Raw genomic sequence first — 121,896 nt, forward strand, 5'->3', positions numbered from 1 at the left:
CATTCTGTATGAAGGAAGAGAAATGCACTAAACAGGCTTGGAAGTTTAGAGAAGCTCCGTTTGGATTCTGGATGGCAAGAATCTCAAGCTGAAACAAATTTCTCTCAGTATTATTCCTGGGGAAAAGCCCCTAGGTCTGTGTGTTAAATGTTTTGTTTAATGTTGTAACTGTGCAGTCTGTGTGATTTGTGTTCTGTGTGATTTGTCTGTTTTGTTAATTTAAAAGCTCTGTTAAGTTTTAAGAACAATTATTAAGAAATTTGGGAATTGCTTGTGATTTTAAACATTTTAACTTGATATACTAATTTGGAAGTAAAGAAAAAAAGTGGGGGGAGGGGAGACAGCCTGCTCGAGTTAGAGAAAAGGAAAAAAGCAATAAAATTCAAACTTAGCCTGGGCTGGGCCATAAAAGCTCTGCCTGGACAGATAAGAGAATACAGGAGATTTATGAAGGATTGATTTGTAGGAGCAATTAAAGGTTTGAATGATTTTAGAAAGAGAAGGTAAAGTATTTGGGAGTAGAAAAAAGAAGTGGGAGGAGGACAGCCACGTGGAATCTTCTCTCCACCCCCACCCCCCTATCTTCCAGCCATTTTTTTTTTTTTTTTTTTTTTTATCAAGCTGCTGCTGGTGAAGCAAACTGTGATTTAAAGAGACAGGCTGCTCTTACAAGATGTTAATCGATTGAATATTTGTTTCTTTAGATACATAATGGTTTTCTTGTTTAAGGAATATGACCATAAATGCGATCTATGTTTGAAAGCATTATTTTAAAAATGTTAATTGATGTTTTTAAGAGCTTTTTAGATTCTTTTATGTGAATGATGCCAATTATTTAAAGGGACTCCAAGAATAATAGTTTTTGCCTTCATCCTTTTGAAAATGTTTTTGTTATGGAAAATATGTAGTTTGGGATTTTTCTGTGCATTGGGTATTTTAAAAGCAAAATGACTGATATAATATTCAATTTATGGAACATCTACTTGGGTAAGAATTGTGTGAACATTCTGGGACAAATTTCTTACTGTTAAAAGTCTTACAATATGTAGATAAATCTTCTTACAGCAGGGCGGAAAAAAATGTGACCTTGTCTAAATTGCTATCAGATTGTTTATTTATGAGCACAGGGAATGAGAATTTCTTAAGACAAATTGCAATTTGTGGAACATGAGGCAAAATATTTAGGTCATTGTATATGTGAAGAGGAAAAGAAATTAGTCTGCAAATCACTTGAGGGAAAGAATGGAAACAGTAAAGGTAAGAGATTGGCTGGCGGATTTTACCAAACTGCCATTAGTGAGGCATCTCAAATATCTGTTGGTCGTAGTGGACCACCTGATCTCACAGGTGGAGGCCTTTCCCCTTGCCCGTGCAACTGCCTTGACAGTCATAAAAGTACTCTTTGAGCATATCATTCTGAGATATGGGTTGGTAGAGCAGATAGATTCGGACCAAAGCACCCATTTCACAAGTAAGATCCTCTTATCTGTGGCCCAAACTCTAGAGATATCATGGAACTTACATACCCCCATGGCTTCTGCCCTCATGAGATAAAGTGGAAAGGATGAATAAGGAAATTAAACAGCAACTGACTAACTAGCTTTAGGGACATAATTGTCCTGAACTAAGTGCCTTCCCCTTGCACTTAGAACAAAACTCCGAAGGGACGTGGGATTATCACCTTATGAATTATTGTATGGTCACCCTTATCCAAAGGGATTCAAGATTCTTCCTTGGATCCAATATTTGAAACCAAGGATTTGTTTTTTAAGAAAATGTCATGTCATCTGAAAACTTTACAACTAAAAGGGCTTAAGGGCTTATTGCTCAAGACTCCTCAGGATTCACAATGCATAAGTTCTAGCTTGGAGACTGGATCCTGGTTCGGACATGGAAGGAGGACAAGCTGACCCTGACCTGGGAAGGACTGTTCCAGATCCTCTTGACATCAGATAATAGCAGTGATCCACAGAAAAGAGGGTGGACTCAGCATCCCAGAATTAAAGAACCAGTGGATGCTCCAAGGGTGTGGATTTCCAAACTGAATTCAGAAAATGAGCTGAGACAAACACTGAAAAGGAATTGATGAACTCTAATCTTGATAGTGGTATTGATCTGGGGTACCTTATTGGGGCATTGCCTAAATCAAACAGGTGCAGAGCCATGGATGGGAGAGAGTAAATGTGAATGGACCTTTACTTGTCAACCAGAAAGGGTAGATATAGATTGTAGTGAGTATAGAAACAGATGGAGCAAGTCAAATATTGTTTGTGATGGGTCAGTGATTGTGTCCACCAGCATTTATTAGAAGATAATGAGGAATGTTTAAAGGAATTTATAAAGAAGCCTACTTGTCAAACACCCTGTAATCTACTCAAACTGGTGATGCTAATGGGTGGGGAGATGCCTGGCCCCAGCAGAGATTATCAAGGAATATGGACCAGTGACATGGGCCCAAGATGGTAGTTGGGGATATCAGACCCCAACACACACACACACACACACACACGCACACATGCACACATGCACACACACACACAAATACACAGAGAGATTAATTAATTCAACTGCAGGCAGTCTTAGAGGTAACAACTAACCAAACTGCTCAGGCCCTTGATCTATTAGCCAATCAAGCCACGCAGACAAGGGAAGCTATTTTATAACATTGATTAGTTTTAGATTATGTTAGCAGAGGAAGAAAGGGTCTGTGGGAAACAAAATCTGTCCACCTGTTGTATGCAAATGGATGATAACAGACAAGTAGTAAAAGAAATTACTAAGGGTATTTGAAGTATAGTTCATGTGCCTGTACAAGTTTGGAAATCTCTCTTTCACAAATTGGAATCCTTACTAACTGCTAAGTAATTAGAGTTGATCTAATCTTACAAGAAGTTGTTTTGGCCAGAACCTGAAACAAGGTACTAAGTAGAACTAATCAAGACAAGGCTTGTGTTCCCACCTTTACTCAAGGGAGTCCACACCTTAAAGCTCTTTGGGCCAGAGAGCACTATGGGAGAAAACCCATAATCCCATTCTCTCAGAAGGTTCACATATAAGGCGAGACAGCCATTCCAGAATACACTTTTTTCCTCTTGGCTGGCTGATCGCGCTAGACTCGAGAGAAACGACTCTGCTGCAGAGAACACTTTTGACGGACTTCAGTGGAGCTACGCCAGAAGCCCTCTCTCCGCGGCAAGTTGGTGACTGGGCTCCCCAGAAGGAGATAAGAGAGATCTTCCATCTCTGTTGGAGGCAGAAGAAAGCAGAGGCAGAGGCTGAAGGACAGAACCTTTGGATTTGGAGACATCCGAAGGGCTCTAAGCTCTCCCCCTTTCTTTTGTTTTAAAACATAGGGGGTTTCTGAGGGGGTACACATAAATCCATCAATATGGGCCAGGACTTTGTAACAGATATACATGGTATACATAAATCCATCAATATGGGAGGCATTATACATAATTTACATGAGCACATAGCAATATAACACAGGCTAGTAGTAATGTAACAAATAACAAGAATCAATCTGAAAATTTACACATGTCCATAAGTCCTAGAAACAGTCCAATAGGATTCCATTGTCCATTAGTTCATGTGCCAGGAATCTAATAATTCTTGTGAGCACAATCAGCAACAGAACCACCCGATATTTCTTGGGTGTTCTCCTTTGTTTCAAGGGTCTGCTCCATCTTTCTGCGATGGACAAGGCGAATGCGGCTCGTAGGCACCCATCTGATTCCTTCTCCACCTGTAGAGATGCAATGGTAGAGTTCAAATGTTGGAGTTTGTTCTTCTCAGAGCACAGCCGGTTTAGAGGCTTAGAGCCCTTCGGATGTCTCCAAATCCAAAGGTTCTGTCCTTCAGCCTCTGCCTCTGCTTTCTTCTGCCTCCAACAGAGATGGAAGATCTCTCTTATCTCCTTCTGGGGAGCCCAGTCACCAACTTGCCGCGGAGAGAGGGCTTCTGGCGTAGCTCCACTGAAGTCCGTCAAAAGTGTTCTCTGCAGCAGAGTCGTTCCTCTCGAGTCCAGCGCGATCAGCCAGCCAAGAGGAAAAAAGTGTATTCTGGAATGGCTGTCTCGCCTTATATGTGAACCTTCTGAGAGAATGGGATTATGGGTTTTCTCCCATAGTGCTCTCTGGCCCAAAGAGCTTTAAGGTGTGGACTCCCTTGAGTAAAGGTGGGAACACAAGCCTTGTCTTGATTAGTTCTACTTAGTACCTTGTTTCAGGTTCTGGCCAAAACAACTTCTTGTAAGATTAGATCAACTCTAATTACTTAGCAGTTAGTAAGGATTCCAACAGTCTTGGTTTGATAGTGGCTGGTGGAAACTTATTGCAATCAGTGGTATTATTCTGTTGCCACTATGTTTGCCCTATATAATTACATTGGTAACAAAAATAGTTCAAAGATCACTATCAAGAATCTTATATACGGAGGATGCTATTAAAAATGATTTTACAGAAAGGGATCCCTCTTTGGGATGGGAGGCAGTAGCAGGGGGTGATCCAGATGAGGAGATTAACAAGCAATGTGTAAAGAAGGTTAATTGAATTTGACCATGATGTTCTTCATGAGGAAATATATATATATATATATATATATATATATATATATATATATATATATATTTGTAAATAACAGGGGGGATTGTGTGGAAAAAGTGACTTACAGCTCAAGCACATAGTGATCAGTGACTGTTAGCTAAATTAATTGAAGCCCTAAGGCCTCAGTTTCGGCTTCTCCACGTGATTTTAGATAAGGCTTGGACTCCAAAGTATATGTGGCCGAAGAAGCTATAGCATCATCTTATCTACTGCATTCCATTGACCAAATAGGGGAATAGAGACTTATGTAGCCCAATCACAACATATAGAGGGTAGGATTTAGGGGGATTTTTGTCTGAAATGTATAAAAACTGGAAATACTCTCAAGGGAGCGGGCCTCCTACTGTGAGTCTCTCTCTCAGTGGGACTGCTCCCACTTTTCATGAGACGCTATAAATAATGCTTTCTACTTTGAGTGATCTCTGAGTAGTCATTTTTGGGTAGGGGTCTTTTTACGTCCCACACAAGTGAAAGTTAAAGAGAAAAACCAATGTTGAGTCAATGTAAATTATAATTTTCTAATTAGCTGTATCTAAGAATTGAGTTAATGAGTTAATACTAGATGATAGAAGCTATTTGGTGGAATAATTAGGCCTGAAGTCATGGTTAAATTTGGATTCCAATCCCAACTCAGACTTATTAGGTATCTATTCCTAGACCAATAATTTCACATCTGAATCTCAAGAGGGATAAGACCTTTAGCATCTACTTAATAATGTTGTTATTGAGAACTAAATGAGTTTATCAAACACTTAGCAGAGTGTATGGCACATAAAAAATGTTTAATATATGTTTATTGACTAGAAAACTTAAAAGCATTGTATAAATGTTAGTGATGATCAAGCAGCTAGGTGGTGCAATGGATAGAGTGCTGGGCCTTTCCTGAATTCAAATCTGGCATCAGTAAGAAAATTGGAGCTGGAGAAGGAAATGGCAAATTCAAATGGCACTTCAGTATCTCTAGCCAAAAAACCCCAAATAAGGTCAGTCAGACATGATTGAAAAATGATCTAATAATCTTTGTCATAAACAGATGTCATAGCTAGATTCATCACCCAGACACAAAGTTGACCTAAATAACTAGTAAATTCCCTTGAACTCTAGTATTGTATAATCCTAATAATACTCATAGAGAGGTAGTGAGTAAAGGAAGTAATGATAGGGAGCTACTCTAGGAATAAAGAAGACCTTTGATATTTAACCGACTCTTGTGATCCTTTGTCAAGTAACAAACTCTCAAAATCATAGGTCCAGTTTTTTTAAATATTGTACTCATATTTCAAGAACCATTGATTTCATTAGTAGGGATACTCCCTCAATCATGAGGCAATATGATCTGTAAAATGAGAAAGTTAGATAATCCTGCCTAGTTATAAAATTTTGATTCTGAGAACCAACTTTCATTCTCTCTACATCTTAGTAGATAATTTCTGTAGTTAAGAAATTCATCACACTGTGGACTCTAATAACAAAAGGGCATGGAGTAAATCTAATATTTAGGGGGAAAAAATTCCGAGTCTATATGTGGTTTCTCTATGTTGATAAATTATAGACAAAAGTGAATTCAACAAAAGTATTGAGATTCAAAATGTCATTCTCAAAGTTGTTGAATACATCAGGGTCTACTGATTTTTTCCCTGGAAGTTGGAATTTAGGGTGATTAAATTTAAAAATGAAGTTAATGGGGAAAGGATCCAAGATGAACTTGGTAAGCTTACAAAGACTTTTCTCAAGATTTGGGTAATTGGTTCAATATTTAATCTGGTTAGGTTTGAACTGGATTCAAAATAAATGGTCAGCTGTCTTTTTGTTTTACTTAAGCAAATAACCAGACAAAGAGAAATGCTATGATTTAGGATACAGGGTGGATCTGGAGTTGGAAAACCTGGGTTCAATACCTGGCTCCCATACATACTAGTTATGTGTCTCTGGGAAAGTCACTTAATCTCTCTAGATTCCAGGCAATTTTATAAGATTTACACATGAGTTGTTATTTATAGAGGTGGAGAATGTTCCCTGTACTGATAAAATCATAGGCCTGGCCCATGCACATAGATATATTATGTAGTCATAATAGTAGATTATAAAAAGCCAATTCTTTATAAAGACCAACTATTGATATTAAAATATATTTAGCAGATATTGATCTTGTTTATTGTCATAATGAATACAATTGTCTAGTATCTATTTTAACATAAACTTAATTTTTTCTCAAATGTTTTAGAAATTGCCATGCTTTTCCTCTTGCAAAAAGTGTGACGGAGCAGATATTCTTAGAAAACAAAATGTCTTTATTATTTCAGGCAGCAAATGTCTTCTCTAAAAAGCTCTGCAAAAGGTCTCAAGAACTATGGTATCACTAGGTGGCACTCTTTCCCCTTAGTCAGTCGTGCTTTTCAAGCCTGGGAGCCTGAAGATGGAAAGGGGAGCATTTTCTCAACCACAATTCATTTATTTAATCTCCAAATGCTCCCCAATTGTATTCAGCCTTATGAGTATCAATTTGCTTTGGTTAAACTTGGGTACATCTAACAGTTTTTATTGAGTGGTGGTTGTGTTAAGACATCCTGGAGTTGGCTCCAAAGCATCAGATACCCTTATGTAGAGTCTATTTTCCCAAGATTTGTAGGACCACATAGAGTACTGAAGGAGTTTAAATTCATCCATACATTGTCCCCATCTCACCCCCTCCCCAAACACACCCCCTTCTCCCCACAAAGATCAGAGATGTGGAAAGGATCTTAAAATCCATCCAGTCTAAGCTCTATTTTTTGAATAAGGAAACTGGTCCACAGTTGATTGTGTTGCCTAAAGTTACACAGATATTACCAGGTCTTGTGATTCTAGAGTATGTTCTTTCCACTGTGCCATGGTATCTCCTTCGATATAGATTCAATATTTTGTTTAATTCTGAAATCTAAAACAAGTAAAATAAAATTTAGATTGTGATACTTTAACTTCTGCACGAATGGAATAGGCATTTCCTTCCACCTAGATGTTATATAGAAAGGCTCATTTTAAGAAAAATATAATAATAGCTGTCATTTTATATAAATTGCCTAGGTTTTCTAAGCCCTTTACATAATTAATTCATGTGATTCTCATAAGTGGTGGTGGGTGCTATTATACCCTCATTTTATGAAGGTGAAAATCTAGGCTCAGAAAGATTAGAGGAGTTTCATTAGGTCACACAGCTAAAGTATAGGAAGTATTATTCAATTATTCAAACCTGACTGTCTATCCAATGTTCTATGTATTGTGCCAGTCTTCTCTGAATGGATCTAAGGTCAAAAGGTACACTTTTTGTGAAGATATATACACCAAACTCTATTTATTTACTCTTAAGTTAAAAGACCTTCAGTCTATTTAAAAACTCTACATGGAGCATGATTATTGGGGAGTTGCTTCATTTTCTCTCAGCTTAGTCCTATTCTATAAACTGGTTTACATTTCTGAGCTATGAGCTAAATTGTGCTGAACCTCATCTTGCTATAAGTTCTAAATATGGGTCTCAGTGATGGCAAAGTGGGGGAGGATAGCCCTCCATAACACTTCCTGCCCAAAAGTTCTGACCACCTCAACAATGATGGAGTAATATTTCTGGATGGGAAACAATAGGACAGGCATCCCTAAATTCAATCCTGGGTCTCAAGGACACCAGGACACAGACTGATTAAGTGACTGACCCTAGATTGTCCCACAGTTTCCATAGTAAAAGCAGAACAAAAACTAACTCTCCTCTTGCCTCTCCCAGGACTGACTTCCAACTATTTTAGCCAAATAATTTATGTAGGGAAGTGAGAATTTTTCAGTTCAGAAAGAACACACTTGAAGTTCCCATAAGGTTGTCTTGGATAAAACAAAACAAAGGAACTGATCATTTGAATCTTTCTGGTGGGGAGAGGTGGTAAGAGAAGATTATTAGCTCATAAAAATCTTCATTCTTGGGGGCCACAGCAATGAGAAGTTTCCTTACTATTCCAGGGTGCTAGCTAGTAGACTATGATATATTTACTGAGAAAATTTTAATAAATAAACCACAAACTTGAACCCAAGAGTTTTTATAAACCAGTAAATTCCCAGGAGGAGTTCAGGAGTTTTTAATGGAGAAATATTGTGTTCTCATGAGAATTTTATTAGAAATCCGAGACTTGCAATATACCAGGACAGGGAATTTATGAGCCTACGTGGGAACTATCATTTCTTTCCTTCCAACACTCTTGCCTGGGAAGAAGCTGTCTCTGCATTGTGTTACTGAGTAAGGCCTATACTCTGAACAACTTTAATAACAGTCCTTATCTCTGATTCCTCAAAAAATTCCAGACAACTCCTCAGTTTCACAAACTCTTCCCTTTGCATTTTACCCTTGAAAGGAGATAAATGGTACTTGATCCTTTTAAAAAAGAATCATAATCTTCCCTCCGCCTATTTTTTTTAATTATAAGGAAAACAAATGTTGCCAGTCAAAAAACATTTCATTCCAGGCCATTCCAAATGTCAAAAAATAAAGGAATATGAAATAAAGCATCAGCTGTTAAGGATGTTTGGAGTTGTTGGTATTTTTGACAATTGTATGTTTGCTTTTAATCAAAATTTTAATGTTCAACATTCCTATTTGAGATGTCTAAATGTTTTTAAAGTTATCTTATGTGATAAGTCCAGTTGAAATTTCACCCCAAGAAAAACCTGTTGTTTATCATTGTGTAAGGGGATTTGGAAGAGGGCCAAAACCCCAGAATAGATGTTTGTGCCGGTGAAATGAAGAGGAAGCATTCTAAACAAGTTTCTCCTTTTGGGTAGAGGCCAACATTGCATTAAATTGTCTGGTGCTAATGGGAGGGGAAAGAAGTTTGAGCCAGGATTGGCCCAAGCTATAATCTAATGACTCACTATTTAACCTTTTACAAACCAACTGACTCTCATTCCCTGTCCCAGTCCCTTCCTTGGCATCTAAATCCCAGGCAAAATTGAAAGGCCATTATTTCCAGGAAGATGGATGAATTCAGTCCAAGGTCATGGTTTTTTTTTTTCCTAAATAAATATTTTCATTAATGCTTCAAGTTTATTCAATTGCCAAGATAGCATAGTTTGCTTTGTTAATTCATTTGGGAAGGGGTAAGTTGCTGGAGTAGATTCAGGAAATCATTGAGCAATCATACAATATATATGTCTTTATCTTTCTCACACACTCACACACACACACACACACACACACACACACAACACAACACAGATAATCTATCATTGAGAGCTGAGCCTTGAAAGGCAAGAAGATTTGGTTCAAGTCCCATTTCTAATACATGATGGTTTTGTCACTTTGAGCAAGTTGCTTAGTCTCTGTCAATAAAACCACAGGTCTATTTCCTATATCTAAAAGAAAAAAAACATTCCACACTTGTCACTATCATTTTTACCAGGCATTTTACGGAACCCTATTCTCTTCTTAACTTTCTATAGTCTGGTTTTTTTGACCTCGTCTCTCAACAATTACTAACAATCCTGTCCAAAGCTACTAACAATCTCTTAATTGCTGATACTAGTGACTTTTTCTCAGTCCTTGTTCTTCTTGAACACTCTGCAGCCTCTGACACTATTGATATCCTCATTTATCACGGGCGGTCCACAAGACTATTTGGGGTTTCTCTTCTCCTCTTTCCTGTTCCATTTGATAACCATATGAATTCCCATGGATTCAATTATCATATCTGTAATAATGATTCTCAGATCTACTTATTCAGTTCTATCCCCTCTGCTGACCTCTAGTTTTACAACTCTTAATTTCCTTTGGACATCTCAAACTTAATGTCCCATAGATATCTTATTAAACTAACCATATCCAAAATTGAACCCATCTTTCACTTTCACTTCAGTCTTCTTCCAATAGCAAGGGTACTATCATCCTTTAAATCATCCAGAAACACAATCTACGTCATTTTCAACTTCTCCCCTATCATTGTTTGGTGTTCAAAGTCCTTTAAACCTGTCTCCTTCCCTTCCTTTGTACACATTACACCCTCTACATACTCAAACACCAGGCTCCTTGCTAAATAAAACATTCCTTCCTCTCTCTCATTTCTCTCTCTCATTTCTGGAATGCTCTCTCTCATTTCTGACTCCTGACATTTTGGCTTCCTTCAAGTTCCAATTAAAATCTCATCTTCTATGGATTGCCTTTTCTCATCTTCCTTAATGCTCATGTCTTCCTTCTGTTGATCATCTCCAAATTATCCTGTATATAATTTATTTATATGTAGGTGGTGTTTGCATGTTTTCTCCATTAAACTGTGAACTCCTTGAGAGGAAAAGTTGCCTTTTATCTTTCCTTGTACCTCCAGTACTTAGCATAGTGCCTGGTATGTAATAGGTGCTTAACAAATGCTCATTGGCTTACTCTCTGATAGAATCTCTTGCTCCGGTGCTCTTTTGAATTAAAAGACTACATCAATAAAACAACAAGCATGAACTCCAGAACACTAAACTAGACCTAATGAGGAAATAGAAAATGTCACCTTTGCTTTCAAGTTTATAAGCTAACTGCAACAGATAATATTCACATGCATCAAAACCTATTTAATTCAAAAACATTTAAAAATATTTTTTATTTACTTACCTATGTATAAAAATGAGCTTCTCCAACTGTTTATAAGTTCTCTGAGGGCAGGAACTATTTAGTTTCTAACTATCACGAGAACCAAGAACAGTGGATCATAGTAGTAAAAGTAAAATTTTAATAAATACTTGTTGAAAACCTTGTGCTGAGAAAGTTCAAGAGATCTAGAATAGTGAAGCCCATGACAGAGCCATCCTCACTAGGGTAGCCTTCATTCAACAGCATGACAGAAACATGCAATGTATAATTCTCGGTTTCTTAATCTATTCCATAAGGGGTCAAGGGTTAAATTAAATAATATTTAAGGTCAGTCTTAAAGTTGGAAAGAACTTCAAATATTAATTGGTCCAATTTCTATCTGAATAAAAATCCCCACAACTTAAACAAGGGATTATTCAACTTTTGCTTGATTCCCAGAGGAATTATAATTATAGGTAACCAAAAGTGAAACAGAATAACAAATTGAAGGCTTAAGGAAACTGACACATGAATGTCAATTGTGATTTGCATTCAAGAAATGGTATAAAAGACATCATCATTCATATGACACACACAAAAAAAAGGAATGGACTAATCCTATATCAATAATTATATATAACATATGAAAAATCTTCCTTACAATTAGAAATGTCTTGCAGGGTATGGGCTGCCACTCTAGGATCAGTGTGATCCTTTTCACTAAAGGTCTCCATGGAGAGGCTAGGAAGTGGATTATCGTCTCATGAAATCATTGGACTACAAAACAATGAAAAATAGTGGGAGACTGACAGAAAGAGGCAGAGAGTGAGCCAACAATGATAGTGATGATGTATGATCATTTCTAAGTTTCCTTCAAACTCTTGAGATTTTCTGGTTATACACTCCTACTTCTAAGCACTGCTAGAATCAGGATTAGAAGATCTATTGATCCAGTCCAGTATTTATTCCACTATGTGTTGCTATCAACAAATAATAGTAACAAAGATTTACATAGCACTTAGTATATGTTATATAGCATTTGTTTTAAAAGCTGCTACAGCTTTCTCACCCTATAGAAAAAAAATTTGAAGAGTCAAAAGTGAATCTCAGAGAGTTTTGGGATGGTGGGCATGCTTGCATATATTCTGGATCAAATCCAAAGGATTAATGGACCACTAATAATCTATTAAATACTATTTTAATATAGTTATTATGGAATAATCTGTTAAATCTATGGAATAATCTATTAAAGACTAAAAAGCAAAATCTAGTGAACTTGACTCCATGACAATTAAGAGGAAGAGCCTATGATAATTTTACAAACTACTGAAAAGAAACAATAGAGAAAAGGGTTATTTGGGCTCTTTACAAATTATAGAGATTACAGAGAAGTATTTCAATGAATATGTAAAATTATTGCACAAATCATAATTATGTCTTGGAGTTATGCCTTGGAGCAGGGATGCCCAGTGTTTTCAGTAGTCCTGACTAGAGAAAGTATTAGTGAGGCTGGTTTTCTCAAGAGACACACTGATACTGGTTTGGGTGTATGTCTATAAATATGTTAGAGGTTTAGATGAACCAAAAGAAGATGGAGTTATCATCAACTGAAGGAAATATGACATCTCTTACTAGAGTTGTGAGTACTACATGAGTAAGCAGTTACCTTGGGCCAGAAGAGAAAAAGAGGTTTTTCTCATGGTTCCTATGGATCATTGTGGATTCCTGGAGGATTAAAAGAGAACTGAAAGCTAAGAAAAGCTATTAAAAGTCAAGATTGATAAGCAATTTGGCCAAATAGCTATACTGGCCATGTGCTTTTTAAAGAATTACTGTAAGTTATCATTATCCTGAAAATGTGTCTAGTGAGAATCAGTATTAAGCATTCTCAGATCTGATTATAAGCAAATTAGAAGAACATAGGATAGTTTAGTTCTTAGATCTGTGGAGAAGGAATGAATTTGTGTCCAAAGAAGAACTGGAACTGATAATTGAACACCAAATAGATAATTTTGATTATATTAAGTTAAAAAGGTTTTGTACAAACAAAATTAATGCAGACAAGATCAGAAGGGAAGCAATAAATTGGGAAAACATTTTTACATTTAACGCCTCATTTCTAAACTATATGTAGAACTGACTCAAATTTATAAAAATTCAAGCCATTCTCCAATTGATGATCAAAGGATATGAACAATTTTCAGATGAAAAAATTAAAACCATTTCTAATCATAAGAAAAAGGTGCTCTAAATCACTATTGATCAGAAAAATGCCAATTAAGACAACTCTGAGATACCTCTATACCTGTCAGATTGGCTAAGATGACAGAAAAAAATAATGACAAATGTTGGAGGGGATGTGGGAAAACTGGGACACTGATACATTGTTAGTTGAACTGTGGATGGATCCAACCATTCTGGAGAGCAATTTGGAACTATGCTCAAAAAGTTATCAAACTATTCATATCCTTTGATCCAGCAGTGTTTCTACTGAGCCTATATCCCAAAGAGATCTTAAAAGAGGGATAGGGACCCACTTGTGCAAAAATGTTTGTGGCAGCACTTTTTATAGTTCCAAGAAAATGGAAACTAAGTGGATGCCCATTAGTTGGAGAATGGCTGAACAAGTTATGGTATATGAATGTTATGGAATATTATTGTTCTATAAGAAACAATCAGGAGGATGATTTCAACGAGGCCTGGAGAGACTTACATGAATTGATGCTAAGTGAAATGAGCAGAAACAGGAGATTATTGTACACAGTAACATCAATATTATAGGATTATCAATTCTGATCAATGTGACTCTTTCCAACAGTGAGATGACTGATGCCAGTTCCAATGATCTTGTTTCAATGAAAACCATCTACACCCATTGAGAGGACTATGGGAACTGAATGTGGATCACAACATAACATTCTCACTCTCGTTGTTATTCGCTTTCGTTTTATTTTTTTACTCATTTACTTTCCCCTTTTTGATCTGATTTTTCTTGTACAGCAAGATAATTGTATAACTGGTTTACACATATTGGATTTCATATATATTTTAACATGCATAACATGTTGGATTGCTTGCCATCTAGGGGAAGAGGTAAAGGGAAGGAGAAGAAAATCTGAAACACAAGGCAATGCAAGGGTCAAAGTTGAAAAATTATCCATGCATATGTCTTGAAAATTAAAAGCTTTAAAAATTTTTAAAAAGAAGAATTCTCAGGATATAAGGGGGAAAGTCATGATTTCTATTAGTGAAAAAGATAATGCAGACTTTTCCCATAATCCTAGTGTGGCTAACAAAAGGCTATAGGACAGTTTCAGGATCTCCTGGAAAGAAAGATAAAAGACTTCTCACCAAGATGGCAGCCTAAATGGAAGGTAGACTACTTAACTCCATACCTATTTTGGAAAAATATTTAAGTTTGCTCCAGGTCTAATAATTATCAAGTATTTTAAAGATAAACTAAAAGTAATTAATCTCTTTACCCCAGAAGTGTGCAAAAGGCCAGCCAAAGACTACAGGCACAATAGGAAATTTTGCCACAAGCAAAATAGGCCAGAGATTGTATACATAAAGCCTTCAAGGTTGTGGATATGTAGGCCACAAGCACAGAGAACTACTCCTGGGAAAATCTAAAAGTGGCCAAAAAGCCCCCAAATCATGGAAGACAAAAGAACAGCAGTGGGTAGCAAACAATTGGGTTACAACCAGACTTTCTTATCTCTCTAATTCATGAATTGGGGCTTTCTGCCAGCCCTAGGCTCCATCTTTGATCAAAGAAGATATTTCTAAAAAGTGCTTAGAATACTGCCTGGCACATAATAAATCCTTTATAGATGCTAATTCCATTCCTTTCCCTTTCCTTACTTTAGATGTCGGCCTTATTTGGTCTTATTTTGGGTCCCCTAGATCTTTGAATCTGTACCTTCTAGGATTTGAACCTTCTGTAACTTTTAGGTTCAGAGCATTGAATCTTAAGGGCTCTCTATGATGCTTTGGGACAGAATATAATAGACCTGGTGTTTGCTTTTTCAATTTCTCATGACAAATGGAGGTATTAATAGAAACAGTAATAAATAATGGAGGGAGCAATAGAAATTCCTCTCCCCCAAAAGAGGGACATTGTGACACTTAAAAAAAAAAAAAAAGGCTCAGAAAGATTATAAACTCACTGAGAGCAAGGACTGTCTTTTGCCTACCTCAGTTTTGTATCCTTAACACTCTAAATATAGTGTCTGGCACATAGTTAGTGCTTAATGTTTATTGACTGATTAATGTTCAGGAGGAAATCCAAACAAGCAGGACAATTTTAAAAGTAACAAGCCAGAATCTTTTACGTACTAAAACAAAACAAAACAAAGAAACAAAACACACACACACACACACACACACACACACACACACACACACACACGCTATATCAAATAAGAGTTTTACAGTTCTACTGTGTACATGGAAATGCTCTCTTTTTGGTGTTTTTAAGTTCACAGTTTTAGAAAAAAATAATTTAAAAAGAAACCACGGTACGGTTTTCTTGACTTTACTGCAAACACTAAGTAAAATTCAGCCACACAGATCAGTTCATGGATTAGGGTGGATTATCAGAGCTGGAAAAGGACCTAAAGACAATCAAGTCCAACTCCTCATTTTATAGAAAAGAAAAAAAAAAATAAAGCTTTCTCTCAAGAGAAGTGGCAAAGGCCAAAAATATTCCAACGTCTGGACAAGAGTCTAAGTGTTTCAAGTCTTAGCCCCAGCCTTTTTCCATTAGACTACTCTGTTTTCCTGGGTTCATCAATCAGGATTCATTTATTTTATGGTCAAATGTGTAACTTGGTGAGTGGCAGCTCCAGTAGATTAGAGGGCAAGTAGCAGAGGACAAGCAAGAAAAGAGAAATTTATAACTGTGAAAAAAACTATTAAAAATTGGAAACAATTAAAAGTGCCAAACTGGACTATATAGGAGCATTTAACTATGAAATGATTTTGATAGAAATTTCATTTAGAAATAAAAAAAAATTATATTGGAAATTATTTTAACTAAGTGAAAAGTCAAGTATATTCAAAATATTGGTCAGACAAGAGAATTTTGAAGGAGAAATAGCCAGCTATTCATTCAAAACCACATATCAAACACCTATTGTGAGCTTGATGCTGAGGGGGAGAAGATCATAGATCTAGAACTGGAAAAAAACATAAAAGATCGTCTAGTCTAAGTTCCCTCATTTTACATGACATCCAGAGAAGTTAAGTGACCTGGCCAAAATCACAAAAACAGTAATTAGGAGACCCAAGATTTAAATTGGTCTATTTTTTTTCTTCCCTCCCTCCTCTCCCACCCTAGAAATGGCTACCATTATACATGAATTCATATATGAATATAAATATATATATTTACACACACACATATATTACACACACACATATATACATATTTCTAGTTCTTTGCCGCCACAAAGAGAGATACTACAAATATTTTAGAACACACAAGTTATTTTCCTTTTTTTCTTAATCATCTCTGGCAACCAGTAGTGGTACTAGAGCTAGTAGTGATATTTATTGCTGGGTCAAAGGGTATAGACAGTTTACTAACTCATTGGGCATAATTCCATATTGTGTCTCGATTTTTCCACACCCACATCCTGTCCAATATTTGTTGCTTTTCCTTTCAATCATTTTAGCCAATATCTCAAAGTCTCCAGTTCTTGTATCCTTAGTACAACTTAGTCTCTGATCTCTAGTGATTATATATTTGTGGGAATGGAATTCATGACATATAAAATAGCTATAATGTAAAACAGCATAATAATAGCATAAGGAAAATACAAAGTGCTAAAATAGCGGGAGGGAAGAATTGATTCCCAAGGTTAATAAAGACTTTATAGCAAAAATGGCATACTCAAGAGATGAGTATAATTTCCAGAGGTCAAGAAGAAGTAACAGCTGTATATAGAAAAACATGAGCCAAAGTTTTCAGGCAATGTGGAACATATGAAGCAGACTAATTTTAGCTAAGGCTATAAAGGTAGGAAGCATACCTAATTAGATCTTGGATTTTAGACAAAAGACTTTAAAATACATTTAGTTGGTGAATTAAGGTTTTTGAGCCAGGAAATAAGATGTTCATGAGTTATGCCCATGTGTTCAGGAAAAAATTATTTTGTTAGAGAAGAGCTGGAGAAGAGAATGGATTGACTTAGGAGGCTGTGATCATAATCCAGATGTGGTGATAAAAACCTGAGATAGATGATCCCTGACTCACTTCAGTGTGGAATTTTAAAAAGGATCAAATGGGGGAGATAGAGTGATGGATTTGGATTGAGTTCAATCAAGGATTTTTGATTGATTCCTCATCTAACCTCAGCTAATGTCTTTCATTAATGTCTGAGGTCCATGCCTAGCACACAATAAACATTTAGTAAATGTTGATTAACTGATTGGAATTCACTCTTATTTGAGTTCTGTCATTTTCCCTTTGTGAGGTTCAGTATAATATCATCCAAGGGACAGTATATTGAGTATTAGTCACTGATATGGATATTTGACAGACACTTTTTTTTATGTAGCTGTGTAAACTTGGGCAAATAAACTTTTCTTAGTCTCAATATCCTCATATAAAATGAGGATAATATGTTCTAGAAAATATAGATCATACTTGCCTTATGGAGTTGTGATATTCAAATGAAATAATGTATATGTTTCACAAACTTGAAAGTGCCATACAGCTGTCAACTACTATTGGTATTAGCATATATTAACAATGGTCTTTCACAGTTTCACTTCATCCAGAAGGAAAGTTATGATCATGCTGAGTTAAAAATAAATCATTTTTCTTTTTGTTGATATTACCCAAGGTAAAATCAGGGAATGCTACAGATACAGTATATCTGGATTTCAGAAAAGCATCTGAGAGCTTCACAATATCCTTATGAACAAAATGAAGACACAGCAGGCAAGATGATGGATACAATTAAACAGATCTCATTGAATACCGAGTCCTAAGGAAAATTAGTTTTAATGCTATATCATTTGATTATCAATATTAAAACATTCCATTTTTTTGAACCCCTACCTTTCAGTTTAGCTTTTAGAGAGCCACTCCCAAACTAATTAAGTAATGTGACCACTTTCCAGTCCCTCCTATGGCCTGGTCTTTACCTCTTAATTTATCCTATAAACAAAAGCCAACTTAAGCTCATCATCCATGCTATCAAGAAGTGAGCCTTGTAACCCTGTACTCTCCCCAAGTGTAATCAAAATTGAGAGTGACAAGTCTATAAAGGAGAAACAAAATCAGGGAGATACTGATTGGAGTTGTTTTCTTTGTTCAGATTGCTAGAAGCAACTGAATTTTAAGACCAGGCCACTTTCCACAAGTGATGCTCCAATGACCCCATCACTAGGAAGTCATGAGGAGGAACTGAAAATATTTAGCCTACCTCCCTTATTAAATGTTTATCACTCAGAGTTACCTTTCATTTGTTAGGGGAAGTACACCTGGATTTAAGGGATCCTCAACTGAGATCTTTGGTCATTGAGAGACCATTGATATCAATTTATTGGTGATTTGCTAGCCTTACTAATAAAATGATTTATCATGCCCAGAAAGCTGTCTCTTAGAATTTCATCTGTGACAGTATGACAAAAGAGTGACAAAAGTGACAAACTGGTAGCAGAATAATGAAGTGCCATTTAATCAATAAGCATTTATTAAATGCTTACAACATCCAAAGCACTTTTCTAAGTATTGGAAATACAAAAAAAAAACAAAATTAGTCCTTGCCCTGAAAGATCTTAAATTCTAATTGGTTTTCTCTGTTCTTAGTCCAATTCCACTTAAGATTTTTTGTCAATGACTTTTTTGAAGGTATGTTTATCAAAATTTTCGACTGCTTAAAGCTAAAGATATAGTAGCCTTGGAATCATAAAATCAAATGACTAATCAAACGGTATCCAAAAAAAAAAAAAATCACATAGGATTTGGATTTGGAAAACATGGAAAAACAACATTTTACCTCAAAAAAATATCTGGAGATTTTAGGACACTACAGGCAAAAAAGCTAATGTTATTATTTTGTGATGGTTTAAAAAAAAAAAAAAAACTATTTCCAAGACAATAGTGGTGATAATCCTGTTATTCTGGCATGGACAGCATACATCTGAAAAACTGTGTTCAGCTCTTCATTGGAGATGGGAATGGAAGTGCTGAGGTGGAGGAGACAAAGGAGAGAAGAATGTTATAGGAAATACATTGGTAATTTGAAATTCATCCAGAATAGGTCTACCATTTAATATAATATTCTACAATAAAAAGGGAAATCTTCCTGACCACATGGACAAAGTGAAATACCTTTTTTAGGTCATGGGTTTCCCCCATCATGCTTAAGTGTTCATGTTGAAACTCCATAACCACTTGTTGGGGATCTTATAAAAGGGATTCATTTAAGAACAATTGGACTAGATATCTCTTAAGATCTCTTTTAATTCTGATATTCTATAACACCATGATTTATCTCATGGGTTATTTTCCAAATGGACAATCATAACAAATATTATTTCACTTAGTTGATAGTCAGAAAGAAATAATATTCATGAAATCACAGGAATTATAGATGGAAAATACCTTCTAGGTCAATCTATCTAATCTCTGACAGGACAGGGTTTTTCCCTAATGACTTCACTGACTACAGCAGTAGGGCTTCCTTCCATCCAGTCTCTGGAGATATTAGGTACAATGTACTTTCACAGCTGGACATTTCCTTCCTCTCATTTACTACATCACAGCGAAGTGGTATCAATTTAAAAAGTGGATTTTATCTATTTTTTTAAAGAGTAACAACTTAGCAGAGTGGGGAAAGCACTGCATTTAGAATCAAGAGAATCAAATCCTAAATGTTGGCTATGTAAAGTACTAATTACATGACCATAGGCAAGTCATTTAAGGTCTGGGAGGTTCTGTTTCCACATCTATGAGAGACAATAATACCTCTAGTATCTATATCACAGTATTACTGTGAAGATAGGAAATTTCATAGTAAATAAATATACATCTTCTCTCTTCTGACTCCCTAACCTTATTTTTAAAGTTTAATTTAATTTTAATATTTCCTTCAGCTTATCAACATTTATCCTCTCCCTTTTGCCTTCCCTGACCCAGTTCCTTATTAAAAAAGAAAAAAACCCTTGTTACAAATATGTATAGGCAAGCAAAACAAATTTCCACATTGGTCAAAGGCATAAGACAACAAACATTAGATTCTTATTATGTATTAGGTATATACTAAGGACGAAATAAGAAAAAGACAATCCCTGCCCTCAAGAAGCTTTAATATAATGGGAGGAGCCCTGTGCAACAAGAGAACTGTTCGGTTCTGCACACATATATTGTATCTAGGATATACTGCGACATATCTAACATATATAAGTCTGCTTGCCATCTGGGGGAGGGAGTGGAAAAATCGGAACAGAAGTGAGTGCAAGGGATAATGTTGTAAAAAATTACCCTGGCATGGGTTCTGTCAATAAATAAATGAATGAATGAATGAATAAATAAATAAATATATAATGGGAGAAGGCAAAAGGTGAAATAGAGGATATTCCATAGTGTGATGATATTGGAATCAAAATTAAGTAGGGAAGCTGGCACAAATTAAGAGATGGATAGGATTTTGAGTCTTCTATAAAGGGAGGTCACAGGAGGAGTTTTTTGCTCTTTCTTCTCATACTTCAATTAAAGGGATAGGGGATAGAAGAATAGAGCGTACTAAAGAGGTGTGAGTACCAAAGCTGAAGCAATCTGCATTAGGATGTTTCCTGGTGAGGAGCTGATCTAAGGGGAAAGAGGAAGAGGTGTAATGATGACTAGGAATCAAAACCAAGCAGAGCACCTGGACATAGGACAGTGTTTTTTTTTTTAAACCTTAAAGTGTCATATAAATGGGAGCCACTTATTTAAGATGGTAGGTTCTATACTTGGTTTCCTTTGATTTCCAAGTAGTTATTCTTTGAGTTTCAAAATGGCTTGGGTGAGACTGGCAGTGAAGTCAACTTTGGCCAGATCTTTTTTGGTATGAATTATGTTCAGTAGGCAAAGGAATTAAGTAATTTTTTTTTTCAACAAAATCTCATGAAGTCTCTTTTAGAAGATTCTGGGATGTGATCCTTTGCTTCTTTTCCTGTCCTTTCTCTGGAATCAAAGAGGGATGATTAAAAGAGGAACTGACACTTCAAATTTCCTACACATCGTGTCCAGCACCTTCTGAAAGTCCCCTTTTCCTATTAGGACACAAAAGCATATTTTTGTGTTGTTATTCCCTTTCTCTGAGGCATGCGGAAACGGGCCTGTTATTTTCTATTTGTTTTGGGTCACACAGTGAATTTCTATCCTTTCGCCTCCAGAAAGGAAAACAGACATAGCTACCCTCATATGCTTTGTCCAGAGTGAAAACATCCTTCTTGTTATTAGTCAACTTCTGCAGAGAGAATTTTCATCATAAGTATTTAGGGATGTGGAAGCAACTAGGCATCCAAGAAAGCAAAGTTGCATTTTTTAATTAATTTTTTTAAGTCAACAAAAATCCATCTGTCCAACCCCTAACCTGTTGCTAAAGAAAAATAAAAACCATTAAACACATGTATAATCAAGCAAAACAAATTCCTATTTTGGCCATGTGAAAAAAAAAAAAAAAGCTCTATCTGCACTTTGAGTCCATCACCTATCAGAAAGAGGTTAGTATGTTTTATCATGCGCCTTCTAGACTCATTTTTGGCAATTGTGTTGATTATAAGTCATCCAAAGTTGTGTGTTATTACAATATTTTTATTACATGAATTATCCTGTTTCTACACACTTTATTATCATACATAAGTCTTCCCAGATTTCTCCGAAATTGTTCTCTTTATCATTGCCTACAAAATAGTGGTATTCCATCACATTTATATACTAATGCTTGTTTAGCCATTTCCAATTTTTTTATCACTAAAAAGAGCTACTATTATTTTTATACATATCCTTTTCTCATTTTTATGAGTGCCATAACTGCGTAAACATACATTGTTTATAGCTTTGGAGGCATAGTTCCAAATTGCTTCTCAGAACGACTAGACTACTTCACTACTCGATCAATAGTGTATTAATGTAAATATTTTTCCACAACATCTATAGCATATCCTTTTTCTTTTTCATCAACATTGACAATTTGATAGATGTAAGGTAGAACATGATTTATTTTTATTTTCATTTTTCTAATTAATAGTGATTTAAGACATTTTGGGGTTAATGCTTATTGATCACTTAGATTTCTTTCTCTAAGAACTGCATATTCACAGTTTACAATGACTATTTGTCAAGGAAACAGGGAGGGATGGGGAATGATAGAGTTACATCTTCATTGGAAAGTGTTGACCAGAAATTTTTAGTCATGAGCCCTATGTTATTTGTTTATGGTTATCTAGCTACGAGATCTTCAGCCATCCCTCCAGAATTCCAAGGAGTGATATGGCTCAGTCCTGACCAAAATAGAAAAGTTGTCAAAACTTGCCTTCAATGGATCCAGTCTTCCCACATTCAATGTTATTCCTAACCCACTGATATTCTCCCCCCACCTCATTCTTATGTCTTCTTCCCAATTCACTTCATTGACTTAGTACCCTCATTTGCTCTCCCCTCCCTCCATTCTTCTTAGAGGACATAATCACTGGAATTATAACAGTTCTTTATCTTCATTCAAAGGATTTGAATTTCATTGCCTTCAAAGCTTGAAGCTTAAAAAAAAAAAAGTTAACTGGAATAGTGGTGAGGTGATGGAGGTATTTTAACCACAGAAAGATTTTCTCTCAAATGATATCTTGAATATGGTTGTTGTTGACTCTATGCACAAGGCTATCCCTCAAGCATAATAAGAAACCATGTCTGGCATAGTACTCTAAAGATAACTGACAAAAAAAAAATAAAGATAACTGACAGATAACATATTTGTTCATTCATTCATTTATTCAACAAACACATACTGAGCCCCTGAGGTGGAGACTGAAGAAATTACAAGATTTAGTTAAGACTTTTTCCTTGCCCTCATGAATTAAATTTTGTGGAACAGCACAAACTAATCCCCAAAACAAACCAAATGGTACTCCTCCTTCCTTCTTTCCTTTGTAAAAACTGGCGCTCTGAAGACCCTCAGTGTACATCTTTTATAGTGTCAAGATGAATCTTTTAATCCTCATGTATGGTCATGTTGATCAGTTAATACTAGGTTGAGCTAAATTGATGCCAAGTAAGAATATTTGAACTCTGGTCTTTTATTTAAATTAATTTTTGATTGGTTTGTATTCACTGCAGCATTTTCTCTCTCATATGGACTTAGTACAGAATGGTCAGAGAGATTTCATCGAGTCTAAATTACTTCTTTCCCCTCACTAGTTCTAAACTGCTGAACTAAGAACTCAAAGGAAAGCTCATTTAGATGATGAAAAATTAGGTCCTAAGTTTGACTTAATTGGAGACATTTAGTGCTAAAGTAAAAGGATCTCAAATCCAAAAAGGATCTCAAAACTGAGGACAAGGATGGGAGTGAGAGCAGGGAAATACCATACATAGCATACCACATTCATTGTGAGAAAATCTGACTAGAGTCTAAACAGCTGCATATGTTGTCTGAATTCTCCTGCAGAGAAGATTAATAAGTCAACAAGTCAGCAAACATTTATTAGGGATCTACTCAGTTCTAGACTACTATATTAAGTACTAAGTATACAAGAAATGGGAAAAACAAACTGTCCCTTTTCTCAAGGAGCTCATGTATAAGAGGGAAATAGCATATACAAACAAGACATATACAAGATGAATTGGAGAAACCAGAAAAGGCTTGTTGCAGATCATCAAATTTTAGCTAAGACATAAAGGAAGTCAAGAAGTAAAGAAGAGGGAGAATGTTCTGTGTATGGGAGTTCCATTCAGTGAAAATGCAGGCAGGAGTTGAAGTGTGTCTTGTGCAAAGTGTAGCAAGCAGGCCAATGTCATTGGATTATAAGAATATAGGGCAAATCAGATGTAAAGAGATTGGAAAGATAGGGATAATTTTAAGTGATGTTTGTGTAACTTTTTAAGGTTAGTGAAAGACTTTGTATATATGTCATCTTTTGTTTTATAACAATCCTATGAAGTATATATAACAGTTCTTAAACTGAGACTCTGATAACTAACTTGTCCAAAATCATATATTCAGTGGAGGGACTTGAACTCAAAGTCTCTCAACTCTAACTCAGTAGTGTCCAGCACTTGCCCTAATATTGACTTATCCTTTGTGATAAGCCTCATACTACTTGGGTGGCTAATAATGCCCAGCCCCCAAGCCTGTCTACCATTCCCAACATCATCTCATCTCATCTATACAGACATTTCCCAAAGAAGAGGTCCCTTGCAATAAAACTAGAAGTAGTGCATTTGTGCTTGTGTTTTGTTACACATGCGTGTTGTGTGTGTGTGTGCATGTGTGTGTATGCTACTAACAGGACTTTCAAACAGCCTCTTTTCAGGCAGGAAGCCCATTGCTGTTTATTGCTGCTTTGAAAACAAAGACATGAGATTCTTCCTAACCAGAGATGCTACTAATGAGCTTTCAACAGGGGCTGCTGACAGGCAGGGAACATCTGGGCTTCTGGATCACCATGTTTACAAGGCAGGGCATAAATTTTCTGGTACCCACAGGCCAATTTAGTAGGTAAAACAGTTGTCAACAAATATGTCTAGTGGAAACTCTGCTTGCATTACCTGTGACTTTTGATTAGAGACATGCCATGTGATTGCAAAACTCTGACCCCAAAGCAAAAATGACTTGTAACATCCTCTACCGTCACTGTCAGCCAAATACCAGATCATCCCATGACAAACAGGAAAGGATGGCAATCTCAGTGGACAACAACATTACTAGCTTTGCTGCAGTTTATTCTTATTATACTTGTGAAAAAAAGTTTTTTGCAGATAATTGAGGGGAAGTTTCCTTCTTCTCCTGAAGTGGGCAGGAAGAAATTCAAATTGGAAAGAACTTGAAATATCAGCTAGACCTTATTCCCATGTTAAAAGTCAAAGAAAAAAGACTTAATGTGACCATTCCAATGCATACAAATAAAAAGTAGAAGACCCAGGATTCAAATCCTCAATTTTGTAGTCTTTCTTCTACATCATAATCTACCCTGACCTACAGACCTACATACCTCATTCTCCTTTTGTCCTCTTTTTTCATTTAGTTTACAAGATAAACTAAAATAATAATGCCTTGTGTTTTTATAGCATCATTTTCTAAGATACTTATGAAGTTCAGCAGACACATTCTCATGAAGCCTTAATAAAAGATAAAAACCTTTTTCTTACATGCTCTCAGAAGCAGAAACTGGGCATTACTTGCTTGATCTATGTCAGCCATGCTTTTAAACATCTCCAACAATTCAGACTCATTTCTGGCCTCACAACAAATTTACCACAGTAGACCATTTATGTGTCAACCATAACAGCTAAGTAAGGGGAGGTAGGCTTTGACTATGTCTCCATCCCCACACAGTCAAGGACAATCTAGATAGGACCTTAGCAATTATCTAATTCAATCTTCTCATTTTATAGGGCAAAAAAATAACTGAGATCCAGAATAAAGAAGTTACTTGTTCAAAACAATTTAAGTACTAAATAGCATAGCTAAGATTTGAAGTCAGATCCTATTATTTTAATATGGAATATGGTTTTCAGTTCAATCATGTCCAACTCTCTATAACCCTATCTGGGATTTTTTTGGCTTGAAACAGAGGGAATAGGACAAGAAAGACATTTCTTTAATCCCCCCACATCACTCACTCTGTATAATTAACAAATTATCCTTTCCTAAAGAAGAAAACAAGGCCTAAAATTTGAATAAGACATTATCAGATTTGAAAGGAACTTCAAAGGTGCAGACTAAATCTAAATATCCAAAGTTTTTTAAACTAGTCTTCCTATAGCAAAAACTTGGAGATCTTTACTATTATGATTGCCTTTTTCTAAATGTTCTCTAGAAAAATCAATGTAACTGCTAATATATGATATCTGGAACTGGGTATATTATTCTAGATGTGAATGACCAGAACAGAATTCAATGGGACTATAACTTCTCACATATTAAAAATTATACTTTTCAAAAGAGATCATATTTGTAAAATACTTAACACAGTACTTAGCACATAGCAGACATTTAATAAATGCATATCCCCTACCATTCTCTCATATATAGCTTAAGATCAAATTAGTTTTCTAGGCTTCCAAACATACTTTACATGTTGCAGTTCACTTTAAAAAATCATTTTTATATGAACTATATCTATTCATAGTTCCTCTAAATCATATTTATGAAATTGATTTTTGAACCCAAATGTAAGATTTTTCATTTATTTCAATATATATGTGTGTGTAGGTGTATGTGTATAATTTTTTGCTGAATTGGGGCTAAAGTGACTTGCCCAGGGTCTTACAATCAGGAAATGTTAAGTGTCTGAGGCCAGATTTGAACTCAAGTACTCCAGACTTCAGGGCTGGTGTTCTACCTACTATACTAATTAGCTGCCCCTTCATTTAATTCTTTTAAATGTCATCTTGATTTAGCTCATTGGTTTAGACTTTCAACTTCAACTTCAGACTAGACTTAGTAAAAAAAAAAAGGGGGGGGGGGAATAATGAAAATACTAGCAAGAAGATTACATCAATACATCACAAGAATTTTACACTATGAGCAAGTGGGAATTATACCAGAAATTCAGGGTTGGTTTAATATTAGGTAAACTATCATTAACTGACCCCATCAATAACAAACAAATCATATGAATATCTCTATAGATGCAGAAAAATCTTTTAATAAAATGCAATATTCATTTCTATTAGAAATACAAGAGGATCATAGGAATAAATAGAGCTTTCTTTAAATACAACTAATATGGGAGCAGCTAAATGGTACAGTGGATAAAGTGTAGCCCTGAAGTCAGGAGGACCCGAGTTCAAATCTGGCCTCAGACACTTAACTCTTCTTAGCTGTGTGACCCTGGGCATGTCACTTAACCCCAATTGCCTCAACAACAACAACAAAAAAAAATAAATAAAATAACTAACATCTATCTAAAACCAGCAAGCAAGTATTATCTGTAATGGAGATAAACTGGAAGCATGCCCAATAAATTTAGGGTTAAAGCAAAGATGTTCCATTATTACCACTATTATTCAACATTGTACTAAAAATGTTCCCTACCACAATAAGACAAAAAATAAAAAGAAATTGTAATAGACAGCAAAACAAAATCATTCTTTGCAGACAATATGATAGTATTCTTGGAAGATAGAGAATCGACTGAAAAACTAGCTGAAATAACGTCAATAAAGATGCAGGATTTAAAATAAATCCACATAAAACAGCAACAAAGATGGAAAGAGAAATCCCATTTAAAATAATGAAGGACATATGAGATCATTGGGAGTCTACCTGCCAATACAAACTCAGGAGCTACATGAATACAATAACAACAAAACTCTTTTCACACATTTTGCATTCAGGAGGCCTTCTTTTCTCTTATCCTTCCCCTTCTTCCCTGCATAAGGAGATCAAATAACTACCATTTCTTCTTCCAGAGAAGGCTTTCCCACAAACATGTCTCTTTTAGTCCCCAAGGAGTTCCAGAACATATTGAAAGTGCTTAATACCAAAACTGATGGTTGGCAGTAAATAACTTTTGCCATCATAGCATTCAAAGGTATGGGGCAAAGATATGCTCGTGTAATATTGAGGAAAGTAGATATTGACCTCATTCAAGAGGGCTGTTGAGTTCATTGAAGATGAGGTGAAGCATGTGATCACAATCACACAGAATCTTCAGCAATATAAGATCCCAGATTGATTCCTTAAAATACAGAAAGATGTAAAAGATGGAAAAATTTAGGTTTGGGCCAATAGCCTGGATATTAAGCTGCATGAGGATCTGGAACAACTGAAGAAGATTCTGGCACATCATGATCTTCAGAACTTCTGGGGCTTCTGACCTGAGGCCAGCACACCAAGATTACAAGCCTCAATGGTCATGATGTGGGTGTGTACAAACATAAGTAAACCTCTTCATTGCCCTTGTCTATTAATTTAAAGTTTATATTTTAAAAAAGAATGCTTTTCACATAAAATCAGAAGCAAACAATTATAAAAATATTAAATGCTTATAGTTAGGCTGAACTAATATTAGTAATAAAAATTATAATTACATCTAAATTAATTTACTTATTCAATACCATACCAATTAAATTCTCAAAAGATTATTTTATGCTTATATTTATTTATTAATAAATATTAACATAATTAATTTGGAAAAAGAAAATGTCAAAAATATAAAGATCATTAATTTTTAAAATGTGAAAAAAGGTAGCCTACCGGTATCTTATCTCAAACTCTATTTCAAAGTGATAATCCATCAAAGCAATCTAGTTCTGGTTAATAAATATAATGGTGGATCAATGGAATGGATTAAGTACACAAATACACAGTAGTAAGTGACCATAAAAATCTAGTGTTTGATAAAGCCAAAGATTAAAGGATAAGAATTCACTATTTGACAAAAACTTTTGGAAAAACTGGAAAATAGTTTGGCAGAAACAAAGACCAACATCTCACACCAAATATACTAAGTTGAATCAAAATGGATACATAATTTAAACAAAGGATGACACCATGGGCAAATTAAGGGAGCAAGAAATAGTTTGCTTGTCAAGTCTACGGGTAAGAAAAGAATTTCTGACCAAACAAGAGAGAACATTATGAGAAGTAAAATGGATAATTTTGATTTTATTAAATTTAAAAGGTTTTGCCCAAATAAAACTAATGTTGCAAAGATTAGAAGGAAAGCATAAATCTGGGGAAATTTACTACAGCAAGTATGTCTTATAAAGATATAATTTCTCCAGCCCTGAAGACAGGAGGACCTGAGCTCAAATCTGATCTCAGACACTTAACACATTTCCTAGCTGTGTGACTCTAGGTAAGTAACTTAATCTCAATTGCCTCAGCAAATATATACATATACATATACATATATATACATATATATATAAGTTTCTCAAATATTTAGAGAAACTGAGTCAAATTTATAATACAAGTAATTTCTCAATTGACAAGTACTCAAAAGATATCAACAGGCAATTTTCAGACAAAGAAATTAAAGCTATCTAGAGTCATATAAAAATAATAAAATCATTATTGATTAAAGAAATGCAAATTAAAATTATTCTGAAGCACCACTTTACACCTATCAGATTGACTAATGTGACAGAAAAGGATAATGATAAATGCTGGAGGGAATGGAATATTGGAATACTACTAATGCACTGTTGGTGAAGTTCTGAACTGATCCAACTATTCAGCAAAACAATTTGGAATTATACCCAAAGGGCTATAAAACTGCAAATGCTTACCTAGCAATATTACATTTGTTCTATAACACAAAGAGATTTTTTTTAAGAGGGTAAGAAGAGAATGGACCAATCTGTACAAAAATATAGTACCTCTTTTTCTGGTGGCAAAGAATTGGAAAATGAGGGAATATTTACTAATCATGGAACGGCTATATATGGTATATAACTGTAATGAAATACTATTGCACTATAAGAAATGTTGAATGGGATATTTTTGTAGAAACCTGAAAAAGCTTACAAGAACTGATGGGAAGTGAAGTAAGCAGAATCAGAATAATGTACACAATAGTAGCAATATTGTATGATGATCAACCATGAATGATTTGGATATTCTCAGCAATATAATGATCCAAGAGAATTCCAAAGGACTCATGATAAAAAATTTTATCATCTCCAAAGAAAGAATTAATGGAGCGTGAATGCAGATCAAAGCATCCCATTTTTTGCTTTAATTTTGTAGCATTTTTTTGTGTATTTTCTTTCACATGACTATTATGGAAATGTTTGCATGACTGCACATGCATACCCCTTATCAATATGCTTACCTTCTCAGGAAGGGAGGGAAGACAATCTGGAACTCAAAAGTCTTAAAAATGAATGTTAAATGTATTGAACTACCTGCCATCTAGGGGAGAGGGTGGGGGGGGAAGAGGGGAAAATTTGTGTAACAGAAGGTTTTACAAGGATCAATGTTGAAAAATTACCCATGCATATATTTTGTAAAAAAAAAAAAGCTGAAATTAAAAAAGAATGTTTTTACATATGGTTGGGGAAAACATTATTTGTTTTGAAACAAATTTCAAAAAATTAAAGGACATTAGGCTATCTTGGCATAATATTTACTGAAATCATGCTGGTTCTTTGCAATCACTTCATTTTCTAGATGTTTATTAACTTTCCCTTTATGTTCTAGAATCTTGCTAGGAACTAAATTATTTATTTATTTATTTTGCAATCTCAATTTCTTTTCTAACTTCCTAATTACTATTGAAGGAACTACTATCTTCTCAGTCACCTATAATGTTATCCTGGTTTGAAGGAAGGAAAATGAAAAATTCACCCAAACTAAAAAGAACTACAAACCTCCTTAGTGTTTCTGACTGGTTCTTCTTTTCTTGAGTATAAACTGATTCCTTTTCCTCAGGCAATTGTCATTTGACCCAGAATGACATCTTCATCACGCTGCAATCTAAACCAGAGATCACAAAGGACATTGACAAAGGTCATTGGAACATATTTTCTAATCAAGCCTCATCTTCATTTGCCTTCATATTAAATAGAAATCTTTTTCAAATACCAAATTTCAAAATTTCATAAGTATGTCTTCCAAGGGAAATATTAGCTATAGAAGAACATTAGAGACATCTAGAAATTCATTCAAGACAAAAAAGAACCACCAACAAGAATATTCATGGTCTCTGATGTCAACACACATGTTGTACCCATCCTCCCACCTTAAGTTTGGGTCCTTAGAAAACTATCCTAGATTCTAGGTACTTTGTGGATGAAAATATTCTCTAGTCCACAGTTCACAGGCTTCAACTGATATGTTCTTTTTTGCTAGTCATCCAGAGGGGACAAAGTTTTTTAAAAAAGCCTTTAATTAAATGCATAATAGTTTGTTACAAAATGCCATACCAACTATAAACCTGTTATAACTACAAATTTATTCTCTCACAAGGCAATATCCTTAGTGTAGAAGAAAACTAGAAGATCACAAGTAGGGTATAAAGCAAAAGAAACCCATGCGAACACTGTACCTACATAGAATGGTGAGCACATATTGGGGCAATTTATCCATTTAATTTATAGAGTTGCTTGCCTCACCACTATCACCACATATTCTTGCTTCCTCCTCTATAATTGCTTCCTTCAATTATCCAGCTTTCATAAGCTGTTATCTAGTATTCTGCTCAATGGAAGGTTTCAGCTGAAAGTCATTTCGGTTTTAGCAGAAAGTAGCAAATGTAAAGGCTAAGACCATATTTGTCCTTTTAAGTTTCTAGTTGTTTTGTTTTGTTTTTAATTCCTTGGCAGAAGCAATTTTCAGGGTTCTACTTTCTCAACTATAAAATTGAAATTGATGAAGAAACAGCTTTAACTTCAACATAAACTGAAGCTAGTTAATAAAACTAAAGGTATGCTAAGGATTTTGTCTGTTTTTAAGGTGCATTGGGGAAAAGAACATTAAAGAAGGAATAGAATTGTTAGTGGGAGCAAATAGCATGCTCATAGCAGATAGTAGAGGGAAAAGTTGCTTACTTCTGATTTTCATAAGATGCTTCTGCCAAGGAAAATAGTTAATTTGGACTGAAAGAGACAGAACAAAAAGGATTATTAGGAAGAGAGGGAGAAAACACCTACCTGTCTTTGTTGAATTCTATCAGGCCAGATGAATTATATTATTGTTCAGTTACTTTTCAGTCACACCTGACTATTCACGACCTCATTTGTAGTTTTCTTAGCAAAGATACTGGGAGTGACTTGCCATTTCCTTCTCCAGCTCCTTTTACAGATGAATAAACTGAGGCAAACAATAACTGATTTGCCCAGGACCACACAATTAGTATCAAAGACAAGGTTTGGACCGAGAAAGAAAGTCTTCCTCACTCCAAGATTGGCACTAGATCTACTGCACCTCCTGTACTATCTATATACCAAGGAACTAAAATAATTGGGAGACAGCATCTTTCAAAGATTTGAAGATAGCTATTATATTCCAGACACTGTGAAAAAGCACCAAAGACATAAAAGACAATAAAACAGTTCTTGAACATAAGGACATCACAGTATAACAAGGAAAATGACACATAAAAAACTATGTACAAACAGAGATATATACAAGATCAAAGAGAAAATTCAAAGGTATTAGGAAAGGTTTCTTGCAGAATATGAGATGTTAGCTGAGACCTGAAGCAAGCTAGAAGGGAAAAGTATTCAAGGAACACTGGACAGCAAATAAAAATATCCAGAATTGGGAGATGGAGTATACTATATAAAAAATAGCAAGGCAGCCAATGTTAACAGATCAAAGAGTATACAAAAGGGAGTAAAATATGAGAAGACTGAACATATAGACAAGAGCCAGTATATAAAGAGCTTTAAAAGCCAAACAGAGAATTTTATATTAGTTCTGGAAGAAAGATGGACCCAGTGAATTTATTTAGCAAAGAGGTGAAATGGTGAGACCTGCACTTAAGGAAGATCACTTATAAGTGAAGAGAGATTTGAGGCTTAGCAATCAACCAATAGCCTATTGCAATTGTTCAGGAGTGAGGACCTGTACCAAGGTCATGACAGTGTCAAGAGAGAGAAGAAAGCATTTAAGAGATATAAACCTATTTCTGTCCTGACAGAAATGAAAATCTCAACTTGGAGAAGAGGGAAAGAAGAAGGTAGAGGTTTCCATTCTTTCTCCCTTCGAGATATAAAAGAATAGCCCTAGCCACTTATGATGTCTCTTTTTTCTCTACATATGTGGAGTACACTTTCTCTGATGCTACAAGGATAATTCTATAAAGAGGGGATAATAGGGAAATATGCTGGAAAACAGAATGGAATAGGATAAAAGATACATCATAAATAAAAGGGCCACTCCTTCATGTGAAACAGGTCAAGAAGGAGATTGGGATGGAAGATATTTGAATGGTGTAAGAAGAAGAGAGAAAAAGAGGGAACTCTTGGTGAACGATCTTAATTTTTTTTCAATCAATTTAAATCAAAATTCTAAGGTGATGAAAAGCTACCCTGGTGAGTGTGAGAATGAATAGATTAGGGAGGTATAAAGGGTTTGCAAGTCAGTTAACATTTATTAGTGCTTTCTATAAAGTCTGTTTTTATTCCCAGGGTTTAGCATAGCGCCAGATTCAAAAACATAGTTCCTACCCTCAAAGAACTTATATTCTAATGAGAAAGAAATAAGATATATACAGAGTAAAAGTTAAGTATTCTAAAAGACGAGAGCATTAGCAACAGATGGAGCAAGTGGGAAACCAGGAAAGGACTTTTGCAGAAGATAGGATTTGATCTATCTTGAAAGAAGTCTGGGAAACTCACATGAAGATGAAGAGATGGTGCCTTCTAAGCATGCAAAATAGCTGGTGGAAAAAAAAATCCAGGAAGTAAGAGATGTAGTATCATATCTGAGGAAATTCAAGTAACCCAGTACTTCAAGAACATAAATTTTGTGGAAGAGAAGAATAAGGTAACTGACATGGTCAGATTAGGAAAATCACTTTGGCAGCTGAGTAGGGAATGGAATTGAAAGTCTTGCAAGAGGGGAAACCAAGTATAAGGTGATGAGGGCCTGAACCCGACGAGGGCAATCTCAGAGACAAAGAGGTATGTGAAACTTGTAACAAAGATAAAAACTACAGAATATGGAAAGTGATTCCATATGTTGATGAAAGAGGAGAGAAAGTCAGGAATTGAGTTAGACATTTAAGTTGGAAGCTTGGGTGGCCAGAAAGATTACTTTCCATAGTAATAGGAAAGAAAGAAGGCAGATGACTTTGGGAGAAAGATAATGAGTTCAGAAAGGAACATATAAGCAGGTTAAGTGTTTGGAACTATCACATTAAATCTGTGTCATGTGTGTGTAAATACATATAGGGAATGGAGATGGGAGTGTGTGTGTGTGTGTGTGTGTGTATGTATATATATATGTATACACACAAATAACTTGAACCACAATTTAGAACTATGCCCAAAGGACTATAAAATTATCCATGTCCTTTGACCCAGTAGTGCCATTCGATATCCCAAGGAAATCTTAAAGGAGGGAAAAAGACTTACATGTACCAAAAATGTTCGCAGCAACTCTTTTTGTAGTAGCAAAAAATTAGAAAAGGAGTGGACGCTCATTAATTGGGGAGTGGCTGAACAAGTTGTGGTATATGAAGATAGTGGAATATTATTATTCTATAAAAAATGATGAACAAGCTGATTTTAGAAAGGCCTGAAAAGATTTACATGAACTGATGCTGAGCGAAACAAGCAGAATCAGGAATACACTGTACAGAATAACAGAAAGAATGTGCAATGATTAACTGTGAAAGACTTGATACTTCTCAGAGGTTGTGATCCAAAGCAATCCCAACAGACTTCAGACAGAAAATGCCATCTGCATCCAGAAAAAGAAATAAGGAGACAATGTAAATCAACACATATTATGTTCACTTCTTTTTTTTTTTTCTTTCTCCCATGGTCCTTCCCTTTTGCTCTGATTTTTCTCTCCTAACATGATTCATAATGTTTATTAAAAATAAATTTACTAGAGGCAAAAAAGCTAATCTCAGAAATTTATTGTTTCAAGTTTTATTTTAGAAGTTTATTTACTTTTCTAGCTACTGAGTTGAAGTCAGTATTTGAAACAACAGAGTGAGAACCTCTTAATGAAATAGAAATAAGTAGTATAGTATGGTATACTATATAAGATTTAAAATGAATTTTAAAAGGTCACATGGAACATCTTCAAAAAGTAGTGAGATATGTATCACCTTATCTCAAAAAAATTATTTAAAACAAATCTATATTTGAGATAATGTGAAGTGCTTTGAAATAAAACAGAATATACCAGAAAATCTCCAAATCATCCAAAGACAAACACACCTCCTACCATACAACTAACTTCCTACTGCTACTATTGTTGAGTGGAAAATTTGCCAAGAAGAGCTGGGACTTAGACCAAGACCCAGATTCTGAGAGGTTAAAGCTACACCATCACTTCTCCCAATGAACCTTTCCCTGATTCCTCTAAATTAGGGATTCTTAAGTTTATTTGTGTCATGGATTACTCTAAAAGCCTAGTGAAGCCTATAGATCCCTTCTCAGAAAAATATTTTAAAATGTAGCAAATAAAATACATAAGTTTACTAAGGAACAATATAGAAATAAAACTATCAAAATATAAAAAAATTTATGACAAAGTAATATTTCTTTATTAATAGACAATAAGTAAGATGGTGTATTTAGAATAAAGGCAAGTTGAAGTTAAATTTTGTTTTTTTTTTAAAGATATGTTGAATATGAAAGGTTTCTATTGCTTAGTTTGAATAAGAACATTAAACTATTGGATGATCTTTGACAAGGACAGCTAAGTGACATAATGGATAGAGCACACTAAGCCTGGGGTCAATAAGAACTGAGTTCAGATTTGGTATCATACTCTTACTAACTATGTGATACTAGGCAAGTCCCTTAACCCTGTTTACCTGTTCCCTCATCTGTAAAATGAGCAGGAAAAGGAAATGGCAAATCACTCTAATAATCCTGCCAAGAAAACCTCAAATGGGGGTCACAAAGAAACAAATATGACTGAAACAATTCAATAGCAATAACAATCTTTTAATATAAAATATTTGGGAATCCACCTGCCAAAGCAAAGTTAGGAACTATATAAACACAATTACAAAACACTTTCCACACAAATAAAAGTCAGATCTAATCAACTGGAAAAGTCTCAAGTGCTCATGGATAGGTTGAGATAAGAAGAATGACAATACTACCTCAATCAATCTACTTATTCAGTGCCATACCAATCAAACTCCCAAGAAATTATTTTAGAGAGTTAGAAAAAATAATAACAAAGTTCATCCGGAAGAACAAAATGTCAAGAATTTCAAGGGAATTAATGAAAACTATGTAAATGAAGGTGGCCTAGCTAAACTAGGCTTAAATCTATATTCTAAAGCAACAGTAATCAAAACCATTTGGTACTAAGAAAAAGAGCAGTTGATCAGAGGAATGGGTTAAGTTCACAAGACACAACAGTCAATGATTATAGTAATCTAGTGTTTGATAAACCCAAAGACCTCAGCTTTTGGGATAAGATCTCACTATTTGGCAAAAACTACTGGGAAAATTGGAAATTAGTATGGCAGAAACTAGGCATTGACCCACACCTAACACCCTATTCCTAGATAAGGTCAAAATGATTTAGATATAGTAATATTATAAGCAAATTAGAAGAACAAAGGATAGTTTACCCCTCAGATCTGTGAAGGAAAACCAAAGAAGAACTGCAGTACATTAATGAATGCAAAATGAATAATTTTGATTATATTAAAAGTTAAAACGTTTTTGTACAAACAAAACTAATGCAAACAAGTTTAGAAGGCAAGCAATAAACTGGGGGGGGGATTTTTTAACATTCAAAGATTCTGATAAAGGTCTCATTGCTAAAATATAAAGAGAATTGACTCAAATTTATAAGATTTCAAGATACTCTCCAATTAACAAATAGTCAAAGCACATAAACAGACAATTTTCAGATGAAGAAATTAAAACCATTTCATATTTCATTTGAAAAGGTGCTCTAAATCACTATTGATCAGAGAAATGGAAATTAAGATAACTCTGAAGTACCACTACATACCTCTTAAATTAGCTAAGATGACTGGAAAAGATAATGACGAATGTTTGGAAGTAACATGGGAAAACAGGGACACAAATACATTGTTGGAATTCTAAACTGATCCTGCAGAGGAATTTGGAACTATGCTGAAAGGGCTATCAAACTATGCATACCCTTTGATACAGTAGTGTTCTCTACTGGGCTTGTATCCCAAAAAAGATCATAAAGGAGGAAAACGGACCCACATGTGCAAAAATGTTTGTGGCAGCCCTTTTTTTGTAATTGCAAGAAACTGAAAACTGAGTGGATACCCCTCAGTTGGAGAAGGGCTAAGTTTTGGCAGATGAATATTATGGAATATTACTGTTCTATAAGAAACGATCACCAGGATGATTTCAGAGAGGCCTGGAGAGACTTACATGAACTGATGCTGATGCTAAGTGAACAGAACCAGATCACTGTACACAGCAAGAGCAAGATTATACGATGATCAATTCTGATGGATGTGGCTCTTCTCAACAATGAGATGATTCAGGCCAATTCCAATGGTCTTCTAATGAAAAGTGGCAACTGCACCCAAAGAAGGACTTTGGGAACTGAATGTAGATTACAATATAGTATTTTTCACTCTTTTTGTTGTTTGCTTGCATTTTGTTTTCTCATTTTTTTTTCCTTCTTGATCTAATTTCTTGTACAGCATGATAATTATGGAAATATGTATAGAAGAATTAGCACATGTTTAACATATAATGGATTACTTGCCATCTAGGGGAATGGGGGAACAGAGGCAAAAAATTTGAGAAACAAGATTTTGCAGGGATGAATGTTGAAAATTATCTATGCATATGTTTTGGGGAAAAAAGCTATAATAACTATAAAAATACATAAATAAATGAAAACAAAAATAATCTTTGACAATGCTAAACAAGACCAGATGTCTTAACAAGGCACACAGGAGCTCAATCTGTACAAATAGTTGAATATGGCAAAAACAAAACAAATTTTAAAACTTTTGAATTTCCAGAATGTTGATGACCTTTTGTGATTTCTAAAAGGACCTCACAAAATATAATTCATTTTTGATGATACCAGTATTTATATATTAATAAAAACAAGGAGGTTATTACTCAATACATCTGTAGTTTTAGCCAGCCATGTCATGAAAGAAAAGTGAGGTTGCTAATCCACTGATGAGCTGCTTTACAATGTTCAAAGAAATATTAATTACTCTAGAGCATCTCACATCATTCAACAATAGAATCTCTTAGTTTGTTTCACTGGTCTAGCCGACAAACCAACTTGAACATTCCCAATGCACAAAATCTCTCCACTGGTATGAAGGTTTTTTGACTTGGTATTTGTGTAAACTAGCAAATCCAAATTTTGAAAGGATACTTGCTTTGTTCAAACTGATCTTTCTTTTCACAAAAGGGAAACTGCATCTTTAGATGGATTTTCAGGATGGACATATATGACATGCTATTTCAATTTTCTGAATTCATACATCGCAAGAATTTTTACACACACACGCCAACTCCCCCCCCCCCACCACCACCACCATTTTTTGGCTTTTGTGTCCTATCATTTTCCTCACTGTAAAGTTAACTGCAAAATTCATGTCTTTATTATACTCCATCTGCATTTCAACTTAAATTGGATCTGTAAAAATATAAATCTAAATACAGTACTTGATTGAATTAGTGGTGTGTGTGGATATATGTATGTGTGTGAAGTCATTAAGAAGCTAGTGGGGCAATGGATAGAATATAGGACCTGAAGTCAGGAAGACCCCAAGTTTAAATCCTGCTTCAGACACTTTCTAACCTATAAGAAAAATATACTCCAAGTTAACTACACGTCTACTATAGTAAAGATAATTTAAATATCTCTTTATGACCCTAGCATCTAACATTGTACCAAAGAAGTTTGTCTATGTATCTATCTGTATGTTCAATTACCTCCTACATTGGGTAACACTAGCAAGAAAGGGATGTATAGAGAAGGCTCACAAGAAGTTATATTTATGTTGGGTTTTTAAAAGATGGTTAGGAATTCAGAAGATGAAGCATATGTTTGATATTTAGGGAAGATGAAAATTAGCCAAAGAATGGGCCACAGAATGCTCAGTGTGTTGTGGGAAAAAGCTGTCATAAAAAAATAATTGTGCTTTCATGTAGTTTGAAGTAAAATAATTGGTTTCCATTAATTCTTATATTCAAACTTAGATCGGAAAATTCTAGAATGTATTATTAAAAAATATAGATGATTAATATCTACAAAAAGTAATGATCAAAAAGAGCAAAGGTGGCTTCATAAAGTTCATGACATTCATTTTGTTCTCTCATATATTTTATTATCATATTTCATCCTTACAATAACTCTGAGAGGTGTAAGTACTGCTATTATCTCCTTTTTAATACTATTATCTTCCTTTTACTTGAGGAAACTGAGGCAGAAAGAGGTCAGGTAATTTGCCCAGGGTCATAAAACTAGCAAGTGTCAAAAGGCTAGTTCACATTGTTTCATTTAAATGATTTAAGAGATTTGTCTACTTCACAGATCAAAAACAAAGCTTTTAGTTTGCATAGATTATTTTGAAAGTGTATAATAACTTTCATCCTATTCTTGTGAAAAAGACTAAAATGTGAGTTGCACAAAGTGCTCAGTAGTATGTCCAAGAAATCTGTTTGAAAGGTTGATTGTATCAGTGATATGGATAAACTGTAAAGAAAATATTTATAAATTTGGAACATGACATAACTGAGAGGGAATAGCTAATATAGTGGATAAAAGAATCAGGACTCAAAAAGGTCCTGACTGGTTAAAACACTGGCAATAAATCAAATCAATTCAGATGGTATTTAGTGACTATAAATGTAGACTAATTTGTATTCAAAGAACCATCTTTACAAATATAAATTGGTGATAGTTAGATAGCAATACATCTAAAAAAGAACTGTGGTGTATTGCAGACATTGCATCAATAGTGTGACAATCCACAATGCAATTCAGTATGTATTGAGGTGTGCAAGGCATTGTACCAGATTATGGGAATAAAAGACAAAACTGAAACAGCACTCAAGAAGCTTATGCTTTACAAGGGGATATAGACAAGTGAATACAAAATATATACAAAATAATTTCAAGATACAGTGCTAGAAGAAAACTCCTCTTTAATCCAAGAGCATTTACAACAATCCACTTAACAATGAATAAGACAACCCAGAGAGGTTGGGTGACTTGGCCAATGTCATGAAGTGGATTAGACAAGGTATTTAATAGACTTATTTCTAAATTGGAGAGACAGGATAATTTTGGAGGGAAGGATAAAAGAGATAGGAAGGAGGAAGGTGATAATCAGGAAAAACTTCATGTAGAAAATGAAATCTAAGATGACACCTTTGAAAAATGTTAGGAAATGTACAAGAGGAAAGGAGAAAACAGAAATAAAATGTCTTACAGAAAAAACAGTCATCAGGACAATTTGACAGGAACAAAAATTGCATGAAATAGATGAGTTTTAAATAATATCCTTATGATGCTTCAGGACATGGATTCTTCTACCTTGTTCTACACCTGGGTTTTACAGCTCCACAAATAACAAATGAGCCTAGACATGCCATTTTCCTCTCTAGATGTGTTTTTATATTTCCAAGATGAACAGATTTTTACCATATAATCAGAGGGTCATTCCAAGTAACAGAATATGATTCAGCAATTCTAAATTTTTTTCTCAAAATAGCAAAATACGTACTTGTATAAATAAGAAAAATAATTTAACTGAAGCTTTTTTGAGTTTTTCACACTCTTGTACTTCCTTTTTTTTTTTTTTTTGACAATTATGAACGAAGAAATGAAAAAGCATTTTTAAGTACTACTTGTAAAGCAATGGGCTAAGCACTGGAGCTATACATTGAAAAGCAGTTATGATCCATGACTTCAAGGAGCTCTTATTTTAATGGGAAAGCAACACATATAGGAGGATTCTTCTGGTTCTTAGGGAACAGTAAGAAAGTCAATAATATTGCATCTTCATAATGTCATCTCCACTGATAAGACTATATCCAGTTGAACCATTTGATAGACCAAAGAGTAAGAACTTTCTTTTCTGGGTCTTCTTGAGTGGCTACTGAAAAGGCAGGAACTGCATATCTCCTGTAAAAGTTGTTACTATATCATATCTCCAATTGCTTTCCCTAGATAATTCCTCTGGAGGCGGGGCTCAGAACATGGTTGGTGGTCTGGGATGAGAGTGTAGGTAAGAGAACTGTGTGGTAGAAATCTTAAAAGTTGAAGTCAGAGGACTTGAGTTCAAATTCTAACTTTGTATGACCTCAAGCAAATCATTTACTCTTCATGTTCTCAGAATTCTCATTTGTAAAAAGCAGAAGTTTGGATCGGATTACTTTTAATGTCCTTTCCACTTAAATCCATGATTCTATAATTCTGGCAAAGGTGGCCAATAGGCAATTTGTGATATTAGATTGAAATTTAATAGAAGGAGTAGGGAAGAATATAAAGATTTAAGAATCATCTTCATAGAGAGATGTTATTTGAACGTGTGGAAGCTAGGATAATTTTGGAACAGAATATAAAAAAGAAAAGAGAAAGAGTGTATGTGGGAGTAGCCACACTAAGTGGACACGAAGATATTGATCCAGTAGAAAACTTTGAAAAGAAGAAGAAAAGGAAAAATTGTCAATGAGTAGCAAACAGTGGCAAAAGCTGTATAGAGGACAATAAGGCTTTGAACTGAGCAAAGACCATTGTATTAAGTGGTTAACATTGTTGGTAACCTTAGAATGAATAGTTTAATCAAGTGGTAGGCACAGAAGCTAGCATATAAGCACATGTAAACTGCACAAAAGATGAGGGAATTATTTCCCAGTTAAGAAAACTAATTTTAGATACAATAAAACTGAATTAAGAGAGACAAATGTCCAGGATTAGAGCAGTGATAGTGTCTGTACTATGCCCTGATCAGATAGCTTGAGCAGTATTATGCAAGAAATTAAATTTAATTGCTTATATTATGCCACTGATGTACTAGGCACTGGGGACATAACACACACAAAAAAAAGGCAAAAAAAAAAAAATTAGTTCTTGTTCTCAAAGAAGTGAAAATAAGGGATAAGAAGTAATTGCACATCCTGGACTATGTTCTAAGAGAGACAAACAGTAGAAAGGTGGCTAAGATCCCAAGAGTTGAGTGGACATCAGTTTCAGTTTCTATCCCAATCTGAAGCCTTCAGAGAAATAATCAGGACAAGAATACCAGAGCAAAGAGCTTGCAATTCTGTTACTCTGAAGCTGCAAATCTTTTCAGATGTCTGAAAATTAGTGAGTCCATATGCATTTTAATGTTTGAGACCCCAATTTAGAACAAGAACTTGCAATACAACATGAAAGTAGAAACAGAACCAGTCTAGAACTAGCTTTCAGTACACAGAGCCTAGCCCTAACAAACTTGCTTTCTTAAAGTAAAGGGTGGAATAGAAATTGAAAAAAATTCACCAATCACCTCCTTTAAAAGATCTCAAACTGACAACCCTCAGAAATGTTATAGCCAGATTTCAGAGCTGCCAGGTCAAGGAGAACATATTGCAAGCATAAAGAAAATAACAAATTGAATATCATGGAGTTACAGGATAATGTAAGATTTAGTAGCTTCTGCATTAAAAGATTAGAGGGCTTGGAATAACATTTCTGAGGGCAAATAAGTAGGAGTGCAACCAAGATTCATTTATCAGCAAAACTGAATATACTCTTTCAAGGGAAAAAAAATGATATTTAATGAAAGAGGATGACTTTCAAGCATTCCTAATAAAAAGACCAGAACTGAATTAAAAATTTGACTTTCAGTTACAAGACTTAAGAGAGACATAAAAAGAAAAGCAGAAGAGAAATCATAAGGGATTCATAAGGTAAATAATCATTTGCAGTCCTACAAGGGAAGATGCTATTTGTAACTTCAAAGAACTTTATCACTAAGTAAAGCAATTAGAAAGACTATACATAGCAGAGGGTACAAGTACAAACTTAATACTGATGCGGTTTGAATGCTCTCAATTCCTGGTGGTCAAGAGATTAGTGGCAATAAGAGAGTTATTAAATATCCCCCCTCCCTTTAAATCCACCACAGATTTAGAGTGAACGAATTCACTCATTCCCGAATTATTAGTTGCAAAATGAAAGTTTATTGTTGGATAGAAACCAGTTTACCAAGGGACTGACTTCTATAGTGGCAGAGTTCTATGTGAAAATGGAGTTTTGGTGCTGAGAATGTTCAGCGGACAGGGTCCTAGCAAAGTGCATGGGCCATGTACAAAGAATGAGTCCAGATATTGCCCTTTTTAAGGAGTCTTGGGACTTCAGGAGCCGAGGTTACCAGGCTTAGATTCTCATCTATTTTTAGCCCAGATCGCTTATTGGAATTAACAATACTTCAAAGGAGTGCTTTTTGACCAGGATTTCTAATTGAATCAAAGGCACTGGCATCCTGAAAAGATAACTTATCTGGGGGGATATACTTTCCCCAGGAGGGGCTGAGTCTCTGAAAGAGATCACAGATCAAAAGGAAATACAGTTTCTTAAAGGGAACACAACTTTAGTAAAGCAAACAGTTTCCTCCCACTTCAATATGATGGGATGATATTTAAAAAAAAAGGGGGGGGGATACCTAGGAATAAAGAGTATGCACTAGGAAAGGGGAAAATGGAGGTAAAATTATCTCACATGAAAAATATGCAAAAGAGCTTTTATAGGGAGACGGAGGGCAATGTTTTCATCTTACTTTCATCAGAATTGGCTCAAAAAGGAAGTAACATACACACTCAGGCATTGAAATCTATTTTGCCTTACGGTAAAACAGAAAGAAAAGATTAGAAAAGGGGGAGGGCCAGGGGTCAGAAGCAATAGAGACTTTTGAGAATGGACAGGGTCAAAGGAGAGAGCTTAATAAGGGGGAAATGAGGAGGAAAATAGTTGTGAATGTGAATAGGATGAGATCACCAATAAAACAGAAGTAGATAGTAGAATGGATTGAAAACTACAAGAAAAATACTTGGATAAAGGTAAAGGGCTACACCAGAATGCTTCAACAGAAGTAGTAATAATTAAAAAATAATTTAAAAAAAAGTAGGGGTAGCAATCATTCTCAAAGCAAAAGCAAAAATTAATTTAATTAAAATAAGCAGAGAAATTACATTTTGCGAAAAGATACCATAAACAATACCAATACTAAATATAGATTTGCCAAATGGTATAGTATTGAAATTCTCAAAGAAAAATTAAATGAGTTACAGGAGGAAACAGACAGCAAAATATATAGAGGACAACCCTCAACTTTCGATTCTCAGAGCTAGATAAATCTAACCAAAAATGAATAACAAAGTGAAGGAAATGAATAGAATTTCTGAAAACTAATTTAAATTAAATACCAAATTGATAAACTTTAAAATCAGAGAAGAGATTAATCAAATAAAAATGAAGAAAACAATTGCACTATGAAATAAACTTAGGAGTTGGTTTTATGAAAAAGTTAATAAAATAAACCAATGACTAATTTGATTTTTAAAAAAAGAAAACCAAATTCCAGGTTCAAACATGAAAGAGTAAATTCACTACAAATGAAAAAGAAATTTAAGCAATTATTAGGGAGCTATTTTGTCCAATTATATGCCAATAAATCTAACAATCTAAATGAGATAGATGAATATTTACAAAAACATAAACTGTTAAAGTTAACAAAAGAGGAAATAGAATACTTAACTCTACTGATGAGCTCTCTAAGAAAAAACCCTGGACCAGATGGATTCACAATTCTACCAACATTTAAAGAATAATTGATTTCCATAATGAAGAGAGAACCCCAAAACTCTGAAAAATCCTTAAAGGACAAAACCTTCTTCAAACTCTTCCTCAGTGAGGGGACTCCACCCCAAGCACAAACAGTTTCATCTTTGTTATCTGAGTGGGGTCAGCTCAGTCCAGAAACCCAGTGAACTCAATTCAAATTCTAACCCTACCTGAAACCCAGCAGCAAGGAGCCAACCTAAGACTCCACCCACAAGCCCCCTTCAGCTTGTAGCCAAAACCCCCTATTATAAAAGAGCCAAATTAAAATCCTCTCTTTGCAAAGGTTCCAACCATGCTAGCTACAATGCTTGGCACCCCAAGGGCTTCTGCTCACTAGAATAATTCTTTCCAGTGCCCTCCTCTCTTTATCCTCACCTATTTCCTTAACTAGACTTTAATCAGACTTTAACTTTACTTCCAATCCCCATAATAAACCTCTTTCATCAATCTAGGTTTTCAGGTCTGTAAATTTCCTTTACAGGGGAGTTTCGCGCCACCAGAAGGGAATCCCAGACCTCCCTATTCCTTGTACCGTCACTAGACCTCATTTAGACCTTATTTAACTCCCTGACCACCAGAAACCTTAATTTCATTTGGGTATCCCAAATCTAAACCTCATCAATACTATATAAATTTGGAAAAAAAATAGGCAAAAAAGGAATTTTACCAAATTCTTTTTATATCACAAATATAGTGTTGAATAAGCGAGTGCAAGGGATAATGTTGTAAAAAAATTACCCTGGCATGGATTCTGTCAATATAAAGTTATTATTAAATAAAATTAAATTAAAAAAAAAACAAATATAGTGTTGATACCTCAACTAGGAAAAGTAAAAACAGAAAAATAAAACACTATATAAATTCCCCTAATGAATACAAATGCAAAATTTTTAAATAAAATACTACCGAAGAGGTTCTGCAATATATCACAAAAATGATACACCATGACCAGGTTGGATTTATACCAGGAATGCAGGATTGGTTCAATATTGGAAAAACTATCAGCATAATTGATCATATGAGTAACAAAACATGGTAATCTCAGAGATGCAGAAAGACTTGTGAAAAAATTCAGTACTTTCTACGAAAAAAACAACAACAACTAGAAAACATAAGAATGGAGCTTTCTTTAAAGCGATAAGTGGTATCTAACTAAAATCTCAGCAACCATCTGTAATGGAGAAAAGCTAGAAGCTTTCCCAATAAAATCGGGGGAAAAGCAAGCATGACCATTATCACCACTATTATTTAATATTGTATTAGGTAAGATAAGAAATTGAGTAAATTAGAATAGACTATGATGAAACAAAATGATCTCTTTGTAAATTACGTTACAGAATCCAAGAAAATCAACTAAAAATCTAGTTGAAATAATTAACAATCTCAACAAGTTTGTAGAATATTTTTAAAAACTAGATAAATTTACAGCATTTCTATGTATTTATTACCAACAAAGACTAGCAACAAGAGAAAAATTCCATTTAAAATAGATAGATAATATAAAATAATTGCAAGCCTACCTGCCAAGACAAACCCAGAACTGTATGAACATAATTACAAAACACTCTTCACATAAATAAATATCTAAATAATTGGAGAAATATTCATGGCTCATGAATAGGCTGAATCAATATAATAAAAATGACAATTCTACCTAAATAAACTTACTTTTTTCAATACCATGTCAAATTACCAAAAAAAATTATTTTGTAGAGCTAGAAAAAAATTACAAAATTTATCTGAAAGGAGAAAAAAAGGTCAAGCATATCAAGGAATTAATGAAAAAAGTGAATAAAGGTAGCCTTGCAGTACTAGATCTATACTCCAAATACTCATTAGACTATTTGTATCTGATTTATGGCAGAACTTTCCAAGGCATATTGTTCTGACCAGGTACAATTGGACTCACTGTACCTTTACCTCAACATAATGAGTGATATCATTTTAGTCCTCTTAAAGAACCAATTACTTTGGCACTTCAAGCATTAGTCAGGAGATACTTAGATAAATGTGCAATTAGGTAATTAAGTACTTTAGCATTTAGGCTCCGAATTTAGGCTCCTTTATTACTTAGTAATTAGGTACATTAAATTCTAAGGAACTGTAAGATCACTTGTATTGTGTATTCACTTGTATTGTGTATTGCATTTAGCATTTTTTTCAGGGATGAATTGAAAGAGATGGCCTTGAGATCTTTTGCAACATTGAAAATGTTATGATTCTTTCAAAAGTTAGTCATTTTTTTACTTGTCTCAATCATAAGCTCACCTTTCTGAGGATTTAATTAAAAGCTCATGCCTAGTTCCCATACTTTTCTCTATATTCTCATTTGATGACCTCATTGGTTTCCATGGGTTCGATGATTATCTCTATGCAGATAATTTCCCCCCCTAATATCTCTCCTGAGCTTCAGGTACATATTACCAACTATCTACTGAACACTTCCAACTCAATGTCCTAAGGGCATTCCTTATCTAAAACAAAACCTTTCCTTTCAAATCCACTGTCTTCCAAACTTGCATTTTCCTGTCAGTGTCAATAAATGTTCCCCAGGTTTACAGCTAATGTTTATATAGCACTTACTACATACTATATACCTAAGCAGTTTACAATGATTTCATTTGAGCTTCAAAACTCCTCTAGGAAGTAGGTGCTATTATTCCCATTTTATATTTGAGAAGAATGACTAAATGACTTGACCAGAGTCACACAAGCAGTGAATTCAGGTTTTGAAAACTCCAGGTCCAACACTGTACCATTTAACTGCCATTGTTGACTCATTCTCACCTCACATATTACTTTCATGTCATTTCTGTCCCCTTTCCATTAATAGTACCACTAAAATGAGACAAGTCTCCTAAAGTGTACTCCATGCTTCATATCTCTTCTCCATTAAAATCCATTCTCTAAGAGAGGCATCAAAGTGTTTAACAAATATATACTTATCATCTTACTCTTAATAAACTTCAGCAGTTTACTATAACTATGATCCAATTTATCAAAAATCAATGTTAATGATTTGTTGTCTGATATGTCAGGCCAAGAAAACATGACTAAAAAGTGGGAAGAAAATCTGTTTCAGGAAAAAAAAAAAACTTATGATTACAATGGTTCAAATAAGGAATGAGGCAGCTCTTCTGTAGCTAGTACACTTCTCCCCAATACTAACCCTATTAGAAATCCTCAAAGCCAACTACATTAGAAATATAGTAGAGAAGGAATCTTTTTATAGCCAATGAACCCTGAGATCCCTTCCATTTCTAAGATTCTGTGATCCAACTAAACTTTACTTAGCAATTCTTTGATACATCAATGGAAACAAGATCACATTCATATAGGTACATATAGTGCTGATATATTGTGATTATTCCTCATACCTTCATACAAATTCTATTTAAGAGGACTGATCCAATGAGCAGTCCTTTTGGCTCCTTTGATAATGTACAATACCTAGATTATCTGTAGCCTTTCATTTTTATTACATGACTAGTCTATCTCTTTAGTCAATTATCTATGCTATTGATGTTATCTATTCTTCTGTTTTGTGTGATTTAAATATGCTAGAGCCTTTGTTGTGATCCCAGTTAGGGTTTTCTTGGCAAAGATACTGGCTTTACCATTTCCTTCTCCAGCTCATTTTATAGATGAGGAACTGAGGTAAATGAGGTTTAAGTGACTTACTCAGGATTACAGAGCTAGTGTGCAACTGAAAACTAATTTGAACTCCAGAAGAGAAGTTTTCCTGACTCCTGGTCTGGTACTTTATCGACTATGCCATGGAGCTGCCCTCCACTATCCCCTTAGGTCACCTGCAATATTTTTATGAGAATCAAGTGATGGCTTGATAACCTCTTGTTGGCTTTGTTGTACAGATAGATTAGATGACATCCAACTTTGTGATTCTGTGAGATCATGGAAGTTGTATGACTTTTTACCATATTATAACATTCAGAAGATTTTATTTCTTTTTTTTTTCCCCAATGAGCAACAATTCTTATCTCTTTTTAGCCCAGATCTCTTATTGGAATTAACAAAACTTCAAAGGAATGCTCTTTTTGACCAGGATTTCTAATTGAATCAAAGGCACTGGCATCCTGGAAAGATAACTTGGGGGACATGCCTTCCCCAGAAGGGGATGAGTCTCTGAAAGAGATCACAGATCAAAAGGAAATACAGTTTTTTAAAGGGAACACAACTTTAGTAAAAGCAAACGGTTTCCCAGGAATAAAGAGTATGCACTAGGAAAAGGGGAAGTGGAGGTAAATTATCTCACATGAAAAATATGCAAAAGGAAGAGCTTTTATAGTAAAGAGTAAATGGAGGGCAATGTTTTCATCTTACTTTTATCACCAAAGATATGCAATTATCTGAAATTCATCATATTTGGGATTTCTCTGATACTTTTATCCAAGTCACAGAACCAAAGAGTTTCAGCCAAAAAAGATGTTGATAATAGAGCATTTTTATCAGCCCAAACCAAAATAAATTTACAACCCAATGGATAAATGGTCAATCAGCTAGCCTTTGAAGATCTTCAATAAAGGGAAGCTTCTTATCCTGCTGCAGCTCATTCAATTTCTAGAGAGCTTTAATTGTTGGGGAAGTCTACCCCTAACTTCCCCACTATTTTGTAACTTCTACCCACTATTTCTAGTCCTGTCCTTTGGGACTAAAAAAGAGCAAGTACTATCCTACTTTACAATTCTTCACATGCTTGGGGGACAATTAGCATCTAATTCTTAAAAATTTTCTTCAGATTAAATACCTCCATTCCTTCTATTGTTTCTCTTGGCATAAGTTCAAGACATTTCATAATTCTAGTTTCCCTCCTCTGGGAAGCTGAATAATATCTGAAAATAATCGTACTACAAATATAGAATGAGTAAGAGAGAAAACTTTAAAAACACTGAAGTGCTTATTAATGTGAAAGGAAATTAGATACAAAGAATAGGATATGGACATCATCATTGTCTCCAGAGACCCTATGTCACACAAGATCAAATCAATTATGAAATTTATACTTCCTCAGTACCACCTGTTCCTTATCCCATACCCATTGGATAGGATGGAGGATGGATATTAGAAGAATTTTTCTAAGATTCTTCATTTAAGGAGAAGGCCCAAAGGAGACAATTATTTTCCATCTGCAGGTCTTCATCATGCCCACAGGCCAAGTCTCCTATTCCTCCCCCAACTTTTTCAATTTGTTGTCTTCCATTAGATTACGGACTCTCCAAGGGCTACAGAGCTTAGCACATATTTAATATTTGACTGACATGATCTATTACCTTGAACATGCCCACATGCGTGCATACACACACACGCATACACACACACACACACACACACACACACACACACACTGTGTGATTACGAACAGAATAAGAATGGTCTCAGAAGGAAGAGATCTCTTCTGACTGGAAAAGAAAATCTATTGGACCTCGAGGAGTGGGTAGGATTTTATTTGGTGTAAACTGGAACCAGGTATCCCAGGCACAGGCAATAGTATGGGCACAGTATTTATTTTTATGTAAAAATTATCATTCCCACCACTATAATACTATACAGCTAATCTAATTTTTTGTGAAATACCTCAGCACAAATCACCACTACTACCCCACCACCACCCTTTTTTTTAACTTCTAAAGAGCTCTTTTGTGAAATATCCTACTTGATAGAGGACTGGGATAATAAATATTCTATCACCTTCCTTCGATACCCATAACATCTACAAATCTTCTTAAATTTTATTTATTTATTTTTGCTGGGAATTAAAGATCTAGAGAGAATTACTCTGATCTCCCTTTCCATCAAATACATTTTTAAATCAATTTTTTAGGACTCTTGAGAATTCTAATAGATCAGTTTCAATTACTATTAACACTTATAACAAAAGGAGGAAAGTACTCATTAAGAGTGCTATTTCCTTTCCAACCAATTATAGTATATTACTTAAGATAAGTTAACCATTTCCCAACATGCAGCAATTTCTCTCCCTTTTTTATTTTTCCCAATGCCCAAGTGATCTAAATTCAAAATCTAATTTCCCAAATAAATATAAAAATTCAAAATAGGATTTCCTTTAGCTCCTACCTTCAAGATGCTTACAATCTCAGTTGAATAGGGGCATTACACGTTAGAGTAATAGCAAGTAAGATTGAATGAGACCAGAACTACTAGAGAAGGCAGGATTCTTGTGTAGGGTAATTAAGGGGGGACAAAAGAACAACATTAACACACATTAAGTAATTTCCACAAGCAAAGATATTAATGTACACACTGATACTTTATTCTTCGTAACAAGAATTCTTAGAAAACCTAGATTACTTAGAGAAAAGGATGATTGTTGGATAAAAATGTTGTTAATGCCTCTGCAACAAAGAACATTAAGAACAATTCATTATTTTCCCTTTTGAGAATTCTCCACTATAATATCATAATTTAGTTAATTTGCTTTTTTCTCTTCTTTTTCCCTTCATAAATTTCTTAATTAAAATTTAATTTTCTGAAAATCTCAAAATTTTTTAATAACCCATCTCCCCCCCAACATTTCCATAAGATAGCAACAAATGAAAATTTCAAAATGAGGAATTCTTCTAGTTGTGAATGACAATTCATTATATATGATTTGATCCATATTTGAATTTAATCTCTTATTCTATTAGTTAACCATTCACTTCTAAATGAAGGCCACAGTAATGGTTTAAAATATACTGTATTTATGATAGAAAAAAAACACTGAAGAAGCATTTCATTTCCATAAATATTACAAAAAACAAACTTAATTTTATAAAATTTTACAGTTCTATTAAATGACAAGGGAAAATATTATAAAATGGAAATAATTTTAAAACTTGACATTATACCCACACATCACTGCATGACTAAAAGAACACATACAATTATTTTTAAAACAATGAAATTTTGTTCAAAAATTGTGGTAAACATACCAAATTATCAAGTCATACCAATTTAAGCTTTATAGATCACAGTTTCGTAAAACTTAGAATAAAATGATCCATTTAGTACAATTCCCTCATTTTACAAATGAGGAAAGTGAGGCCCAGAGAGGGGAGAGAGGAGGATGATGTTGCTTGGATCACACATAGGCAATATTAAGAGTTACATTTACACTGAACTCTTCTGATCCCAAACAAGAGCTCTTTCTACCACTCTACTATTTGAAAATTACTTACATATTATGAATTCCATCTTAGTAAGCAAAAATTACTTAGGTTCAGTCTATACATTTTGCAAAAGATTTAAAAACTGACTATAAAGTACAATTTAAAAACTTATTTTCTTACCTTTATTAAGATATAGAGGTAGTAGTAAATCTACATTCAAAATTCTGACAATAAAAGAAAGAACTTTAAGCATGAGCACTTTCATCCTGAATGGGAAGGGGCTAGCCAAGGTGGCCTGAAAACTTCCAGGATCACCAAATACTGTATTACACAGTGCTCTATGACTTCTTCATGTATGAACAATATGGGCATGACTAACAGGCAAGTCTTTCCAGCTGGGGCCTGAACACAAATAACAATCATATCAGAATGTTGCATTATCTTCAAATATGAAAGCCTAAATAAACATAATGATACATCAATACATCTACACACACACACACACACACACACACACAAGAACATGTAGATTAAGACACTATTAAAAAGAGTAATGAAATAATAATAATTAACAAATTCTTACAAAGGCTCACTGTATCACATTACCATTTTAAAAATAACTCAAACTTCTAAAGCACTCTAACTTTTACAACACAACAACCTTTCCTCACAACAACCCTGTGAGGTAGGCAATATACACTTTATTCAGATATGGAAACTTGTCCATTGTCATGTTGCTAATAAAGGCTGGAGCCAGAATTTCATTCCAGGTCCCCTCCTTCCAAACCATACTCGTTTTTAAAAAATGGAATAGGGGGTTAAAAGTACTTTCTTTTATTTTGTGGCTTCCTACAAAAGTTTCTGAATTTCTATTCAGGATTATGACAAAATCATTTGACTTAATGTTCAAGCACTTTAGGAATTATGTACTTATTGCAAAAATGTAAAATGTTTTATTCATTTACACTAAAGTTACTTGAAAAACATGGCATTTCATGGTGACAAATATGAAAAAAAAAAAAAAGCCTAACAGTATTCCAAATTATGTAGCTGAAAAGTGAAAAATCCACTAATTCAGATCTTCTGCTTATGTACTATCATATATTTGGAAACTTCCTCAATCAAGATGATCAAATTCCAAGTTTTTCATTTGCATTTTTTCTATCATAAGTCGGTATATGATGTAAGTTGCCTTAAATGGCATGTTATATCATTGATTTAGTTTAATTCTTATCTGAAAATATATTTTACTTAACAGAAGTAAACTGGCCCAACTACATCTTAAAATGTAATTTATACTGAGACAAATTTCTATGCAATAGAAAGAAGTTCTTGAAAAACATTTTGCATTCCTAGAAAAAAATGTCAAAAATATCCTTTTTCCAATACTGTATTTCATCACATATAGAATTTGTATGAGTTCAAATAACTGTCTTGAAATTATATATGAAATATTATCTAAACCTAAGTTTTCAATGAAATATATATTTGACACATATCAAGAAGTTTCTAAGCATCTGCAATGAAATTGTTAATTTGGTTATTTTGGCCATCTTAATTAAATAACTAAAAGGGAAATTGCATAGAATTATGCCTTGCTTTCTGTATTTAGAGCAGCAAAATCATTCATTAGTTAAAATTATAAAAATGATAAAAGAATAAAAGGTGGCTAATAAAATTACTTGGCATATTGATTTAATATGGACAAGAAAATGTGAAAATATTTGGAGAAAATGTGAAAATATTTGGAACTGGCAATCTTATTCCTTGGACTTTTTTCAATCAACAAGTGGTTAAGTATACTGTTGCATTAATAACTATACATAAAGTTGTCAGCAAGTTTGTTCCAAAATCTGTTAACTTAGATGTGCAGGGAAAAAAAAATGCATTTGGGTATAATCACCTTAGAAAAAATAGCTCTCTCCTAACTTAGAAACTTAGAAAAGAAAGGCTTACCAGTTTGTAAAATTCTCAAAACATAACTAGTCACAACATCTATTCTTCGCTCATGAACTATTTCAGGCTCACAAAATTTTAAGTAGCACAGACATAAGAGACAAGGAAAGTTTTTATTTTGCCGACTTTCACACAAACCCTTTTGCTAAAAAGCATAAAATGCATGCACAGTGATTGTATTTTGTAAAGAATAACTAAGCAATAATTCAGCTGCAAACAATAATGATACAAACAAAAGCTTAAAGAGATATTTCATGAGAACATTTTACTAAAAGTAAAAACAAAATATATGAGCATGGGGGGGTTTTCTTGACTTTTATAAGGAAAAATTCAAGTTATTACCAGTGCATGTTAGGAGTAACTAATTTTTCAAACATTTTGATACATAAGCAAATGAACTTAATATAAAACAATTATTTTATTATGCTTTTCCAGCGTGTGAGAAAAAAATTATCAGCGTAGTCAGAAGTAGGATGTTCAAGATGATTTTCAATCTAGTCACACTGCTAACTTTGTATAACTGGAGATGTACATAATTTAAACAGTAATGAACTTTAAAATTTTACCTATGGTACATCAATTGGATACCCAGTTATTAGGTGAAAAATAAGTTTTCACAATTATTTGTACGGAGCTTGGCATTATTCTAAGTTTAACCATTTGTGGAGGGGAGGAGGAGTGTATGTGTGTGGTGTGGTGGGGTGTGTGTTTGTCTGTCAGTTTTGTCTGTATCATCTGCACCTGTATCTTAAAAGCATGTCTCTGTCTGCATTTGTCTTAAAAGCATTTCCAAAGACATTAAAAAATTTATTTTAAACTTCACATGAAAGAAAGTTTCAAATAAGTTTGGCATCAAAAGACTGCACACAGGTCTTCCTGTGTCAGAGTTAAACCAATTCTATGCTGCTAAAATATGCCACACTTGAGTCTACAAAGCTACTATTCAAAATAGTTTACTCACTCTTGGTTCGTAGAAGCAGACTGTATTTTATTAAAACATTATCCACTGTAATTGTTTTCATGATTCACCAAGATTTAATTAGTGTCTCTTGCCTTAGTTACTGACACTGTAAATTTAGTAACAAAAACCCAGGGTCAACAAATCTAAACCTAAAATTGTGAACCTTTAGAGAAGTTCTATAAATGAATGGAAATAAAACAAAAGCAAAACATTTATTTAAAACTACATCTTGTTCTATAGATGATGAGCTTAATGACACAGTTGTCAAAATGCAATTTCTTAATGAAATTCCATAAGCCTCAAAGATCCCATTAAAGATAAAAGTAACTATAGAATCAAGAAGAAAAATGTTAATCATGTACTTTGTGGCCAGGTCAAAATTTTCAACAGAATTGGGGGAAAAACCCAATACTTTTTTTTTTTTAAAGGAAGATCATTCCCTTAGTCCTGCTTGATGGAATAAATGTCCCTTTGCCTTTAGGAACAAAAATTTCTTGACGTGAGGCAACTACAAAGAACATTGGCAGTAGCAGTCAGAACTTCCATACAAAAGGTTCAATTTTAAGCAGGACAAATACTGGCTGACTGTGGATTTTTTTTTACTAATAATGTACTGGGTAAATCATACATATCAACACTACAATCTCAAGTGAAAATTACTGAAAATACAATAAAATAAAAATCTTTTTTTTTTTTTTACTAAATATCAAGTTAAAAATCAGTCTAAGAGACAAAAGGCACATGCTTAAAAGTTTAGTAGAAACATTTGAGTGTTTTATGTTACCTCAAATATACTCTTGACTCATTCAAGAGTAAGAGAATGTACAATTCAAACTGATTACTCAGATAATTATGGAAGTAATAGAAAACTTAAATGACCTACTATTTATGGCACGTATGTTCTACTTAGCTTAACTGAAATCTTTATTAAACTGAACAATTTTTTTTTAAATGCTTTCCTACAATTTGGTTAGGTCACAATTTTAGCTTAGACTTAATTTTCATTATACTTTACACTTTCTTTTAAGCACAATACAGAGTTGTGCAAATTAGGCTGCTTTGATTAAAAGAGACTGTTAAAATGTTTTGCATATGTAAATAATTAAACCAATTAATAATGCAATAATAAAAAGACTAAACAGAGCTTCTTCCCCATAAACATTTTTTTGTTTCTTTATACATTTCATGATCTAAGTACTAATCTTTTAGACTGCTGTGAAAAAACACATTGAACCAAAAAAAAAAAAAAAAAGTCACATAACTGAAAAACACTACCTTTGTTAGCTGCAATTAGTATGCAGTCACAAGTTGTGAGGAAAAAACCTGAAATAACAAAAAAAAGATGAAGAATATATACTGCAAATTATCAGGAATATTTTCCACTTGAATTACATAAAAAATAACAAGCTGTACACTTCCATTAATCTTCTGTAATTCATCCAACACAGACATTAAGTTCATGGGGAAAGCAAAGTATAACATAACTCAATGTATCTATTCACTTTACAGCAAATTCAGGAGTAAACTTGTAAAATTACGTATGCTTATCCAAGACCAACCACAAATAGGCTGAAGTCACAAATTGTAACTTATCCAATGTTCAATCAATAAGGCTTTATTTACACTTCTTTATAAATTCAGGAAACAGTTTGGTGAAATGTGCAGCTGCCTCTCAAGAGGCAGAATAGCACATTCCACTGATTGGAGACAGCATTTGCTTACACTTTAATACTAACCAACAGGCAGCCAATTACGGTTCCATATATCCAAGTTTTCACATACAATTTCCTTCCAGATTCTGTCATGAGCATACTAGCAGTCAGACCACCTAAGAATAGTAAAGATGGCAGAGTTTTCTTGAGGCTTAGTTTGGAATTAATACATTTCCCTGGAAACTTGTTTCTTCTTTGGGAATCCGGTGAATCATAAAATTCTATCAGCAACCTATAGATACATAAAATAGAAGCAGAAAGTTGTTTGGTTTTTGTTTTTTTCCTGGGTAACTTCTTTCTCAATTTCATTGTGGGTTGGAACCTGTGAATCCAACCAGCCTCCTCCAAGGTCTGCCTAGGCACAACTGTTAAGAAAGAGAAGTATAAAATAATGGAGTTGGCGAAATGGGCTTAGTTACAGTAACCATGCAGTCTCCCTACAGTGAAGACACTCACCCTTTGAGATCTTCAAATCTCATCCTATCCTAATGGTCTAAGAGAAGAAAGCAGGCAGCAGAGTCAAAGTAACACTAGGCACAGAAGGAGGTAGGATAATGACTATAAGGGTACTATACAAGGGGAAAAACAGAGTAATTGAATAAAGACTTCATTTAAATGAGAATATTAAGACTAAAATTCCATAATATACAAGGAATAAATAATACACATGGAATTAAATATATAGAATAAAATTCTATAATATACAATTGTTGGAATTGAACAAGAAATCTCATGAATATTAATATTTACAAATGGTCTGAAAGTTATCCAATTCATGATCTACTCTCTCCTTTTCATAACCATCAATGCCAGAAGCAGAAAAGGGTCACATAAGACTAAAGGCATTTTTGTATTTTTTCTGTTTCATCTGTTAATGATGATAAAATAATTCTTTTTTTTCCTTAAAAAATTTGTATTTATGTGTGGAAAATAACTCAAAATGGAAAAAAAAATCCCATCAATTCAATTTTTAAATTCTTTTAAGGACATAAAAATGAAGACATTTTATTTACTCATAAATCTATAGACATTATTTGCATAAAATTTTTCTTGAGAAGGTTGAAGATGTTCAATCACATGCAGAATGGTTTTAAGTATGTATACATGTCACTTACTTATCTTTTATTTCAAAGCGATCATGAAGCCATCTTCTCATAGACAACTGTTCTTCTGGGACATCTTTTTTGTCTATGCGATCAATATGAATGTGAACTTTTGGACATTCTTTGCAGAGAAATTCTGAAGAAAAAAAAGATATGAAACTCATTTCTGTTTTAATAAAACAAATAGAAAACTAATGCTTTTTGTTTTTCATACTGATACAGAATAGTAGAAATCTGATTATTTTACTTCTGCCATAACTTTAGGAAGCACTATAATTAAAGTGATGATGAATTATATTTTTCACATAATAACAAAGAAAATTATAAAATTCCGATAATGACAGGCAGATATTAAGATTTTGAATCTGTTTTCACAATGATGAAGCAAGAAAGATCCTATGAAAGTCAGACAGTTGAAAAAACTAGGGATTCTAGATTACAAAGGAAAAGGAAGTTAGAATGCAGCAAGACCAATTCTTCTCTTCAGATGTAATCTTCCCTACCTGTTATAATACAATCTAAACAAAAGCGGGATACCCTTTGAAATCTTGATGGTTCAGCTAATTGTTTTCCCACTCATTGGAATTAGTTAACTGTTCAGTCTATTGCTCTAAAATTTCCAAGAAATATGAAGCAGTATAATATAATTGACCAAGTATTATTTAATTACTACAATTCCTAGCCAAACACTTTAGAACAGTATTTTAACTAGATAGGCATATGTCCTAGAATAGGAAAGAAATTTGGGGCTATACAACCATTATTTGGTTATGGTGCTAGAGAAAAAGAAAAAAAAAAGAGTTGCATATAGGAATATAAAAGTAGAAGGGTAAATAGAAATGGGAAAATTCCAATGGGAAGAAATATGACTTCTGAGCTTTTTAAAAATTATTATTGTAATTTGCAGAAGATGACTGCCTCAAAAAAAAAAATTATGGAATCCCTGTATTTGAAGAGAAGGTACATCCTAGGGATTCTAAACCAGTCAACAAGTGTTTATTAAACATGTCCAAAGTACTAAGTACTACATTATTTCTACAAATAGAAAGAAAGGCAAAAGTATAGTATATACCATCAAGAAGCTTACAGATTAAATGGGAAATAAACTCAGGTTATAAAATTTCAATTTAATTTTAAAATTTTCATTTTTTAATGCATCTGATAAAACTTATACATCTATGCAAAGTTCCATTAAAAAATAAAATTAAATTACCAAAGTGAGAGTATCACTCACCAGCCATAGAAGGTGCTTCTTTTCTCTTTCCCGTTTGATCCACAGTACCTTCATAAGCTACTGTAACATCATAAATTGCATCTAAGTAATTTTTCATACAGTCAAAAGCAACATATGTTGCCTTTATTCTTGGTGTCAAGACATGTTTTAACACTGCAAGGCCTAAGGAAGGAAAAACAAAATTCCACAAAAGTGAAATAATAAAGAATTAAACAAAACTATTCTATGTGAATAGATTTGTATCTATTTTAACTTAAAAATTAAATTTATATAGAGGGTTCATTACCAGAAATAGCCCAAAATATGCACAATCTTAAATTTTTACCTATTTCAAATCAATTTCCTCTCTAACACTTACCCTCGCAATCCCTCAGGTTATTGAGAAAATCTCTACCCCAGACTTATTCTTAAAATTCCTACCTTGCTCTTACAAGCTATCTTCCCAGGATTTTATCCACAGATAGAAAAGTTTAGATTTGGGATGGGAGGTGGAGGACTGTAATGTAATTTTATATTCCAAGTATAATTTTGGGGGAGTAAATTGTTAAGAGTCAACAAAAAGTGCTTAACTTGAAGTCTCCAAAAAGTGATGAGCTTTAAGACTAAAGTTGTGGGATGAGATTTGAGGGGTGAATACAAGAGATAGTGGAAAAAAGGTAGGAAAAGGAGAATTGGAAGTATCAATATTTGTGAGTATTTGGAAAGACTATTGGTTTCTAATACTGATTTTATTACTTGTTACCTATGTAACTTTCAGTTCCACAAATAAGGGGATTGGACTAGTTTATCACTAAGATTTCATTTATAAATAATATCTTCCTTAGGAAGGTTCAATTAACATGAGTGAAAAAGACTTAACAAAGTTCTTTTGCACTCTCAATTCCTAATACTTGGAGCCATTAACTTTTTTTTGGTTTGGTTTGGTTTGCTGAGGCAATTGGGGTTAAGTGACTTGCCCAGAGTAATACAGCTAGGAATTGTTAAACGAGACCAGATTTGAATTCATGTCCTCCTGTTTTTAGGAGTTGGTGCTCTAACTACTGTTCCATCTAGCTGCCCCCACTAACTTTTTATTGGATTTTCAGTGCCTTTCCGGGTCTAACCATGTGATTATGACTCTTTCAAATAAATGGTTCCTCTAGTAATTTTATGTTTAAGTGGTACAAGAGACTTGATTATATATATAAATATATATATATCTATAAATCAGAATAGACCATGGTTTTTATCCCAACTCTTCTTACCATCTATCCTACAGTCTGAAGCTGAGGGATTTAACATACTAAGCTTTGGAACTACTGGCTCAATAAGCTATCCTCATTGATGAGTGAGGCTATCCATGATTCACTATATATCTAAACCACACCACAGGCCATGTTCCACTAAGGAATATAACAAACACCAAACTAAACATCTTTTAACTAAAAAATACATACATTAGTATATACATAATAAGTATGTGTGTGTATACTCACAATTTAAAACTAATCTTCAATGTGGGAGAAAATGTTTGAAAACCCAATTCTTTGTAAATGAACTTTACAAATTCCTTTGTATTATAAATATAGATGGATCTCTTACTTATTCCCTACCCAATTCTACAAAAGCATACTAAGGTAGAATGTATTTTAAGTCAATTTACATAGAAATTTGCCTTAATATAAAATTAAAATGGAATGATTTTCCTTGATAAGCCAAGAATTTTTTTTTTGGTTTCAAGAATTCTTTCCCTAGAGTCCCTGGCACATTTTAATGCAGAAAAAAACATATAGACAATTGTGTATGTGTATACATGTATAGACACACCCACCACAAATTGGAATAATCTCAGAGAGAAGGCACTAATATTAAGGGGGACTGGAAAGAGCTTCTTAAAGGTGAGATTTTAACTAAAGGAAACCAGAAGGTGAAGATAAGGAGAGGACTCTAGGCATGGGAGGCATTCAGAGAAAATGCAGTCTTGGAGTGTTATGTTACAGAGCCTGTGTCACTGGTCTATAAAATACACAGAAAAAAATAAAATGTTAAGAAGACTGGAGACTGTGAAGAACTTTACAATCCCAAAGGAATATTTTATATTTAATCCTGGAGGTATCAAAGGACCACTGATGGGATAAAAGAGGAGTATTGACTACTAGTAGTAGTAGTAGTCTCTAACCTACTCAAAGTAGAAAAGACAAGCTAGATTAGGAAATGAAGATCTACAACACAGTAAAAGCAGTGTCAGAAAATGCATATAAGAGAGATATTGCGAAAAGTGGAGCTTGACAATACATTAGACATGAGGAATGAGAGGATCAAAGATTAACTGAGTATGAATGTAGGTGACTGGATAGTGGAAGTTTCAACAGTAATAAGTTAGGAAGAGGGAAATTTAGTGAATTCAGTTTTGGACATATTCGAAGTTTGAAATTTGAAATTTCAGATAGGTAGCTGGAGTCAGCAGAAAGAGTAAGACTGGACAAGTAGTTCTGAAAATTTTTTGCACAGAGATGAAAACTCTACATAAAATAATATAGATGATAGAGCCTTGGGAAACACTCCATGGTTAAAAGTCATGATGTAGCTATGGAGATCCAACAAGGAAGACTGAGAAGGAACCGTCAGATAAGCAAAAGGAAAAATAAAACAGGAGTACCAGAAAACCTAAAAGAGGGCATATCAAGAAAAAGTAGGTAACCAATGCTATGGAAAGGTCAAGAAGGAGAATTGAATCAAGACTGTCAGATCTGGCATGGAAGAGGATCAGTGGTAACCTGGGAGAGCAGTTTCAGTTAAATGATATATTTACAGAAAGCAGGGAAGCAAATAGACAGGGTCAAAAAATAAATGAGTGTGGGGAAAGTAGCAAACACATTCTACTAGAAATGGAATGTAATGGGATGTGTATATATATCCATGTATAAGGGTTTGCCTTGAAAAAGAGACATGCTTCACCTGAAATAGGGTGAAGGAAGAGTCAGTGGGAAAAGATATTTGAGTAAAGTAAAATGAAAAGGAGAGGAAAGAAGTCTCTTTTTTTTCCAAGTGCAGTATGAAGAAACATTCTCAGCTGAGAGGGTGAAAGAAGGAAAACCATGAGAAGTTTGGAGAGGCATAAAAAAATGCTACATAGGGAGCCAGATAGATAATTTATAAGGGAAGTGTAAACACAACCTTGATACAGTGAAATTTTAGCAGACCTAGTGAGCAAAAGTTTGCGATTTTCTTTAGCATTCAATGTCAATAGGGTTAAAGATAGAGAATGAGAAGAGTACAAGTAGTGTAATTCACAAATGCAGTTTGGCAAGATATGATTAATGATAACAGAATAAAAGAGTAGGGATTTGGGATGAAGTTAATATATGGAGGCCTATCCAGTGAAGAGATAATATTACCTGGAAGAAAACTGGGGCGAGGGAAATTGAAGGTCACAGTAGTATGAAGAACAGTGGTATAGCACAGGAAAAGATGAAACAATATCAAATGATAAAATAAAGAATAAAAGAATTTTCTTGTGAGGCAATGAGTTTCCATTACTGAAGTTGCTTAACCAGAAGTATAGACACCATTTTGGGGGGGATGTTTTAGAAAAGATTCCTGCACTGTAAAAAAAATTGGGCTAGATGACTCCTAGGGACTCTGACAAAGCTGAGGTTTGGTGATTCCAGATAGCAATGAAGCAGGAAGGAATTTAAGAGATTCTTTAATCCAAATCATCCATTTCATAGATAAGAAAAATGGAGCTATTCAGAGGAATTATCTAAGGTCATTCAGGTATTGAAAATCTGCACTAGAACCAAAGAGTTGTGATTCCACTATTGATTCTACACTATGCTTGTCTTCTGAAGGAAGACAACAGAAGATAATATAATTGTTAAAATTTGTTACACATGTATTACACATTACTTACTCTCTAGATGAGAGGGTGGGAAGAAGAGAGGGAGAAAAATATGGAATACAAGGGTTCTTCCAGGGTTGAGTGTTGAAATTCAAAGCCATCTTTGCATGTGTTTTGAAAATAAAAAGCTATTATTAAAAATAAAATATATTACAATAATAGTTACTTAGATTGTTTTAAATGAATGTGTAATTATAAACTATGTTCAAGGAACCAGGAATAAAAAGACAAATAAAAAACAGACCTATTCTTGAATAGCTTATATTCTTCTTTACCACACTTACATATATTCTATAATCTAAGAAAAATCACCAAATTAGAGGAAATCAAGAAAGGATTTTTATGTGGTGACAAGTAGTGTATTCTAGCATGAAAAACATGCAAAAGCACTGAGGGAGGAGAGAGGAGGGAGAAGCAAATAGTAGAGTTTGATTGAAATATTATGTATGCCAAGACATGTAACATGAAATAAATCTGGAAATAGGACAGAACCAAAATGTGAAGAGCTCTAAAGATCAAACTGAAGACTCTGAAAATCCTTCAAAAGGGATAATATGCTTAGAGATACACTCTAATTATTTTGATAGCTATATAAAATGGGTTGGAAAAAGAAGACAATTTAAGAAGGTTTACCTATTAGGAAACTACTGTCAAAAAGTAATCCTTAACTTATCTTATTAAAAAAGAAGGAAGAAAAATCAGATTACTATATAAAATGAACAAGATAAAATCACATCAGAAAAAAGAATTAGCATAATCTATTATAGATAATCATGTCAGTAAAACTGAAATTTAAAGGAAGTGAAGGTTTATGTGAACACAGAATTAATTGATAAATGATTTTTTTCATTCATTTCCTTCTTTAGAAAAATAAAATTTACAATAAATAAATTCACTTTCAGAAAGAACTTAAAATTAGCTATAAATAAATTAAATATAAAGGAACTACCAATGAAATAACTGGCACAAATGAAGTTAAAGATGAACTTTACCATAAACTTCTAAACAAAAAGATAGCTATACTACACAAATTGTTCTAAAAACTGATACATAAAATTTTTTTAATGTTTTTCTTTTTCCCAGTTACATGTAAAACAATTTTTTTTACATTTGTTTTTAAAACTTTTGAGTTCCAGATTCTCTCCCTTCCTCCCTACCCCAAGCCCCATTAAGAAGTCAAGTTATACAAAACATTTCATTAAAAGTCATGTTGCAAAAGAAAAGAGACCCTCCCACCCCCAAAAGCCTTTAAGAACAATAAAGTTAAAAAAAAAAAAAAAGAGTATGCTTCAATCTGTATTCAGACACAATTCATCAAAAGTCCTTCAGATTAATCACGGATCATTACATTGCTAAGAAGAGCAAAGTCTTCACAGCTGATATTTCCACCTATATTGCTATCTCAGTACATTTCACTTTGTTTACTAAGGTTCATAGAGTACTTTCCAGTTTTTTCTGAGAACATCTTGTTCATCATTTCCCACAGAATTATAATATGCCAGCATAATTACATACCATAATTTATTCAGCCATTCTCCAATTGATGAGAATCCCCTTAATTTTCTAATCCTTTGCCCTAAAAAGAGGGCTGCTATAAATGTTTTTTTGGTACCATTCAGGTCCTTTTCCTTTTAAAAAAAAAAATTCCCTTTTGGGATTCGCATACAGAAAAATTTATGACTAATTCCTTTAATGAGACAACCATAGTACTAATATGTAAACTAGGGAAAAGTAACACAAAGAAAGAAAACCATAAGCCAATGATTATTAATACATAATGATTCAAAAAATATTAAGAGTAAAAATCAGCAACATTTTAAAAATTCATCACAATCAAATTGAATTTATGTCAGAGATTTAAATATGGTTCACCATGAGAAAAAGAATTAATGTAGTCATAGGGTATAGGGAAAGAAACAGGATCTGTGATTTCATAGTATAGGGAACTTTCTGGGTTAAAAAAAAATCTGTACCAATGCAAGTCAGTATTCTTTGTCTACAATTTATAGTCATACAGAGGGCTAAAATCAAGTGACTTTTCTAACTGGGTTCATGAAGAGAAAAGATCTAAACTCAAGTCTTCCTAACTCTGAGGCCAGATTTCTATCTATTATGCCTGTTTGCATCTCAACATGATCAACATAATCATTAAAAATAAAACAAAAACTCCAGATATCACATGGTTACCAAATGACATGAGAGCTATTGGAATACTCGAGATGAATTGAGAAGACTTGTATAGATATATAGTTATCATCTAAGAACAATACATTACACACACTGTTCTGTGTTCCTCATGATTTTGTGACTAAATCTTTTTGAATTAAAATTCTTCAAAAGCTTATAACAAGGGGAATTTTTAACTAATAAGGGTCAACAATCACATCTTAAGGCTCAAAGGATGAAATATTTAGAGCTGAAGGAACCTTATAGCTACTAGTCCAAATTCCTCATTTTACAAACCAGGGGCCCAAAAATATTGACATAATTCTCCAACTGGAGTGAAGAATACCTTCTTTATCTTTCATTAAAAATTCTACTCTAATACTAAAGAAAGGAAAGGGACCTGTATGTGCCAAAATGTTTGTGGCAGCTGTAGTGGCTAGAAGCTGGAAAATGAAAGGATGTCCATCAATTGGAGAATGGTTGAGTAAATTGTGGTATATGAATGTTATGGAATATTATTGTTCTGTAAGGAATGACCAGCAGGATGAAGACAGAGAGGACTGGCGAGACTTACATGAACTGATGCTGACTGAAATGAGCAGGACCAGGAGATCATTATATACCTCAACAACGATACTGTTTGAGGATGTATTCTGATGTAAGTGGATCTCTTCGATAAAGAGAGCCTTAATTGATCAAAGATGGACAGAAGCAGCTACACCCAGAGAAAGAACACTGGGAAATGAATATAAACTGCTTGCATTTTTGTTTTTCTTCCAGGGTTATTTATACCTTCTGAATTCAATTCTCCCTGTGCAACAAGAAAACTGTTCGGTTCTGCACACATATATTGTATCCAGGATATACTGTAACCTATTCAACATGTAAAGGACTGCTTGCCATCTGGGGGAATGGGTGGAGGGAGGGAGGGGAAAAAATCGGAACAGAAGTGAATGCAAGGGATAATGCTGTAAAAAATTACCCTGGCATGTGTTCTATCAATAAAAAGATATTAAAATAAAAAAAAATTCTACTCTATGTATTACGATAATTTTTAAGCATTATAATCTTCATTTTGTACAAGAAGACACTAAGGCTCAAAGAGATTAAGTGACTAGACAAAGGAGATATATGCATGTGCATAAACATTCATATACACAAAATATCTATGTATATAAATAAGTATGTGTACTACTCTTAGTATCTCATGATCTTACTGTTAACAAAGCTAATAAAACTTTGAGGTTTACTAAGCACATTATCCCATTTGAACTTCTTAGCAATATTTTAAAATAAGTATCATACAAATATTTTTCCTATTCAACAAATGGAGCAACTGAGTGTCCAGAGAGAGAGAGAGAGAAAGAGAGAGAGAGAGAGAGAGAGAGAGTGAGAGACCAGTGCTTGCAAAGCTAAAAATTATCTGAAGGAATTCAAGTACTAATCTTTTCTGACTCATAATTCAATATTCTATCCATCATATTTTATTCCTCACTTGGAAAAAAAGCATACTTAGAAAGTGCTAACTTTTTTTTCCTTTAGCTACTATCTCTCCTCCTAAAGAAATTAGTTGCACAGAGACCATAAATAGTGGAATTTCACGGCAAAAGCATTTAACAATGGAGAAGGGCTGACATGAAAAAAAGGAAAAAAGAAAAACCAACCATATTTAATTTAAATCCTGGAAAGGAAGTGGCTTAATTTATTTTCAGTCAAACCTAAAAATAATTAAGAATTTAATCAGAAAAAATTTTCCTTCTTAGGCTACTGAATCTTATCCAATTTGGAAGTCCAGATGAAAGCAATATTCATCTACAAAGCAGGAAAAAAGAGACTTTCTTGCTAAGATCCATAAAATCCAGAATTTTTTTTTAATCCTGTAATAAAGTTTTGCAAATGAAATTCATAGCTGAAAATTTTGCAAAGAGGCTAGAACAAAATCAGGGGGATAGCATGCTATTGATGTAAAGGACTCAACTGAAAAAAACATACTAAAACAATATTTTACTTCATTAGAGTACATACCTTTGAATTCATAGGGATACCTTTTATTACTCTCAATATAATAATATTTGCAAACAGTACTTGTCATTTATGAGGTAATCCTAGACACTAGCGACACATAAAATAATCAGTTTGTGTCTTCATGAACCTTACATTCTATTCATCTTCCTATTTCTATAAATTAAATTTCCTATGGTGCCTCATAGGTACACTTTACTACATTTTAGCAGTTATAATCTGTTGTTTATAGTCTCTTTATAACCCCATTTCAGATTTTCTTGGCAGAGATACTAGAATGGTTTGCTATTTCCCTTTCTAGCTCATTTTACAGATGAGGAAACTAAGGCAAACATGGTTAAATGATTTCCCTAGGGTCACATAGCAAGTGTCTGATGCTGGATTTGAACCCAGCTCTTCCTGACTCTAGGACTGGCACTCTTAACTACTATACCACCTTTAATCTAACTTATGCGTATTCTTTATTCATTTATTAAGTCCTTCTACAATGAAGGACTGTGTTATTTTTATATTACTAGCAAGTGTTTTGAACCATAGAAGATGCTTAGTAAACATTTGCTGATTTTAAATTCATTTCAGTTTTGAAGACCAGAAAAACACAACCAGGACAGACTTGAAAGCTACAGACTGAATTTATTATATATTTTTTTAAAAGGCAAATCTGCAATTTTGCATGTAATTTTCTTTTTCTATCCTACCATATGTTCACATCATTGGATAAACTCAGACTATTAAAACTTTTCAGCTTGATAGAAGCTGCCAAAGCTTGTATTTCACTCGCAATGCTTTTGAGAAATCAGAGTCATCTCCGTGCCACAAGGGGGCATTCAAAGTAGAACTTCTATGTAAGCAAAAAATCCTACATCACAAGGCACTAGAAGCAAGCCAAAGATTAGAAAACATATAGTCTCCTTTACAATGGAATATCTTCTTTAAAAAACAAACAACTTATTATTTGATTAACAATCTGAAGAGCTTCTCTGTGAATGTATGCATATATATATAAATAAAATGTGTGTGTCTCTGTCCATCTGTCTTATATAGACATTTTCAATAAATGAGTTGGTAGCAAAATTGAAAAGTTGGGACTTTGGGAAACTGCAACAGTTTTTTAATGGTCCCAAACTGCTTGAAATAAACGTCCATCTTTTTAATATTAATAATTTACCAATGATGATAATATGTGACTGCCTAGTTGTGGAATTGTATAGTATCCAAAAAAGTTAGAGTTGACTGCCACCCAGAGGCCAAGGGAGTGGTGCCTGGTAGCCAGGAGTTGGCTAAAACATACTACAAACAATAAATTATGAAGAAGCAAAATAATGGACTCTTTATCAAAGAATTGTATAAGCATAAAAGAAGATGCACTAGCATGTAAAAAATGTGATGGATAAAAGTTTTCACTACTGGCATCTTTTCAATGTCAAGAGAAAGAAGAGTTTTCAATGTGCTTATCTTAAGATAGACAAATATGGAATGGGTTGCTAAAATTTTTTTAAATAATTTTAAGTTGTACTAAGAATGAAAAGAATTACTGCTTAGATGAAATTAAGTGTAACAATATGCTAAATCAGAGAGCTATGGTAATATTATAACAATTAGAATTTTATATCGAAATAAATCAAACTACATATATAACAATGACAAATAGGAAGAAAATTAACATTTTTCATGAAAAAAATCACTGGTTGATTCCAAGGCCTATTTTCTTCATTTATAATAAACTTTTAAATAACTACAATAAAATACCAAATTGCTTTTTTTTTAAAAACCATGAACTGCTAAATTTTTCTGTATAGTGCCTGACATATTTACAAACATAAAGTCTTCATAACATGTGTGTATCAAATAGAATATATTGACTAACTCAGACAGTGAACAATGTTGGGTATTCCTAGTATGATAAATATAGAATATTTGCTCATTTTTAAACTGAAAATTTCACACTGAATCAGGATCTAACTTTTATCTTTTATAATTATGCAAAATATAAGCTAGTTGGTAGCCAAAAGAGGAATCATAGAGGATAACTATCTTAACATTTTAAGTGTAACAGAGCAGTACATATATATAAAAATATACATATATGTTGAGAGAAATTAAGAATCAGAAGGAAAATGAGCTATTTTATGACTAAGTCTTATAGTGTAAATATCACACATGCTTCAGGTTTCAACTCTATTCAAGAAAAATTAATTTAAGAGATGGACTAGAGTGTACCTGTGTTTTTATTTTCAATTAACAGTTTACTTGTTATCGCAGGGGGGGGAAACCCAGAACATATTGACATAGATTACATTGTCCAGAAAGCTTAATTTCCCTTGTGCACAGTAGAGGAAAAATAATGAACTTCATCACTGAAAATAGGTCACCAATAAATAAGAAAAGGTGAGAATTTCAACAAATTAGTATTTAAAAGTTTTAACTTGATAAGCAAATTGTTTATGTAATTTTTTTTAAGACTTCTTATAGAATCCTACTTTTCACAAAAAAAAAAAAAAAAATAGATGACCAAATAAAAATAACAAGGAACCATAGAATTTAGAAAAAAAATTGTACACCCTGGACTCTTTAACAATAATTTGCTTTGCTTGATAATTTACTTGACAAATAATTTGTTAAGCAAATTCCAACCTACCTGATTCCTTGTCTCTTAAAAGAAGACATAATTCCCAAACATTTCACATGGATATTATGAAAATCAGATTTAAGTTTGTTTTTTTGTTTTTTAATGAGCATTACGGGTTATATTAGTTAATAATTTTAAAACTTATTAAGAAAAATAAATTGTCTCCATCCAACCTTTTTTTTAAAAAAGTAACAAAAACCCATTTTTCCTCCAAACATCCATGTCTGCTAAGGGTACCATCATTCTTCTGGTCACTCTCCCTTGCCTCTCAATGACTCCAATCCCTCCCAAACCCCCATATCTAATCAGCCAGCCAGCCAAATTTCATCAGTTCTCCCTCCACTTCATTTCTTACATTTGTCCAATCACAGACTCTACCGTCCTAGAATTTGGGCAAGGGCCTAATTAGAATAGAGGCTATTTGAGTTACTCAAAGGGAACAGAGGAGAAATGATATGGAAATGGATTATCTTCCTGATTGGACTCTGCTTCTTCACCTTCTTTAATCTATTCTCCATACAGGCATAAAATCAATGTTTTTTATAAAACAAAGCTTCTTAAACCTAGATGAAGATCACAAAATTATGATTTTGTGACAATAAATGTTTGATTTACATACTTTCCATGCATTCACTCTCCAATCTAGTCAAAGAGGTCAAAAAGGCCTATAAGCTTTTCCTCATATACTTGGCATTTCATTTGCTTTAATTATACCTTGGCACAGCTGTCTAAAATATACTCCTCACTATTTTTTACCTTCAAAAACTTTCCTTTTACCTTCAAAACTCAGTCCAAGCATCTTTTCTGATTCTACTTCCTGTCTAGTCCCATTCTTGATTATTAGTGTCCTCTCTCCCACTTCAAATAACTTGTATATGCTTTTATTATGTATTCTGTTAACTTGTTTTATTCCCTGTAAATGCAGTTTTCTTGAGGATACATGCAGATGGTTTCTTTTGGAAAAAATTTTTTTCTTTTTTTTAATCTTTTTTTCATTCTTTTTTTATATATACAGATTTACCACAGTATATATACTTAAGAAGTGCTTATGTTGAACTGAATGATTTCTTGACACTATTATTTAGTTTAATTGTGCCACTGCTGGGTTTGTGATTTTTTTTTTTTGCCAATTTTTAATTATAAAAACCAAGAGAAAAATAGTCCTACATTGCACTATTTTTTGTGTCAACATGATGAAATATACTAGGTTTGGAAGAGTAAGTTGGAATGTGAAAAAATTGTGAAAAAAATTTTGTGACTTTTTTTAAGGATTAAGATATTTAATTTTTATTATTAATATTTAATTTTTAAAGCTTATTTTGATTTCAAGACTGAATTAGTATTTTAGAGTTAAAAACATTTTGCAGAAGAACATGTTTAAATTTTATAGAAAATGAATAGGAAAAATCAGTACATACAAAAAAAATTATCCTTTAAAAGAGATTACCTAACTCTTCTCTTGGCCTTCAGTGAGTTATATGCTTTTAGACATCTCAGAAATCATTCTCAGTCTGAGAATCATAAAATTTCAAAATTATCAATAATTCAAATGAATATATTTTATGAAAACATAAGTACGGAAAAGATCTAAAATCAATTTTGGAATAAAATTATCTGACATAATAAATTTTAAAAGCTTTAAAGTCAGCATTAATTTTTTTTCCCCTAAAACATGAAGCCTAAATATTCTCATGCATATTTTCTGACTGAAAATGAATGGCTGTACAGTCTAATATAAGCAAAAGTTGTAAAAAAGAAAAAAAAAAACTCATCACCATAAATTAGGAGCAAAGAATAACACAATAGGGTACATGAAAAGTTCATAACCAAAAGAGTAAAAAGGATCACAAAAGCTTAATTAAATAAAAATTTTAAGTTACCTAAAATTTAAATTTTCTGCACAAACAAGTCCAATATAGGTAAAATCATAAGGACACCATTTACCAAATATATCAGTTCTTTCTGGAGGAAAAGAACTGAAAACTAAGGAGAAACTCATCAAAAATTGAGGAACTGAGTGAACAAATTATGGTATATAAATATAAAGAAATATTGTGTCATAAGTAATGATGAAAAGGATGGTTTCAGAGAAATCTGAGAAGACTTGTATGAAATGGAGTAATTTAAGCAATCCAGAATAATTTTTACAATGACAATACTACAAAGGCAAACAACTTTTGAAAAGACTAAATTCTGATCAATGCAATGATCAATAATCATGATTCTAGAAGATCAATTCCCTTTCTCACCTGCTACAAGAGAAGTGTTATGGTCAAGTTACAGAATAAGACCTGTATTTTAGACATGGGAATTTGTTTTGTCTGACCAGGCATGTGTTTTAAAAAATAGATTTTGCTTTTCTTTTTCCAATAAGCCAAATAAGGAAAGAGGGACCTATAGAAATAGGGGCACATCTCCCCCCCAAAAAATGGGTCAAAAACCCATTTTTAATTATACATAGAAGTGATCAAAAACAGCTTTTAAAATTACATGTTGAATTATATATAGATTAATTTTTTCTTGTAAAAAAACTAATAAAATTATTAGGAAATTTGAAGAAATTAAATGTAGGTATAAACTGACTACTGAGAAATAATATGTAAAATCCTTTTTGCAGAGTGAACAATAATCTATTGACTAATTTGACTAAATTCTGATTGTCACATGCAGCATATGCTTAAAATGGGAGGGGAAATTGAGAAGAAAATCATATATCAATGCTGTGCTATAATATTATCATGTGATTTATTATGTGGAAACACATTATAGATAAAAGTGGTAGAACAGTGCCTTTCTAGAAATGCTGGTAACCAAACACTTGTAATATGCCACTGATTTTAAATTTCCCAATCCCCTGAGAAGCTGAGGAATGCAAAATGAAGTGTCTTCTTGTGTCTCCCAGCATAGTCTAATATCTTCCCTCAAATACTTATTTTTTCATATCAAACTTTTTAAATTTAAGCAAAATGTGTTCATTTTTAAAATGAATGTTTTGGGGGCAGATAGATGATACAGTAGATACAGCACCAGTCCTGAAGTCAGAAGAATTTGAGTTCAAATCTGGTCTCAGACGTTTAATACTTCCTAGCTGTGTGACCCTGGGAAAGTTACTTAACACCAATTACCTCATCCAAAAAAAAAAAAAAAAAAATGTTTAGTTTATTTAGCCATAATAAAAATGTTCTTTATGATTATTTAATAAATTATTTGCCTTAAATATAAATAAAATTCTATAAATGAACTTCCTAATGAAATGTTCATTTTGAGAGGGAGGCACTAAAGAAGGGAGAAATATTAGGAGTCATGTAATGAATGAGGTGATTAGAAGTAAATGTTGGTCCAAAATTTGCCCTTACCAACTTACGTTTCCAAAATATCATCAATACATGATATACAGCATTTACTGTTTTCAAGATATTCTTGATTCTTTTTTATCATTGTGATGGGATGAATTATAAGTTTTTAATCAAGGCTTTAGTTTAACAAGCTATGCAAAAAATGTTACAAGTACAAATAAATATGTACAAATAAAATTTTACTTTATGTTACACCTTGAGATGGGGGCGGGGGGAAGCACAGAGGGAACAATTCTTTAAAGATATGTAAAACCATACAAAATTTCTGCACATCAATGATATACTTCAATATTAAAACAAACCTACTTGTCCATGTGATATATATATAGTGATATATCACTAGCTCCACTGATCTCTCAGTTCTTTCCTTTTTCAGGTATTTTACACCATACATTACATTTAAATGAGATGTTCTATTTTTCACCAAATACATATACTTTATTAAGTTACATAAAGAAAAAATCCTTAATAAGAACATTAATGTTGTTTGTCCTTTGTTCTGAAAGAGGACCAATGACAGACATCAGGAAGGTGAAGTCTTAAACTGCAAATGAATTGATGTGAGGCAAGTTGTGCAAAGTCACCAGTCTCACTTTCTCCAAAAGCCATGTGAGTTCAGTGTCAAGATACAGATCAGGACAACTGGAGAAGGCCCAAGGACATTAATACTCTATTTTCAACTGTTACTACCTAGCACACAGAGTTCTAGAAATATATACTAAATATTCAAATAATAATAACAAGACATCTATTTAGAACATAATGTAGCCTATATTCTGATACTTCACAGCTATATGAATCTGGAAAAGTTGCATTCTTACTGTTTAATGTTCTAATCCACAAAACTGAAAAGACTCTTAAAATCCAATTATAACTTATAATGAGGGAAATAAAAGAATTTTGCTAAAGTCAAAAATTCCACTGACACACAACAGTATTATTTTCTTGTGAATTTCAGTCTCAAATTCTGAACTGCTCACCAGACTTCTTTACCTGGCAGCCTCAAAGACAACTAACTAGGTGGCACAATACATAAGAGTGAAATCATAAAAATTTGAACTGAAATCAGATCTCAGACACTTCCTAGTTATGTGACCTGGGCAAGTCACTTATTCATTTACTTCAGTTTGCTCATCTGCAAAATGGGGATAATCTATGAGGATATGCTATGAGGATAAAATATTGTAAAGTGCTTTGCAAACCTTAAAGTATTATATAAATGCTAGATATTACTTTTATTCTTCTTATAATTATTAGAAACTCAGAATTTTCCTAAACAAAATTAATTAATTTTCTCCCTAAATCCATCTGTTCTCCTACTTCTTTATGTCTGTCAAAGACACTCTTATTCTTCTACTCATCCAATTTAATGACCAGTCATTCTTACCTTTTTATACGATCACACCATCAAAGTCCAATTATCTGTCTAGTCTTATGTATTCTATTCCCTTAATACCTTTTTCATCCATTACTTTCCCTCCTTGTACTACCTACAACCACCCTATTTCATGCTCTCATTACACTTCACATGGACAACTACAATAAGTATTTAATTCATTTCTTCCTCTAGTTATTTCCTTCTCATTGTCCTTTTATCTCATTTCCTCTTTCATTATCCAAACAATCATCATATTGATATTTTTTTAACACAGGCTTAACCATGGCTCTAGGATTAACATTTCTAGAATAAAATACAAAAGCACTTGTTTGGTACATAAAACCTACCATAACTAGATTAATATCCTTCTAGTCAAATTTTATACATCTCACACACGATTCTAGTCAAATTTGTCTATTTTCCCTATTTGCAAATTTTCTTCTTCATGATATTTCATCTTCTATACGCATCTACTTGAGGCAATAGAAAGAGCACTGGACCTGGATTCAAGAAGTCCTAAGTTGAGATCCATCCTCAGATAGTTTTTAGGTGTTTGAATGTGGGCAAGTCATTTGATCTCTGCCTCAGGTTCTTCATCTGTAAAATGTGGATAATAAAAGTACCTAATTTCAAGGGATGTTGTGAAGATAAAATGAAATAGATGTAAAGCACTTGGCAAACTTTAAAAGCATTATATAAATGCTAACAGATGATCATCATTCAACATAATGATGTCATCTTTACAAAATTTTTTTCCCATGTCTGGAATGCTTTCCCTTCCTCATAACTACTCCTGCTAGTAGCTAGTATCTCTTAGGGCAATGATCAAATGATATTTCTATTTTACCAGATGATAAGTACTTTTTACACCTGAAATTATTTTTATACATTTTGTTTTCCATATCAGAATATGTAAGTTCATTTATTTAGGTCAGTTGCTGTTTCCTTTTTTTCCCCTTTGTGATATCTGGTATACATTTGATGAACTGAACATGTAAATAAAGAGACAGTATAAGCAAAACCTTGGCATCAAGAGTTTGTAATATGATCTTATTCCATTGTATAATAGAAAATGCATATAAAAAATGTAGTTTATAGTGCAAGGATATGTATATGTATGCACATGCATGTAAGCCTGCCTACATGGTCAAGGAAATTATTTCAAGAACGAATATAATTTATGAACTATCAGAACAACTTGTTAAAAATCAACTCTGAAATTAAAGACTGAAATTTTAAATTTCAACTTACCTTGTTCAGCAGCATAAATTTGACTAGCTGAAATAACTTTTGTTAGCTCTGGATTGTACCTTGTTCCCTCTGGAAAAATCACAAGATACATCTGTGAAAGAAATATATATGTGTGTGTGTGTCTGTGTATATATATATATATGTAAGCATATATATTATATAAATATACATGTTATTTTAAACAAATAAAATATATCAACCCATTCAGACGCTAAAAGAACTTTTTTTAATTAAAAAAACTCTTTCCTTCTACATATGATCTATATTTCAAATATAGTAATAAACATGCACAAATAAACCCAACAAAGACTAAAATACATACATATATAAAATACATTATATATCATGAATTCTTTGGCAGGATAGTCAAAGGCTTAATAATATTTCCATTTTCATGGCTAACAAAATTTACCTATTAAATACTGGCCCACATTACAATTATCACTTTTAGATTGAATTTTTTAAATGATTAACATTTTCTTATATCAGTACCAATACTCATCATCACATATACACACAATTTGTATAAAATCTTTATTTTAAATTATAGTGAGTATTCATTTTACAAAGAGTTGTCAACATAGACCTCCACTAAATAAAAAGCTCTTCCAGAATACTTACAATGATTCAATTTACACATAAGTTTTCAGGAACAAATCTAGTAGACAGAAGTAGGTATAATTTTAAGTGAAAAAACTAGACTTGAGAAATCGTAAGTGAATGTTAACAGAGTAGTCAATTATCCCAATCTTCATCCTTTTACTTTTAGACAGAGAACAAGAAACAAAGAAGGGTAGAAAGGGGAAGCTTAGATTTCTTTTAAGCCCTAATCTAATTTGAGACTTGGAAAAGCTGTAAAAGCTACACTGGCTTACAGACATGGTTTACAGACTCAAAATGGGTCAAAAACAGAGATTCCATGCCAGTTCTTTTCAATTTACCAGCATTCAGAGAACACATCAATCATAGAAGAAAAAATGGAGGAGATCATATGATAAACACATTTTGTTCTTTTCATCTGGAATATCTGAAAAAGGATATTAGATAATTGCTCATCTGCCAAAGAAACATTTTTCCTTTTTGTATTCTCTTTAAAATCAAAATTTATGCTTTATTAAAGGCATAGGATGATGATGGGAGAAATTTAGATTTTGAAATTTATTAGCATTTGGTTAGACTATCTAGTCAAACAATTGGACTATACAGTTATACTATGTATTACCAAAAAGAACTAAAGATGAAAAGAAATTGAAATATGGCAAAGACCCAGGAAATACTATGAGAATTCTGTTTAAAGGAGATAGGATGAATTTAAGAGGATGTAAACTTCTAGTTAAATGGGGATTACATTATTTTTGACTTCCATAAAGCCAAATTTCTGTTTTTTTAAAATGACATACTCTATACAACTAATTTTTCCATCTAAAAGATTTCAACCCCAATTCAATTAGATGAATATCAAATTACAACCCATAATACATTTTCCAGATACTACAAAGAACCAAACTACACAATCTGGGTGTAGTAGTCTAACACATTTAAATATCACCAAACAGAGAAGTAGAAGGCAAGATCTCTTATTTATGAGATGGATGTATAGAAAGGCAACCAATTAAATGCTTATATCAAAGGAAACAGGGCCACTGCTGGTTGTATTTCCTCCCTTTTCTACTATTGGTAAAACATGTAGGAGATAAGTCAGAAAAGGATGAATGTATGGTCATGTCCACTGCGCTTTCAAATACTTAAAAATCATTGTGTACAGTAATATACTAATGTATCATGATCTATTATTAACGTCATAAAAATCACAAAATATGATAGCACCTAATCAAGCCTACCCAAACAAAAATCCTTTAAACTTTGATGGATAATTGATAACTGAAGAAACATTATCTGAGACATATGATCTGAGACAAGTCCAAAGACTGTGAATACAGAACTGAAGATAGATTTTTTATGCATTAAAAATGAAGCCAATTAATTAAAAGAAAACAATAAGCAGGAAATAAAATTAGGCAATCATTTCTGACTAGAGAAAAAATTAGGAATTTTCCAAGTTGGGAGTGAGTGAACAGCTGCAATTCTCTGATAGCAGAAAAATACATGTAAGCACTCTCCCTAAGTGTCTATACTCAATCAAAAGAACATGGAAACGATAAATGATGATCAGTACAAGGCCAATTTTAAGATAAGATATATGGGTTGCTTGAGATTATGTAATTTTGAAAAAACTCTACAAATCTTTATATCTGACTGCATTTCTGGTGAGCATAACCTAGATGCTTCATTAAGGTTCTTTCAGTGGCAACCTCTAAGTTAAGGTGGTCCAGTTTCCCAACTATGGTTTAATTTCAAACAACATAACAAAGTATTCTCACAATTCCCAAAATTGAATAGTTTTTTCATAAGATAAAAATTAGACTAGATTCATAATTAAATAGACAAGGAATTGAAATAATTGCACAGATGAATCACAAAATGGAGTCACTATGGTTAACTCAATTCCCATACTATCACATTAGTGGTTATCTAACTTGTGCTTAAAAGTAACTAATAATCTCAAAAAATACATTCCTTTTAGGAGTCACTATGGTTAACTCAATTCCCATACTATCACATTAGTGGTTATCTAACTTGTGCTTAAAAGTAACTAATAATCTCAAAAAATACATTCCTTTTTGGAATATTCTACTTTTTGAAAAGTTTTACTATTTTTTAAAGAAACTTTTAATCTATATCAAATTGCTTGTTATCCTGGGAAAGGGGAAGGAAAAGAGAAAAATTCAGAATACAAAGTTTTACAAAAATGAATGTTGAAAACTATCTTTACGTGTATTTAGAAAAAATAAAATACTATTGGGAAAAAAAAGAAACTTTTAATTTTAAATATCAAGCCTAAATTTGCCTCTTTGTAACTTCCACATATAGAAATATTTTCATCTTTCAAAAGTCTTATCAGACTTACAGATACTTAGAAGATTATCATGTACACACTTCCTCTTCCTAAGTCTTCTCTTTGCTAGATTAAACATACTGAACTCTTTAAATTGATCCTCATATGGTGTGGATTGAAGGGCTTTTACCATATTGTAGTTCTCCTTTAGATATTCACTAGTTTAACAATATCTTGCCTAAAATATCTTTCCAGGTGAACATGATAGAACACACATAATCTGTACAAGACTGAATATAACATCACCTCTTCAGTCCTGTATATTGTTTCTCTTAATATAGCCTATGATTATGCTAGCTTCCTTAAATTACCATAACTAATAGAAAATTCTTAATGAATCTACAGTTCACTAAGATCCCAAGATCTTAAAAAGTTTATCTAGTCAACTCACATGATCTCATATTTGAGATGATTTTTTTAAAAAGCAAAGTTTTAAAATTTTGCATAACCACGTTGGGGACAGTATAGGGGCAGCTAAGTGGTGCACTAGATAAAGCACCAGCCCTGAAATCAGAAAGTCCTAAGTTCAAATCTGGCCTCAGACACTTAACACTTAACACTTACTTAACACTTCCTAGTTGTGTGACCCTGGGCAAATCACTTAACCCCAATTGCCTCAGCAAAATAATAATAATAATAATAACACAGCATCCAGTTCCAGCAGGGCACTCTACTAGTAACTTCCTTTTCAAACTGACCTTGGAACTGATCATTATTCTTTAGAAGTGCCCCCCTTCTAGCAGTTTACAAAGCCGGGGTTTGCTTGCTTAGGCTTAAATCTGTGAACTTTTATTTTTATATATATTCTGCTATTTCAAAATAACTATTCTCCTTTGTACTTCTACGTATTTTATTTTATGAATTTTTTAAAGCATTATTCTAAGAAAGGGTCCATAGATTTTACCAGACTGATAAAGGAATTCGTATATTTATATCACACTTATCCCACACCTCTACATTTTCTATAATAATCTGAAAAACATTTTAATTTATGACCTGAGCAGAAAAAGAACTAAAAGTTGCCTTTGTAAATTTTTGAACTTTGATCAAAGCAATGATCAACTGCTTTCACAGCATCCATGATAAAAAAAAAAAAAAAATCCTGGTAAAGGGGTATGATAGATAGAGGGACATATATTTTTGGAAATGGCCATTGAAGCAAATAGTTTGATTGACTATACATATTTGTCGTAAGGATTTGATTTGAGTCTTTTCCCAGTATGAAAGAGAGGTAGAGAGCAAATATTTTTGTTTAAAGAATTAATGTTTTGTTAAAATGTAGTCTAACTATACACCATTTCCTTGATCTAGTCTAATAATCTTGTCAAAAAAAAAAAAAAAGGTCAAGTGGGCATGAACTTTTACAAAGTTATGCTATTTCACTGTGATTATTATTTTCTTTTCTAGATGTTTATCAAACTTCTCTTTTAAGAGTATGTATAAAGGGACAGCTAGGTAGTACAATGTACAGAGCATCAGCTCTCAAGTCAGGAGGACCCAAGTTCAAATTGGCCTCTGACACTTAAAAGGTCCTAATTGTGTGACCCTGGGCAAGTCACTTAACCCAAATGCCTCAGCAAAAAAAAGTATGCAAGGATTCATTTCTATGATCTCCAAAGATCAAATGGTAATGAATGAAGATTCAAATGGTAGGTACCCAATAAATTACACAGAATTGTTGCAAAGGAGAATATTTTAAAAATTCACTACTAAAATAATTTGTTACATAACAAGAAGGGGGATGGAGGAATGGGAATGGATAGTCAACTTTCTCCCTTGGAATGTTTGCAAAGTATATGAGAAAGACATCTAACAATTTGCAAGACCCCTGGGAGATAGTAGGAGCTTCTGGGAAGATACAAAGGCTCTGTAAGTGAGGTAAGGTTGGATGCGATATAATCTTCATCATGGGTAGGGAGGTGGTACAGTAGAATACGATGTTGGACCTGAAATCGGAAAGACCTCAATTTAAATCCATCTTCAAATACTTACTACTACCCTCTGTGACTCTGGGCAAATCACTGAGGCTGTTTGCCTTGGTGTCCTCATCTGCAAAATGGGGATAATAATAGTACCTACCTCTTAGAATTGTGAGAATCGAATAAGATAGTAATTATAAAGCACTGAACACAGTACTTGGCATATAGTAAGTACTATGTTAGCTAAAATTTTTGAGAAAATAGCAAGGAAGTTAGAGATAAATCCGCCTTTCATATTTAAAACACTAGCAAGATTATACATATTTCTCAAGTTCACTTAAGATGCCTCTTCTTAAGGAACGGATTTCTAATTCAAAAAATGTTAAATGAATTCTTATAGCCAATCATTTAAAAATTGTCACTTTTTTTGAGTATTTATTAGGTTTTATATCTCATAGTATAGAGTTATCTTTTATTTTAATTGCCTTCATTTTATATCTCTCACTTCCTAAGTAAGCATCCCTTATAATGAAGTATAAAATAAGAGGGGGAAAAAAAATCAGCAAAATTAACCAACATCCACTTAGGTTAACAACATGTGATGTCTGACATAGCATTCAGTTTCAATGATTTAGGGGGAAGGGAAGAGGGTTACATAATGTTTTGTTGGGTTCAGGTTACTTAATGGTTACTTGTGATGGAGAACATGAGAAACAATCTTGTGCCATGATTTACTGCGTCATTAAACAAATTCATAAACATTTACTTTGTTTCTAGGTCTTTGCTGTCATAAAAAATTATGGTGTAAATATAAATTATAATTTATTATAATATATAATGTAATATTATATATTATATATAATAAATAATAATAATAATAGTTCCTTAGGAGGTATGTCTAGCAAGATACAACTGATGACATCTCTGGGTCTACAGATAATTTCATCACCTCTTTAGCATCCCAAATTGCTTCAAAGAACAGTTGAGAAAATTCATGGAATACACACTGGAAATATACGCTCAAATGCCGCAGACTATCTGAATAAATTGTACTTTATGAACATAACAAGCCCTAAGAAATGGCAAATATCAAGGATTTAGAGAAACATGGGAAGATGAAAAATAAAACAAAATGAAAGCAGAATAAAAAGATTTTTTTTAAATGACTTTAACAGGATGAACAAAGTCTACATGAAAATACTGCAAAACTATAATGTTAAAACTCCTTATTATCAAGGTGCAAGGGTAATGATAATTTATTTGAACACTCTCTAGCCATCAACTTAGTGTGTCTAAAGAAGTAACTACAGATAATTCATAGATATACTTCAACATGCTGTAGTTCACTTTTAAAAACAAATTTTCATTAGAAAAATTGGTAAATGCTTCAAACTATTTCTATGTATGGGTCTATCTCAATAACTGAAATTTATTTTGCATTCAAACTTTTTTTTTTTTGGCAAGGCAATCTGGGTTAAGTGATTTGAGCAAGGTCATACAGCTAATAAGTGTCAAGCTTCTAAGCCAAATTTGAACTCAGGTGCTCCCGACTATAGGGCTAGTGCTCTATCCACTGTATCATCTAGCTCTTTCCCCACCCCAATCTTCTTAAAAAGAAAAAATTTGAGTTTAAATATGTAATTTGTTCTGATTCATTTGCATGTCAAATCACTACTATCTAGAATATTTATAGACCTACCCAAGCTGTTAATTTTCTCACTGTGCCCTGTTAGCTTTCCTGTTTTCTGTCCCCATACTGATCGTCAAGTCATATATAGTATAGTGTTTTCCCCCCAAAGGGCTAGGAAATTCACCTTTCAAATACTCTTCTGCACCTAAATGACTAATAACAGCAATAATGAAAACCCATGTTAAACTTTGAAGTTATTCTTGCTGTTGTTCCCAAATTACTAACATCAGATAAATCAGCAAATTCACAGATGTCCTATTTAAAAAGTTTGCATTCATTATATATAATACTACACACAAACACACACACATATGTATATTACACTATAAAAAACCATATCTCAGAGACAGAGATAGAAAGACACATTTGTACAAAAATATTTATAGCAGCTCTTTTTGTGATAGCCAAAAATTGGAAATTGAGGGGAAGCACATCAACTGAGATTTGTCTGAACAATCCATAATATCAATTGTTGTAGAGTATATATTGTGTATAAGAAATGACAAGCACAGTGATTTCAGAAAAACCTAATATAAAGTGAAGTGAGCAGAATGAGGAAAGCACTGTACATAATACAGCAATATTATACAATGCAAAATATTGTACAAAAATCACTTAGCCATTTTTAGCAATATAATGATTCAAGACAATCCCAAAGGATTCATGATGAAGCATGCTATCTGCCTAAGGAACTGATATTGTCTGAATAATGAAACATTATTTTTCACTTTCTTTCATTCTTTTGTTGCTACTGTTGTTGTCATTGCTGCAGTCTTCTTATACAAAATGACTAATATGTAAATGTTTTACATGTTTGCAAACATATAAATTATATTGGATTGCTTACTATTTCAGTGAGAGGGGAGAAGAGGAGAAAATGAATTTGGAACTCAAAACTTTAAAGAAAAGTTTTGAAATTATTTTAGCATGTAATTAAGAGACAGACATAAGATTTTTTTTGTGATGTTTTGTTTTGTTTTAATTTTTTAAAATATTTTTTTATTGACAGAACCCATGCCAGGGTAATTTTTTTACATTATCCCTTGCACTCAATTCTGTTCTGATTTTCTCCTTCCCTCCCTTACTCTATCCCCCTCCCTCAGATGGCAAGCAGTCCTATACATGTTAAATAGAGACATAAGATATTTTTTTTAAAACTTCCTTTTTCATAAAACTGAAATTATTAAGATATTTATTTCTCTAACCTAAAAGGGGGAGGGGAAAGAAGTCCACACTTTAAAGTTTAAGATGGAATTGAGGACAAAAGGCCTTTCCAGGGGAAATGAATTAAGGATGATACCAAAACTTAACTCTAGATGTTATTAGCATCACCTAACCACCTAAGGAACTGTTGCAAAGATCAACCAAAAAAAGCAGGGTTTTCTTTGGCATTCAAGGTGAAGGAAAATTTTTTCAAACCCAGAAGCAATAATCTAGGAGGAATTGGTTAGGCTAGTGTTAACATCAAATTGTATTTTAACATATTATACTTTCCTTGTTGAATAGTCTTAAAAATTTTACTTCAAAGTATCTTAGGGCATGAGAGACATGATGGAATTATACCAATTTTTACATTTTACCCAAGGATTTGGACATAAAATGACAAGAAATTAAATGGTTCTTTTTTCTGGCAGACTTCTAAGCACAAGATATAATATTCTTTCTTTGACACTATATAGAAAAGTATACATATGTATATATATGTAATATTATAATTTTCAAATAGATATCTATATACACATATATGTATATCCCATGCATACACTTATTTTAAACAGTTTGTTTTCACTATTTTTAGAAACTTCAAGAAATCTACAATAAATATTATAGAATTATCATTATTTATAGCAATCAAAACCAAATCATTTCCTTATTTCTACCTAGATGATATCAATCATCCAATCCTTAGGTCAACTACAAAAATAAAAATAATGGCTGGTACTTTAAAAATCTAATCTGGGTTCAATGACCAACAAAATCATATTCCTATAGCGAAGTCCTGTATTTAGAATAAAAATTTTTTAAATTTAATTAAAAAACGCTTTTCTAACTTTCTAAACTGTATAATGAATTCACTGAAACCTCTCAACCTCACTTTTCTCCTCTTTAATGTGACAGGGATTGAACTAAATGAATTTCAGTAATATTGTAGAGGAAAACAAATTAGCTTTTATTACAAGTTTATTCAGTGCTAAGCATTTTACAAATATTATTTCATTGATTTTCAAAATATGTTCAGGTATTTTTATCTCTATTTTACAGTTGAGGAACTAAAACGGACAGAAATTAAGTGACCAGTCTAGGATTACACAGTTCTTCCATATCAGAAGCTGGATCTGAATTTTGGTGTTCCTGACTTCTGGGCCCAGCCTCTATCCACTGTACCAGCTAGTTTCATTTTTAGCTTCAGACCATGATTCTGTGAGTTAGACAAACTGAATCAAGTTCATATTAACACTCAACATAAATCAAAACTGAAAGATATATTATGGCCAAATGGAAGCACAGTTCACAGGCCTTCTAAGAAAAGGATATTTGATAGAATAGGTTTAATAAAGTACTGAAAACAATCAATTGGCATTTATTAAATACCTACTATTGTCAAGTACTGTGCTACAATGCTAAAAATACACAAACAAAAGAAACCAATAATAATTCAACAAGCATTTTTAAAAAACCTAATTTGTACACTGCAGTGTACTAGAAAGGGAAGAGAATAAACATTATATGCCTTCCATGCCCTATTATCTTTTCTGATCCTTACAACAACCCTGAAAGATATTGTTAGTATCCCCATTTTACAAGTGAGGAAACTGAGGCAAATAGCATTTAAGTGCCCAAAGTCACATAGCCTTTATGAATCTGAGGCCAGATGTGAACTCAGGTTTTCCTGAATCTATGCAGTGTTTTATCCCCTACCACTTCACTGTCTCTATGGAGAAAGCCAAAATAAATATAACACAGACCCGACCTTTAAGGGACTTAATCAAAGAAAGGAAATAAATATATAGAAATAACTATGATAAAAGTAAGCCAGATAAATACAAATGAGAAATCTACCCAAAGTTCTGTGGAAAATGAGTCATAAGAATTGAAGAAAAATGAGCAAGCAGAGGTCAAGAATTTCCATCTATTAACCCCTCTTATTTTTCTAATATTCCTGACCCATTTCACAAAAGAATCATGGAAATGGGAATAGCTTCAATGTTCAATAAGCAAAAAATTATACATATACATTGAGAACCATACTGTCCCTCAAGTCCATATCTAGTCAATGGCCAAGGGTATCTATTCTACCTCCATTAGGACACTCCACAGGCACCAACACCCCACCACAACTATCAAAATCTAGGTGTTCCTATTGATATTTGCCACAATAAGCCTTCTAAGTTGGTCTCCTTATTTTCATGTTTCTCCTTCATTAATCCATTCATTTTCCATATTCCCAAAATAATATTTGTAAGGCACAGATTTGAGCACTTTACTACTCTAATTATAAAACTTTAATGTGTTCCTCCTGGCTTCGAGGATAAAATAAAAACTTTTAAGTGGAACATTTATGGCTTCAACCTAACTTTCCAGCCTAATTTTAGGTCATTTTCTTTTTAAATTTTTCCATATTAGATATTAGTCCATGTCAAACCATTCTCTGCTGAGGCATTAGTATAAATCATATCCCAAATCCTGAAATTCACTTCTCCATTTTAGTCTTTTAAGTTCCTTCTCTTTCTATCTTATCAGGAAATACCATATCCATAAAGCCTCCCCAAGTTCCTCTAACCCCTACCCAGAGTAGCTCAAGCTCCTTTCCTACTCAAATACTCTTTTAATGCTTTATCTGGCATTCCCTCTATCTTATATTTTACTTATCTCTCTATATGTCAAATCTACTCAATTTCCCTAGCAAATTCAGGTTCCTTTTAAGGAAGCAGACTTTCATTTTTGCCCTTGCATCTCTAGCATTCAGCAGAGTTTCTTACACATAGATGTCTAGTCAAAATTCAAGCTTTATTGGTGAACCAATAAAGAAGAACTTAAGAGATTTCTAACTAAAATAACTACATTATTTATAAAAGAAGCAAAGCAAACTAAAGTGATTAATTCTGTTAAAGCAATATGAACATTATTAATATTTCTCTTTTCTGTTTGAAAAGTATCTATTTGCAGTAAACTGCTAAGAATAATATACAAAAGAACAGAACCAGCACCTGGATAAGGAGTACAGGTTGTTGAAGGTCACCGCATCTAGACATAAGAGATGGAATACTATCTAAATTCAAGGAGGAAAAGCAAAGTCTTGATAATGCCTAATAGTATTTATTTTTTAAATTATTTTTTAAATAAAAGACTCAATGAGAATTGATTTTTTTTGGGGGAAAACAATTTTAATCACATATACCATGCTGTCTCTCTCTCTCCATATACACAAACAAAATCCTACTTTCTGCATATTAGCAGTGTCTGTTTATCTCCTACATATTTGATAACAATATAGACTATTTACTTATAATGAATATATATAAATACATTTACACATGCTAGTACAAAAATCAGCCTTTAAAGGGTAAATAAAAAAAAAAAAGAACACTTATTAAAAATGTACATGTATCAGGCAGTATGCTAAGAGCTTTACAAATATCTCATTTGATCCTTACAACTCTGAGAGGTAGGTGCTACAATCCCTACTTTAAAGTTGAGGAAACTGAGGCAACAAGAAGTTAAGTGATTTGCCTAGGGTTGAATGGCTAGTTAGTGTCTAAACTCAGGTACTCCTGACTTCAGACTCAGAACTCTATCCATTGTGCTACGCAACAGCCTATAAAGTATTATTTATAATATTTATTTAAGGTATTAGAATCTTGCCTTAAAATAAATCTTTTTTATTTTACTTGATAGCTTTTGATTTTCAAAATGCATGCAAAGATAGTTTTCAACATTCACCTTTGTAAAACATTTGTGTTTCAAATTTTTCTCCCTCCCTTTCCCTTCACCCCCTCCCCTACATAGCAATTAATCCAATGTTAAACATGTACAGTTCTCCTATACATATTAAAAAATAAATCTTTTTTAAAAATCAGAATTATTTTCTAATTGCAACCTTATGAATTCTTCATGACATATAATTTGAGTTATGACTAATCTGGCACCTAGCATCGTCACCTGCCTTACTAAACATATAACTTCACTGTGATATAAGCAAAATAGTGCTTTAAAAAAATTAACCACACTATGTGACACCTCTACCTCTAAACAAAAATTTTTAAAGTTCATACTTAAGGAATGACTTAAATATGCAAATGTTTTAAACATATTAAATACACACATATAATATATAAACTAAATAATAACAGGGTTTTATGGTAGAGAATAAACTCCTATTAATATTATACTTTACTTCTAATTCACCAGACCACATTAAAATTATATTCTTTAAAATGACCTTCAATCTCTCACTTGAATTAGACACAATTGGACAAAAAGTTATACCACATTATAACATCAAGAACAAATCAAAATATAACAATTCCAATCACTGAACTTTTTTCCTAAAGAGAAGTCATGGGGGAAAAAAAAAAACATTTAGTAATAAACAATATTTTTTAATAGAAAATTATGGAAATTTTTTTGGTAGCAAAGTCATGCCATTACAAAATACCACTAAAAATGACTATTATAATTTTTTTGTTTGTAAACTTATGAATATTGAAGCAACTTTCAGATAATTCAACGAAAGCAATTTTAAAAAAAACTATCCTCCACACAAGGATTTATTGTTGAAAGGCAGAGTCATTTAGTTTTTGCTAATTCTATATATTTGTACAATGAATAAAAGAGAGAAATTTAAAATGTTAATTTTAGCCATATTATAGTTCATACTAATCAATGAATTGACCAATTGACATTAATATTCATAATAATAAGTAAAACTTTGGTCTATCCATTTTGTGTTTATTACTTTATACATAGCCCCAACAAAAATGCACTAAATATGCCATAGAATTTGTAGCTAACAGGGATTTTGGAGGTTACCTAATGAATAAGCATTGCCAAAAGTGAAACCTCCCTGATTAAAATCAATGTGATATTTCTAATAATGTGAGAGGGAAAAAAAGGTTTCTTTAGTTAAAACAGTGGATGATAGGCAAATAACAATTACATTAACAAAGGAAGAACATAGCATAATCTTACTGGAGTGCCTGTGTCCATCTGGCTCTGTAGCTTGTTTCTCATTTCCGTTTCGTTAAATTTGGCACTTCGTTTTACATAGATTCCTCCATGCTTAGACAAAGAAAATTAAAAAAGAAATCATTTCATCTTAAAATTCAGATGACCAGTACTCAAGATAGAATGAATGTTGAAAAAAACAAGTATATACACAAAACAATAAAACAATTTTCTAAATATATAAGGATTATGAAATTCTTAGCTATCCTATACAACATTATTCTTAAATGAACAATTCCAGATGTAATGCTAAAAGATTATGTTTCTATAGCACTATACTAAGTAATGGGTATTAAACAGGATGGGTTGATACAAAGAACAATTTAATGTTCAAATAAGAAAAACCTTTCAGTTCTAGTCTATAGCAATATTTATTTTTCTATTTATATTTAGGAACAAATTATTTTTTATATTAAGCTCCCTTTAAAAGAAACAGCATTTTCAGTCAACATTGTTCTTTTCAAAATATTAGAATTTTCATTCACATTTATATAATGGGTCAAAAGATTTACAAAATGCTTTACACAAATTATTTCATCTCTTTACAACAATCTTATGAGAAAGGCAGTATTTTACAAATAAGAACACAATAGAGAGATTAACTATCACATATAGTTGGTGTCAGAGGTAGGATTTGAAACCAAAACAGACTGAAAATTCTAACATAAAATTCTAAGAAATATATATATGTGTGTGTACACACCCGCACACACACACACACATATATATACATGTTTATTTATGTCAACAGTCCAGATAATAAGCCTGAACTAGAGTTGTGGCTCTATGAGTAGAGGATATGGCAACTGATCAGAAATGTGGAATGAAGGAAAATAATAAGTTAAAAATAAGAGTAAGGTTATAAATGTAGAGTTGTGGCTCTACGAGTAGAGGCATGGCAATTGATCAGTTATGTGGAATAAAGGAAAATGAGGGGTTAAAGGTAAGAGTAAGGTTATAAATGTAGATGACTAGAAAGAGGGGGTAGTCTTTATTTGAAACATAAATTTGGAAAAAGAATGGATTTGTGGAAAAAAGATATAATAAGATCTATAATGGTCATATCCCATCCATGCCCACTTATTCTATAAAAATCTATTCCATCCAAAAACAAAAAAAGAGGACAAGGAGTAGGGGTGGGGGTTACGAACAAGCCAGGATTCTTATTTAAAAATCATTGACTAGAATAAAGTCTGGCCTCTGAAGGATCTCTGTTAAAGGTAAGAAATGCCTCTTGGGCTCAAATTATGGGGTGATAGCAATTTCCCCCAAATCACTAGTCCTCTGGTGTTGTGATTATCTACAGGACTTTTATCTGTCCCAAAAACCATGACACTCACCTGGGAGTAGTTGGGCAATGAAAAGGTTGGTAACTTGCATTAGGATTCAGAGTTGGGTGGAATTTAAGATATAAATAGCGGCTATCATGTTGGAGACAAGTCCTAAGATTGTCTATTAAATGATTTTTTAAAAATATAAAATAGCAAAAATTAATGAATAGTATTAAAGATAATATTAATAATATAAATCCTAATAATTTTTCAAAAGACAACTCTCCCACATACATAAACTTTAAATAACATATAATGCTTAATCTTTGTAGAATTTTTTGGCAATATAGCAATATTGCTATTTAAATGAACCAACAAGGTATAAACACTAAAAAAGCTACTTTAGGCATCTCTCTAGGACATTTCATGGTACAAAAAGTATTGGCCTATATTACTTGATAGAGGAGTAATTTAAGTTGAGATTAAAAAAAAAAAACTAACCAGGAAAACAGAACAAGAGATCATTAAGAATCACTGGACTCCCTGAAAACAATGTTTAAAAAAAAGTTTTGACACTACATTCCAAAGAACATCACTAAGATTTCACAGCTAATATTATAAATAAGAAGAGTCTTAGAATATTCCAAAAGACAAAAGTAGAAAAACTTGCCTTGTAAAGGTGAATACAACCTACATGGACCTTTAAAAAGGAGGGGACTTTCAAGCATTTCTGGGGAGGGGGAAAAAAAAGTTGAACAGGAAATTTGAACACGCAAACAGAAAAGTCTAGAGAAACTTACAAAAGTAAATTTACATAAGAAACAGGAAGGAATTGTAGAATGACAGAGTTCCAATATTTTAATAGGGTAATAAAGGAAGTATAATTTCAGGATAGCAATGCCTTCAAAGGTCATTGAAGGAATTTTTATTTAAAAAAAAAAAAAAAAGATCCTGGGAGATAGACTGTTTCTATTCTGGGGAATTCAAGGGAAAAGTAAGAAGGTAGAATAAAGGGGGTAAAACAATACAGAGACAAGGAAAAAGGTGGTATAACTTGCTATTTCTCACAAATAGAATGTATGAAAATATACAAACATGGAGGAAGGAGTTGGATAGTAGATAAACCTCATTCTTATATACAATCAGCAAAAGGAAATTGAATACATGTGTAGTACAATATAAAGTTTGGTGTAAAAGTACAACAAACTCAACAAAGAAACAAGGGGGAAATGGAGGGGGCAAATGGGTTTAGAGGGAAGAGAATATTGAGGAGTTAAGTAAAACAAAGTCCATCTTGAAGTATGATTAAAATAAGGGAGAGGAAGGGAAAAATGTGTTCTATGTATGTGATGGAATATTATTTAAGTAAGAAGCAATCAAAGAAATAATTTCAGAAAATCTAGGTAGTATGAAGTGATCTAGAATTAGCAATATCTAAATAACAATTTATAAATGAAAGCAAAATTAAAAAGAAAAAAGACTTAAGAACTCCATTCAGTGCAAAGAACTATGTATTCAGAGACCTATAATGAAACATGTTACTCACCCTCTTGGCAGAGAGGTAACAGACACAAAGTAAAAAGCACATAATTTTGGATATGGCTACTATCTGGATTTATTTTGCTTGATTTTATAAATTTACTTGTTATAAGGATTTACCCTCCTCCTAGTTTTTAATGAGTGGTAGGAGGTCAGCAATAGTTATCTTTTCCCTCAAACCATTCCCCTTTAACTTCCCTATTTCTTTCTTGGGTAACACCCTCTCCCAATCACACAAATTCAAAATCTAGATACTAACTTTAATTCTCTACTCTCACTTTCTCATAATTAATGCAATTGTCAAATCTGGGTTATTTCTACCTTTATTATACTATATCTTGTATATGTCCCATTTTCTACTTTGATACTACCACCACCCAGGTAAACAAGTCCTTATCACCTCATAACTGGATTATTGCAATAGCTTGTTGGTTGTTCTCTGGCTCAAATCTCTCACCCACTCCAATTCATCCTGTAGTCAACTGCCAAACTGAATTACCTAAAGTATAGTTCTGATCATGTTGTTGACATTCATTCATTTTTCAGTTGTTTTCAACTCTCTGTGACTTCATTTGGAGGTTCTTTAATAAAGATATTGGAGTAATTTGCCATTTCCTTGTCCAGTTCACTTTACAGATGAGGAAAATTGTTGACTTGCCCAGGGTCACACAACTATCAACTCTAGGTATTCCGATCTTTGGATTCTAGTACCCTCCCATAACTTGGTCCACTTCTACCTCTCCAGTCTTCATATACCTTGTTCCTTAGCACACACATTGATGCTGTCCTCTCTGCTATTCCTCAAACAAGACACTCCAATTCCAGATACAGAATTGTTGTCCCCCATACCCAGAATACTCTCCCCCCTTCCTGGATTTCTGTAAGTCTCAACTAATGTTTTAACTAAGAAGCTTTTCCTAGTCCCTCCTTCCCTCTAAGACTATTCACTAATTTATCATGTATATATGTGTGCATAATTAAATAACTATATATCTTATTTGTACATAGTTTTTGCATATTGTCTTGCCCCCTTTTAGCATCTCCTTTCTTGCCTTTCTCTATAACCTCACTACTTAGCACAATGCCGAGTACTTAGTGCTGAATAAATGTTAGTTAACTGATAAATACTCATACTACACCTACTTCAAAGATGTGTTATGAAGATTAAATGAGATTCCTAAAAAAGTCTGTAGAACACCTGCTAGATATAAGTAGTAATTGTTATATCATTGCTACCTATTATGCTATCTACATCATAGTTTTAAGTATGTCTATATATGTATATATGTGTATGCATACACACACACAGCACATATACATGCCCATACACCCTTTTAAACCACAAAGCACTATATAAATAAGATATTATCATTAATAAATATAAGGAAAAGAATTACATAGGACAAGAAGAAAACCCCATAATGATAAAAATTTAGATCAAAAAATAACAAGAATTTACAAATATACCAGCATCTATTAATTAACCCTAGGCATCTTTTTATGAGTTAATCTACCTATAAGCAATAAACTATCAAAAATTCCATTAACTTTAAATTTTATTGAAAATCTATGCTGGTTTAACTGCATCATTTGAAAATTCATTTTATATAAGTGAAATGAAGGCAAAAAGCTGGGTGACCATTAATGGCCCTTTAATTTTGACATACTTTAATTCCACAACATAATATTTGTACTCAATGGTGATATAATATGTAAAAATAAATAGAAAGAATGGACGTTTTATACTTGGAACTAAAAAATACTGAGTAAGGAGATAAAGATATAAAATAAATTTAGTGAATTATTATTGAGGGATTTTTTAGGCCTTTAAGAATTTTATTCAAAATTTTAAATCTTTAAATAAAGCTGACCAAACCAATTTGTTTTGCCTTACAAGACACCTCATTACCAATCTGTTATTTCCCTTATTTGATTCCTGCTTCTGACAAAAAAAAAAACAAAATTATTTTAGGCAAAATCTATAAAGTACAAAATTTAGTCATTATAAACTTCAAAGCAAAATTCTGTTTACATATCCATTATATAAGAAAACTTTTTTTTAAAAAATGAGTTTAGCTTTATCAATAAATGTGAATGAAAATAGGTCTTTTTTATCAAAGAATAATATCTGTTGTTAAACAAGATGTAATAATATGAACCTATCATAAAGTCCTAAAGTCATTATTTTTCTCAATATATACACTGACAGTATGTGTATGTATGTGTGTGTGTATATATATGTATGTTTTTGTTGTTGTAGATATTTTTATCTGCTATCTATTATCCTTCAACTACTGAAAAATATTCCCATATTACAAATATACCTTACGATTATTTTCATATATATCATCACTTTCATACTTGAGAAAATTTTAAATATCAAATAATTTTATCAAGAAAAATAAAAATAAGAACAGTTACCCTTTATAAAACAAGGAAAAAATTATATGGAATTTAGTAAATAATTACTAAGGGATATATAATCCCAGAGGGCATTACTTTCCTTTATCATTTTATTCCCTAAGATAATGTATTTCATGAAATATCATACCTTCACAATGATTTTTTTACCTTTAATACACTTTGAAGTTTTAAACTTACTACATTTTAAAATTCTTTCAAATCATCTACAAGAAGTTTATCATAAAAATATTTTAGTTTATAATAAGACGCTGGCACCTACAATAATACCACAAAACTAAGAAAATAAATGAAAACAAATTACCTGAGAAAAATACCACCCATACAACGGAAGCCACTTTAAGCCATTTTTCAGAACATAGCGTACATGTCCAAGAGCATTCTGCCTGATTGCCAAAATGTCAGCAATAATCCAGTCAACTGCCAAAACAAACCCAAACTCATTAGCATAAAACTGCTTCAAAAAGTTGCCAGAAAGTTCTATCTACTCCATAAAACAAAATAATATTCATAATCAAATAACAATTTTAGATGTAACCAATTTATAAAATTAGACCCTAAAAAAAGCAAAATTTTATTATATTTTAAAATATCAGGAATTCAATGGTCATTTAAAAAAAAAAAACCACCATCATAAATATAACATATATAAGAGGCAAAAAAAAAATTTTTTTTAAAGGCAAATAATTTTTTTTCTCTTCTAAGATGGAAATGGGGGATGACATAAAAAGGTAAAGCTTTATAGTTTTTTTTTTAAACTAATATCTGTAGATTGAAAAATTTAAATGGGATCCATAACAGAAAAGCCAGTCTAGATTTACTAAGGATTTATTGTGCACAGATACATATATGGTAGGTGATATGGAAGGACCCAGGAAAGACATGCTCACACACCCCCTCCCCCACACCAAGAAACTTATACTCACATGTGAGTGTGGGTGTGGGTGTGTATACTAACTGAAAATAAATTTACAGAGCAAAACTTAAGTCAAGCACAACACAATTTATAGTACAAAAAGAAATAACTGATTTTTGAGTGTGTCAAATAGAGGAATATGTTCTGGTGAAATCCATAACTGAAAACTTTTTAGGAAGAGAAAAAAAGAAAAAGGAAAGGATAGTATTTTCTCAACAAAGAGAATGTCAAATATGTATGTACAGAAATGGAAATATGCAAGTTACATAATACAAATAATGGCAAGTAAATTATCTTCATTTTAAAGAGAAGGCCTCGGAAATGTACACTACAGGAAATAATAAAAGGAAAAGGTGCAAAAACAGGGATAAAAATCTGGATTTTTTAAAACTAGCAACAGATTTTTTAAATAGGAGAGAAAAACATGGTTTGTGTTTGAATAGCATACTTCTATTAGCTGGGCATACACAACTGAATTAAAAAAGTATACCAAGAAAAGACTAAGAAGTTGTTGCAACTATCTTGGCACAAGATCACAAGATCCTAAGTCCTAGACTATGGAAACCCAAAAATTGTTGCATAAAAAAGTATGTCCTAGTGACAAATAAGATGCAAGAGATAAAAGAGAGGAAGGAATCAAAATTATTCTGAGGCTGTGGTCATTGATCAGAATACTAATACTGAGCACAATCTAGAATTTATAAAAGGGCAAAATATATTTTGGATAGAGAAGTTGGCAATGTTAAAATTAATGTGTGAATAGGACATCAATGTGAAAATTTCCTGTTATAAATTTTTAAAAGGGGATTCCAGGGAGAACTTAAGATGTCAATTAAAAATTTAGTGTCTTAAGAATGAAGGTTTGTGGGTGCTAGGCATATTTAGCTTAAAGAAAAGAAGACTCAAGGGGATATGAAACCTTTCTTCATGCATTTAAAGATCTGTCATGAGGGAAAGAACCAGACTTTTTCCATTTGGACTGTAAAATGAAAGAGCCAAGAGCATATGATAAATGGTGAAAAGAGAGCAAATTGAAGTTTGCTGTCAAGAAAAAAAATTTAACTGTACAAAAATTCTACAAGTAAAGGCTACATTAACCACTTTTATTGGGTATATTTCAGTAGCAATTTCTTTCCCGTGAGTTGGACCAAGTAATCATTGAGGTACCTTCCAACTCTCAGATTTTGTAATTCTCTGGGAGAATCCACATGCTGCTCATCTTATAAAGTAATATTTTCACAATATAGTATTTAGAACATGGCTTGATATCTAGAGTTTGTCTTCTCTGTCACTCTCTCCTCAACAATCCTGAGAAAAAACAGGTATTCCTAGAACCCAGTTAGAACCTCTTTATATCCCATCTATATAAAGGAAAAAAATTTGTTTTGGGGTGGTTGGTGGTGATGGTGTAATCCTAGATCCATCAGAGAACAGAAAACATGATATAGTAGAAAAAACTACTAAAGTTAGTCAAAAATCTGGATTTTACTTCAAACTTTGCTATGGAGTTAAATAATCTTTTAAATTCCTATGGGCTCTAAAGATACTATACTTGTTTAGTTTTCTTGATAGGTTAAGTAATTATTTCTCTACAAATGTTGCTACTTCCCACCCTAACATCAAAAAATTACCCAGAATCAATGAAGAACTAAATACTTCCCTGCCTATACAGAGTAAACATAATTTAACCTTTTCTTGATGACTTAGGTTCACAATTCTAAATAAAACAACTTGATAAAGTAAAAAGAACACCGGATTAGGAGTTAAAACACCTGCAATCTTTTTCATCTGGTTCTGACACTGACCGATTGTGACCTTGGACAAGTTAGTTACTTCACTTCTCTCAGTCTTTTTTCCCCCTCTAAGATGAAAAAGTTAAAGTTAAGCCAATCACTTAATGTAATTATTTAATTTACTTAATAAATCCATTATTTCTCAGGTACTTTATAGCCCTAAGACCTGTTACTGTGGCTGACAAAATGATGCCCTCAGCAAGTACAAAAATATATAGAAATGTGAGTGCCTTTAGATTACTCTAGACTACAGGGTTCATTTTATGTCTGCTTTTTTACACATTTTCTCTTTCTTTTCATGATACCAAGAAAAACAGCATGATATCATCATGGTTGCCTATAAGTGGTTGCTTCCCAAGCCACTGCAAGCTATGAAACCAGGTAAACAAAACTCACCAAATACAAGTTCTAATAAGCAAATAGACTTTGAATGGGGATGGGTGTTAGTGGTGGTAGTGTAAAATTTCTACTATGAAGTGCAGAGTTTGTGACTTTACTTTTGCTATTTACAGATTACCTTTTTACTTCCTTTTTGAATTCTTGGCTTATGTTCTAGATAAAATCGCCAAATGGCTAAGTACCAATAAAGAAATTCTTTCTGTATTAATATTAATTACAAATATAGAGTATACTTAAGGCATCAATGTTTTGAATAATAATCCCCAACACTGACTCAAAAAACATACTTCCCTTCTGAATAATTTTGGCACTTTTTTTTTACATTGGTAGTATGAGAATGATAATATAGTAATATCTATTTGTATTTATATAGTTTTTTACCATATAGAAAATGTTTCTCCCAAAGCAATCCTAAGTAGTATAATAATTATCATCCCCATTTTGCAAATGAGAAAATAAAGACTCAAGAGTGAAAGTTAAAGGATTTCCCAAAGATAACACACCTGGGTTTAGTATTTAGCGATCCTATTACAATTTGGCTCCAACTTGCCCAGATTTATTTCACTTTAACCCTATTTCACATGTCCTATATTCCAGCCACACTGGCATAGTTACTTTATATTACACTATATTTTCCTAATTCTGCACCTTTTCAGACTGTCTTCCATTATCAGAAAATCATCCTTTTAAGATTTAGTCAAGGAGCATTTTCCCAAGTTTTACCAGATTCTCCCAGTCACTAATGTTCTCCACATCCTCAAATTATAATGGATGCTCATTTTTGGACAGGCTTTCTCCAAAAGAACTTAAGCTCCTTGAGGAAGTAACTCTTTTGTTTTTGTCTTGAAATTACCAGCATCTGGCATTGTACCTGGAAATTCTAGGTATTTAATAAACTGAATTCCATTGAACAGAATGAACAGTTGTCATCAGATTTAAATCCAGGTCTCCTGGATCCAAACCCAGGGTCTAACATTTAACAGGCAAGGATTTTGCTTTATAAAAAGACAAATTAAATAATCTCCCTATATATATTCACAACTTTAAAATTAAAAAGTATTGGCATAAAGAAAAAATAGAAAATTAAGGACTGACTGAATAGGGGAAAGGAAGTATAAATAATCAAAGACAATAAGAAGTAAAGAGCAATTGAGAAATAGGAAATTTTCCCAGAAAACAAGGGTGGTGGAGAACCCATTAGAAGTTAAATAATGAATGATTCAAAGTAATAAATGGTCAAGAGACCTAAGAAGTAATCTAGTTAGAAAGGGGAATACACATACATGCAAACATATGCACCCATGGTAAATAAAAACTGTTTCTTATATGTCAATCCAGAATTAACATTATGCCATTAAAATTATAACTTGCAAAACATTAAGCTGTAATTTTTAAAGTAAAGAGAGTAATGTGTCCAAGATGACCAAAGAAATATATGTAAATTAAATGGTTCACTGAGTTATGTTATGGGTACCACATTATTAAGTAACTAGAAATTCTAATGCTCCTTGGAATTAGAAATTGGGACTAGTTCAAAATTGGGAATACTATAAGCACCTGAAGAGTCTTCTCCCGAAATGAAAAGACAGATGCCCTATAGCACCCCTAAGCTCCACCCAAGATTCCAGTGAGAATTTTTAACCTCCTTCAAGAATTTAACACCACCTCTCTAGAGTCCATTAGCATGCAAGTAGAAGAGACAATGCAATTTAACTAACATTTTATTCAAGCAATCGACTATGTGCCATCATTTATATCAGTCAAGCACACTGATAAGCAGTGAAGACACAAAGAAAGACAAACAATCCTAGAATTCAGTGAGTTCATATTCTACCAGCGGGGATAAGACAACAGGTACAATATAAAGCAAGATTAAGATCACAAAGGACAAATCAGATGAAGTGCACCAGGAAAATTCAAGGAAGAGAATACTTAAAGCTAGGTAACCAAGAATGGTTCCATAAGACAATAGTAGCAATGAGGAAGAAGGGAATTATAGGAAGGAAGACAAATGCAATATGGAAATAACCAGTAGTCCTGTAGTTTTAATTTGGCTGGAATACTGACTTCATGAAGATTAAAATTAGACTGTAGAGATTATTAATTTGCCTAAGAAATTCCTATTTGATCTCAATGTTAATAGGGAGTCAGTAAAGGTTTTTGATTTGGGGAATGACTTTAGGAAAATGATTTTAGAAGTTTTAGAAAGGATGAAAATACAGAGAAAGATTGGAGTAGGAGGAGACATTAGGGTATTATTATAATGTGATAAATGTCCCAAGTAGGATAGAGAAAGAAGCTGATGTCTGAAATGAGAACTATGATAGAGTTGAAAATGGACAGAATTTTATAACTGACTGGATATGGTATAGGGTAACTACAAAGATGATAATATCAAGACTCACTTTTTCCCCCTCAGATAGATATCCACTGAATTTTTGAGAAGTAGGTCATGAATTCTTCCTTAAAACTGATCTAAAAACTGGGCTCTAAAGAGTCCCTTATTTAACTGGCAAAATATTGTTATGAAATGTCTAGAACCTCTGGAGGACCCAGGAAAAAAATCTTGAGAAAAGGGCTTTTAATCCTATAAGGTTTTAGAGTTGATACCTGTTTGGATTAGAAGGGTTTCCATAATATAAATCTAATGATTTTGAAGAATTTAGGGAAATAAATCCACTCCACTTGTTTAAGGCAGTTGAGTACCACCTTCTATTTGTACATCTGTACTCCAAAACAAAAATATCAACCATCACTAATTACTAATTAGTAATAATGGGTTTCTAATAACAACTGTATAAGAATCTTAGGAAGAAACAACAAAATATAGGATCTGTTTTAAAGAAACAGTCAAACATGTCACATGTACATTTTAATCTATATTATGCTAGTAAAATCATATAAATCCTCCTGGTCATATTAATCAGGGTGAAGAAAAATATGGATTAAATTAAGCTTAAATCAATCCCAAATCTTCATTTTAGCCTAGGCCTTCAAATTATTCTTTTATCAAAAATGTTGGAACAGTTAAATGGTACAGTGGATAGAGCACTGACCCTGTAGTCAGGAAGACCTGAGTTCAAATCTTAATGTGGCCTCAGACACTTAACACTTAACTAGTTGTGTGACCATCAGCAAGTCACTTAATTCCAATTGCCTTGCAAAAACAAAACAAAAAAAAAAAAAAAATTGTCAGCACAAAACAAAAGCAAGTTATTTCAGTTTCACCTTTTATCTCCCTTGCCTTTTTTCTGGTCCCAGGTGCCAAAGGAGCCCATCATAGTAAGTGCACCAATAGAGGGGAGGTACATTAGACTGGCCAGAGCCTCCATACCAATCAGTAGAATGAGACCCATTAGTAGCTACAAGAAACACTTTTTGGAGCCCCAACTCATTAAAAAAAATTTTAAAAACCATGGGAATAAAATGAAAATCGGGGTTATGTCACACCAAGCCTATGGAAGGGACAAGAGAAGATATTTTAAAACTGCATTACTCCTAAAGTATATTAAGTTATAATAGCAAAGACAAAGTACATAAACAAAATGACATTAAGCTGTACCAAAAATAAAGCAGATTTTAAATTCTGTATCAGGGAACATTAAAAACTCTCAGATTCCTTAATAAAAGAACTTCCATGGCACTAGCCTTTCTTTTTCCTCATAGTCTTAGAGAAACATTTGAGACAGATAAGAGGCACAGTAGAGAGAGCACTGGCCCTGGAGTCAGAAGGTCCTGAATTCAAATTTGACCTCAGTAAGCTTGCTAGCTGTGTGACCCTTGAGCAAGTCACTTAACCTTGACTGCCTCAAAAAAAAAAAAAAAAAAAAAAACCTGTTAATATTTAAACTTAAAGCTTAGTGAAGCAAGCAAGAGGACCAGGAGAACATTGAACACAGCAATACTGTGCAACAATCAACTATGACAGACTTAGCAATTCTCAGCAATACAGTGACCCAAGACAATTCCAAAAGATTCATGATGAAAAATGCTATCCACATCCAAAGAAAAAACTATGGAGTCTAAATGCAGAATGAAACATACAATTCTTTTTTTTTCTTTCTCGTGGTTTTTCCTTTTTGCTTCTTTCATAATGCAACTAATGTGGAAATAGAATTACTATGATTGTACATGTATAACCTGCATCTCTTGGGGTGGGGGGAAGGGCAGAACTCAAAATATTATAAAAGTGAATCTTAAAAATTATTTTAAATAGTATTTTTCCCAAAAATACAATTAAGTTGGGGGAGGAGGAAAAAAAAGAGAGAAGCATTTATCTGGAATGGTTAGACTATTACTATCCCTGAAAGACAAATGAATTAAGTATCAAAGGACTTTCAATTTCTATTCATTGAACTCAAACTGCCAATATTTCATATGAATTTAGATTGGCCTAAAAATATCCTATTTCTTCAAAGATTATATACTCTCTTTAAAACAAATATTTTTGGTAAGATACAAAATTAACAGTTATTTATTAGGAAAAAAAATTAAATACAACAACAAAAAACCTTAATACCGCATAATTACAATAATCAAAGTTGTCCCTGATAAGAAAATACATCTCCCTCTTTTCGTTAAAGATGTGTGGGGATTCAATCTGGAACAATACATATTCTATTTTATAAAACTCAAATGATGTATTGATGTATTGGTGACTTGCTACACTGATTTTTTTCTTAACTTTTCTTTAATTTTGTTATTAGTGGTTTACTCATCAAGAGATGGTAAAAAGATATAGTCTGAACTGAAGATGATATCACAAGCAAGACTTAAAACCCAGACCTTGCTGGCTCTCTATCTGCTTCTCCTTATGTAATACAATGTACCTATAAATCACATCAATATAAAAATGTAAGATTATTTTTATACATGAAAATATACATTCACATTTCCCCAGTAACTAAAAGTAAATATGGCATTGTTTCCAACTCATTAAGAGGGGGAAAACAGTATACAAAACATGATATAGTGAAAAAGTGTTCATCCAAATCCAACATGAAAGTTATCAATTACCACACTGTTTCCGAAACAGATTTCATCAAGCAACTTTTTACAGCTTCCTAAAACAGCCTTTTGGATAACTTATATTAACTGCTAGTGATATAACATATCATAAGTATTTATAACAGGATGGGGGAAGAGGTTTAAAATTTTTTTTAACATCTATGACTTCTCAAAAGCATGTCCAATAAGAAAAAAAGCTCAGGTACATTCACACTCCAAGGTATATGTTTTATATAGTTCACTTAAAAAATTAAGGATGGTAAACCTATTTTTACTATTTGTGTACCTTTAAAAAAAAAAACCCTACATTGCAGACAAACAAAATACAAACCTGTGCACTGATGATTTGATAAATATATTATATTTTCTTTATGTTTTGGCAAATCCCCATATAGTATTATCTAAAAGATAAAACAACAACAAAAAAGAAAATATTATTTTCTGGTGTTGTAGTTTTTAAAATTAACATTCAACACTTTAATCTACCAAATAAAATATAACAAAAAAATGGAGTATTAACAAAGGCAAATGTATGTAAAAGACACATCATGAATAGAAACGTACACAACCAACAATAATCAATGATTTAAACTCAGGGGTCCCTCAGAGCCCACAAGGCCAAGTGGCAATAAGAAAGGGACACATCAGAAGTGTAAAGGTGAAATAATGATCAAAACAATCATTTCTACAGTCCTCTCTTCACACAAATGTTATTAAGAATAAGTTAATTTAGAGTGCCAGACTTGGGAATCAGAAGTAATCAGGGCTTACTTTTGTATATGACATTTATTTAGTACTTATGGTCAATGGGCCCAGCCATTTAACCTCTTATGAGGTGTCAACTTGGTTTCCTCATCAATAAAATCAAAATGATACCATCAGTACCTACCTGACAAGATTATTTTGAGGATCAAATGAGAATGCATAGCATTTTACAAATCTTTCAATTATTATTTAAAAGCTAGTTATTATTATTTCTATTATACTACTTATGGGGAAAGAAAAAGAGCTAAAGAATCACCTATTAAAAAAACCCAATGTAAATTTGTTAAACATTAAATAAATAAAGGTGATATATTCATATAAATGAAGTCATTAATGGGACTACTAGATAGTTTAGGTCCTTTTTAAATTTCTTAATTTTTTTTTGTCCAATTTAAGAACTGTTACTCTGAAATTTGAAATACTTTTTAAATAAAATGTAATATGAGATTTTTTTTAATAAAACATAATATTATCATTATTTTGTCCTTTCTCTAACCTTTCAAACCTAATCTTGCATTTACATCAAATTACTAATTTCAACTCCACTTGGGATCAAGTATATTTTCATTATAAAACTATAAGTATATGTGTGTATATATATACATATACAAACACATACATATGTATATATAATGTGTATATATATATTTCTGCTGTCACAGTAATTCAACATAAAGCATACATTTAAAAAAACTTTTCTTGTATATTGTTATATGAAAAATCTTTGTTGTTTAAACATACTTATGAACTATAGCCAGGTAGACATTACTATCTATCACAATTTATATAAATTATAGATTATCCAAAACTATGGTTCTCCTCTCCACTTAGTTTGTCTATTGTAGTCATTTTATATGCCACTCCATCAAAGAAAGGAGTCAAAAGAAGTCTAATTTGCTAACATTAACTATTTTAATTTTTATAAGCATTTTTTTTCTTTAAGTTATAAGCAAGCAAGAAGTAAACAAGTCTTAAGATTTTAAATGTTCCAGTGCCTAGCTCTAAGGTTAAAGCAAGAATGAAATAAAAAATTATTCAAATTATTCTCTTAATTTTAATATATTAAAAATATATATAAATGTAGGTTTTTTAACTTACAAAATGAAGCACTGATTAAAAAAAAAAAAAGCCAAATAGAATTATTTATCTTTAGAGACAAAAAACTCAATTTCCTGTACTCAGTGCACAAAGTTTTTAAAATTAAGTGTTATTTCGAGAAAAAGTCTGTGTGTGTGTAAAACAAGGTATAGATCAGCAAACCAAGATATAATTTATAGAATTTATGACAATTTTCTGGCTATTCACATTTAAACCTTTGGGGCTAATTAATTCAATACAAATTCCTCCCTTTAGAGATATGTCTAAACATCACAGAATATTTTGCCACAGGCTAAAAGCAACACTTAAACCATTTAAAAGACTTTCACTTCCTTTTCTTACTTAGTGATTAGAGGAAGAAGCCAAAGTCTTTGGGAGACTCAATAAGCTTAAGAAATTCTACATAAACTATACTACATCACCTAAACAGAAACAATATCTAGTCTCACCCACCTCCTCATTTTACAAAAGAAGAAACTGAAGGACAAAAGGTTATAAGTGACTTGATCAAAACTGTGCAAGTAATGATAAATTATGAGCTTTGATTTAAACTCTGGTCCTTGATCCAGAATCTACTGTTTGCTAGTGTGAATTCAACAATACTCATTAGACATATTTTTTCCTACAAATTAAATCCTTTCCCTCATATGAACACAACTCAAAACTGTCCAACAAAATTTTTTGATAAAATCAAGTTGTAAAATTCAACACACAAAATACTGCTAAACAAGTGTATGGACATCTTGAGAAAATCTTGCATTTCATGGGAGTAAAAAAAAAAAATTTAGTGAATAGATTTGTTAGTTAAGAAAAGTTCGTAAATGTTATCCAGTCAGTTGCTGCTCTTAATAAAACCCTCCTTAATAAAGGCTGCTCTTTCTCAAGATTCCTCAACATGCAAATATATCTATTTTCTAAAAGTACCTTACCGCCATTATACAATAGAATATGGTAATCAAATCCAATTTTTGCACATGATTGAAAATACTCTTTAATAACTATCAGGGAAAGATTTTCCCATAAGATATGTGACTTGATTACATTTTTTCTTCCTTGAAATAACTGTCAATAATTTTCAAAATAATTCTTAACAAAAATCAGGCATGGGGAAAATTGTTGTTTTCTATTATGATGTAAAAGATAGAAATATCTGAAAATACCCAATTAGAGATTACAAATTGCAAAATGTTGTAACTCCTGAAAATAATATTCCCAGTAAGTGCAATTATTAAATCTATCACATGGTAAATGTGATCACTACAAGAAAGCAAATACATATATTAAGTGGATAGAAATCAAAGAAATATACAATGTTAGAGGAGTCTTTTAATATTTGGTTAATATTTCAAAGACCATAAAAAAAATTCTATAGACAAAAAAAAAATTCACATGGCTATGCATAAATATTAACAGACTGAAACATTACATTAAAATTTCCCCCATGTTTAAAATTTCTAATATTCCTATTTTACATTACACATAGTGATTAACAGAATCACTAAAGTTTTCCAATGTTGATGGCAATTTTAAGTCATCTCATGAGGGAAACTACTGGACATTTAATATTCAATGAATAACTCTACCTCTTAGAAGTATTGGTGAATCATTGTGATTGCAATTGTGGTTGCAACTTTTTGTGATTGTTTTTCATAGCCCAATAAACACTGCAGTCACATCTATAGAAAATCTAAACAAATTAAATCTGTATATCATAACTAAATTTTATTTCAGAAACCTATGAGATACTCTATAAATCTCTGGGGTTCTAAGAATTCATATAAGAACCACTATTCTTTTGTGTTGCTTTCATGCTTTTAATGAAGGCCTTTTAAAAATGTTACTATTCATTTAATAATAGATTTTTCACCTAATTTACATAAAATAAGGTCCCTTAAAAAAATAAAGAATATTTAATAATTCTATTAAGTACTATAAAGAATAACTGTCAATATTTTACATTTCCTATTTAGTATAAAAGTTTAATTCTATATCACTTCTCTTAAAAGACCAGAGTTTGCTAGTTCATATATAGTGACTTTTATTGGCTCTGCTATGTCCTTCCTATTTAAGAAATAGTCATTTTGCTAAGTAATATGTAAGTAAAAGCTTATAATTTGCTGATAGCAAATTTTCTTACTCTCTTTCAAATTAAATAATTCCACCATCTTTTAAGACCTTTACAGGAGAGCAAAGAATAAAACTCATTGTTTTCCAGTAATAATGTAATAAGAAAAAAAGGAACAAAATTATCAGTTTCTCTACATATAGGATACTATATGCAAATAATGATCTTTTTTTATCAATATAATTTGATCAAACATAATCATAAATATAATTCATAAAGTGTATGGCATTTATGAAATGTCAGGATATATACAAAGAAGGGGTTATAAATATATTCTAGATCTGTAAGCCTGGCTACCTTTGCCTTAAAAATTTGAAACTGTTTCAGTTTTAAATTACTGTGTCAACTTGCCCAAAATTCATAGAAACATTATATATTAGATTTTTCTTTTCTTTGCTGCCTTGTTACAGGCCAGTTTTCAACAACTATTTTGTATTTAAGGTATAACATTAAAGTAATTCAATTTCTTTTTATATGAATTTTAGGTTTTTTTAAATAATTTTGAGTTTTAAAGTAAAATACAATATGAATTGTCATACATTAAAAGGAAGATAGAGGAAATGTAAAAGAAAATTACCAGAAAACCACTGATTCACTCATGTTCAAAACCACAGCATTCCTGTACTTAAGTAACAATAATGAAATGAGCATTAAAAAAGTTGTATATAATAGAAAGGGCATTGATTTGGAGTAAGAGTACCTTGGTTTAAAATCTTCTGTTATTTACTACCTGGTGCCCTTGGCCAAATTATTTAAACTTTCTAAGCTACAATTTTCTTATCTGTAAAATTTTTAAATCTTATCTGTATAACTGTATAATTTATAAAGATTCTTTTTTGCCTCTAGAGATTTTAAAACCTGAAAGAAGCTTTAACAATAGTTTTTGAAACTTTTTTTTACCTTAAGCAATAATTTTTATTATTTGTATAATTTGAAAAAAAATGGTAAAAAATGTGGTCTTAGTTTCTTTTTTATGTTCCCTTTTTAAGTTGTTGATGTTAAAATAACTTAGATGTAAAGCTGTAGTGTAACAAGCTGTGACTGAAAATTAAAGGAAAAATTAAAACTATAAATGTGATTTTTTTCCCTATAGTTTATGAATATAAACTAGTTGAACTGGAGAAAAATAGAATCCAATGAAATAATCAAGAATATTTGTTAAAAGCAGGTTTACCTGCCAAGCACAGAAGATCATGAACTTCATGGACCTACTTCTCTTCATCTTAAATATTCTATGTAAAGGGAAAAAAATTCAGTCACTACATAATAAACCATTTTATTTGAAAACTAAGAGAAATATGCCACTTCAAAAAAGAAATTAACTCTTATTCCTTCAATGGTTCAAATTTTTAGGCAAAAAATATTTTAGGAGCCTTTTCAATTTAATTAACTTTTATTAGGTATATGAGAAGAGGGAACATGGCATAGTGAATACAGAATCTAATTTTCAATCAAGAATACTGAGTCCTGCTTCTGATAACTTATTAGTTGTGTGACTCTGGGGCAAATCACTAAACCTCTCAGTGCAGAAGATGCAAGTATTAAACTCCTACTTTATATATGCCAGGCATTATGCTAAGTAATCCACACATTCTTTCATCTGCTACAACAACTCTGTAAAATATGCTATTCATAATGCAATTGAGGTAACTGAGGCAGTCAGCTATTAAATGACTTGCCCAGAGTTATGCAACTACTACATGTCTAAGGCCAAATTTGAACTTAGGACTTGAAGACGTGTGTGTGTGTGTGTGTGTGTGTGTGTGTGTGTGTGTGTGTGTGTGTGTCTCTGTGTGTGTGTCTGTGTGTGTGTGTGTAGTGGAAGAAGAATCTAGTCGAGTTCTTCACACCTATGAAACTTACAAAATGATGCATTAGATAAAGGGATACAAAAGCAAAATGAAAATAGAATCTTGCCTTCAAAGGTATTTAATGCCTTCCTTTTTTTCCCAACCTTTTTGTTTTTATTTGTTATTTCATTTCTAGAGAAAGAATACAATATGTACAAAGATATATCAAAAAACACAAAAAGTAATTTTTCTTAGGGAAAGATCAGGAAAGATCTCAGGAAATGGTATCCAAGTGGAGCCCTGGAGTTAGTTTAAAAATAGGTCAAGAATATTTTACTTGGTGAAAAAGAGAAAAATCATTATTGCTCTAAAAATGAATAAAATAATTTTTTAAAAAATTTAAAAATAGCTGAGATTTTTTTAAAGTTTCATAACAGGATCACTTAACAAATGCCCATGAAGAAGAAAAATAAGTTATTTAATAATACATTTTCCCCCTCCCTTTAAGACAGGTAAAGAAAAAAGTTTCATTCAATATTTAGTCCAAGAATCAAGAACAGTAATGAGTTATGAGAGAGGCACACCTCTTTCATGAAGATCCCAGATTTTTAAAAAGTGCCCTTTTGGTTACTGAAAAGTTTCTTTCCATACCTTCATTTCACAAAGTACAATTAGGAAATTGCTTTTCACCAAAATAATGAAGGTATATTTGAATCAATTTTTTGCCAGTTTTTAAAAATGTACACTAGTAGTAGCTATCATTTCTATATATGTAAACTAAACTAAAACTTTCTCTGCATCCAGAGAAAGAACTGATAAGAAGCATGCATAGAATGAGTTTACATATTTATACATATGTGTCTCTAATGGTAGCCTCCTTGAGAGAGAGGAAAAGTAGAGAAATAACAAAAAAAAAAGCTTCAAGATGTCAACTTGAACATCCCTCAACAATGATAATTTTCTTACAAATTTAAAAATAGCAAGTTGTACATAATAGATTTGCAATTCCGTGTGCAATCAACTTCCCCCATCCCCATTTCATTGTGTTTTGGAAACACATATTTCTTAAGCTCAGAATAAAACACAATGTATAAAAAAGATTTAAAATTAAAAAAAAAACAAGAATAAAGAAAACATAATGACTAAAATTCACAATTTTTGTATGCGGAATTAGGTGCCAATAGATATCCTTTATATTTCTAAATAAAGATTATCACATTTTTTTTTCCAACTATGACATAAAGAGTCACTTGTTTCTTAACTCATCATATTCAAGAAATATTTTTTTCTAATTCTTACTAGATGATCCTTTATCTCCCTCCATGAACCTTGTACTGTCAATCTCTTAGGTACAGCAAGGTGGCACAACAATGTTTATTTAGAATGCTATACATGGAATCAAGAAGACTTGAATTTGAATCCAGCCTTAACCATGTTAGCTATGTGACCCTTTCTGCTTCAGTTTCCTCATTTGTAAAATAGGGATAACAACAGTACCTACTTCGACAGATTGTTTTGAGAATAAGAGGAGATTGTGTGCAAATATTAGCCAAGTGTCTGACATAGAGTAGCAGGTTCTATATAAATGCATCATCATCATTTTCTTTATTAATCTACTTCAAGGCTCTTCCATTCACCATTTCAAATTAAAAATACTTTAAAGCCATCACTCTCCTAATACACAGTAAATTCTCCCACTATAAAAACAAAAGCTCCTAGAAAAAAAGGAGTGTCTGCTTTTATAATCTTAGCACTGTTCATGACACACTGTAAAGAGTTAATCTAGTGCTTCTTCATTCATTTATTCACCAACATATTAGTTATGAGACTGGGGAAAAGTCACTTACCATCTCTACAATAAAAGGAGGCATTAAATGTTCTTGAAGTACTTAAATTCAAAAGGCCTGAGTGAAAACATTGTAAACATTGTATATCAATTTATGTTTACAATATATATATCATAAATAAAAATATGTATTATAATTTATGTTTTATATATATATATAAATTACAAATTACAAGCAGTGCAAAACAGTATATAAAATAAAATAGGCAATTTCATAAATTATTCTTTTAGAATGATGGAAACTGCTTAATGTTGGGTTTAAGTATTTTACTGTTCTGCATAAAGTAAATTATATCTTTATATAGAAACTATTTAGTACTATACAAATATAAAGTATGATAATTGCGATGTTTTTTGTTGTCTAACTCTTCATAACTCCATTTGGGGTTTTCTTGGCAGAGTTAATGTGTATCTGAGGTCACATTTGAACTCAGATCTTCCTGACTTAAGTCCCAGAAATATATCCACTATGCCACCTAGCTGCCTGCAATTGATACTTACCTATCTACAAACACCAAAACTTATTCTTTGTAAATTATTTTTCCAAAGAGAGAGCAAATTTTGTACACAACAAAATCACATATACAACCCTGTTCAGCAATATGGACATCAGGTCCAAATACTAATCTACACATCAAGTGTCAACATTTCAAATTAATGATAGTAAGGGAAACTGAAAGGATGAAAAAATGAAAGCAAGCTTAAATTGTGGGCGGGGGGGGGGGGGAAGGGGGACGGGACGGGACACTAAATCACAAGTTTTAAATGCAATTATGACTTGCAATTATCCATTCAACCTGGAAGGGATTTGAAAGTACTTGCCTTGCAGAGGTTCAGAACCTATATGTCTTTCACATTTTTCATATGAACCTGTGATTTTGCCAGTGTAACAGCTCCTCATCAAGAAACTCTCTTTACCAAAACAGATTGGAAAAAGTTCTAGAATTTATTAAGATAAATGACTTGTCCCAGCATCAAAAAAGCACTTTGGCTCAGTCAGAACTTGAATCCAAGTCCCCCAGAACCCTATTTAATAAAATAAGTACTTTGTTGAATCCAGTAACATAATCTTTTACAATAGATTGTAAATTAACACTCACCTAAACTTTTAAATAAAGCTAATTACTGTCAGAAATCATTGTTTCAGTTGGTATTTTAAAATGTTTATTTTTAAAACATCAAGCTATTTCCCTCATGAATACAACAGAACATTACCTGGAAAGGATTTACCATGCAAATTAAATATCCTAGCAAACTAGATCTCAACTCAACCCCGACCTAAAATGATCACAAAATCTGAATTAGTTAGAAGCAAATTGACGAAGTTTTACTCTACTATATTTCTGGGAATGCTATCAATACAGCTATTTAATAGTTAAATATGCCAAAGAAACTCCAAAATGGAACTCCTCAAAATAGTGAATATAAAGGTAAATAAAAGTTTGATATTTTAAAAAAACTCTCTTAAGTAGAAATATTTAAGAAACAGAATAAGAACACAAGGGATACTACTCATGTTTTAATTTCTTTTTATCCAACAAAACTGACTACTGTGCAGCTTTTTAGTCTTTTTATCTAAAATAATCACAAAACCATATTTTAGTCTAGAAAATCTTAAACTTGATATAAGTGGTGGATAGGGAAAATGAAATACTTTAATAAGGGCATGCCAAAGAGCCATCTAACCACAATATCCAATAAGACCTATTTTTAAAGTAATTTAATAGAAGAGCCTGACACAGTGCATCCCCCTTCTTGAACTATGAACCATTTAAATTAGTTAGATGAGCTTAGCTTCCATTAGATTTTATTTCTTTCTTCCTAACCCTCTTTGAATGCTTCAATTCCTCCTTAACCCAGCTTTAGCAAAATTTAAAGAAAATTAGCAATTTCCTTGCAGAGTTATCAATAACTGAATAGCAAGTGTAGAAATAGCTATTTTCAAAAAATAAAAACAAAAAACCACTAGCAAAAAAAAAAAAAAAAAAAAAAAAAGGAAAACAAAACTAGGCCTAGGAGTCAGTGAAAATTCCAATTCACATTTCACCACTTCTTAGGTATAAACTACTTCCCAGTAGTAAAATAAATCTTTCCATTACATGTTCAAGGCTTATGTATACAGTATCTAAAAATCTAAATCTAAATTATACACACTATAAATCTTAAAAACCTACTACTAAAGACTATCTCTGCTGACTATCTCTATTTTTCAAATTATAAAAATCAGAATACTTTTTTTTTTTTTTTTTGCATAAAAACATTGCAACTGAACTTGAAGCTAGGGTTAGAGTTCCTAATACATCTCTCATTGGCTCATCCTGGCATATTCGGTGTATATATTTGCATTGAAACTATAAACATAAAGGAGTAAGGATAAGTATTCTACCATTAGTAAATTTTTATTTTCATTTGAATGCAGGAAAGATTTATTTTACATTCTTGCAAGAATGGGTACCTAAGATTAATAGACATTTTGTATCAGTTTATGTTTACCAAGTATTATATTGATATATATCATAAATAAAAATAATCTGTATTATAAATAAAACACCAGTGCAAACTTTGAAACTCCAAAAGCACTATTTTCTATCCTGAAGGCCTGATTCCCATTAATTGATTAGTAAATTTTTAAAAATCACAAAGCCATCAAAAGACTGGCCAAAATGAGAGACAACTTCTTTCACCCACAAATTACTAAGAATATAGGAGAAGAAACTAAGTCTTTGGTTATAAAAGTTGTGCTTATTTTACAAACTTTTTTAGGAAGAAACAATTAGAAATATACTCCTGTATGTCTTAACATTAGTAATTTTCAGCTACTTCTATGGCTAAAAAGCCAGAAGTAATCAATTTACATACCCCACTTCTATTTAGACTTGGGTACTAAAGCTCTATTCAAATTTTATGGGAGAGGAAAGATTATTTTTACTTTTCCCATAGTTTATATTTAAGGAAACCACAAAAGCACATGCTTCTCTTTCCCTTAACCAGTGATGGGCATTTTCATCTAGGTAGCAACTAGGAAGGACTACCTTATTGTAGTCCAAGAGTCTCTGGACAGGCTTAACCAGAAATGGGCTATCTGATGAGAATCTTTTCCAACCTTAAAGCACAACTTATGCCTGCTAAACTTTTAGTTTCAGAACTGGAGGCACGTACCCTGGACCAGCCGTGCCAAAAGCATCAAAGAGTTTCTGCGAGTGGGATCAGAAAGGAACTTTTTTAAACGTCTTTCCTTAGAGACTGGGGTCTAAAAATTACAATCGACCCCTTGGTCCCACGCTACAAGTCCAGCCTCTCTCCCTACCACGTGCATGGGCGGTAGAGATGTCAACCCTTTGCTCCTTTCAGTTCTGGGGCAGCAGGAGGCCCTGAGAGGTGGAGGATTGAGGTAACTAGGAAAGAAATAGGATTCTCCGGAACAGGGAGAAGGAAGCCGGAAGGACGAGGGAGAGGCTGGTGGCTCACCTGGACGCCAGTGTAGTTTTCAAAGAAGAAAAGCACCATACTCTGGTAGATGGTGTAGAAGCGATCATCCACCTCCTGATAGATGCGTGCCCCCGGCACGAAGAAGGAGAAGAGGCGCCAGCCCAGCCAGGCCAGGATGTAGGTGGGGGCCGTGCCCAACATCACGGCGGCCGGGAGGACATAGCGCATGGAGTACGTGTGGAGCACCAGGGACAGCAGCATTTTCCTGCTTCAGTGATCGCTCGTGACGCTGCGGCCCGGCCTCCTTTTGCAGCTGCTGCTGCTTCTTGCTTTCCTCCGCGAAACCAAGGTTTCACCAAGCCCAAAGGAGAGTCCCTAACCACACCTGCCCTACCCTCTCCCCCTACCCGCTCCGGAACCACGGAGCCCGCCGCCGCCTCCTCCACCACCACCACCGCCGGCGCCGCAGCCCCTCAGCCGCATGGGCTGCCCTGCTGGCCGGAGGGCAGACGGCTCCCTGACCAGAGGAGCCCGGCTCCTCCGGTTCCCTGATTCCCAGTGGACAGGAACACAGAAGCTAGGCCAGTAAGGGCACCAGGACCTGGCCCCGGCTGCAATGAACCCGGGATCCAGTTACCTCAGAAGGAGTTATGGTTCATGACCCTCCTCTGACACCATATTGCCAAACCCCGGTTGGGGGAGGGGCCCGCCGGGCAACAAAGTGGCCCCTGATTGGAGGAGACTGGGCCGCCGGTTGGAGGGCAACCGACTGTGCACTGTGCCGCTCGTGGCTGCAAATTGCGCATGCGTGGGGCTGGCCAGCGAGTCCAACTGCTTAACCTGGGGGAGTTTTTTGCTTTGGGATGTAGAGGTGAAAATGGACAAACCTTAAGTAGGTCTGGGCGTGTACCCGGATTAAATTGGAGAAAAAGTCGAGGGGACTAGAAAAAGAAATGAAAAAACTTTAGGGAAAAGAGGAGTATCAGAGAAATAATTTCTTCTGGGTTACGAGTTTTTCTGTCACTTTCGATGTTTTCAGGTTCAGTCAGGGGACTGAAGAATTCTTGGCTGACAGGAATTCATTGGACTTCAATGGGTGCAGAGCTTTGAACTGAGTGCTGGTGATGGTATGAAATTTAGATAAGCTTGTAACAGCCTTTAAGTTTAGTAGAAGATGATACATCTACCTAGGCTGAGCCAGTATTACATAAGCCCATTTAGAAACGTGCAAAAATGAGCATTGTGAGGTCTAAAGAGAAAGGTTGTTACAGAAGGAGAGGGATCAGTGAAAGCGTCCTGAAATGGTTGCCGTTTAGGACTTGAGTAAGCAACTCCAGATTAAAAGCACAGAGATGAAGTGAAGTGTATTTAAGGAACTTTGACAGAGACTTGTATTCTTTTCCAGTATTATGTGGATAAAAGATAGTGTGTTTGCAATATGATTGTTTATAAACTTTACAATTTTGCTGGAGCGCAGATTACAAAGGAGAATAATGTGAGAAATTGCGGATTTGAGTAAGCAACTCGAGATTAAAAGCAGAGATGAAGTGAAGTGTATTTAAGGAACTTTGACAGAGACTTGTATTCTTTTCCAGTATTATGTGGATTAAAGATAGTGTGTTTGCAATATGATTGTTTATAAACTTTACAATTTTGCTGGAGCGCAGATTACAAAGGAGAATAATGTGAGAAATTGCTAGAAAGGTAGGATAGCACTAGGCAAAAAAAATCTGATTTTTAGTCAGGAGATTGTGAGAGCTGCTGAACAATATTGAAGTTGACTAATGGGACCATCAGAGATTATTCTGGAAGTTATATGAAGGGTGGATTGAAGAGAAGAGTGGAAGAAGGAGAAATATCTGTAATTATTTTGCAATAATCCAGGTAGAAAGTAATAAGGATCTGAACTAGAATGGTGTCAGTGGGAATGCTGAACAGGAAACAGATTCTAGAAATATGGAGATGAAATGAGTATTTAGATGTTAAATGTTAATTCATTAGACATGAGACATTAGGGAGAGAGAAAAGTCAATGATAGCTAAGTTTTGAATCTAGGAGATCTGATGAATAAGTTGTACCTCCAGCAGATATAGTGGGAAGTAGAAGGAGGAGGAAGAGAAAGAGAAGATGAAGAAGAAAAAAGGAAGAAGATAATTTAAGGAAACAAGATCAATTTGATTCATGTCAAGTTGGAGATGTAACTCAGGAAAGAGGTCATACAACTGATAGCTGAGCTTTTGGAATAAATAGCATGGCCAAAGGGAGCATAATGGAGAAGAGAATAGAAAACTGAATCTTAGGGCATTCTCATTTTTAAAAAAATGAAGAGGCAGAAAAGGAGAAGATGAGAGGTAAGAAGAAAAACAAGCAATTGTGCTGTACAAAAAGACAAGGAAAGAGAAATTGTTCAATATGATACAGTGCTTTACACTGCCATATACCACAGGCGGCAAAGAGGACTGAGAAAAGACTGCTGGATTGGGAATTAATGTTGATTGACTGATTCAAGTAAAATGATATGTCTGGCACCACAAAAACACAGCAAACTGGTACATGGAGGATGATCATCTTTAAGCAATCTTTAGCAAAATTATAAAATAATTGAGGTTCTTTCCAGTAACTTCTCTTTTTTTGATATCCTTACCCAAGTACATAATTTATATCTAATAATATATACTAGGCACTGGGAATATAAATAGGAAAAATCAGAAAATACTTGCCCAATGAGGTTACATTTCCTTGGGGGTCAAAGGAAGAGAAATGCAATCCATATGTAAATCTATTTGAGTTATTTATTCAATAAACATTAAATGATAACATGTACTAGTCAACAAGCATTAAGTGACCACAATGTTAGGCATCAGGGATACAAAAAACAAAACACAATCCTTTAAATAACTCAACTTACTGTTGAAAGAAACCAACATTGTCACAAAAATACTTGTGTGTGTGTGTGTGTGTGTGTGTGTGTGTGTGTGTGTGTGTGTATAAACAGTAATTTTGCAAGAAAGGACACTAGCAAATGGGATCAAAATAGCCTTCCTATAAGCAGTACTAAGCAGAATCTTGAAGAGACGCTGTGAGACAAAGATGAAGGAAGAATGAATTCTAGGATTTAGGACATGATGTAATGTCATATATAGGGAACAAAATAATTTTTCTTTTACTGTTCTTGTTGGTTTTCTAGAGGTCTTGGGAGCAGCCTTCGTTTCAGTAGAGTAATCACCAAAAGAATAATCAGGTGTTAAAGTCCAAATCCTTTATTATCTCCTTCAGCATCTAGTTTCCTTGTCTGGGGCCCCGGGGCCAGCTTTCTGGAGAGCCTTTCAGAGCGGCCTTGGACTCAGTGGGGGAAGTGCAGGAGGCCAGATCTGCCCCTGGCTGAATTTGTCCCAGCTTATATGCTCTGTACACTGAGTATAAACCAATCATTATATCACTAGGAAACCATTATTTGTTGTTAGATTAAATCAATCATACTGAATTTAGAGAACTATTTATCACCATGCTAAACTAGATAACCATTGTCTTATCAATTCCACTGAATTAGTACCTTGTAAGAATCCTTGTTTCAAGTACAAGCATTCTGGCCCATAACACTTGGTGAAAGAGAATGATGCCAAATATAAAGACATTTTCTCAGACCTCATTTTTATCTTCATTACTTCATTACTGTTGACCCCTCTCTTATGAAAATTGTGTCTTCAGTCTCTTTGTGATATTTTATCTTGGTTTTTTTTTACCTGATTTTTCTTAGTTGCCTTTGCAAACTCAAAATCTGTAGATATGTCACAAATATATAGTATTATCTTAATTCCCAAGTCATAGTCATGAACCCTCTTTTCTCTTAGCCCTCTCTCACTTAGTGAACAAATTTAACCATATCTATAATCCAACTATATCTCCAAAGCTCTAGTTCTATATCACAAACTACCTATTGAGTGTATGGAATTGAATGTCCTATAGGCATTTCAAACAACCTAAAACAGAGCCCATTTTCCTCTAAAAAACTCTCACTGGTCTAACAAACTTTTCTATTTCTTCCAGTCACCCAGATTTGCAAAATTTGGTATAGTCCTCAACTCCTTCCACTTATTACAATATAAACAGTTTTCAAGACCTGTGATTTCTACCACCACAAAATATCTCTCATTTTTCTTTCAGATAGCCATCACCATCTTTTAAGGCCTCAATGACTTTTTCACCAGGATTATTGCATTAACTTGCGCATTTATCTCCCTCAAGTCATTCGTGTCCAATCCTCCACACTACATTGCTGCCAGTGTGATATTCCTAAAGCATAGGTCTGATTTATGTATTCTACTTAAACTCAAGTGGCTCATTTCCTCTAGCATCAAATGTAACCTCTAATATTTAAAGCCCCTAATAATCTTTGCTCTAACCTGCCTTTCCATTTAAATACTACTCCCCTTCTTATTCACTACAATTCAGCCAAACTGGCTGCCTTGTATCAATATTCATAGTTTCCTTCAAATCTCAGCTCAAATGTGTTTTGCTTTGTAAGTTCTTTCTTCTTCATCTTCAAAGCTTCTATTGTCTTCAAATTATTTATGTGTGTGTGTGTGTGTGTGTGTGTGTGTATAGAAAAAAAGAGAGCCTCCTCCTAATAGAATGTGAACTTTCAAGTAGACACTACTTTATTTCACTTTTTGTATCCCTGATGCCTACAATGTTATTGATTATGATTATTTCCAATCTTAACTTGTGTGGTCCTATGTTGACACACAGTAATACAGCAATGAATCTTTTACAGAGATAAACTGAAGCCAAGTTTTGGTGACATCATAGGGATACAAAGTTGGTTACCATGACTCAATAGCAGAGATTAACACAGGGTCAGTCTGTACCTTACTGGAGGCCCACTTAGCCTGGGAGTATTTTGTTGGGGTCCATTCAACCCAACAATTAGTTTCCCTCCAAGCAAATGGGGCCCAAAATTCTTTGGGGTATGAGGTGATCTCATCTTCTGATCTTCATCTCACGTCCTGCTGGGAAATCATCCTACAGGGCCCCAATTTATAGGGGTATTGAACTGGAAAGATGGGCCAGTTTGAAGTGAATTATACATTGAATTCTGAGCCAGATCTCTGAAGCTGGTCAATACAGTTGTCTAGGGCTGATCATTTGAAGATAAATTGACCAAAGCCTAAGGAAAATTTGAGGTTAGGAACAGAAAATGACTGATTTGCATCAATGAATCTGTACCACCCACAACCTTTAAGAATCAAGCATTACTTCCATGCCAAAAAAAGCATCTGAGGAAATTTTAGTGAAAAAATTCATGATGATAATGCCTAAATGAATCTGTGATGATTATCCTGGTTAATGGCCTTTTCAGTGATAATAGATTACAATCCATCTAGGCTTGCATATGAAATTTTGTCCATTTTGTCTCATAAATCTTCCACAGAGCTCTTTCCAAAAAATATATACAAGACACAATCCCCTTCTTAGCAAAAAAGGGGGACAGAAGAAAAATATTGTGTGGAAAGATTAGTGGAAATAGAAGAACTTACAGGAGTGTGTGAATTCTTTTTCTGTATTTTATTTTCATTATTTCTGTGTTTCCCCTATGATCTATATAATATGTGCAGGTCCATTTTTACTTGAGCCTTGGCCAGCCATAGCTGAAGCCTGAAGGTCTGATTTTCTGTTTCCTAGAAATCAGGTGATTTCAGGGAAACAGAAACCTCCCATTCCAATCTCTCTGGATAGCAATAACCAATTAGATGCTTCCCCCTCCCCCTTTTCTCAATGCTCTTACTTGTGATATAATCTATTGTATAAAAGCTGTGTATGGTTACTACTTCTTTAGCCCTCCTATCACGAGCTTTCTCTTTCCCTTATCTTGTGATAGAACGGCTCATCCTTGGAGGTTTAATAAACCTGCTTTCTATTTTGAGTGATCTCTGAGTAGTCATTTTGGGTAAGAGTCTTCTATATCCCACACAATGTCTTACCATATTTTGGGTATATAACTTTTATATCTTCGAACATTAGTTTAATTTTGTAGTTATTCTTAATGTTTACTTTTTGGGGATCATTTTGAATTGATTGTTGTTCACCAGGAGGGTGATGTCCTAACTTTGCAAGTGAACTGGATTTAATTGAGGTAGAATTATGCAAAATCATCAGCTTCACTCTCTTCTCTAGGGTCATCTGAATCCTGTGTGAAGACACAGATCAGAACAACTGGAAATAACCCCAAATGCAGTGGGAGATTTTGGCCTTTTTAAGCTAGGGTCTTTCCCAGGTCTCAGTTTGTCTGAGGCAACACCCATTCATTCTTTAAGGATAAATAAGATGGCCTCATTTACCTACTTCTAAAAAAACAAAATAAAAGAAACAACAAAACACTTGGAAGGGAATACCCTTGTTGTTTCTTATCAGAACAGAAACAATTACTATTTACACTCAAACTGAAACATCAAAATCCAAACAAAATCATTGTGCATATTGTTTTCATGTCTCTACTTATTTTTCTTTATAACAGTCTATCTAAATCATTTTATCTGTAATCATGTTCTTTTCTACTTACAATGCAGTGTTCTACTTATTTCTCTTTACATCAGTTCATATAAATCTATTTCTCTGTATTCATGTTTACTACTTACAATGTTGTAATATTCGTATATAATTTTTCTTATCACTCCCTGATCGATGGTCCTCTTTTGTTTCCAGTCCTGTATCCAATCTGTAATGTTCAAACAACTCATATCATTTAAATTGTTCTTTTTTGTCATTTAAAGATACATTGGAAATGTTCCTCCAATTTATGCAAATAAAACTTTCACCGTTGGACACAGAGTACTTAAGTAAACTATAGTAATTTGCCATTGAATATCAATCATTCTAATATACTATGAGATTTGCATTTCCTTTCTGCCACAGATTATCAATAATTAAGTCTCTATAAATGTCATTAGCTGTGTCCTAGGTTTTATAAACTATTTTATTAGCTGGTTTTTGTGAAATCTTCATTATCTAAAATTGCATGTGGATTGCTACACTTCATAAACTATTGAGACATTTTAGAAACAGAAATTCTATTACTCTCTAACTGCAAGTGTCTTGTTTATTGTTCATAAGAGATTATAAATGTTTTCCATGATACTATAGTATTATATCACCATTATTGTTATTCACACTTAAAAATCTAGATTAAAATTTTTTCCTTCAAGACTTTTGACAATTTTGTTTTCCCTGAGTAATATAATAAATTCTCATTCCCTTTCATCATCTGTATCAAAGTTTTTTATATGATTTATAAAATCACAATATGCTGCATGATGGTTATTAAAAGTCTAGTGTAACATATTGTCAACAATTACTTGTTTGAGTGAAATGATATGATACATTGTTAACTTGGCCAGAAAAAAAATTGGTTATGTATTGTAGAGCAAAAAGAGAGAAAGGAATAATCTATGTATTATATTCCCATAAATAGTTTAAAAATTAAAAAAAAAAGGCCTCCAGTGCATTGAATAGCTTCATAATTGGAATATTTACAGAAAAACATGGACAGAAAAAGCATGAATAGATTGCTATTGGCAAAAATTTACTAATGCTTGTAATGGGCTGAAGCTCAAGTTGATGCACTGAGGTCCCAAGCATGTGAGGCTAAATAGTAATTAGACCATATATGCTTGGAGAAAGAAATGGCACCCCACCTCTTTGTGCAAATACTGATGTGTCGTATAGGAAATGACCATTTTGGTGGGTGGAGGCAGAGGGGCAGAGAGAGAGGGGAAAGAGAGACTGCTGGCTGGTTCTTGTCCCAGCTGCTCACATTGCTATCGCGATCCCTCTTCACTTCCAAAAAGAATAAAGATTGAAGATTTTCCCTTAACCTGAATTCCTGACTCTGGCTGATTTTAAAATATGCGGTCATCACAAATGCTGATGAGAGCACAAATCTATTAAGTTATTATACTTTGCAACCTATTGTTACATTAAGCATTTCAAAACTTTAAACATATTTACAATGTTTCCCTTTCTTTTACCCTATCTTATCACCTTGACTATGTTTTCTCCACCTACCCTGGGGGAACCTACCCTCATCTTTTTATTCATTATTCTTTGTATAAAATTCTTTGTTTTTAGTCCTTTATAATTCTTAATCTTATTGCTAAACATAACCTTTTGGCTCTTTTTTTTTCTTATCACAAAGTGGCACTCTGGAAATACAATTCAAGGAGAAACTTTTAGGTTTTTTAACATAACTGGTTAATCTACCTGCCTCAATGCATCACCACTATAATCTATCCCCCAGCTGCCAAAGTGATTTTTCTAACATATAAGTCTGACTATGTTATCATAATAAGCTCCACATTACCTCTATGATCAAAAATATAATCCTGGGGATTTTGTTGTTGTTGTTTTTTTTTGGGGGGGAGCATTTTTGTTTGTTTTGAAGTGGGTTGTGATCCATTTAAGAAACTGTATTTCCTATTGATTTGTGATTCCTTTCAGATTCCCAGCCCCTTCTGGCTGATGCATTATCAGTCCAGGATGCCAGGGCCTTTGATTCACACATCCTGGTCAAAAGGATCCCTTTGAATTCCAATAGGAGATCCAGGATTGTCTCAGCCCCCATTGGATCAGAGCCAACTTGGGCTCTCCCATCCCCCACAGGTTCTGATCTGCTCCGGTTGTCCCAGCCCTCCATTCTGATGATCTGCTGGGGTTTCCCAACCCCCACCAAGACAAGCAATATAATGAGCTTCCATCAACTAAAGCCTTTGCAGATGGACCTTGGCAGTTCCCTTTACTGCCAGGACCTTCTATCCACTGAGAACTGCATTCTCAGTGCAAACCTCCATTTTCCATAGATCTGCCCACTGGAATAATATTCTTTTCCAGTGCCGTTCTCTCTTTATCCTCACCTATTTCTCTAACCAGACTTTATGCTTCTAATCCCCATAATAAACCTCTTTTATCAATCTAGGTTTTTGGAGCTGTAAATTCCTTATCAGAGAACCTCTGTGCCTCCAGAAGGGAGGCCCCAAAACTCCCTACTCTTGTGCTGAATCCCAAGGGTTTGCAGGGGAGCTCCATTTGATTCCCTGAAC

The 121,896-nt window shown here is 33.1% G+C and overlaps 1 protein-coding gene across 3 annotated transcripts; it reads right to left on the reverse strand.

Moving 5' to 3' along the window:
• Positions 1-54,017: 54,017 nt before the first annotated feature.
• AGPAT5 (1-acylglycerol-3-phosphate O-acyltransferase 5) lies at positions 54,018-114,028 on the reverse strand. Of its 3 annotated transcripts, XM_051975991.1 has the most exons (9): positions 112,844-114,028; positions 102,083-102,152; positions 93,941-94,056; positions 88,370-88,459; positions 75,616-75,706; positions 58,934-59,095; positions 57,712-57,835; positions 56,621-56,828; positions 54,018-56,207 (listed from the first exon to the last, which is right to left on the reverse strand). In XM_051975991.1, the coding sequence occupies exons 1-9, from the start codon at positions 113,063-113,065 to the stop codon at positions 56,175-56,177; spliced, it is 1,116 nt and encodes a 371-aa protein (XP_051831951.1). In that variant the 5' UTR covers positions 113,066-114,028; the 3' UTR covers positions 54,018-56,174. The 3 variants fall into 3 exon arrangements, with proteins under 3 accessions (XP_051831951.1, XP_051831952.1, XP_051831953.1); XM_051975992.1 differs by having other exon boundaries at positions 54,018-56,828; positions 112,844-114,024; XM_051975993.1 differs by lacking the exons at positions 93,941-94,056; positions 102,083-102,152 and having other exon boundaries at positions 112,844-114,024.
• Positions 114,029-121,896: the final 7,868 nt, after the last annotated feature.

Source organism: Antechinus flavipes, chromosome 2 (genome assembly GCF_016432865.1).
Source record: "Antechinus flavipes isolate AdamAnt ecotype Samford, QLD, Australia chromosome 2, AdamAnt_v2, whole genome shotgun sequence".
Taxonomy (NCBI): domain Eukaryota; kingdom Metazoa; phylum Chordata; class Mammalia; order Dasyuromorphia; family Dasyuridae; genus Antechinus; species Antechinus flavipes.

Excerpts from the sequence above, each read along its gene's own strand:
- AGPAT5 (XM_051975991.1), bottom strand. The coding sequence starts at position 113,065 with ATGCTGCTGTCCCTGGTGCTCCACACGTACTCCATGCGCTATGTCCTC. Across the intron at positions 88,460-93,940 it reads ATGGGTGGTATTTTTCTCAG|CATGGAGGAATCTATGTAAA; the intron begins GTAATTTGTTTT and ends TCTTTGTCTAAG. Across the intron at positions 56,208-56,620 it reads CCGTAATTGGCTGCCTGTTG|GTTTTTTCCTCACAACTTGT; the intron begins GTTAGTATTAAA and ends TTGTTATTTCAG.